Raw genomic sequence first — 140,838 nt, 5'->3', positions numbered from 1 at the left:
TCTGCTACTACCAGCTAGAGAAAGTCATCCCCTGAGCCAGGCAGAGAAGAAGCTTTAATTAAGGTCACATCCCAGCACAGAACCCCGCTGGGGGAGCAGCAGCTGCTAAGCCTCCCAGATCACAATGGAAGATGCAGCATCTGACCCAGGAAGCTGAACCCCAATGTCCTCAGCTGAGAGGGACAGAGCATTTGAGCAGCTTCCCTCCTTTAGCTCTCTGGGGAGAGCAGCTAATCAGAGCCCCTCCTCACAGGGAAAATCTCATTTGCCCCACTGTCCATCTGGAGTCACTCCTTGTCTTTCCATACAGTGACTCCAGATTAACAATGTTCTCAATTAATCCAGATTTCAGAAAGAAGGAGTCCAGAACGCTGTGGAAGCTAGTGCCATAGTGTGGCAGCGCTAAACCCCTTCCCCGCTCCCTCACCCCCCAGATCTAGGGCAAGGAATTGGGGCAGGAATTTTCCCAGTGGAACCGGAAGTTCCTGGAGTTTTCAAGAGGGGAGAAAAGCAAAATCTGTCACTTCACCTCACAGTGTTTGATAAGTGGCTAGAAAGTTATCATGGTGACTGGGCCTGGCTGGGGAATGCCGGGAAGTGCTTGGAGCCAGGATTCTGGCACAAGCTGATCAGAGAGAAGGAGCATGGTTAGTAGCAGCCCCCAGAGCCCACAGCCAGGGGCCCCCAAACACCCCCAGTACCCAGAGTCCAGACCCCCCAGCCAGGGTCCCACCAGATATTCCCTGGGGCCCAGCAACCAGAATCCCTGGCCAGAGACCCCAGATACCCCTCAGAGCTCCACCAGCCAGAGAACCCCCGCCCCCCCCAGATCTTCACTGCCAGGCTAGGAATCCCAAAGGGTTCCCCCCACCAAGAGCCCCCACCAGCCAGGGACCCCAACTGGGAACTCACTGCCTGCCTAGGACCCCCGCCTGCCCTTCAGCAGAAAGGTAAGACATGTCCATGCCCTGTCACTAGCAAATAATGGTCACCATGGAGCCACCCCAAGGTGGTTACAGCTTAGCACTGCGGGAAGCAGCCCCTCACAGAGACCATTTGTCATGGGGTTTGGGATACTGCTGGACCCAGGCTGCACTCAGAGTGACCTCCTCATCCCGTGCCAGCTGGAGAAAAGAAAAGGGTCCAGCCAACTCTCCCGTTACCAGCTGGGAACCACTGATCCCCCAAACAGGGGGAGGCCTCTGGCTTTGATGGGTATTAAACGTGTGGCTGGTCTCTTTCATTGGTAAACATTTTAACAGAAGTAAAGGAGGAACAAATGGTTCTCAAAGGAGAGGGGACAGATGATCACTGGGCAATTTAACCCCCTGCGACCTCCAGGATGGAGAACGACTCAGGGCAACAGGTTCCCTCCAAGGAAGGAGAAGTTGCTGGGATTTAGAGACATGGGGAACAGCCCCGAACCCAACAGGATTTGTAATGGATATTTGATAATGACGTAGAAAGAGGGAAATCCTGAGCTTTGAGATCAATGTTCAGAAATGAAAGCGAAAGGGTGAAAATCTGAGCGATTTTGGATCCATTTTTGCCAATTATAGAGAGGAAAGTGGAAAATCGGAGGGATTTTATATCAGTTGTTGGGATGAGGTAAAATCTGAGTGTATTTCACATCAGTATCTGATAAATGAATAGAGCGGAAATGGGCACCATTTGCAAACATGTTATATCCATGAATCTGAGGAAAGCTATAAATCTCCTATTTTCTTTGTATTTTATCATTAGAGAGACAAGGAAAAAAATCTCAGGGCATAGTCACTTAGAATTAGACAACTAAAGAGAAGTGGGGCAAACGTTTAGGGTATTTTATATCAGTCTTTGAGATTTGCAGAGAAAACGAGTCACAAGCTAAGCAATTGATAACGAGAGCAAAATACCAAGATCTGAGGGGGATTTTATGTTGCTATTAAACAACTAAAAGGGAAAGGGGGATTGTTTGACTGGATTTTATAAGACTATCCAATACATAAACACAAAGTGATGGTTCCCCCACTGCCACCATTCACATGGGCAGCAGGGAGCCCTTTGAGGAGCTGATTTAAGAGGGGGTGGGGGGAGCTGGAAGGCTCCCTGGACAAAGGAAGGGGGCAGCAGTGGGGGACAAGCAGGTGACCGGCAACTGAGGGCTGGGGGACACGGTGTTGGTAGTTTGGGGCCAGGAAGTGGGATTGAGAAACCGGGGTCTGGGCAGTCTCCATGGGGGACACGTGCCCCTCCCATCCCCACCCTGGCAGAGAACGGGCATCTCACCCCCCCCCCCCGCCAGGGGCAGCCACGTGCTGGGGACTGACCCAGGGCAACAATTTCCCACCTAAATGAGGACAAATCGCTGCAGGTAAAATGGGTGGGAAAAACTGCCCCATCGGAGAGATTTTAAATGGACACTTGAGAAGTGTGGGGAGACCAGGGCAATATGGGGGGAGATCAGAGAGCTGATCATCGGGGGGGAATCTCCCTGGATTTTATAGCCCCGTGTGATAACGAGAGAAAAGGGGAAAAACTTGACAGACTTTGTATGGGGGAGGAAGTGGCACAAACAGGGAAGGATTCAGTGAATTTACCTCCCCGGGGAATTTCCTGACTGCACAAAACAGTTCAAATTACCCGCCCCACAGCTCAACTCCCCCTCCCCTCCCCCAGCCCGGATTGTGCCCGTTACCCCCGCCACCATCACTTCCCTGCTCAGCCCCCGCCCCCGCAACCAGCGCCCAGCGGAAAGTTCCGGCTGATACGGGCGGGGGGAAGGGCAGCGGCTTCAGCAGCTGTTACTGAGCATGCGCAGTGCCCGGGAGTAGCACAGCGCTACGGGAAGCGATTTAATGCCGCCCCCCCCCGGCTGGGGCTGGGGCGAGCAGAGGGTTAATGCCGGGGCCCCTGCACAGACCCGGAAGCAGCAGCGGCTCAACCCCGGGTCTCTCACTCACCGGCTCACACAGAAGCGGCAGCAGCAGCTTTGTTCTCCCGCCCCCAGCGGGGCTCGCACGGAGCATGCGCAGTTCCAGCTGCTGACCCCTCCCTCACCCGGGCTGGAGAGGGCGGACGCGCCCCCGGGGCAGGCTGGGAGATGTAGTTCCGGACTCTCCCTGGAGCGGAAGTGACGTCGGCGAGGGAGGTGGAGCCGGAGCGCGAATCGCGCGGGGCGCTGCGGTTCTGCCTGGCTCGTGCGGGGCCGTTGGAGCCTCTCCCGGCCGGAGAAGGTTTGTGCCGCTGGGGCTCTGGGCATGCGCAGATCGCGGCGGGAGAGACCTTCATTAACCCCCCCGTGCCCGGCCCGGCCCCTGCCCCCGCTGCGGCGCTGCAGCCTCCAGGTACCGGAGCGAGCCCGGGGGCGGGGGGGGGGTTCCGGGGGGGCTGGGAAAGGGGCGGGGCGGGGGGAAGTGTCGGTGCAGCCCGGACATGGCGGGGGGAGCCGGTGACCCCGGGGAGCGGGAGAGAAAGGGGGCTGAGACCCCCTCGGATTTACCGCTGCCCCCCCCGTGGGGACCCCCCGCCCCCTTTCTCCCTAGAGAGCCGCGAGCAGCCCCCAGGGTGACCCCCCTCCCCCAACCCCTGAGAAGTTCCCTGCCCCCCCCCCGATTGTGCCCCATTTTCTCTCCCCTTCGCCAGTGGCCAGTTCAGAGCTCGGGTTTGGGGGTTTCCCCCATTTCCCCTGCAGGGATTTGTCCTTGTGCGGGTGGGAAATGGTTCCCCCGAGTGATTCCTGAGCTGGGCAGAGGCTGGGGGGGCCTGAGACAGGGACACCTCTGGGCTGGGGGGGGCGGGGGGGCCTCTCTCTGCTGGCAACGGGGCCTGGGAAGGGCCGGGAAGGGGGGGGGAGGAACAAGCGTCCCCCATGGAGACGGCCCAGCCCCAGGTTTCCCAGTCCAGCTACTGCCCCTCCCCCACCCTGCCCAACCCAGCAGCCCCGTGCCTCCTCCATCACCTGCTAGTCACATTCCCAGATCCCATTGCCAGCCCCTCCCCACAGCCAGTGACCTGGCTCCAGCCCCCTCCTTTCCCCTGTGAAAGCCACATCACCCAGGGCTCCCTGCCGGCCATGGGAATGTGAGGCAAGAAGAATCCATCCCATTCTGTTGTTGATTCAATATCACTGTATAATCGCCCCAAATTTCCCCTCTTTTCCCTTAAATGGTTGAATCTCCCCACCTGTTGATGCTTGTCCCTTATATTGGCAAATATTTAGTTTGTGCCCCATTTTCTCCTCCGTTCTGAAATACTGATATTGAATTCTCGAAAATCTTCCTGCTTTTCTCTCCAGGTGTGTGACTGAGATCAGGGCTCTTATCGTACTGAGCATAGCCTTGTTCTGCCAGGTGCTGCAGAGACCCTAACTGAGATCTGGGCCCTGTTCTGCCAGGTGCTGCAGAGACCCTAACTGAGATCTGGGCCCTGTTCTGCCAGGTGCTGCAGAGACCCCAGCTGAGATCTGGGCCTTGTTCTGCCAGGTGCTGCAGAGACCCTAACTGAGATCTGGGCCCTGTTCTGCCAGGTGCTGCAGAGACCCTAACTGAGATCTGGGCCCTGTTCTGCCAGGTGCTGCAGAGACCCCAGCTGAGATCTGGGTCTTGTTCTGCCAGGCGCTGCAGAGACCCCAGGTGAGATCAGACCCCACTGTTGTGCCAGGTAAAACTGAGACCTGGACCAAGATCATGGCCCCCCTTGTGCCGGGCAGCACACGACTGCAACCCAAACTGCTGCCTCCATTGTGCTGGGCACTTCAGAGACCTCGACTGAGATTTATGTTCCCGTTGGGTCTGGCCCTGCACTGACCCCGACCCAGATCACGCCCCACCACTGTAGAGGGCACTGCACTGACCCTGACAGAGCTCCTGGCCCCACATTTTGCCAGGCGCTGCAGGGGCTCTAAACAAAATCTGGGATCCTGTAATGCCGGGAGTTGCAGAGCCCCCGACTGAGATCAGGCCCCCTGTTGTGCAGGACTCTGCGCAGACACTGACCAAGATCAGGGTCCCCATTGTGACAGGTGCTGAACAGACACTCAGGGTATCTCTACCCTGCCATTAAAACCATGGGCGGCAGGTTTGTAGAAATTTTGGTGGTGCCCAGAACCCACCCCGGCCCAAACTCTGTCCGTCCCCCTCCCCCAAAACTCTGCCCCCCTCCCACCCAAGGCTCTGGGAGGGATTTTGAGTGGGGGAGGAGGTCTGGGGTGCAGGAGGGGTGCAGGGTGCAGGCGCTGGGAGGGAGTTTGGGGATGGGAGGGGGTGTGGAGGAAAGGGGTGCAGGCTCTTGGAGGGAGTTTGGAGAAGGGAGGGGATGCAGGGGTGGGGCTGGGTTTGGGATGTGGGAGGGGGCTCAGGACTATGGCAGAGAGGAGGGGTCTAGGGTGAGGGCTGTGGGGTGGGGCTGGGGATGGGTTCATGATGCAGGAGGGGGCTCAGGGCTGGGGCAGAAGGTTCGGGTGTGGGGGGATGAGGGGTTTGGGGTGCTGGAGAGGCTCAGGGCTAAGGTAGAGGGTTGGGGTGTGGGGGGATGAGGGCTCTGGCTGGGGATGAGGGGTTTGGGGTGCTGGAGGGGCTCAGGGCTAGGGTTGAGGATGTGGTGGGGGGATGAAAGCTCTGGCTGGGGGTGTGGGCTCTGGGGTGGGGCAGGGCTGGGGATGAGTTTGGGGTGCAGGCAGGCTGCTCCAGGACAGGGGCCAGAGAGGAGGACTCCCCCCAGCCCTTTCCCTGCCGGCAGCAGCGAGCTCAGGGGAAGGAGCCCCCCTTTCCCACCCCCCCAGAGTACACTCACCCCCAGCACTGTCACTGCAAGTGCTCCTAGAGCCCCTCTCAGGTCCAGGAATCTCCCTCGCCTCCCCCATGGTGGGTGCCAGGGGGTGCTCTGTGCTCCCCCTCCCCTGCTGTTTTCCCTGACTGTAGCCTCACTGGCGGTGGGGGATGGGGCTGCCTCCTTGCCCAGCATGGGGCAGGAGTGGTGACTGTGGGCAGAGGGAGCCTGTGCTGATAGAGGTCCCACCGGAAAAGGGAAGGATCTGAGGTAGAAGGGCAGGCTCAGAGTGTGCCCTGGCAGTCGATTTGGAGGGCACTAGGACCCTGCAGCAGGGCAGCATGGAGCTGCACAGAAGAAGCAGGGACGCCCTGCTCCTGGGTCAGCAAGGGGGTTGAGGGGGCGGAAGACACTCAGGAAGTGCGGGGGGGGCAGTAGGTGGGGCTGGGCGGGAGACCTGGTCCCAAACATTGGTAGAGCTGGGCCCCTGGGCTCTGAATATTGCTGGTGCCTGGGCACAATGTGGGTATATAACTTGCCGCCTATGATTAAAACCCCCCAGCTGGCCCATGGCAGCTGCCTCAGGCTCACAGGGCTCAGGCGAAGGGGCTGGTTAATTGCAGTGTAGATGTCTGGGCTCGGGCTGGAGCCAGGCTGTAGGACCCTGCGAGGTGGGAGGGTGCCACCTCCCACCAGAGCCTTGGTCAGGGCTCTGCACAGACACTGACCAAGGTCAGGGTCCCCATTGTGACAGGTTCTGAACAGACACCAAGGGTATCTCTTCCCAGCCGGAACATGGACACCACAGTTAAACAGCCCCGTGGCCCGAGCCGTGTGAGCCCAAGTCAGCGGGCACGGGCCAGCCGCCGGTGTCTGACTGCAGCGTAGACATGCCCACAGGGACAGAGAGGCCTTGCCACAAAAAGCTCAGAGGCTAAATAGGCCAATGGTGGGAGGTGACTCTCCATTTTACAGATGGGGAAACTGAAGCTCTGAGAGCTGAAGTAATTTGCTCAAGTTTGCAGGGAGAATTTGGGGCAAAACTGGGAACTGAACCCAGATTGTTTAAATTCTTGCCTCTCCCCTTAACCCCAAGCCCCAGCATGTGTGTGTACAGCTTGTTTTGGGCTGTGTCTGCCTTGCATTGGCTTCCAAGGGAGGCTGTGGCATTTCCTTCACTGGAGGTTTCTAAGGGCTTGGCTACACTTGCAAGTTGCAGCGCTGGTAGAGGCTTTCCAGCGCTGCAATTACACCCCGTCCACACCTGCAGGGCACAACCAGCGCTGCAACTCCCTGGCTGCAGCGCTGGCTGTACACCTGGCCAGGTTGGGGTGTAGCGATTGCAGCGCTGGTGATCCAGCGCTGCTCATCAAGTGTGGACACACACCAGCGCTTTTATTGGCCTCCGGGGAATAAGGAGATATCCCAGAATGCTTTTAACTAAAATTACTCCCTTTGTTTTGTTATGCAGCCTGTCTTTGTTTTGTTGTGAACCTCCGGAGCTCCGTTTGGAGCTCCGTTTCTACCGGAGCTGCTAATCAGCTCCTGTTTGCTGTGATCAATCTGTGAACAATCAAATGAGATCCTCCTCCCTGTTGTGAACAGCTCTGTGGAGCTCCTCCGTTGCCGCTGCTGCTATCTAAAAAACAAACATAGCTCCTGTTTGCTGTGATCATCTGTACCTGGCTGTAAACAATCAAATGAGAGGCAGGCAGGGAAACAGCGGGGAGTCGTGCAGGCTGTTTGCAATTAAGAGTTAAGACTAAGGGGTCAGAAAAATGTTCTGATTTTTCAAGTCAGGAAGCTAAACACACAGTGTTGGCTCCAAAAATCCCCTCTCTCTTTCCCCCCGCTCCCTGTCACACTAGACCCCACTCCACCCCCCTCTTTTGAAAAGCACATTGTGGCCACTTGAATGCTGGGATAGCTGCCCATAATGCATCACTCCCAACAGCGCTGGAAATGCTGTAAATGTGGCCACACACCAGCGCTGGTAGCTGTGAGTGTGGCCACACACCAGCGCTGCTCCTACACAGCTGGATGACCAGCGCTGCAAACTACCAGCGCTGCAAACCGTAAGTGTAGCCAAGCCCTAAGACCAGGTTAGAGATACACCAGTCTGGGAATGTCTAGGGATACTTGGTTCTGCCTCAGCACAGGGGCTGGAGTAGACGCCCTCTCAAGATCCCTTCCAGGCCTACACTGAAATCATTCTCTTTCCTGCTGTTGTGTTCTACGCTGAGCTGTTTTGCATGGTGCCGTTTGGAACTGGAATCGCCCTGTGCTGTGCTGCAGAGTTTTATGGTGCATTGTTTTGCCTCAGCTTGTTTGGTGTCTGTGTTGGTTTGAGTTGAGCTCTTTCGCACTGTGTACTTTTGTCCTAGGGTGTGTTAGTTTGCATTGTGTTGCTTTCTTCTCCTTTGTATTGTGTCATTTTAGGCTGTGGAGTGTCGTTTTTTGTTGTTGTTTTTCTGAATTGCCTGACACTATGTTGTGGTGGGGTTTACTCTGTACGTTGTGTTTTATACGTATCTATTTCATAGCATCAGAGACATGTAGAGCTGGGCAGGAGCTCAAGATGTCATCAAGTCCAGCTCTCTCTGCCGAGGCAGGACCAAGTCTGTGTAGATTATCTCTGCCAGAGGTTTGTCCTACCTGTTCGTAAAAACTTCCAGGGACAGAGACTCCCCAGCCCCCCTTGTAAGTCCCTTCCAGAGGGAGGGGGAATGAGCGGGGGTTTGAGAGGCACTGGCTGGGGGAGGGGCGCTGGCTGGGGGGTCTCGGGAGAGGGGATGAGCGGTGGGGGTCTGAGAGGTGGTGGCTGGGGACGGGGCTGGCTGGGGGGTCTCTGCGGGAGGAGGGGATGAGCGGGGTCTGAGAGGCGGTGGCTGGGGAGGGGTTGGCTGAGGGGCTCTGTGGGGCTGGGCGGGGCTGCTGGTGGGGAGACGGGCTGGGGCGGTCCCGGGGAGACCTGGGAAAGGGGTGGATGGAAAGTGTCAGTGCAGCCCGGACATGGCTGGGGGAGGAGAAGAGCTGGTGACCCCCGAGGAACAGGGAGAGAATCGGGGGGGGGCAGAGATCCCCTTGGATTTACCGCTGCCCCCCCGTGGCGACCCCCCCTCCTCTCCCGTCCTGCCCCCTTTCTCCCTAGAGAGCAACGAGCAACACCCAGGGTGACCCCCCCTCCCCCAAACCCCTGAGAAGTTCCCTGTTCCCCTCCCCCGATTGTGCCCCATTTTCTCTCCCCTTCGCCAGTGTCCAGTTCTCACTGTGGCTGGTGGGGGCTCTGGGGGTGTCTGGGGCCCCTGGCCAGGGGCTCTGGGGACTGGGGGCCAGGGAAGATCTGGCAGGACCCTGACTGGGGCTGTGGGGGTGTCTGGGGACCCGGTTGTGGGGTCTGGGCTCTGGGTACTGGGGGGTGTCTGGGGGCTGCTACTAACCCTGATCCTGCTCCCAGATCAGTTTGTGCCACTATCCTGGCTCCAAGCGCGGCCAGGCAGCCCCAGCCAGGCCCAGTCACCCTGATAACTTTCTATCCACTTACCAAACACTGTCAGGTGAAAACACAGATTTTGTTTTTTTCTGCTCTTGAAAACGGCAAGAACTTCCAATCCCGTAGGAATTGTCCTAGATCTGGGGGGTGAGGCAGGTGGGAAGGGGGCTAGAAATGCCACACAATGGTCTCTTCCACAGTATTCTGGACTCCTTCTTTCTGAAATCTGGTTTCATTGAGACCATTGTTAATCCAGAGTCACTGCATGGAAAGACAAGGAGTGACTCCAGATGGACAGTGGGGCAAATGAGATCAGCAGTTCTCCCTGTGAGGAGGGGCTCTCATTAGCTGCTCTCCCCAGAGAGCTAAAGGACGGAAGCTGCTCAAACGCTCTGTCCCTCCCTGCTCAGGACATTGGGGTTCAGCTTCCTGGGTCAGACGCTGCAGCCTCCATTGTGATCTGGGAGGCTTAGCAGCAGCTGCTCCCCCAGCAGGGTTCTGTGCTGGGAAGTGACCTTAATTAAAACTTCTTCTCTGCCTCGTCCAGGTGATGACTTTCTCCAGCTGGTACTAGCCCCTTGGGGCAGCCCTGGGCCCTGTTAATACAAATTCTACCACAGACTCCAGGTAACTGAAAGACCTCTCGGAAAGTGCTGGGGACTGGCAAGAAAGTGACTCTGCACAAACAGCCTCTCCTCCCATTAGCAATTGCCAGGAGCAAATCCAGCCATGGGAGAGCAAAGCCCCCAGGAATGGGACTGTCCCAGCCAGAGGGGCAGGGAGAGAGGACAGGGGAAGGAGAGACTGAAAGGGGCAGTGGGAGAAATGAGTGGGGGGGAGAGATTTCCAGCTCTCTAGTCCACCCAGACACATGTATTGCAGCATCCCTGGGCAGAACCACTTTCCAGTGATCAAGAAAAGGATCAGACAGAGGAAAAGCCAGTTTCTGACTCCATATTCCCCCTGCTGGGGTGTGACTGCCCTGGGGTCAGTGTCTGAGGGAATCCCCCACAGTGACTCCTTGGGTTCTGCTCTTTTCTAGCCTTGTGTTCAGAGACTTTGTTATGGGGTGAGGGGAGGCAGAAGGGAGGTTAAAAATGTCTCTCTGGGCTTAGCCTGGCAGGAAGGGCCAGGTCTACACTGTAATAAAGAGATCAAGCATGTTCCCAGCATGGCAGAGTCTAGGATGCCTGTCTGGAGGGAAAGGGCCTGGGGGAATCGTGATGTGAAATTAACTAAAGCCTGTTCTGAAACCTCCACAACTGCCCTTCTCGTCCTGCCAGGCTGCAGAATGACGTCCATGTTTCGCTCCATCTCATCTCATCCTCCCATGGGACAGGGAAGAGAAATGGCTGCAGTGGAGCCAGCTCAGGTAGGGATTATTTTTTTGAGGGGGGGTTGGTGGGTTCCTATAGGAGGGAGATGGACAGCAAATACAGCGGAGATGGGAAGGTTTGCACAGTCTGGTTTGGAGCGGGGCAGGAAATGCACAGGGTGGAGAAAGGGAGGAGGGCAGGGTATGACAAACCTGCTGGGAGTTGTTTAATAAGTGGCCTAGATTCTAGGAACAGACCCATGAGGTTCAGAGGTGTAAATGCTCTAGTCTGTGGAGCAGAAAATAACCCACGTGAATGGGGCTGGGAAAACTGACCAGACTCATAGTGCTGGAGCCTGACCCGACTAACCAGTGGCTGCTGTGAGATATGAAGGGGGCACCCACCAGTGAGGGTTAGGGGAGATTCCCCTCCCTTCATATCCAGCTCCTCACAATGAGGAGGGTGTTGGGCTTCCTACCAGGGATCTCTCCCTGGTCCCTGCTAGGGGCTCCCTCTCCTCTATCAGTCTGTGGCTAGTAGGTGTGTGATGGATCTGCTGGGAGAGATAAGGGGCTCTCTTTGTCCCCTCACTCTGATGTTTCTGGGATGCTCTGAGCAGGGTGGGGGTGGGACTTTGTTGACTGCAATCCACCCAGGGCTTCCCTTTGATGGGCTCCTCTCCTCACAAATAGTGGGGCTGTGAATGGGGCAGCAGGTATTGAGTGTTGGACTCTTGCTCTTTCAGGGGCCGGTGACCTTCGAGGAGGTGGCTGTGTATTTCACCAGGGAAGAGTGGGCTCTGCTGGACCCCGCTCAGAGAGCCCTCTACTGGGATGTCATGCAGGAGAACTATGAGAATGTGACCTCACTGGGTAAGGGTTACTGTCCCCTCGGTTCTTGGAAGGGGAAATGGAGAGAGAGAAGGTTTACGCCAGCCCCACAATGCCACCTCTACTCTGCCCAGTTTCAGCATCGCCCCAATATGCCAGTGACACACACACTGCCAGAGACCCTCCCCTGCTGCAAAACACTTTGGGAACAGAGCACAGGAGCCGTATCGCACAGTGTCAGATATCTCCTGTTTGCTCAAGTAAAACTGAGGTTTAAGTGCAGCATAATCAACAGAAGCTTCCTAGGGGTCACCAGATGAAATTAATAGGCAGCAGGTTTAAAGAAAATAAGAGGAAGTTCTTCTTCACGCAGCGCACAGTCAACTTGTGGAACTCCTTACCTGAGGATGTTGTGAAGGCTAGGACTATAACAGCGTTTAAAAGAGAACTGGATAAATTCATGGTGGTTAAGTCCGTCAATGGCTATTAGCCAGGATGGGTAAGGAATGGGATCCCTAGCTTCTGTTTGTCAGAGGATGGAGATGGATGGCAGGAGAGAGATCACTTGATCATTGCCTGTTAGGTTCACTCCCTCTGAGGCATCTGGCATTGGCCACTGTCGGTAGACAGGATACTGGGCTAGATGGACCTTTGGATCTGACCCGGTACGGCCGTTCTTATGTTATGTATGTATGTGGGCATTTGGTGCAAGGCGCTCCTGGCCCTCAGAGACCGTGTGGAGGCTTTGGAGGCCAGGGTGTTGGAACTGGGAGGAGTTAAGGGAGACAGAGAAGTACGTTGATGAGGCTTTCCGGGACACTGTAGAATTGTCCCAACTCCGGTCAGACAGCCCCCGCACTGTTGAGGAGGATGGAAGGCCCAGGGAAGGAGAGCTGTCAACGGGAGCAGAGGGAAAGCTTCTCATAGTTGGGACCCTCCTTCCAGATAGTGTTGGGGTAACCTCTTGCACTGAGGTTACCTCACCGGGGGAGGGAACTCCACTCATTAAGAAAAGGCAGCTGTTAGTAATGGGAGATTCGATCATTAGAAACAAGGATATCTGGGTTTGTGATGACCGGGAGAACCGTATGGTGACTTGCCTGCCTGGTGCGTAAGTTGCGGATTTCTCAAGGCATCTAGATCGATTTATGTGTAGTGCTGGGGAGGAGCCAGTGGTCATGGTACATGTAGATACCAATGACATAGGGAAGGGTAGGTGAGACGTCCTGGAGGCCAAATTTAATCTGCTAGGAAAGAGACTGAAATCCAGGACCTCTACGGTGGCATTCTCAGAAATGCTCCCAGTTCCACGCGCAGGGCCAGGTAGGCAGGCAGAGCTTCGGAGTCTCAATGCGTGGATGAGATGATGGTGTAGAGAGATGGGGTTTAGATTTATTAGGAACTAGGGAAACTTTGGGGATGGGGGAGCCTATACAGGAAGGATGGGCTCCACCTAAACCAAAGTGGATCCAGACTGCTGGCACTTAACATTAAAAAGGTTGCAGAGCAGTTTTTAAACTAGGAGATGGGGGGAAAGCCAATGGCTGCAGAGGAGCACGTGGATCGGACAGAGACTTCTCTTAGAGGAGAGTGTAGTGATAGAGATTTTTCTAGTTTTAGTCAGGAAGAGAGGCTGGAAGAGGATAAAGTAGGGGCCAGATCAGACGAGAAGCATTCACGCACAAAAGAATCTAACACATCAGAAAAGGGCAGACAAATAAACAGTGACAAGCTTTTAAAGTGCGTGTACACAAATGATAGAAGTGTAAATAATAAGATGGGTGAATTAGAGTGCCTCGTGTTAAAAGAGGATATTGACATAATAGGCATCACAGAAACCTAGTGGAGTGAGGACAGTCAATGGGACATAATCATTCCAGGGTACAAAATATATCGGAAGGACAGAGCAGGTCATACTCGGGGGGTGGGGAGGGGAGTGGCACTGTATGTTAAAGAAAATGTAGACTCAAATGAAGTAAAAATCTTAAATGAAACTGCATGTTCCATAGAATCTCTCTGGATAGTAATTCCATGCTCTAATAAGAATATAACAATAAGGATCTATTATCGACCACCTGTCAAAGACAGTGATAGTGAGGATGAAATGCAAAGGGAGATTAGAGAGGCTATCAAAATAAAGAACTCCATAATAGTGGGAGATTTCAATTATCCCCATATTGACTGGGTACGTCACCTCAGGACAAAATGCAGAGACAAAATCGCTCGATACTTCAAATGACTGTTTCTTGGAGCAGCTGGTACAAGAACCCGCAAGGGGAGAAGCAACTCTCCATTTAGTCCTGAGTGGAGCGCAGGATCTTGTCCAAGAGGTAACTATAACAGGACCGCTTGGAAATAGTGATCATAATATAACAACATTTAACATTCCTCTGGTGGGAAGAACAGCTCAACACTGTGGCATTTAATTTCAGAAAGGAAAACTATACAAAAATGAGGGGGTTAGTTAAACAGAAATTAAAAGGTACAGTGACTAGAGTGAAATCCCTGCAAGCTGCATGGACGCTTTTCAAAGACACAATATTAGAGGCCCAACTTAAATGTATACCCCAAATTAAAAAAACACAGCAAAAGAACTAAAAAGAGACACTGTGGCTTGGCTTAACCATGTAAAAGAAGCAGTGAGAGATAAAAAGGCATCTTTTAAAAAGTGGAAGTCAAATTCTAGTGAGGTGTATATAGAAGGGAGCATAAGTACTGCCAAATTAAGTGTAAAAATGTAATAAGAAAAGCCAAAAAGGAGTTTGAGGAACAGCTAGCCAAAAACTCAGAAGGTAATAACAAAATGTTTTCTAAGTACATCAAAAGCAGGAAGCTGCTAAACAACCAGTGGGACCCCTGGACGATTGAGATACAAAAGGAGCCCTTAAAGACGATAAAGTCATTGCGGAGAAACTAAATGCATTCTTTGCTTCAGTCTTCGTGGCTGAGGATGTTAGGGAGATTCCCAAACCTTTTGTGGGTGACAAATCTGAGGAATTGCCACAGCTTGAAGTGTCATTAGAGGTTTTGGAACTAATTAATAAATTTAACTGTAACAAGTCACCGGAACCAGATGGTATTTACCCAAGAGTTCTGAAGGAACTCAAATGTGAAATTGGGGAACTATGAGCTATGGTTTGTAACCTGTCCTTTAAATCAGCTTCTGTACCCAATGACTGGAAGATTGCTAATGTAACACCAATATTTAAAAAGGGCTCTAGAGGCGATCCTGGCAAATACAGACCGGTAAGTCTAATGTCTGTGCCAGGCAAATTAGTTGAAACAATAGTAAAGAATAAAATTGTCAGGCACATAGAAGAACAAAAATTGTTGGGCAAAAGTCAACATAGTTTCTGTAAAGGGAAATCATGTCTTACTAGTCTGTTAGAATTCTTTGAAGGTGTCAACAAACGTGGACAAGGGGGATCCAGTGGACACAGTGTACTTAGATTTCCAGAAAGCCTTTGACGAGGTCTCTCACCAAAGGCTCTTACATAAATGAAGTTATCATGGGATAAGAGGGAAGATCTTTTCATGGGTTGAGAACTAGTTAAAAGACAGGGAACAAAGGGTAGGAATAAATGGTAAATTTTCAGAATGAAGAGGAGTAACTAGTGGTGTTCCCCAAGGGTCAGTCCTAGGACCAATCCTATTTAACTTATTCATAAATGATCTGGAGAAAGGGGTAAACAGTGAGGTGGCAAAGTTTGCAGATGTTACTAAACTGCTCAAGATAATTAAGACCAAAGCAGACTGTGAAGAACTTCAAAAAGATCTCACAAAACTAAGTGATTTGGCAACAAAATGGCAAATGAAATTTAACGTGGATAAATGTAAAGTAATGCACATTGGAAAAACGACCCCAACTATACATACAATATGATGGGGGCAAATTTAGCTACAGCTGATCAGGAAAAAGATCTTTTTGTCATTGTGGATAGTTCTCTGAAGACATCCAGCAGTGTGCAGCGGAAGTCAAAAAAGCAAACAGGATGTTAGAAATTATTTTAAAAGGGATAGACAATAATACAGAGAATATCTTATTGCCCTTATATAAATCAATGGAAATAACTAATTTAGACCCCATCATTTTATATGTATATTTGGGATTGTGTTTTCCAGTGGGCTGCACTGTGTGTTATCCTGACATTTAGTAGTGCTGAGATCCTGCATTCAGTAATATCCCTGCCCTTCCTCTCCCCTGTCTCCACTGAGCCCCACGCTTATGTTTCCAGCTTCCCCAGGACTCTCTCTCTTTGTCTCTGGACCTGTCTGTCAGCAAGAAGCAGAGCCAGGGAGACTTGCCCTCTCTCTGGAGACTTCGATTTCTGGGACATGGATTTACTTTCTCTGTGTTTTAGGAGACTTTGAAATTGAGTGTCTGTGACATTAAGCACAGTGCAATCTGGACTGTTGAACAGCTGTTCCCTCAGTTCCCCAGGCTGGGGTGCCTTTCACACTGCTCTACTGTGAGAGCAGCCACTCCTGGGCAGGTAACACACAGTCTCCAGCGTGTAACTCGCTCCCAGCTACACAGTTTTGAGTGCTGCTAGTCAGCAACTCCTGAATTACAGTACCCCACCGGAGAACCCCAGAAAATTCTCTGCTCCCAGACATCCCCCAGAAATGTGCATCTTGTCCTGTCCAGCACACTACTGAACAATGGGAGCTCATATGAAATCTGTTATTTCATCAATGGAAAATGACATGCACCAGCCTTGTTATTCCAAATGGAGTTTCCAACACACTTTAATCCAACCACACTGGTTAGAGAAAACAATAAACCAAGATTGTTAACTACTGAAAAAAAAAAAAGATTTCCAGTGGCTACAAGTAATGAGGCATAAAAGTCAGAATTGTTTACAAAAGAAATGCAAGATAAAACACAAACTAACATCTAAGTTAACCAGCTAAAACGGATTTAAAACAAATGTTTCTCTCACCATCTGCTGAGACAGGCTGGTTTTCCTTTCAGCCGGGAATCCCTCGAACCTGCCCCTGCTGCCCACATTCAGTTCTTCAGGAGTTGTCATGAGCAGAGGGAAGGGGAGGGGGAGAGAGAGAGTCTCATGCATTTTCCTCACATCTCTTTATAATTCAGTCCTTTGTACTAGAAACAAATCCAGTTCTCAGCTGAGTCATGGTGACAGGCTGTCGTAGATATGAGCTTCAAGTGGTCCCTGTGATGGAATGTAAATGTCTTCTTCACACCTTCCCTCTCCTGGAGAATGACTATTTGACCAGCTGTTTGCCTTGCTGTCTCTGAGGAACTTAGGGTTAGGGTTGCAACTTTTTCAGTAACATCATGCCGTAAAATCTCATAACTTTACATACAGTGTTGCTACACATTATAAGGAGGATTTTCAGTAGATTGTCTTTTCAAATGGTACCGAACAAGCCATACAGTGATAAATGAAGGGGGAGGGGAGGGATCTCCCTTTTATAAACACCCAGCCAGCCAGATTGCTGTAAAATCCTTGTTGGTGTGACTTCTCTGCTTGCTTTACCTGTAAAGGGTTAACAAGGCCATAGGTAAAAGAAAAGGAGTGGGCACCTGACCAAAAGAGCCAATGGAAAGGCTAGAACTTTTTAAAATGGGACAGTAACTTTCCCTTTGTCTGTTGTTCTCCGGAGAAGGCGACACGGAGTAGCCATGCTGTGTATGGCTTGAAGCAGGTTTGAAAATTCATCTTCCATCCCTAGAAGAAATGATTTGGACAGGGAATGTTTAGACAGACACAATCAGGTTTATATTTTTTATTTTGGCTTTTGGAGCTCCTCTGTGCTATCCCAGATGCTTTTGTTTGCTTCTAAGCTTTAAGCTGAACCCCCAGGAAAGCTATTTTGGGTGCTTACAACAATTGTTTCTTTTAAGATCTAGCAAAATCCTAAGTTCCAGATTTATTGTTTTTCTTTTCAATTTTAATAAAATTTCTCTCTCTCTTAAGAACAGGGTTAGATTTTTGGTGTCCTTTGTTTTCTTTCTCAGCTCTTTCCCGGAGGGGAGGTGAAAGGGCTTGAGGGTGCCCCACAGGGAAGAATTCTCAAATGCTCCTTCCTGGGTCCAAGGGTTTGGGGTTTTTTTTGCATTTGGGTGGTGGCAGCATTTACCAAGCCAAGGTCAGAGAAAAGCTGTAACTTTGGGGGTTTAATACAAGCCTAGAGTTGCACAAATTAATTTTTAGAATCCTGGCGGCCCCCCACTTTCTGCACTCGGAGTGACAGAGTGGAGATTCAGCCCTGACACATACTATGAACAAAATTGATCATAATTTTCTAGAAGAGTGAACATAGGGGCACAGACTTGCACAGTGTCTGTCTGTGTGTTCCCAAAATATATGTGGGTATTTCAGTCCCTCAAAAGCAAGGTGTTAGGCATCTTCAAACACCTGGGGAACCAGTCCTGGGAATTCACTGGTTTATTAAGTGACACTGTAGGGAATTGAGACACATTTTATATTATTATTATTATTATTTTATTATAAATACCAATATAATGAAATTGCAATGAATCGTGCTAGATATGCCATGTAAGGTGTCAATGAAAATGTTATGATTTTCCAAGTTTGATAATCTTGTTTCTTTGTATTGTGAGGTATAGATATGTAGGGTATATCTGTATTCCAGACTTGTGTAGTGTTTCTGAGTGACACCCCCAGACATAGTGTCATCAGCTCTGCCCAGCCTGTTTGATGGCCCATCCAGGGTCATCAGCTGTACAATGAACCCATTGAAAAGATCAAGGGGAGACACCTATTGAGTCAGCAAGACATGCAGGGGTATGCCTGTGTACTGAGACCTCCAAGGCTTTTCCATGCCATGTGCTGTGAAGCTTGTGTTTGGGACACAGGAAGTAGAAGCCACATGGGGAAAGGAATATAAAGGGCAGCTGCATCATCTCCATTTTGTCTTTAGTCCCTGTTCCTACCTCTGGAGCAACTTCTCTACAAACTGAACCCTGGAACAAAGGGCTGAATGATGTGGCTGTGTACCAGAGAGCCTCTCAAGCCAGCAACTCACCAATACTGCTAAGAACCGGATGTGTAGATTTCTGAATGTATCTGACTGTTTTCCCATTTTAACAACTTCCTTTTTCTTTCCTTCTTTTATAATAAACCTTTAGTTTAGATGCTTTCTTGCTTATAAACCTTTAGTTTAGATGCTAAGGACTGGCTGGCATCATAGTATTCTGGGTAAGATCCAGACCTATACAGACCTGGTAATGTGGCTGACTCTGGGGTCAGAAGAACACTTTGTTTATGTGAGCAGAGTTTTTAAATAACTTCTCACTGTGCCGGACCTAGGTGCTGATTGGGAGTCAGAGAACTGGAATGCAGTAAAGGGGGCCGTGTGATGTCTTTTTTTCAGTTTCTCGGTAACCAGTGTGGGGGATCAGAAGCACAGTTGGTGACTGATCAGTGAACTTAACTTCCGTGTTAACCACCAGTTTTGGGAGCATCTGCTCTCCCTTTTTCAGCCTGCCCTGATCTTGGTATTTTCAGTGTGGACTGCCCCAGGCACACTGGGTCACACTAAGCACTGAAGTTACATTAATAGTGTTTTTTATGACACAGTCATATGAAATCAACTGAACTCCTTTGTTTTCTTTCAACTGAGCAGGGTTTCCAGTTTCCAAACCTCATATAATCTCCCAGCTGGAACAAGGGGATGAGCCATGGGTCCCAGACCTCCAGGGTTCAGAGGAAAGAGAGATCCTGAGAGTTCCCTGCATAGGTGAGGAAAGATTAAACCAACTCGGAATCTGTAAGTGTCTGAAGGAAACATCTGGGATGCCCTACAAAGCCCTTGGAAGGTCTCTCAGTTCAATATTGTCCCTAACAGGGGTCGTATCCTTAGGGTAAATATAGCTCATGGCTTCCTGTAGACCCTAGCAGACACCAGGCAGTAGCTTCCTCCCTTCCCCCTGTGAATGTGGATGGGATGTGAAGGCTGAATGCCCCTCCTCTCTCCTGTTTGGGGCAAGAGTTTGGGGGAGTTCAGTTCTTGTTTTTATTTGACCTCTCTCCAGCACTTGTTTTAGTTTGGCCTTCCCCTTTCCATCCCTGTTTGAGGTTTCTGTCTCTATCACAGCAGGTGACGCAATGGTGTGTGAGAAAGAGGAGCAGAATTCTCAGCAGGGAAATGTTGAGCAAGTGGAAAAACACAGAGAATTATCGCAAAGGTCGAAAAGGAATGTGTCCAGGAGACATGAGCAGGGAAAATCCTGTCAGATTCAGCACAGACCAGAAAAAGAGCAGGGAAACCAGTCAGGGAAGAAAGTGGGTAAATTTATTTCCTGTCGGGGAACTCAGAAGAGCGTCAAGGAAACCACAACACAGCAGGAAGTCCTCATGGGAAAGAGGAAAAATACATGCACTGAGTGTGGAAAAACCTTCACTTGCAGCTCAGCCCTTTCTGCTCATCACAGAATCCACACAGGGGAGAGGCCCTATGAATGCTGTGAGTGTGGAAAAACCTTCACTTGCAGATCAGCCCTTTCTGTTCATCAGAGAATCCACACAGGGGAGAGGCCCTATGAATGCTGTGAGTGTGGAAAAAGCTTTATTACCAACTCAGACCTTTCTAAACATCAGATAATCCACACAGGGAAGAGGCCCTATGAATGCAGTGAGTGTGGAAAAAGCTTCTCTATCAGCTCAGCCCTTTCTGTACATCAGAGAATCCACACTGGGGAGAGGCCCTATGAATGCAGTGAGTGTGGGAAAACCTTCAATCACAGCTCAGCCCTTTCTCGACATCAGAGAATCCACACAGGGAAGAGGCCCTATGAATGCAGTGAGTGTGGGGAAAAATTCAGGCGCAGCTCAGGCCTTATTAGGCATTGGAGAATGCACACAGGGGAGAGGCCCTATGAATGCAGTGAGTGTGGAAAAAGCTTTATTACCAGCTCAGACCTTTCTCAACATCAGAGAATCCACACAGGGGAGAGGCCCTTTGAATGCAGTGAATGTGGGAAAACATTCACTTACAGATCAAATCTTTTTGTTCATAAGAGACTCCACACAGGGGAGAGACCCTATGAATGCTGTGAGTGTGGAAAAACCTTCACTTGCAGATCAGCCCTTTCTGTTCATCAGAGAATCCACACAGGGGAGAGGCCCTATGAATGCTGTGAGTGTGGAAAAAGCTTTATTACCAACTCAGACCTTTCTAAACATCAGATAATCCACACAGGGAAGAGGCCCTATGAATGCAGTGAGTGTGGAAAAAGCTTCTCTATCAGCTCAGCCCTTTCTGTACATCAGAGAATCCACACTGGGGAGAGGCCCTATGAATGCAGTGAGTGTGGGAAAACCTTCAATCACAGCTCAGCCCTTTCTCGACATCAGAGAATCCACACAGGGAAGAGGCCCTATGAATGCAGTGAGTGTGGGGAAAAATTCAGGCGCAGCTCAGGCCTTATTAGGCATTGGAGAATGCACACAGGGGAGAGGCCCTATGAATGCAGTGAGTGTGGAAAAAGCTTTATTACCAGCTCAGACCTTTCTCAACATCAGAGAATCCACACAGGGGAGAGGCCCTTTGAATGCAGTGAATGTGGGAAAACATTCACTTACAGATCAAATCTTTTTGTTCATAAGAGAATCCACACAGGAGAGAGGCCCTATGTATGCAGTGAGTGTGGGAAAACCTTCAATCACAGATCACACCTTCTTACCCATCTCAGAATCCATACAGGAGAGAGGCCTGCAGTGATTGTGGAAAAAACTTCATTCACCGCCAGCAGCTTATCAGCCATCAGAGAATCCACACAGGTATGCGACCCAATGGAAGCAGTGAGTGTGGGAAAACCTTGTCTTGCCACTGAGCCCATGTGAGCCATCAGAGAATCTGCAAGGGGGATCAACACCATAAAAACCTCTAGGGCTATCACTACTTTAATACTTTCCTGATTCCCACTTTTACAAGCTGTTTGAAGCACCGATATCCCTCAGCTTGTCCAGATGAGTGAGTGGCCCATTTTTGCATTTTGCAGTTTGACCTCTTTGAGGTGGGCTCATTTGTCCTTTCTATCAACTCCATTCTCCCATGAGTAATTCTAGTGTGCCCTTCCTCTCAGGAACCAGGGAGCGTCACATTTATACCATTCCTCCTATTGCAAAGTTATTGTTAGAGTCACCGGTGTTACAGATTGTATCATTGCCAGTTGTTCTCGTGTTGTGCTGAAGAGCAGTTATCATGGGAACTTTTCATATTACATTTAAATGAAGAGGAGCAGGGGCAGGAAAAAAGTGTCATTTCAGCCTCTGTGACACTGGAAGGAGATGTAAAAAGCGACAGAGAGCCCTGTGGTACCTTATAGACTAAAATACGTATTGGAGCATAAGCAATATACAAAAACCTGTAGAACACTTCAACCTCCCTGGACACACAATAGCAGACTTAAAAGTGCCATCCTACAGCAAAAATACTTCAGGGCCAGACTTCAAAGAGAAACTGCTGAGCTTCAGTTCATCTGCAAATTTGACACCATCAGCTCAGGACTAAACAAAGACTGTGCCTGGCTTGCCAACTACAAAAGCAGTTTCTCCTCCCTTTGTGTTCACACCTCAGCTGCTAGAAGAGGGGCCCATCCTCCCTGATTTAACTAACCTTGTTATCTCTAGCCTGATTGTTGCCTGCATATTTATACCTGCCCCTGGAAATTTCCACTACATGCATCTGACGAAGTGGGGATTCACCCACGAAAGCTTATGCACCCATATGTCTGTTAGTCTACAAGGTGCCACAGGACTCTTTGTCACCTTTTACAGATCCAGACTAACACGGCTACCCCTCTGATACTTGGAAGGAGATGGGGTGACTCAGAGATTCCCTCCTTCCCCATCATGGCAGAACTGTTACCTTTTGTCTGAACCAGGCAGAGTTTATCGTCATCACATTCTACCCCTCCACTTCTCAAAGTGTCATGTGATGAAGAGTTCTCAGTTGTCTGTGCTTGGAGATGATGCTTTGACTTATTTAATCCTATGCCAGAGTTGCTATGACTGGTGAGAAAAGTATCAAAGACCAGGAAGGGGAATTCAAATGGATCCTAATCGCAGTGTGATCATTTCGAGTTTAAATCCCAGGTTCCATCTATTGGTTAAGCCAATTCTGGCAAGGTGGCTGTTTTTTCCCCCATTATGGGAATGCTAGGATACTAAACATGTTGTAAATAACATAACTGACTATTGAGACAGTTACTCACTGAAATATGTTTGAATGGTTCAGAGGAGAATGTGATGGGAGAATCTCTTGTCCTGATTCTAAATAATTAGATGTAATCTGCTCTGGAATTTCAGTTTACACGTTCATTGTCATGTATTTTATCTCTCTGTGATCTGGGTTTCTATCTTTCTTGATGGCTGTGTGGTCACACAATTAGATATTAGTTCAGCTCAGATTTATTGGAGAATTTAAGACAAATGACCATTTGCTAAAGTCATCATTTCTCACTTCAGCTTTGCTTTTTCCCCATCCTTCCATGATGATATGGAGAAATTTCAAGTGCAGTTCTGTCAATAGGAGAGAACTCTCCAATTTACTGGCCATGCTAACAAAGACACCGCAGTGATTTAAAATCTCCACTTGGAAATGGTAAACAGCAGCAGACCCCCGACTAACTGAAGGAAGTGCATATGAGCACAGTGTAGTTCAATTGTTTAAATCAATATGGTCTCAGATGGCTATGTTGGCAGGCGAAGGCCTTCTGCTGATGTAGCGCTGTCTACGCAGGGGATTAGAGATGTGTAACTACGTTGCTCAGCTGTGTCTGTTTTTCGCACCCCTGAGCAATAATTATACCGATAAATGTCTTTAGTGTAGACCAGACAGTTTTCTCTTGTGTTTTCTGCATTTGTATCACTTCTCCCCTACTTCCTACTACTTTGAAAGATTTAAAGTGTGAAAAGAGAGGTATTTTTCCTCATGATGCTAACATTCCCACATAGGAGACCCCTTCCACCAACACGCCTGGCAGAGGAACCAGAGATATATGAACTCACAGAAGTGTTGGGACAAACTACAACTTGAGCCAAGGTTCAGTTGTTGGCAATGGGGATTAAAAGAAAACTAACATATGTGACCAGAATTTGTGATCTTTGAATATATTAGTGTTACTAGTGAAAATGAAATCATAGGTGATGTTATTGGTTAAAGAGTAAGAGACTAATTGTTTGATAATCTGAATAATTTTGGAAAACTGAAAATTGTCTTGTTTTTTTTTCTTTTTTTAGTTCAGGAAATGATGGTTAATCTTCAAAAGTTAATTTGATTTAATTTACCCCCTGTAGTGTAAGGAGTTCTGGTAGAAAACCTCACTCCAAAGGTTGGGATGGGAGAATAGGTGTTAGAAAGAGTGTATAAGAGAATATTGGGTCTGTATAGATTTTATTTTTTTGTATTTCAAATAGAACTTATTTTGCTTAGCTTCAAAGTCAATTTCTATTAAAAGGAAAACTACTCAAGGAGACAAGTTGTATAAGTTTTTACCCACTTACACTGTAAGCGTCACTGACTTCCCCACTTCTCTAATTTGCAAAGGAAAGGCCTGACATCTGTCATAGGATGTGTCCAGCAGGTAGGAAAGCTGCAGTTGTCAACCATCAATGCCAAGGAAAAGGCTGAAGTCCATTGCCTTTCATATCTAAAAGCCATCTAGAGGCTGGTCTACACTGAAAAGCTGTGTTGACATGGCCACATCTCTCAGGGGTGTGAAAGATCCACTCCACTGAGAGAAGTAGTTAATGTGACCTAAGCCCCAGTGTAGACAGTGTTATGTTGTCAGAAGAATATTTCCAGTGTTTGAAGGGTAGACATACCCTTAGACAGATTGATACCCTCTGGGAAGCGAGTCATGACATCAATTCCAATTTTGACCCATCTCTCTATGTGAGAAATCTGCTAGTATGGAGGGCTGAGCCAGCTGTGCGATCACCTGGTTCAATTGAGGGAAAAGTTCTTAGTACCCATCAGTCCAAAGACTGAGAGAAATGTTGAGTTCCAACCATTGTCATTTTAGTATTTGATTGTTCCTTTCTCTATTTTTTGTGTTGGCCTTTCTGTTCTATCAGAGTGTGACTGTATAGCTCAGTGCATGTGTGATAAATGCTCTTTGGTGCCAATTGGCAGAGAGGTCAAAGTAATTCACAAGAAACTCCTGCCTCAGACCTGACAAACTCATCACACCTAATGCACTGATTTTTATGATATTTATCCAGGAAGCATAGCAGTGAGATCTCTACTGAAAGCTTGTAAATTATTGTTACTCCTGATCACTGCAAGAGGTGTGTATGAGTCCTATTGAAGGAGTCATGTAAGTATATGGAAAATTATGCCCATATGGTATTGTCATGAAAGTGAGTCACCCCAATCAAAGGTCTTGTTGGGAATGGCCCATTCAAGTGGGAGGGAATTGTCACCCATCCCTTGCTAGCCAGTTATGTGATGTGTTGCTGCATTGTCAACCTTTGCACCAGCCCAGAAAAGCCAATGGAAAACTATCAAAGACAAATTATAGACATCGAAACCCTGTGGAAGTGTAAACGACAATATGACAATGAGGAAATGATCCTTTCTGTGAATATACACAAAAGACTGATTCATTTTATAACACGGTGGAGAGAAACACTCTGGTTCTATTCACCAAGGAGATCACTAATGACCAATGGTGCTTCAAGAAAGGCAGGGCCCTGGCTCCTAGGGACTAGCAGTCACTGCAATAGACTGTCACCTCACACTTCAATCTACTTAGGTAGGAAAGGTAACTATTAAATAGTGTAGGTTGCATTTTGTGATTTTGTTTTGTTGGTAAGAGTTGGTTTCCATCATTCACATTTGTTTGTTTAAATCTCTGTCCCTCGTTAAAGAAATTTCCCTCTGTTCAATAACTGTGCTCAAGTGCTATGTGTGATCCAGTAGCAGTGGGCTACAGTAAAACTGGTAACCTGGGATGTACCATTGCTTCAGGCAGAGAGGATCTGGGATTTTTCTGAGCCCTGGTCTACTCTAGGGGAGGGAATCAGTCTAAGTTACGCAACTTCAGCTACATGAATAACGTAGCTGAAGTTGATGTACTTAGATCGACTTACCATGGTGTCTTTGTCGCGGTGAGTCGACTGCTGCAGCTCCCCCGTAGACTCTTCCTGCACCTCTCACCGAGCTGGAGTACAGTGGTCGACAGAAGAGTACTCGAGGATCAATTTATTGCATCTACACTAGACGTGATAGATCGACACCCCCCCCCCTGCTGGATCGATCGCTGCCCGCCAATTCGGCAGATAGTATAGACATACCCCGAGTATCTGGTGATTGGAGCTGGACCCCAGAGGGGGACACATTGAAGGAACTGAGGGGTTAAGGTGTCTTTGTTGTCAACTGTCAAGGTTGCTGTAGCTCAGAGGAGGGTGCTTGACTGTCAGGCTGGTGAGTTTGGCACTGACATCCAGCTGCCAAATGCAAAAGTCCCTATTCTTTGTGGCAGGTGGCCACAAGGAGACTCACGGCCCTCAGCACCCTGAGAAGGGTCACAATGTGTGTCTATGTTGATCCACACAGGGAAAGCTCCCTATAGCATAAAACTCTGCCCTATGAAATCATGGAACATGTGCTCTTCGCTCTGTGAAAGCACATAAAGAATCCAAGCGCTGGAGGACAGGGTTTGGGTCCAGAGTGACCTAGACACATTGGAGAATTGGGCCAAAAGAAATCTGATGAGGTTCAACAAGGACAAGTGCAGATTCCTACTCTCTAGGATGGAAGAGTCCCATGCACCGCTTCAGGCTGGGGACAGACTGGCTAAGTGGCAGTTCTGCAGAAAAGGAGCTGGGGATTACAGTGGACAAGAAGCTGGATATGAGTCAATAATGTGCCCTTGTTGCCAGGAAGGTTAACAGCATATTGGGCAGCATTAGTAGGAATGTTGCCAGCAGATCAAAGGAAGTGATTATTCCCTTCTATTTGGCACTGATGTGGCCACACCTGGAGTACTGCATCCAGTTCCCCCCCCCCCCCGCTACAGAAAGGATGTGGACAAATTGGAGAGTGTTCAGCGGAAGACAACAAAAATTATTAGGAGACCTAGGCATATGATTTATGAAGAGAGGGTGAGGGAACTGGAGTTATTTAGTCTGCAGAAGAGAAGAGTGAGGTGGGGATTTGAGAGCAACCTTCAACTACCTGAAGCGGGGTCCAAAGAGGATGGAGCTCGGCTGTTCTCAGTGGTGGCAGATGACAGAACAAGGAGCAATGGTCTCAAGTTGTAGTGGGGGAGGTCTAGGTTGGATATTAGGAAAAACTTTTTCACTAGGAGGGTGGTGAAGTATTGGAATGGGTTCCCTAGGGAGGTGGTACAATCTCCATCCTTAGAGGTTTGTAAGGCCCGGCTTGACAGAGCCCTGACTGGGATGATTTAGTTGGGGATTGGTCCTGCTTTGAGTAGGGGGTTGGACTAGATACCTCCTGAGGTTTCTTTCAACCCTAATCTTCTCTGATTCTAAGTAGCTGCAAGTGTCTCTTTGTGTTCACATCTGTAAAGACGCCAGGAATGGGCAACGGGATGGATCACTTCATGATTACGTGTTCTGTTAATTCCCGCTAAAGCATCTGGCTTTGACCACTCTTGGGAGATAGGACACTTGGCAGGATGGACCATTGGTCTGACTCAGTATGGTTGTTCTTATGTTTTATGTACAGAAATGAGGCTCTTACAAAGCCGAAATGGGGGGAGGGGCTCTAAATTTATATCAGAGTTAGAGAGAAATATGTTCAAACACAGTGAGACTCGATGTACGAAAGAAATAACACGTGATCCCCATCTCCTTCCCCAAAGCCTTAGGTGGGGATTAGCTGCCAACTGCTGCGGCTGCTGCTCTGAGGGGAGCAGTATAAGTTGTCTGCCTGTGGGTGCGGCCCACCAGCTGGTTCTCCTGGGGCAGACGGTGAGTTGCTGGGCAGGAATGGTGCATCAGCTGGAGTATGAAATATGAACAGGGATCTAAAGACTCTACACTGGCCTCCAGTGGGGGTTGAGGATGCTGAGGCAGTGGAATTTCAGAGTCATCAAGATTCAAAGCTGCTTGGGGGTGGAGAGGAGGGGGATGACTCCACTGGATTTTTAGTGCATCCCCTTAACTACTCGCCCATGACAGCCTGGCTTTGTCATTGCTCTGTGGTTCTCCTGTTGCTCATTCCCAGCTTCTGGAAAGCAATGGCTGGGGACACCATCCCTGCCCATCCTGGCTGATAGCCATCGAGGAACCTATCCTCTGTGCACTTCTCTAGTTCTTTTTTGAACTCTGTTCTAGTCTTGGCTTTCACAACATCTTCTGCTAAAGAGTTCCACAGGTTAACTGTGCGTTGTGCGAAGAAATACTTCGTTTCAAACCTGTAGCCTATTCATTTCATTTGGTGACTCCTCCTAGCTCTTGTGTTATGAGAAGGAGTAAATAACACTCCCTTCCTTGGTCCTTTGAAAGATATGTGAGCCCCCACCTCCCTGCCCCACCTCTCATGTCCAGGGAACAACAGGGATATAACAACACGGCAAACAACAAGGTTCAAAGTCAATGCACCTGGGAGAAGTATCTGCTGTTTCATTCCTTACATTCCTGTCCCACTGCATGGCCATTTCCTTTCCCTCCTTTCTGTTAAAAGCTTTTGTGTTTTGCACAGAAACATTATTTCCACAGGAGACACCCAGGAGTGGGGGCTGCATTCCTGTGCCAAACAGTCACTAGAAGGAGGCAGACAAAGGCCTTTAAGATGAGGTGTCCATCACTGTCAAAATATCATCTCCCTCCTTCAGCTCACTGGCAGCCTGAATTTCTTCCTTATCCTACCAGAGTCTTGTCTGGACTCGGCACTATCCAGCCCCTCTGTATGTAGTGGGCAAAACCCACAAACCTTGTCTTTAAAACAAGCCGTCCCCTTCCTTCTTAGGGAAGAGTTTTCTATGATTGAAGTTGAGCTTCAGTTCCCCTCTCCTAGAGGCAGGTTGGGTGTGGGGCCAGCTCCCAATGAGATCTGTTTTCATCTTTGCCCCCTAACTCTGCTCCCAGCTGTCAGGAGGCTTCCAGCCCATCCACCCTGCTTACTAGCTCCATAGTCACGTGTAACCCCCTTTGCCAGCACACGTAGCCTGCAGGAAAGCTGCTCCTGCCAGCTGTGTTGGTGGTATAGTGGGGAGCATAGCTGCCTTCCAAACAGTTGGCCTGGCTTCAATTCCCAGCCAATGCAATAATGGCTTTTCTCTTTTGTTGGTTCCTTGTCTGGAAGTGGTTTAATTTCAGTCACATTGTGTTACAATCACATCAATAGAATGAGACAATAAATGTGTCAAAGCCCAGCACGTCACACAGGAGGGAGGACTACAAGGGGCTGGAATGTGTCATCTGAGAAGACAGAACACTTGGAAACCTGCATCTCCCATCCCCTGGCTTCCATGTTATGATTCCAGCTGTGTGCGATGTTTGTACCATGTTCCTGCATGATGGGGAAATAAAGTTTTGAGTCAGTTTTTGCTCCTACAGATTCCTTTGCTGTTACAATTATATTGATATGAACAAAAGGGAAGCAAAAAAACAACAAAAAAACCCACCCAACTTGCAATACAGTTAGGGAAAGAGAAGATCGGGGTAAGCCAAACATTTCAAAATAAAAATTAATACTAAAATGGGAGGTGGGGGAGAGAGATCAGGTATGTGGAGATCCCTTTGATATTTGAAACCTACATCTACCCAGCTTTCTGAACACCTGTGAGGAGCAAGATGGAGTTGGGGCATCTTCAATCATTGATTGTCTCTCTGTGTTCTCTGTCTCTTTCTTCTCCCCCCATTATTCTTCTCCAGTGTCTCTGCCTTTCTCCTCTTGCTCCCTCTCCCCCTGCCCTTTCCCAGGAACTTACAGTCTACAGCATTCAGGAAAAGCCAGAGTTTCATAGATTCATAGACTCTAGGACGGGAAGGGACCTCAAGAGGTCATCGAGTCCAGTCCCCTGCCCTCATGGCAGGACCAAATACTGTCTAGACCATCCCTGATAGATATTTAAATATTTTACTGGCTGCTGCCACAAAGCAAGAAAAATTACACTTCTGGTTCAGAGGCAGTGCACACACATAAGAATCAATGGGCTTTTAATTCCTTAGGTTCTGCCACCATATGCTGCTTCCATTTCATTTCAGTCTTTTCCCAAGATTTCTCATTGTGCACAGCAGCATTACACCCTTGGGAGAGAGTGGTCCAGAGGCTGCATTAATTTAACCTACAAAAACCAAACAAATAGAAATGTAGATCAGAAATGTACTCTCTAGGTTCCTCCAGCCCAGGGGTTGGCAACCTTTCAGAAGCAGTGTGCCAAGTCTTCATTTATTCACTCTAATTTAAGGTTTTGCGTGCCGCTAATGCATTTTAATGTTTTTTAGAAGGTCTCTCTCTACAAGTCTATATATTATATAACTAAACTAGTGTATTGTAAAATAAACAAGGTTTTCAAAATGTTTAAGAAGCTTCATTTAAAATGAAATTAAAATGTTGATCTTATGCCGCTGGCCTGCTCAGCCTGCTGCTGGTCTGGGGTTCTGTTCACCTAGGCCGGCAGTGGGCTGAGTGGGGCCTGCGGCCAGGACCCCAGCTGGGAAGGGTCTGGCAGCCAGAACCCCAGACTGGCAGCGGCTCAGCCCACTGCCGCTCAGGGGTTCCATCCGCCAGCTCCTGCCAGCTGGGATCCCGGCTGCCGGACCCGCTCAGCCCGCTGCCGGTGTGGGGTCCCGTCCCTGCCCACATACAGTGGGTACCTACCTTCTCCCTGGTTCTGGCCCATTCTCTTCCTCTCTCTGCACTGAGCTGCGGGCTGTGGGTGAAGGGTCTGGCCAGGAGCTAGAATGAGGGAGGGGGCTCAGGGTTGGGGCAGGAGGTTTGGGTCTGGGGGCACTGACCTGGGGAGTTCCCATTTGGCATGAGGGGTGCAGGTGGGAATGTGTGCAGAGGGGTGCAGGAGCTCCTGTTTGGTGTTCAGGGTGGGGGTGGGGATGTGCGGGGTGCATGGGATGTGGGGAGGCTGGGGATGTGGGAGGTGCCAGAGTCAGGGCTGGGGGCATGTGAGGGGGTGCAGGTGTCAGTAGGAGGGCTGGGTATGTGTGGGGGTGCCAGAGTCAGGGCTGGGGTCATGGGGGGGTGAAGGAGTCAACAGGGGGCTGGGTGGTACAGGGCTCAGGGCAGGGGCCTGGGCGGGGTGTGGGGGGGTCAGGGCTCCAGGCAGAAGGCTGGGTGACTGCCCCCCCCCAGAACCCCATCCTCCCTGCTCCTTGTCCCGTCGCCCCCCGCCTGGGACCCCACTCCCTATCTACGCCTCTCTGCCCCATGTCCCCTCACTGCCCCCCTAGGACCCTACCCCCTACCTGTCCCCTGACTGCCCCAACCCTTATCCACACCCCCGCACCCAGACAGAACCCCCCAGACTCCCATGCCTATCTAACCGCTCCCCACCCCCTGACAGGACCCCCAGAACTCTGGACCCATCCAACCCCCCCAGCTCCTTGTTCTCTGACCCCAGAAACCCCCACCCTAACTGTGCCCCAGGAGCCTCCTTGATCCCTGTTCCCTGACTGCCCTGTCTCCTATCCATCCCCACCCCTAACAGACGCCGGGACTCCCATGCCCCATCCACACACCCCCAGTCCCTGACAGCCCCTCCAGAGACCCCGCCCCAACCACCCCCGGGATCCCACCCCACAACCAACTCACCCTGCTCCCTGTCCCTGATTGCCCCCCGCTTACCCCAACCCCCAGCCCCGGACACCTTACCATGAGGCTTCCCGCTCATTCGGAGCCCTGCCCATGCATGCGCGCAGCCCCACCCCGCCCTGCCCGTCAAAGTGCTGCACGCAAGGCAGCAGGGCGCCGGATGAGCGGGAAGCGTCTTTCACTCCCCGCAAAGCCAAACGCTGCCCCGTGGGAGTGCAGAGCCCCAGCCCCCAGAGTGCTGCATGCGCGTGGCAGGGGTCCGGGGGAAGGGCCAGCGGGTTGCCATGCCGACAGGATTTTTAATGTCACACTGGAGTTCCGGCAGGTCCCAGCGTGCCATTAAAAGTTGGCTCGCGTGCCATCTTTGGCACGCGTGCCATAGGTTGCTGACCCCTGCTACAGCCCAACCTGCTGATGCACCTCAACACATGGCTATAAAGGGTTTGAAGCTTTCATTGCTTAAGTTTCAGGACCCTGAGGGATTTCAGCTCCCCTTTGTCCAGAGGAAACCTTCACCCCACTCCCAGCCAGGTTCTTGTCCATGGGATCACTGTAGGGGGCTGGGTCCCTGTTTGTCTAGTCTCTCTATCTAGGACAAGCCAGGGCGCCTCTACAGGAATCCATGGCACACCCACATCTTGAACACTGCCTGCAGATGTGGTCACCCCACCTGATAAAAGATATATTGTAATTGGAAAAGGTTCAGAAAAGGGCAACAAAAATGATTAGGGGTATGGAGCAGCTTTCATATGACGAGTGATTAATAAGACTGAGACTTTTCAGCTTGGAAAAGAGATGATAGAGGTCTATAAAGCAATGACTGGGTTGGAGAAAGTAAACAAGGAAGTGTTATTTACTCCTCTAGACACGAGAACTAGGGGTCACCAAACGAAATGAAGAGGCAGCAGGTTTAAACCAAACAAAAGGAAATATTTCTTCACATAACACACAGTCAACCTGTGGAACCCTGGGGCACCTAGGATCGGCCACTGTAAGAAGACAGGATACTAGGCTAGATGGACCGTTGATCTGACCCAGTGTGGCCATTCTTATGTTGGGTACTTGTGAACTGGGGTGTATGAGCACCCAGGGCCCTCTGTGGAGCTGCCCTTCTCCTTCTATCGCTCATGTTTCATTGACTCCAGCCTTTTTTTCTATTCAGCATCAGCATCATTGTAAACAAGCTGCCCTCACCTCCTGTCCCCTCCAAGGACCAGTGTCCCGTGTAAATCACTGACCTCTCTCAGCACTGACTGCTCCTCCATGTCCTGTGTTCCTCCCTCTGTGCTGATGGGACCCTTCTCTCCAGTCCTTCCTCCTCAAGCAGCTCAGTGGATGGGAATCTTAGAGTCACCATGGGGCTTTAGGAGCAGAAACCCCACCAGAGCTTCCATGCAATTGGCACTTTGCCATCACTGCTCAGGACTGTAACTTGTGCAGGGAGACTGGCTGGGCCACATGCCAGCTGGGCATGAGCAAAGCAACAGGGGTGAAAGGCAAATGTGGGGAGTGAACCCAGGGCCTTATACATGCGAAGCAGGCACTGTACCACTGAGCCACATCCCCAAACAGGCCTTCTTTGCTGACTGTTACGCTCAGAGCCTGCCTCTTTCCAACGCATCCAGTGGCTTATAAGCTTCATGGGAAACCCTTTCTCCCCAGTCATGCTCTCGTGCAGGTTGCTGGTTCTTAGGGGTCACTTTGCAGCAGGGCCAGATTTGATGTGTGGGGCGGAGAGAGTGGGTGCGCCCTGGACTCAAGGTTAGCTCAAAAAAAAAAAAAAAAGGGCAAGGGAAAAACTGCTGGCTGGGAGCTAAATATGCAGGACAAAGGGTTGGGATTCTTCTCCGCTCAGATTTGTTATGTAGCTGGCAGTCTCCCAAATGATGGTCTGTTCCTTCCCTCAAAATGCCGGCTAACCCTCTCCTTTTCAATTTAAAGCTCCATAAAAGGAAAAAAATAATGAGGAAGAAAGCATAGAAGCTATGGATGTAGTTAAGAAAGGCCTTGGAGTGATAAAAGACCAAAGGAAGGAAAGTATCAATGTTTCTGCCTGGTTTTAAACCAGGGATCTTTTGCAAGTTAGGCAAATGTGATAACCACTACACTACAGAAACCAGCTGCTGTCAATTTTGGGGCCCTTTTCTAAGGCTTTCTCAGTAGCTGCTACACCAGTTGATTTGCCTTTGAAGAACAGGGAAACAAAGGGCACCAAGAACTTATGTTTTTTGGATGAGCCAAGAAAAAGGAGCAGCATTGTCCCCTCGGGTAGCCCCTGTTCAATTCCAGGTCAGAAAGCAAAACTCTTCTGCAAGAATATCCAAAAAATATTGTGTTTCACTTCACTTCATAAGTACAGTTGTGTGGCAATTAAATGATGACTCTAAAGTTTCATAAAAGCAAAGAACATTAAACAAAATAGTGTGGGAAATACGGATGTATCTGAGGAAAGGGCTTGGAATGAAGGAAGACAAAAATTGATGGGTCGAGAGAACGGGCCCTGTTTCCCCCTGGTTTGGAGCTTCTCTCACAACTACTGGAATAGCAAAGCTAAGCAAATGGGGTTCTATTGTTGCACAGGAGATTGAAGTGAGGCTATTTTCTCCAGATAGAATTAAATGGTCATGTCAGGAGTGGGATTTGAAGCCACATCTCTATGCAGAGACCAGAACACCCAAGAGATAGGGAAAAAAGAGTCTTAAAACTGGCACTTTAGACCAGCCCATCATCCTCCTGCTACAAAAAACAAGACTTATCAACCCTAGTTTTCATTAATAGTTGATGAACTCTTTAGGGAGGTCGAGATGGCACATCTCTTTTAACTCCTAGAGACCTTCTACAGCACAGCTGAATTTTAGACACACTCACCCGGACCTAAAGTTACACGTTTCCTGGAGCTCCATGAGTTCTGTGGTGTTGTAATCTCCCTGCTCGCATTTTAAGTGACCAAAAGATGGGTGCTGGCATTCTGAGACAGTAATGGTGAACCTCAAAATCCTGCCCTGGGGGCCAGACAGTTAAGCAACCAGCACCCACAACCTCTACCATGATAGCATCCTGTCTAGGAACAACTCACTGATCAATAGCTGGGGTGTGAAATCCTCATTTCTGTGTTGTTCTATCACTGTAGTCCCCATTTTCCTATTGCTTGTCTGTATAATCTCTGTCTGGTGCTGTGATTCTTTCTGTCTGCTGTATAATTAAATTGTTGGGTGTAAACCAATTAAGGTGGTGGGGTATAATTGGTTAGATAATCATGTTACACTATGTTAGGATTGGTTAGTTACATTTCAGTAAAATGAGTGGTTAGGGTATAGCTAAGCAGAACTCAAGTTTTACTATATAGTCTGCAGTCAGTCAGGAAGTAAGGGGGGAATGGGGATGGTGGTAGGGGAACTGGAATTATGTTTTCTAAGGGGGGGAATAGAAACAGGGAATGGGAACAGGGACACAGGCAAGCCTCTGTGGTGTCAGAGCTGGGAAGGGGGACACTGAGGAAGGAAATTGGAATCATTGCTTGCTGGAAGTTTTCCCCAATAAACAATGAATTGTTTGCACCTTTGAACTTTGTGTATTGCTACTCTCTGGTCATGCGAGAAGGACCAGGGAATGGGAGGGTGATAGGATATACCCTCTAACAAGCAGGGCCGCCCAGAGAATTCCGGGGGCCCGGGGTCTTCGGCGGCGGGGGGCCCCCACTCAGGGGCAGCTCTAGACCCGAGCACGCCGAAGACCTGGGGGGCGGCATTTGGCTCCGGTTGAGCTCCCGCAGGCATGCCTGCGGCAGGTCGACCGGAGCCCGGGACGAGTGACTGCGGCGGGTGCCGTGGTCCCGCGGCTCCGCTTGACCTGCCGCAGTCATGCCTGCGGGAGGTCCAGCCGAGCCGCGGGACGAGCGCCCCCTCCGCAGTCATGCCTGCGGCAGGTCCACTCGTCCCGGGCTCCGGTGGACCTGCCGCAGGCATGCCTGCGGGAGCTCAACCGGAACCGCAGGGGCCCCAGAAAACACTCGTGGGGGCCCCTGCGGGACGCGGGGCCTGGGGCAAATTGCCCCTCTTGCCCCCCCCTCTGGGCGGCCCTGCTAACAAGTATGTCTTTCAGGGTGTGAAAAACCCCAGAACCCCATGGTTAGATAGTGCTAAATGAAAGGAAAGATTGTTCTGTGAATGTAGCTATTACAGGGATGGAAAACCCCTCCAGTCACTGTAGCAACGGTCTTCTCCAAAGTGCTATAGCAGGATTTTAAGTGTAGCCAGCCTCAGAGCAAGACCAGATCTGGCTCCAGTTTGGCTCTGTGGATGCTCAGACACTAAGACAACAGTAATGACAATATACTAATGCAGCTGTAGCTGGCCGGATTTGAACCTGCGTGGAGAGACCCCAGTCAATTTCTAGTCCATTGCATTAGCCAGGGGTAGTTGATTATTTTATCAAGAGCCAAATTTCTTGGTCAAGGTCTAGTCAATGTCTAGACACCAGAGAAAATAATAATAAGTATATAGAAAGATTTTGCAGTCACTATGGGCATAACTATGACAATTGTTTCGTGTTTCACTCTATATATTTGGCACCACTGCCTTTCCCTTTAGTCTTGTAGTTTACCAAGGGTAAAACTAAATATCTCTTCAGATACCAGGGAGTGTTTATGTTCATTCCTGCTAGCTACACAGGGGGTTGATGTAGCTGCTTTCAATCCTCCAGCTCCGCCGGGATAAGTAGCATTTCAGGCTGTCACTGAACTGAAGAGGGGAGATCATTTTTTGACAGGTTACGCCTCCTCTTAAAAGTTTTTGTCTGTCTGGCAGCCCTGGTTCCCAAGTCTCTCCTGAGGGAAGAAAGTTTCTGTGCAAAATACTAAAACTTTTAACAGAAAGGAGGGAAAGGCCATGGCCACATGATGGGGCCAGTATGTACCACAACATGGTTCTTTTATGTGGGATGGCTCTGAACACTGACTGATCTCCACTCCCTTGGATTTGAAAAGATGTTTAGTATTGCACTTGGGAACCTGAAAGGCTGAAGCAATTTTATGGATGGTGACACTATGATTGAAGGGTTATTTAATGTTGTAAAAATTGTTAAAAACACTTAGCTTCAACTAGAACTGCCTGTTATTAAAGGCTGGTTTCCTCACATCAGTTCCATAAGCTCTGCTAGAAACACCCTGGGATCTTTCCTGCCTCGGTGGGAACTGGAGGGAATCGTCCCCTGCTGCCCTTGGCGCCAGGCTGGTTTTTCTGGGGAGGGGACGTGGAATTGATTTGTTTGCTGTTGAGAAGGGAGCCAGGCCAGTTCTCAGGGAACGAGAACTCCCAGCATCTTCCCAGCCCAGCCCAGGCTGCTGCCCTGTCCCAGCCTCTGTTCCCCTGGGGCCCTGCGTGTTTGACTCTAGAGCAGGCCGGGAGCAGCAGCTGAGGCAGAGGACAGCCTGGGCCGGGCAGATGCTAGGAGCAGAGCACCAGAGGCCTCTACTGGCTCCGTCCTCAGCAGCAAACAATCAGTCCCCACCCGCACCCCAGGACAGCAGCCTGGAGCCAAGGGCAGTGCCCAGTGTGGGTTTCTCTTTTTCCAATTCCTGGGGTGAGCAGGGACCTGGGGGTGTTTCTAGCAGGGCAGTTGGAACTGAATTGGGGAACCAGCTTTTAATAACAGGCAGCTCAAGTTCAGACTAATTTTGTTACAATTTTCTTTATAATGTAAAATAATTCAAAAGGAAACGGGCAGGAATGATTGGAACTCTTTTCTCCCGGGCATAGAAAGAAACGGCTTTTTGGCTTTTCATGATACAGGAGTCAGGTTCATTCACTGTTCGGAAGCAACGTGCTCAGAAGCCTGTTGTGTTTCATTTCTCAGGTTCTGCTCCCATCGTTTGGCCATTTGCTTCCCCTCCTTTCTGTCCAAAGCGCAGAGCCCAGTTCCTCCAGGGAGAGAAGGACGTCTTTCTTCTTTCCTTCCTCAACAGCCCCCTTCCCTGGGGAGCCCTTTGCTGGGTTCTGGGTGGGGAACAGCCATTTCTGAGGATTAATTTCACACCATATTTGGTGTTGATATATAGATTTTACAGCCAGACTAGATCACTAGGTACCTCTGCTCTGACCTGAGTCATAACAGAGTCCAGAGAATTTTACCCAGTGACTCCTACACCCACCCCAAGATCTTCTGGCTGAACGAGGAGGGTTCATTCAGAAAGTCATTGTGTTTGGATGTAAAGGTGGGAAATGATGGGGAAATTGGCCCCTCTTTCAAGTTTAAATGTTGTAACTTCTACATCTAGACCAGGGTGGCCAACCTGAGCCTGAGAAGGAGCCAGAATTTCCCAATGTAACTGCCAAACGTGCACCTTTGTTTGCAACTGCTGAGTCAGTTGTGACCCTTCCCATCATTATCATTATCCCTTCGAAATGATGATGGTGATGGACACTTGGCTCGATATCCCAGTGTGCCCTGGACGTCTACAGGCTGCATTAGCCAATCCAACCATTCGGCACTTGCAGATGGGCACCTCTGTATTGTGCCTGAGTCTTGTACAGCTGTGAAAGGCTGGTAGATGCCGATATTTTCCCATCTTTTTAGCCAGCACTAATACCAGGCCAGGCCAGTGCTGGGAAGAGAGAGAGAGCAGCAGGTTTCCCCAATTGTTTCCTGCTTGCTTTTTCTTGACTAGCTTCACCTCTGCACCAACTGGCACTTTTCCTATGTGAGCCTGGCTAGCTCAGTTGGTAGAGCATCAGACTTTTAATCTGAGGGTCCAGGGTTCAAGTCCCTGGTCAGGTGATAAACTTCTCACTATGAGTGTAAAAATCTGACTTTCTGGAGTCTTGTTTGGTGTTACTCTTTCTCTTCAGGATTTTCCTTTTCTAAGAAGGGCCTTTGTGTGGGGGGGATTGAAGGAACAACTCCTTGACATCCCCTCTGTCCTTGTAGGCTGGAGGAATAAAGGCCTCTGGGCATAAAGCATGTTCCTCCCCTGCACACACACACACACAGACAAACACAGAATATCCCTAAGGAATTAGAATCACCTGCTGCCTTCCCCTGTCCTGCTGGATCCCCAAATGAAGATGCTCTTCAGCCCAAACCCATGTCCCCTCTTTTCCCAGTGCCCCTCAGACCCAGCCCTCAGTCCCTCCTATGCTCACTGCTCCTCACTCCCAACCAGAGCCTGCTCCTCTTCACCCTTCTCCTCTGTCCCAACCCACAGCCCCCTCCTATTCCCAGTGCCCCTCAATCCCAACCCACAGCCCCCTCCTATTCCCAGTGCCCCTCAATCCCTACCCACAGCCCCCTCCTATTCCCGGTGCCCCTCAATCCCAACCCACAGCCCCCTCCTATTCCCAGTGCCCCTCAATCCCTACCCACAGCCCCCTCCTATTCCCAGTGCCCCTCAATCCCAACCCACAGCCCCCTCCTATTCCCAGTGCCCCTCAATCCCTACCCACAGCCCCCTCCTATTCCCAGTGCCCCTCAATCCCAATCCACAGGCCCCTTCTCCTCACGCTGCTCCTCAATCCCAACCCACAGCTGCCTCCTTCCTCCAGCAGCAGGTGCTTCAGACCCCCTCAGGACGATTTTCTTGAAAGGTTTCATGTATGAGTCTGCATGTGGATTTTACAGTATGTTGGAAATAGGTTGGGTTGTTTGCCGAAATGATCACTTGTGGCTGGTGTTGGATTCCCAGTCTCCATGTTATTGGGGCAGGAGAAACAAAGGGTCGTTATCCTTGATGTGTGAATCAAGGACTCAACCCTGGGTGTAAACTAAATGAGCTGCCCACAGATTCTGGAAGCCACAATGAGCATTTGGTGCGAGAGCTCAGACCTGCCCCTGTCCCAGAGGGAGGGGGGTCACCTGCAAGGGGCTTGGACCACTGACCTATCAGCTCTTAGCTCCCAAACTTTCAGTAACTCTATTATCAGTGCCTGTGAGTGTAATTTAAACCATAAGAAAAACCACACTGGGCTAGACCAAAGGTCCATCTAGCTCTGTATTTTTATCTTCTGACAGTAGCTAATACCAGGTGCTCTAAAAGCATCTCAACAAGGCACCACTGGGAGTTGAACCCAGCATCTCCTGTTTACAAAACAGGTACTTTAACCAGCTAAACCAGGGTGCCTGCCTGTGGCTAAAGTACAGTGTCTGCTCACACCTGACTCCCTGCATCCACACCTGGGCCCCACAAAGCAGAGCAGCAGGTGAGGTTTTTCTTGCAAGCTGCGTGTGTGTGTGTGTGTGTGTGAATCTTTGGCCAGGTCTGCACTACAAAGTTATTTCAACAGAATTATATTGCTCAGGTGTGTGAAAAACACACAACGCTCCCTCGGTCGGCAATGCCACATCTGGTGACAAAACTGCCCTATTTTGGTTACCAAATAAAACCACTTTGATGAGCTTTTTGCAGCAAACTTAAAGTGACAGAGTGTCAGTGTAGACGCTGCTGTTCATTATATCACCATAACTGGCCTCCTCCAGTATCCCACTACGCCCTCTGTGAACTCGCCTGCCCTGCATTCCTGCTACAGAGCCATGGGCCCCTCCCCTTTCATCGCTCCGGGAAGTTCTGACAGCTGAGCCTGCTGCTCTGCTCCGGCAGCCAGGAGCAAATCACTGCCGTGGATGCTGCTCTCTCCCGCCCTGCGAACACAGAGCAGGGTGGCGGGACCTTCCTTACATGGGGGGGCACCGGCATCCAAACTATGACACCCCCATGACACCCCTTCCCTCGAGGAGGCTCTTACCTTCTAAACAGGGACGTCTGTTTTCTAGTAAAATCACTAAAAGGGAAGAAGAAAACTCGAAAGAGGTTCCTCCTGGCGCTCACGTCCGTGAACCCGAATACTCTCTCAGTCCTCAAAGAGAGACCTGGAGAAGGAGACTTGCTGAAGCAAAGCCACAGGGGTCTCTGAGGTTTCCCTGGCCCCTCGCCCCTCTCCTGCCTGGCTGATGTCAGCATCTCTCTGTGAGGTCACCACCTCCCCACCACCTTTGACCAATAGTCTGAGGTCCTGCAAAAGGCCTTTGTGATGTCACTGCCTGTCACGGACTCACAGATCGTGCCCACTCTTGGCCCCGTGCGGTCCATGGGGGGTGCCCCTTTCAGTGCGACAGCCCTTCTCGGGGGTCCACTCTCTCTCGGGGTCAGGCCCCTCCACCTCCTAGAGCCGCACCTCTCTGAGCCTTAGCAAGTCTGTCTCTCGCTGTGGGCCCCCTCAGGGAGTCCACGCGCTCTGGACCCCCTGGGCCTCCTCACCCCCGAAGGGGTTGATGCTCCCTGTTCTCTAGACCGGAGTGACTCTCAGCCAGCATAAAACAGGAGGGTTTATTGAGAGTTGAACACAGCACAGGAAACTCTCAGGGCCTCAGGCCTGGCCTCCCTCAGCACAGCACATCCCAGTCCCCCTGCAGCCAGGTGGGCTCTGCCGGCTTCCCCTCGCCAGCCCAGAGCCCCCCTGCCCCCAGCTGGGCCTCCGATATCCCCGGCCCCAGGCCCCACCTCTGTCCATTGTCTTTTCTCCAGGTAAACTGGGTTGCCTGGGCCTCCTCCCCTCTCTGCCCCCCTCTGGCTGGAACAGGTTGGTCACGGGGGTCCTCTCCCCGCAGCCCATTGTCCTCTCACTGGCCAGAACCGCCTGTGACTCCTGAGCTGGGTGTCCGGGTCACCAGGTCACCAGTCACTGGGGTCTCCATCCTCCAGGCCATCAGCCAGGGTCCCAAGTCCCTCTCCGGTCCTCTGTAAGAACAAACTCCCTCTCCCCTCACCTTGTTAAACCAGTAACACCCGGGGACACTGAGTCCCGCTCCCTGTGCATGCAAACCACTGGAAAACACAGAAAACCCTAAGAAAATCCCCCACTTCATCACAGAGCCCAGCACCTCTCCTCCTCTGGGCACCTAGAGCAGAGGCGGCTGGTGCTGATGGCTCCAAGGGAAGGCTTAAAAGCCACAGAGCAACTGAGGTCAGGGCCAGTGGAGGGCAGGCCTATGCCTATGTGTGGCCTTCAGACAGGCACAAAAACACCCAGCCAGGCTGCTCCCTGCCATGCCAAACACTCGCTGAAGGCCACCCACAGAGGAGCATGCGGGGTGGCTGCTGATGCTCTGTGGCCATTATCAAAGATGGTAGGAAAGCAGGGCCAGTCCCCCTGGTGAGGCCTCTTACTGTTCCCACTCTCTGTGCTCACTTTGGCAGTGGGGCAGGAGATTTTACCCCAAGAGGCTTTTCCCCAGCTGGCGAGAAGCAGAGAAACACCCAGGCTCCCAAGGTGCTATGTAGCAAGTACCCTCCAGCACAGAGACAGGCGCACACTTGGAAGAGGGAAACTGCTCCACACACTAGCCCGGGCAGCCGCCCATTTTCTTTGGCAAGTCAGGAAGGGCAAAGGCGAGACTGGAAGCACCTGGGGCTCATGCCCCAGCCTTTGTGACGCCTCCCCCCCCCAACTCCTTCCCGGGGCTCTAGCTGAAGCCGGAGCATTGGCCTGAGCGGCCAAGAAGAGGTTCAGGCCCTGAAGGGAGCAGGACTTTCAGCCCAAAGGTAAAACTGCACAAGCACAACCACGAAGGGACTCGAACCCTCGATCACCTGATCCGAAGTCAGACGCCTTATCCATTAGGCCACGTGGTCACATGAGAAAAGGCCCTCCAGGCACTTCTTTGGAAAAGGCAGACACTGACGCATCCGACGAAGTGGGGATTCACCCACAAAAGCTCATGCTCCAATACGTCTGTTAGTCTGTGAGGTGCCACACGACTCTTTGCTGCTTTTGCAGACATTGTGTTTCTCAGGTCAGCTACTGAGGGGGGCCGAGACTCTCTGGGCACAAGAAGTCGAGTTCCCAGCGACACGTGAGACTTAATCGTCTGGAGCCAGGTGCAGGACTTTGGCAGGGAGGCTCAGGCATGGGGGGTTGTGGTGCAGCGGACGGACCGGCTGTCTAGGTGCGGAGATTTAGTCTCCCTGAGGAGGAGGAGGGGGAATCCTGCTGACAGGCAGTGGCCAGGGCCGGTGCAACCACTAGGCGAACTAGTCGGCCGCCCAGGGTGCCAAGTGGTTGGGGGCACCAAAAAGCGCACTCAGGGGAGGCGGGGGAGTGGAGGTGAGCTGGGGCAGGGGGCTGGGAGGTGCGGGGGGAGGGCTGCCTGCAGCAAGCAATGGGGGGGCTGCAGGGGAACCGCTCCCTGTCCCAGGTCACCTCTGCTCCGTCTTCTCCCCCAAGCACGCCGCCCCCGCTCTAATTCTCCTCCCCTCCCAGGCTTACTGCACTAAACAGCTGATTGGCACCGCAAGCCTGGGAGGCGGGAGAAGTGGAGCGACGCCGGTGTGCTCAGGGGAGAAGGCAGAGCGGAGGTGAGCTGGGGTGGGGAGCTGCTGCAGGGGGGCTGCCCGGCTCTTCCCCATGGCCCCCGCCCCTGCACTCACTGCATGGTAAGTGGAGTGACCCAGCCCCAGCCTGGTCCACTCCCCTGGCTCCCAGGCTTGTGTTGGTGTTGGCTGGATTTGTGCGGGTGTTTGTGTATATTAGCAATTGTGTGTGTGTGGCTGGATTCATGCATGTGTTCGTGTATGTTTGCAATTGTGTGCATGTGCATGCTCTGCTGCCTTCTGCCGGCACGACAACCGTTCCTCCATATGTCACAGCCCCCATACCGTCGACCCCGGTGGTGATTTCCCCATCTTACAAGGGCTGGCTGTCCTGACTCTTCTCCCGTCTGCGGAGTGTGGCGGGGGCTGCAGCTCACCCCCTGTGGGGCAGGAGGGCCCAGGTGCGGGGTGCTGGGCTCCAGTGCACCTGGAGAGCAGCTCAGGTGAGGTGGGCAGGGCGTGTGGTGTCCGTTCTGCGTTGCCTGGTGCTGGGCCACTGCACAGTCCCCAGCCACAGCGCGCCCCGAGAGGGAGTGGGGGGCCAAGCAGATGATCCAGCAGGAGGGGATCATTCTCATTGGTAACTGTCCAGCGGCAGTGAGTTCCACAGGCCTCGGCACATGCTGTGTGGGGCAGGAGGTCCTTTTATTTGGAGCAGTGGGAGTGAACTATCTGCATTTGTATCGCTGAGCACGATTGTGAATATTGTGGTGTGTGGGGGGGTGATTGTGAGTGCAGCTGGGGGGTGATTGTTTCTCTCTTTGGGGTTGGGCTAGCATGCCCCTCTGGGTGTGTTGTGTGTGAGTGTTCTTGGGATTGTGTGAGTCCCTGTGTGTGTGTGTGTGAGAGAGAGAGAGAGAGAGAGAGAGAGAGAGAGACTGAGACTGAGACTGAGACTGAGACTTGCTGCAGGATACAAAATCCTGCAAAGCCATTTCCTACTGGTTATCCCAGCAACACACTGACACAAACAGTGTCACACACGCACACACACACAGAGTAGTGCTCAGCCCCGCCAGCAGGGGGCAGCAGGGACACACACGTCTCTCCTGGGCCAGCTTGGACAATTTCCCAGGGCCACCCAGAGGGGGGGGGCAAGAGGGGCAATTTGCCCCAGGCCCCGAGCCCCACGGGGCCCCCACCAGAGTTTTTCGGGGCCCCTGGAGCGGGGTCCCTCACTCGCTCCGGGGTGCCCGGCAAACTCTTGCGGGCCGGGCGCAGGAGCTTCTGCTGCTCCCGGTCTTCGCCGGCGGGGGGTCCTTCCGCTCCGGGGTGGAAGGACCCCCCCGCTGGCAAATTACCGCCGAAGACGGAGCGGGACCCGCCGTCGAAGTTTAGCTCGGTCTTCGGCGGTAGTTCGGCGGCGGGGGGCCCTTCCGTTCCGGGACACGCCGCCGAAGTGCCCCGAAGACCCGCGGCGGGGGCCCCTCTCCGCCGAATTACCGCCAAAGACCGGGCTGCGCTTCGGCGGCGGGTCCCGCTTCGGCGGTAATTCGGCGGCGGGGCCCCGCCGCGGTCTTCGGGCACTTCGGCGGCGGGTCCCGGAACGGAAGGGCCCCCCGCCGCCGAAGACCCCGGGCCCCCGGAATCCTCTGGGCAGCCCTGCAATTTCCCATCAAGACCTGGCACAGTGCTGGTGCCCCCACACGGGGGTGAGCAATGACTGGGCAGGGGGCACGGGGGCAGGGCTTTGGGTGTATGGGGGGGCAGGGGTAAGGCTTTGGGGGAAGGGGCGGAGCAAGGCTTTAGGGGCATGGGGGGCGTAGGCAGGGCGTTGGGGGCGGGCACAGCGGGGCAGGGCTTTGGGGGAGGCGGGAAGGGGCAGGGCTTTGCGGGCGGGCACAGCGGGGCAGGGCTTTGGGGAATGAGGGGTGGGGCAGGGCTTTGGGGCGGGCACAGCGGGGGCAGGGCTTTGGGGAGGGGCGGGGCGGGGCGGGAGCAGGGCTTTGGGGCGGGCACAGCGAGGGGATCGGGGCTTTGGGGAAGGGGCGGGCACAGCGAGGGGCAGGGCTTTGGGGAAGGGGCAGGGCAGGGCTTTGGGGCGGGCACAGCGCGGGCGGGGCTTTGGGGAAGGGGCGGGGCGGGAGCAGGGTTTTGGGGGCGGGCACAGCGAGGGGCAGGGCTTTGGGGGGGCACAGCGGGGCGGGGCTGGGGGAAGGAGCAGGACTCATTCCGGCCGGGGGCTACATATGCGAGTTGCACTTTAATGATACAGAGATTGCACTGCAGCACTTTATATTTCACAGTGTAAATATTTGTAATAAAACTATATATAGTGAGCACTGTACACTTCGGATTCTGTGTTGTAATTGAAATCAATATATTTGAAAATGTAGAAAAACAAAATATAATACCGTAATTTTAAATTAGTATTCTATTTTTTAATGGTGTGATTAAAACAGATTAATCATGATTTTTTTAAAGCTAATTGCGTAAGTTAACTGCGATTAATTGACAGCCCTAGATTTGAATTTTTCTGTCCCATGCAAGACAAGCTAGAATATCTGTGTGCAGGGAAAGAGCCTGAGGGGAATTGTGCTGGGAAATTATTTCCTGTTCTGACATGTCCCCAGTTGCCCTTTTTGCCCTAACAGGCTGCAGCGCAACATCCATGTTTTGCTCCAGCTCATTCCGTCCTCCCAGGGGCCGGGGAAGGGAAATGGCTGCAGTGGAGCCAGTTGAGGGAGGGATGATCAGGGAGTTGCTGGCGGGTTCCCTTGGCGGGGAGAAAGGGCAGTAAATACATAGGGGGTGGGAACTTCCAGGAAGGTTGGTCTGGGTGGGAGAGGGCAGGAAATCCCCAGGGTGGGGGACAGGGTGTGACAAACCTGCTGGGATTTGTTTACTGTGAGGCTCCAGCATTTCTCAAATGTGGCCACCAGGGGCTTTTATTGTGGCCACAGCCTCCTGGGTTGTAATTGAGGGAGTGCGATGGGGCTCAGGCTTCTGCTCTGGGATGGTGGGCGACAGGCTCAGTCAAGATATATGGAACGTAGGCTGGGTGGGGATAAGTCTGTGTAACTCATCCAGTTATTGATATACATGTGACTCAAATATTACCAATCTGTGTTCCCCCCACACACAAAACCCCCCAACCAACCATCTCCCAAACAGACCCTCAGTCTGGAAAGCATTTGTCTCTCATGTTGTTGAAAAGACTCAAAGCAAACAGAAGAATCTCAGCTTTTAAAACAATCCTCTAGCAAGACAAAGAAACTTACATCTGTAGACTCAGAAAGCACTCCCAAGATATTTTAACAATATGTTGTCATGAAGAAACCAAAGTGCTAAAGAGGCCTGATTTTTTCAACTATTTTAAAAAAATCTTCTCAAATCAGCATCTTTAGAGTGAAACTTTTTCTGCTTTTCTAACCAGACAGTTTTCCCCAGAAGGAGAGGCACTGGTCCTGGAGACACTGCAATACCAGGTCAATGCATAGGGTGGACAGAGCAAGCTCCTATTCCATCCCCTTGTTTCAAAAATCAATTTAACATACAGTCCTCAAATAAAGGACCGATCAGATATTAAACTGATAAGAACTGACACTACGCTTGATCTTAGCTCCAAGGAGCCGAGAAGCGATGCTGAGAGTCTCGGATGCTAGGCAGCCGCTCTTCCCCCACTGCTTTCTACTTCAGCACGAGGAGCTCCCAGACACGCACCAAACACCATTCCCGACACTTTGATAACTAGGTAACTCGAAGCATAGGCGGCAGGTTTGTATAATTTTTGGTGGGGCCCAAAATGGTGGTGCCCCCCTGCTCCCACCCTGTAAGCTGATATAAAATGAAGCTACAACGCGTCAGTGCCACAAGATTACAAGGGTCAATTAAAAGTGGAAAGTCAGAAGCAGCACTTGCCTACTTCAATATACAGTATTATATTTTGTTGCACCTGTTGTGATGAAGTGGGAATGTTCTTAATATTTTCTCTGAATACTGTGTGGGTGCCTCAGTTTCCCCTGCAAGATGCCAACTGAAGGTGTTGGGGACAAAGAGATCAGGTGGCCTCCCTGTCCGGAAGAGACACAGAGGCCAGAGGAGGGAGTGTCAGTTTGGAGCTGGCTGGGGAAATGGAGAGAGACCCAGAACTTGGGTCTGGGCTCCCCACCCCCCAAGATGGACCTGACAGAGGGGTTCTGTTTTCTGTACCAACAAGCTCTGTTTAAACTGAGGGGTTGACAGTGCAGGAGGGTGCTCAGGGTTGGGGTGCTGGGGGTGCAGGCTCTGGGGTGGGGCAGGGCTGGAGATAAGGAACTTGGGGTGCAGACAGGCTACCCCAGGGCTAGGGCCAGAGAGGACCCCCCCGAGGCAGCACACTCACTCTGATCCATGGTCACTGCACATGCTCCTAGGGCCTCTCTCAGGTCCAGAAAGCCCACTCGCCTCCCCTGTGGTGGGTACCGGGCGGGGGGTTGCCATCAAGTGTGGCCTCCCCTGTTGCTGACCCTCACCATAGCCTCACTGGGGATGGGGGATGGGGCTGCCCCTTGCCCAGCGTGGGGCAGGAGTGGGGACTGCAGGGTGGTGGCTGTGGGGGGGAACAGGGTGTCACAAAATTCACCCAAGCCCCAGCTGCTCAAGTCTAGGGAGCCCCCCTCCCCCATCTCCCCTGTGGTGGGTGGGTGGGTGCTGGGGGGCAGGGGGAACTGCCAGCACATGTGGCTTCCTTCCTCCCCTGCTGCAGCCTGCTGCCCCTCACCCTTGTCTCACTGGGGATGGGGCTGCCCCTTGCCCAGCACTGGGCAGGAGTGGGGCTGTGGGGGGAGAGGGCGGATCACAGGGTCAAACCTCACAGAAGCCCCAGCAGCTGCTCAGGTGAGTGAGGTCCACTCCAGATGTCCATCTCCTGGCCAGAGTCCCCCTTGGCGTCTCTTCCAGGTGGGTGCTGGGGGCGGGCGGGAGAGAGGGCTCCCAAGCACGTGTGTGCCTCCTCCCCCCTCCTCTCTCCCCCTCCCCCTCCCTTGGTGCTCCAACAGGCTGCCGGCCACTGATCTCTATAGCCTTAGGCTAGGGGTTGGCAACCGGTGGCTCGCGGCTCGCCAGGGTAAGCACCCTGGCAGGCCGGCCCGGTTTGTTTATCTGCCACGTCGGCGAGTTCGGCCGATCGCGGCTCCCACTGGCCGCGGTTCGCGGTCCCAGGCCAATGCGGGAGGCAGGAAGCGGTGCGAGCCGAGGGATGTTCTGGCCGCGGCTTCCTGCCTCCCGCATTGGCCTGGGACCGCGAACCGCGGCCAGTGGGAGCCGCGATCGGCTGAACTTGCTGACGCGGCAGATAAACAAACCGGGCCGGCCCGCCAGGGTGCTTACGCTGGCGAGCCGCGAGCCACCGGTTGCCAACCCATGCCTTAGGCAGAAGCAGCTGCAGGCAGCCTGCAGCACAAGCAAGGGAGAGAGGCACTGGCTGGTTTTTTTTTTTCAGGCAGAGAAGCTCCAAGGTGGGGCGGGGGCAGGGGACGCTCCAGGCAGGGCCAGGGGAGAAACCCAGCTCCAAATATTGGTGGAGCACAGCCCCCAGTCTTGAATATTCCTGGTGCTCGAGCACCTCGAGCCCATATAACCTGCTGCCCCTGGGTGGGGGCTTGGACCCAGGATGGACCGGCAGCCCCCTATCAGCTCCCCACTCCCCTAAGTTCCCTGTGCAGCAGCTGCCTACAGTTCAGCTGTGTCCCTCCCCCCACTGCCATGTGCTGCTCCTGCCCTCTGCCTTGGAGCTGCTCCCCGAGACTCCTGCTTGCTGTGCTGGGGGGAGGGAAGGAAGAGGGGGGGCTAATGTCAGGGTGCCCCCTACCTCCTGCTCCTGCACCCCACTTACCCCATCTTCCATAGAGCAGGACTCAGGAGGGAGAGAGCTTGCAGCAGCTGGGGTCTCAGCAAGCTGATCTAATTAACAAGGCAGTGTACTTAAGGGAAATGTGCATATCTCCCTCCATTCCCGCTGCCTTGCAGAGTGAGAGAGTTAACCCTTGAGGGCTCAGCTAATTGCTAGTTCATCATTTAGCAGCAAGGGAAATATCCCACCCTCTGACTCCTCTACCTCAACCAAGCTTCACAATCATCATCACTGTGTATCAGTATTAAATTGTTTGTTTAAAACTTATACTGTGTGTATATATATATACACACACACAGTCTTTTGTGTGGTGAAAAAAATTTCCCTGGAACCTAACCCCCTCATTTACATTAATTTTTATGGGGAAATTGGATTTGCTTAACATCGTTTGCTTAAAGTCGCATTTTTCAGGAACATAACTACAAGGTTAAGCGAGGAGTTACTGTATAGACTGCTAGTTGGAAAAGCGAGAGGGGAGAGCACAGACTGAGTGGTTAGGCTTTGTATACTGAATAAAAGAAGGAGTTTTTTTAATGTACCAGAAATCTAGTTATGAGGAAGGTTAGATCTAATAGCTTTATTTAGAAACTTGTCTAATGCTTAGGTGCAGATAGTCTGGTTTTCTTTTTGCTGGGGTGGGTTTTGAGTAAATCATTAGTCTGCTTGGTTTCTTTCATAATCTGAAGTGGATTGAGCATCTAAATCCTTCTACTCCTCTCCTCTCCCCCTCAAATGTGAAGGGGAACAGCCTCAACCTTTTGTCTTATTCTGCTTTGTAGGAGAAAGATGCTCTATGTAAATAGTCATGATCCATGTAGGTTAATTCTTATGCTGAATGGCGGGTAGGAGAGGGTATAAATCATTGGAGACTCTTGCCCCACTCCCTGTGTGGCCTGTATTTTTCTTTGTTTTAAAATGAGACTGTCTAGTTTTTATGTAAATATATTTGGGGGGTTTCACTCATATTTATATTGCTATGAATTTCATGTGCTCTTGTCTCACAGCAGACATGGGGGGAAAGCCTGTGGCAATGGACTTTGCAAAATTATAGACTAGTGATTCTCAACCTGTGACCCAATCAGCAGCTGCGGCTGATGTGGCATCCTCAGGGCCATACAGGTAGTATATAGTGTGTGGATTCTGCTCACATAACACAGAGAAAGTTGCCTGTGCAGCTCACAATAGTAAATAGGGTCAGATCAGAAGATATCTTCTTTCCAAGTGGGAATTGTGTAGGGAGGAACAACAGACCTAGTGCAGCTGTGTTGCTACTGTCTGCTAGCCCTGAAATGGTTCCGAATGCCTTGGTTCAAGTGGCACCAGTTCTAAAAGTAAGGGTGATTTAGTGCTGTGGTTCTCAAACAGGGGTATCCAATGGTCTTCCAGGGGGTACATCAACTCATCTAGATATTTGCCTAGTTTTACAACAGTCTACATAGAAAGCACTAGCAAATTCGTAACAAATTAAAATTCATACATTGATTTGTTTATACTGTTCTCTATACTATACACTGAAATGTAAGTACAATACTTATATTCAAGGGATTTATTTTTATAAATATTGCATCTGATTTTGTAAGCAAGTAGTTTTTAAGTGAGGTAAAACTTGGGGGTATGCAAGAGAAATCAGACTCCTGAAAGGGGTACAGGTGTCTCTAAAGGTTGAGACCCACTGATTTAGTGCAGGTACCACCAGTAACATAGAACCCTGCAAAAACTTCTAGTGCAGATGAATTTGAGAGAAAGCCGGAGAGAAACAGCTGCGGAGCATGCTAGAAAGGGCTGACCTGTCCGCATTGTCTGTGCCTGACTGGCTGTCATGTGGCACAGAGGAGCCTGTGAGAGGTATGGCAAAGCAAGAGGGTTTGATTAGTTGCTAGGAGCTCCACATGCTAATCAGGAGGTGTGTTTCTGTAAATAGCGACATAAACATCTTCTAATGGCCAGTGTTCTAAAGCTGTCTCAATTGTGCTTTAATGAAATGGGAACCTGGTTTTAGATTTTTGTTCTTTAATTCGCTGGGGGTGAAACCCCTTGTATGAAAACATTCACCATGGGAATAAAGCTTGCGCACATTAGCCTGGGTGTGTAGCTGAGCACAGCTTTATTAAGACTATACTTTCAGGGATCATTTCTGTAGTTTGTAACTAGAGAATTGTGGTTGAAAGTGTCTGACCTTGCTAACCACGATGAGGAGTTAAAGTGTTCTTTTCTGAGCATGAAGTGAGTGGACAGTGTTGCTTTAATGCACCTGCTGTCTGCTATTGATGACTGTTCTTGCTTTCCTTTTAGGAAGTTGAGAAGAAGAGAACACAGACTGAGTGGTTAGTCCTTATAAAACAAATTTAAAAATAAATGTTTTGGTTTTCTTTTCTGTTATCTGAGCTTGTTTAAAGCTGTTGTTTAGTGGCAAGTCTTAATTTCTTTTAGTAGAATTTGGAAGAAAAGTAAAGGTAGTGTGAAAACTGGTGTTTTAAAGGTTTCTAATTCAGTTCTTACTGAAAGTTTTTAAAATTTTCTTTATGCTGCTCTCTCTCTCTTTTTTTCTTGTAATCTATTTCAGAATTTAGGTAGGGTTCTGTGTCTGGAAGTTCTCTTCCTTTTGCACTTGCTTCTCTCTTCTTCCCTTCCCTTTTTTTGGGAAGCCCCTATTTTTACTTCTTCTGCTCTGGCAGGGGGTACACAGTTTGCTCTTGGCCCCAAGCCCATCAGACAATCCACACAGGATCTGAGAGTTGCTGTCTCTTGGCTGTATAGTGGGTAGAGGGTTCTAAAGCTGTGTCAGGGTATGTCTACACTATGGGATTATTCCGATTTTACAGAAACCGGTTTTTGGAAACAGTCAAGTGAACGCGGCCACACTAAGCACATTAATTTGGCGGTGTGCGCCCATGTACTGAGGCTAGTATCAATTTCCAGAGTGTTGCACTGTGGGTAGCTATCCCATAGCTATCCCATAGTTCCCGCAGTCTCCCCCACCCATTGGAATTCTGGGTTGAGATACCAGTGCATGATGGGGCAAAAACAGTGTCGTGGGTGATTCTGAGTAAATGTCGTCAGTCAATCCTCCCTCCATGAAATCAACGGCAGATAATCATTTCGCGCCCTTTTCCCTGGATTACCCGGGCAGACGCCATAGCATGGCAACCATGGAGCCCGTTCAGCCTTTTTTTCACCGTCACTGTATGCCTACTGGATGGTGCTGACAGACGCGGTACTGCAATGCTACACAGCAGCATCCCCTTGCCTTTTGCAAGTTAGCAAAGATGGTTATTAGCTATACTGTACTGTCTGCTGCTTTGCTAATTGACAATGATAGTTGCAAGTTATACTGTACCGTTTGCTGCTGTCATGCGTGCTCTCGGCTAGCTTCAGTGAGGTTGACTGGGGGTGTATGGACAAAAATAGGAATGCCTTCCTAGATCATTCTCTTCTTTAAGTTTTGTTCTAATGGAAAGGCAGTCCTGGCTAAACTATCAGGCAAGCCTACTAAAGAACTAGAGAAGCAAATGGCTGCTCCAGGTCAGAGCCCCAGACATCGGGCAGAAATGATGAGCTGCATGTCATTCTAGGGGGTGCCCCTGCAACAACCCCACCCATTGCTTCCCTCCTCCCCCACCCCTCCTGGGCTACCGTGGCAGTTATCCCCCCATTTGTGTGATGAAGTAATAAAGAATGCAGGAATTTGAAACAACACTGACTTTATTGCCTCTGCAAGTAGAATTCAAAGGCAGGAAGGGGAGGGCAGCCTCCAGCTGCTATGATATTCCAGGCAGGACTGAATCTCCATTAGACAAAGCTTAAAGAAGAGAATGACCTGGGAGTCATTCCCATTTTTGCCCAAGCACCCCTGGCCGACCTCACTAAGGCCAACCAGGAGCACTCACGGGATGACAATGACAGATATCAGTCCTCCCATACCATCTGCCCTCAGGAAGGGAAAGAAAGGGGATGCTGCTGTGTAGCGCTGCTGCACCGTGTCTGCCAGCAGCATCCAGTAGACATACGGTGACATTGAAGAAAGGCGAGAAACAATTTTTTTCCGTTTGCTTTTGGGGGGGGGAACATATACCCTGAACCACCCGTGACAATATTTTTGACCCTTCAGGCTTTGGGAACTCACCCAAGAATTTTCTTGACTAGCTTCACCTCTGCACCAACTTGCACTTTTCCTATGTGAGCCTGGCTAGCTCAGTTGGTAGAAGCAGCAAAGAGTCTTGTGGCACCTTATAGACTAACAGACGTTTTGATATAAACTCGTAGTGTTGACTGGGCCAGAGAGCAGCAGGTTTCCCATATTGTTTCTTGCTCTTGTTTTCTTGACTAGTTTCTCCTCTGCACCAACTTGCTCCTGTGCTTCATGAGCCTGACTAGCTTAGTTGGTAAAGTATCAGACTTTTAATCTGAGGATCCACAGTTCAAATCCATGGTCAGGTGATAAACTACTCATGAAGATCTTAAACTGTCTTTCTCATGTCCTCTTTGATGTTACTTTTTCTCTGCAGGATTTTCCCTTTCCTCAGAAGGGCCTTTCTCTGTGTGGGTTTGAAGGGGCAACTTCCTGACAGCCCCTCTGTCCTTGCAGCCTGGAGGAATAAAGGCCTCTGGGCATAGAGCATGTTCCTCCCCTGCACACACACACACACACACACACACACAGAATATCCCTAAGGAGTTAGAATCACCTGCTGCCTTCCCCTTTCCTGCTGGATCCGGAAATGAAGATGCTCTTCAGCCTAAACCCATGTCCCCTCTTTTCCCAGTGCCCCTCAGACCCAACCCTCAGTCCCTCCTATGCTCACTGCTCCTCACTCCCAACCAGAGCCTGCTCCTCTTCACCCCTCTCCTCTGTCCCAACCCACAGCCCCCTCCTATTCCCAGTGCCCCTCAATCCCAACCCACAGCCCCCTTCTCCTCACGCTGCTCCTCAATCCCAACCCACAGCTCCCTCCTTCCCTCCAGCAGCAGGTGCTTCAGACCCCCTCAGGAAGATTTTCTTGCAAGGTTTCGTGTATGAGTCTGCATGTGGATTTTACAGTATGTTGGAAGTAGGTTGGGTTGCTTGCTGAAATGATCACTTGTGGCTGGTGTTGGATTCCCAGTCTCCATGTTATAGGGGCAGGAGAAATAAAGGGTTGTTATCCTTGTTGTGTGAATCGAGGGCAGCACTACTGTGCTTGGCAGACCCCGACTGAAGGACTCACCCTCAATTCAATAGCACTTGCTAGGCAGGGGACACCGGTTCCAAAGCCAAGTGGGCCAGGGTCTGGCTGTCAATGCTAAAATTTAGGTGTCAGACCAATGTTAGGACAGGGTGGCTGTGGGGGGATGTGAATCCCTAAACAGCATAGTGAGTATGGTGCCTTCTTATTTCTCCCCTTTTCCACCCAGGGTAGCAGGTGAACTGGACAGAGGCACCTCTGGGCTTGCACTGACTAAGAACAACAGCTGTGAGTGGGGTGCAGAGAGGGGATGGCTCATGTTAAAGGACTTTTCGTTGCCGGACTTACGAGCTGTAGGGAGAAGGACACTGCCCAGCTTATTTGGGGGTGGGACTTTCCCTCGTGGTTTATGTTTATGTGTTGGGTCTGCTGACATAACTTCTGCTAACCCTGGGCTTACATTGCAGTGTAGACATACCCTGAGAGGGCATCTATACTGTGACAAAATCCCACTGGCCCGGCTGGCCTGGATGATCTGAATTGGGCTCCTGGGGCTCAGACTGGAGCCCAGGCTCGGAGACCCTCACCCCTCGTGGGGTCTCGGAGGCTGGGCTGAAGCCCAAGTGTCTACACTGTAATTTTATAACCCTGCAGCACAAGCCCCACAAGCCTGAATCAACTAAACCAGGGTTTGAGAATAGTGACGTGGGTGTGTTAATGGCAGTGTAGACATAAAGCTAGGCTATGTCCACACTGCAATGAAACACCCATGGCTGTCCCGTGCCAGTGCAGGCTCCTAGGCTAGGGCCGTGGGGTGGTAAATTTGCACCGTAGACATCTCAGCTCAAGCTCAATATCGGGCTCTGGGAGCCCTCAAGGTTGGGAGGGAGTTTAGCAAGCAAACAAGGTAAAATGGCAGTGGACTATTACCCTGGACTCAATGGCATTTCTCCATTGGTCTGTCTGCTTTGGGGCAGGGACAATAACACATCCTGCTGCATTCGTTATTTCAAAGGGAGGTTTAGGATTTTCATTCTCACACATGGTGCACAAAGCAGGACTCAACCCTCGGTGCAAACTAAATGAGCTGCCCACAGGTTCTGGCAGCCACAATGAGCCCTTTGGTGTGAGCCCAGACCTGCCCCTGTCCCAGAGGGAGGAGGTCATCTGTGTGGGGACTGGACCACTGACCTATCAGCTCTTAACTCCCAAACTTTCAGTAACTCTATTATCAGTGCCGGTGAGTGTAATTTAAACCCTAAGAAAAGCCACACTGGGCTAGACCACAGGTCTACCTAGCTCTGTGTTTTGTCCTCTGACAGTAGCCAATACCAGGTGCCCTAAGAGTTACTTAACAAGGCACCACTGGGAGTTGAACCCAGGATCTCCTGTTTACAAGACAGGTGCTTTAGCCAGCTAAGCCATGGTGCCTGCCTGTGGCTAAAATACAGTCTCTGCCCACACCTGATTCCCTGCCATCCCCAGTGAGGCCTGAAAAGCTTTGCAATCCAAAGCAGAGGAGCAGGTGAGGTTTTCCTTGCAAGGTGTGTGTGTGTGTGTGTGTGTGTGTGTGTGTGTGTGTGTGTGTGTGTGTGTGTGTGTGTGTGTGTGTGTGTGTGTGTGTGTGTGTGTGTGAATCTTTGGCCAGGTCTGCACTACAAAGTTATTTCAGCATCATTGTATTGCTCAGGTGTGTGAAAAACACACAACGCTCCCTCGGTCAGCAGTTTTTGGCTGGTGCACACACTGCAATACCACGTCTGGCGACAAAATTGCCCTGTTTTGGTGACAAAATAAAACCACCTTGATGAGAGGCCTAGAGCTTTGTGCAGCAAACTTAAAGTGACAAATTTTCAGTGTAAATGCTGCTGGTCATTATATCACCATAACTGGCCTCCACCAGTATCCCATAATGCCCTCTGTGAACTCGCCTGTCCTACGTTCCTGCTGCAGAGGCTGGGCCCCTCCCCTTTCATAGCTCCAGAAAGTTCTGACAGCTGAGCCACTATCTACACCGGGATTAGGTTTATAGAACTGCATTGCCAGCCTAAGGGCTGGTCTACACTAAGGGGAAAAATCGATATAAGATACGCAACTTCAGCTACGTGAATAACGTAGCTGAAGTCGAAGTATCTTATATCAATAACTTACCCATCCTCACGGCGCGGGATCGATGTCCGGGGCTCTCCATATCGACGCCGCCACCTCTCCACGGCACAATTGGTTAGCACACAGTACTTATAGGGCAGTGCTGAGAGGAACTATACTGAGATTGTGAGTTCAAGCCTCACCTAAAGCACTGGTTTTCATTAGCCAAATGGCATCACCCCCTTGTTTGGCCCTGTGGAATGTAGAATTCCAGCCCTGAGGAGGGGAGGAGTTAAAAATGCCCCTTCACTTATTACCTCCTCTCCAGAGCACAGGTGAGAATCTACAATCCTTTCTCCCCCACCAGCCCCTGTGCCAGGATCCCTCAAGCAGAGCCTGGAGTCCTGCCCATGGCGTCTGTACTATTGACAAACACTAAGTGACAGGGACAAAACACTCAAATCCCACCTGGTGCGGGGAGACAGGTTTGCTCTTCAAATTCTGTCCTTGGTACATTTCCAGGCCTGGGAATGTCCCACAACAGCATTGAATGGGAAGCTGCCTGCAGAACAGTGACACTGCACAGAGCTCCTGTGGAGGAGGGGTGGGAATTAGTAACATTTTGAGGATCATTTGGGAAATGAGCCTTTGCTGACAAGGTTTGTCTCTGTTCATATTTCACCTTCAGGTGTTATGTTGAGGGATCTTTAGTGTATTTTTGTGAGGTTAATAACTATCTCCTCAACTTTATTTACTCAACTTGAAAATTGGTGTCACTTGATTTTTGCATCTCCCTGTGAAACTACAACTGACACATGCGGCTTTCTACAGGGGGTCATGATGTTAAAGTTGGGGAATTCAGTCTCTGTACTTCTGGGTGGGGGGGGTGCTTTTTTACAGCTGCCTCACGGCCAGGCACACCGGGCTGTTAGCTGCACCCACTGTCCTTGCCAGGGGCCCCTGCTGACCCCTGGGCGGCTGCACTGCAGGGCTGGGGTGACTCTGCAGGGGGAGAAGCTGCTATGGAGCAATGTAGAGCAGGTGCAGGAAGGAGACGAGGTCACTATTCACATTCTGACCTGCACAATTTTCCAAATTTGGGAAAAGATTCATAGATTCATAGACTTAAGGTCAGAAGGGACCATTATGATCATCTAGTCTGACCTCCTGCACAATGCAGGCCACAGAATCTCACCCACCCACTCCTGTAACAAACCCCTGCCCTATGTCTGAGTTACTGAAGTCCTCAAATCGTGGCTTAAAGACCTCAAGGTGCAGGGAATCCTCCGTGCTGCAGAGGAAGGCAAATGTCCGAGAACAGGTCTAAGGGGAAGGTGAATGCAGAGCAATGACACTGGAGGTGCCCAGACCTCCAATGGGGGCAGCGTGGAAATTAATAATGGGAAGATCATTTGCGAAATTAGTCGTCACTGACAAGCTTTGTCTCTGTTCCTATTTCACACTGTGGTGTTAGTTAGAGGAATCAGTACAGATTTTTACTATATTGATTAAACACTTAATTTTATTTAACCAAGCCAAAAACTTAATGTCACTTGTTTTTTCTCTGTCCTAGCAAGAATGAATTGAATTTTGTGACTTTCTGGAAAGTGCAGCGAGATTAAATGTGGGGAATTCAGTCTCTGTGTTTGCGAGCTGATGTTTTCCTCTCACAGGTCAGTGCCTGCTTTGAAATACCAAGAGGGATCTAAGGGCTGGTGTACGCTGGGCACTGAACTGGCAAAGCGACGTCTCCCAGGGTGTGACCCCCCCACAAACCCATAGAGTTAAGGTGACCTAAGCCCGGGTTAGATAGTGCTAAAGAAAAGGAAGAATTGTTCTGTCCATGCAGCTGTTACAGGGATGGGAAAATTCCTCCAGTCACTGTCTACTCCAAAGTGCTATAGCAGCACCACAGCAGCATTTTAAGCGTAGACAGAGTGAAACTAGATTTATCTCCAGTTCGCACTATGGATGCTCAGGCACTAAGACTACAATAATAACACCAACAGCGCTATGAGTTGGCAGGATTCGAACCTGCGCAGGGAGACCCCAATGGATTTCTAGTCCATCGCCTTAACCACTCAGCCACAACTACTTGACATGCAGCTATTTCACTGCATGATGATTTTGTTCTCACTGAATTGTCACTTCAAATTGTTTGCTCAGACCAGCTTCCCCAGCACACTCACGGCTGCGCATCACTGTAAGTGCGTCCTGGGCTGAACAGCGAGAATTCCTGCCCATTTCCCTTCTGGCTGGAGCAGCATGAGAGTGTGTTTGTGTGAACGACATTGCTGTAGATTGTTGTTCATTCCCGTCTCTGACAATTCAGACAGTCCCTTTCCTAGTCAAATCTCCAGCACATCGTTCCAATAGCAGGGGGCAGGATTTCTCTGGGGCACTGAAATTTTTCAGAGGGCTGGTGCGTGAACTCAGCCTTGCATTCCACCCTTGATGTTTGATGGACTAACAACAGCAGCAGAAAGAAAGAGCGGAGCCAATATCTCCCTAGCAGGGATGCAGGTGCCATGACCCCTCTGTCTGACCGTCGTCATTGCAGGAGAAAAAGGTTCACTGGCATCGAATGCCCTGGCTCAGACCAGAGACACAGGGAGGTTTTGCTGTTTATGGATCTGTGCAAAGGAAATTTTGTCTCTGTGTGAAACTGAGGTCAGAAATGAAACGTCCACACGGTGGCCCAATGCTCTATGGAATGTGGGTGAAGGACTCGGGCTGAGAAATGATTTAACAGGGGTTTGTATCAATTTATTGCCCTGATTAAAATCTATGGCTAAAAGGCAGCCACTGTTGTTAGTACTTGTACCTGTGTAGGGACACCTCAGTGGGTGTCAAGTCCATTGCCTTCACCGGGGCAGTCGATTATTTTATCAAGGTATAAATTTCTTGGCGAAGGCCTAGACTCCAGAGAAAACAATACACTGCTGATAAGAAGAAGTACATCAAAAGGTTTTGCAGCCGCCATGGGCATAACTATGATGTGTCGTGTTTCACTCTTTATACCTGGCACCACCTCCTTTCCCTTTAGCCTTGTAGTTGACCAAGGGCAAAGCTGAACATCTCCTCAGATACCAGGGAGTGTTTATGTCCATTCCTGCGAGCTACACAGGGGTTTGATGTTGCTGCTTTCAGTCCTCTGGCTCTGCCGGGATAAGGAACAATTCAGGCTGTCACTGAACTGAAGGAGGAAGATCAGTTTTTGACAGGCAGAGGGACGCCTCCTCTTAAAGGGGTTTGTCTGGCTGGCAGGCTTGGTTCCCAGGTCTCGCCCGTGGGGCTCCAGCAGTTTTGGGACCAGGTCACTCCCTTGGCCACACTGGCTGCCCCCAGGCGCCGCCCACCCCCCAGGGGCCCCGGCAGTGCAGCGGAGCTGAGCAGCATCTGTCTGCTCGCTCCAGTGGCTGCCGGCCCCTCCCCATGGCAGGGCAGGGTGGGTCTGTGCCTCCACGTGCTGCCCCCGCCCCGAGCCCCTGCAGCCAATGAGATGATGCAGGGGCAGTGTCTGGGGGCAGCAGCACACGGAGGCCCCCAGCCCACCCCGCCTTGGAGCCCCAGGTAAGCGCCGCACCCCTGACTCCCTCCCAGAGCCTGCACCCCCACCCCCTCCTCACATACCCCTTCCCACTCCCAAACTCCTTTCCAGAGCCTGATCCCCCCTACACACACCCCTGCCCCCAACTCTCTCCCACAGCCTGCACCCCTCCCCCTTCCCACATGCCCCGTCCTGCCTGCCCCCAGTCTCCCACCCAGAGCCTGCACCCCCACCCCTCCTCCTGTTCCCGCTACCCCCTGCCCCAGCCCAGAGCCTGCACCCAGCACCCAAACTCCATCCCAGAGCCTGCACCCCAGAACCCCTCCCCCACTGAAACTCCCTCCCAGAGCCCAACCTCTCACCCCTTCTGCACCCAAACTCCCCCCAGAGCCTGCACCCCAATCCCCAGCCCAGGGCCTGCACCCTAGACCTCCTCCCCCCACCCAAACTCCCTCCCAGAGCCTTAGGCAGGTGGAGGGTGGAGTTTTGGGGGGCGGGTTCTGGGCGGTATGAGTGACATTATTGGCCCACTGGGAGGACTGGAGGTCTGGCACTGGCCCTAAGGTAAATTGAGGTTGAGACTCTGCTTTAAGGGATTGGAGCAATGCTGGAGAGACTGACGGGCAGGGAGCTGGGGAGCTGTGTGTGCTCCAAGGAGAGTTGTTGTTGTGCTCTGGTGACACAGAGTGGGGGTGGGGAGTTTCTAAGCTGTGGTGTTTGTACAGAGATAAAGTTTACTAACCCCCAGATTAAAAACTGTTCCTGCTCTGGGCTATACATGACACTCTCTGTTGAGAGTATAGATCAGCAGTTGAATGTTTCCCTGCAGGGTAATGGGTTCCAAATGCCCTCCCTGGTCAGAGCTCCAGCACCTTCTGTACTCGCACCATGAATGTGAAGAACAAGACTCCAACCCCATCATTCTTCCCTGGCCCGGAGGACCAGAGAGATGGGCCCATCCACCAATCACCCTCTGCCCATCGTCCTATCCCAGTTCTGACCTCCAGACTCACAGCTCTGCTGGTGCCCCTCACTCCCGACCCGCAGCCCCCTGGGTTCCCCCCAGCTCTAGCGGTGCCCCTCACTACCAACCCGCAGCCCCTGCTATCCCAGTCCTGACCTCCAGACTCACAGCTCTGCTGGTGCCCCTCACTCCCGACCCGCAGCCCTGCTATCCCAGTCCTGACCTCCAGACTCACAGCTCTGCTGGTGCCCCTCACTCCCGACCCGCAGCCCCTGCTATCCCAGTCCTGACCTCCAGACTCGCAGCTTTGCTGGTGCCCCTCACTCCTGACCCGCAGCCCCTGGGCCTCGCTGAGCTTCCCAGTCACTGCGCTGGTGGTGACCCTCACTCCCGACCCGCAGCCCCTGCTATCCCAGTCCTGACCTCCAGATTGAGAGCTCTACTGATGACCCTCACTCCTGACCTGCAACCCCTGTAAAACTGATGAATGAAATTGTTTTTAATTGTTCACTTTATCAATGTAACTTCTGTTCACCATTCACTACACTTGTCTATATTGTAACTTCTGTTCACTGTTTGCCATATTGTAATTCAAACCCCGTTTTAAAATGCTCACTCCATTTTGTAATAGCTTCCTCCAACCTTCATTTTTGCAAACCCTGCTGTAATCTTATTAGTTTAGTTTAGATGTGTGACTGAGGTATGTATGGATGATGGAATCAACCTCCAGCCCCAGCCTGTCCTGATGAAATAAAGTTCAAACCCCACCGGCTGAAGATGCAGACAGGAGCCCTAACAAAGTAAGCAGAGGCCACCCTAAAAAGAAAAGGTGCAATAGAAGGAAGATCAAAGCCAGGTCCCGGGCTGAAAGTCACGCCTGCAATTGACGGGTGATCAATCACCAAACCCAGAGGCAGTGACACAGCAAGACCTACAGACTCTGGATTCAAACAAAAAGGACAGGTGAGATGGGAGACTTTGGAGGGTAACATTCTGCTGCCAACATGGAAGGGCATCGGTGCAGGCCCAACAGAGACCCAGCTCGTCCTTGTGCCTCGCTTTCCTGGCCAGTTACTGCCACAAGCTACGAACCCAAGCTGCAAACTCAAGTCACAAACTCAAGCTATCTTCAGGACTGGTAACTATGCAGCAGCTGCAGAACATCTGATGGGTGTTTGTGTGTGTATGTATAGGTATTAGGTATAATGTGTGTGTGTAAGGATTAAAATATTAGTTATTGGTCATAAATCAAATTGTTCTCATAATAAATGTGGCGTCTTTGTCTTGCCCCTGAAAAGCTCCTGTGTAGCTTTGTCTGTCCAACACTTGTGGCTTGTCCGGGCAGGCTCCAAGCAGGGGACACCAGGTGCTGCAGGGCGGCTGCCCCCCAACACCACAGCAGGGCGGCCAAAAGCAGCAGCAGCAACGGGGTCATAGGGGGCGGGGTGCTGCCATGCGGGGCCCGTGTCCCACTCTCTGGGGCTGTGCTCCCTCTGGAGCTACCCTGCCCCGGCTCCTCAGCCTCCTGCCGGGACAGTCCCCCGGCTCTGCCCTCCCAGGTCCCAGCTGGTCCTGGAGGCGGGAGCCCTGGCTGGAGGAACTGTGGGCTGAGGCCCGGCCCAGGAGCCCCACTGCTTACCCCGACCCTGCCAGCGCCCACCCAGCTGGCGGTGAGGGGAGCGGCATTCAGCACTGGTGGGGTGCCCAGGGCCGGGGCAGTAGGGGGTGGGGTGGGGGGGAGAGCCCAGCACTGGGGCAGCCGAGGGTGTGGGAGGGCCCAGGTGGGAGGGGGGTGAGAGCCCAGGGCTGGGGTGGGGGGCAGCCAAAAATTTTTTTTGCTTGGGGCGGCAGAAAGCCTGAAGCCAGCCCTGCAGGTGGGCCAGAAGCCCCCACGCTGTTGTCCTGCTGGGGAGCTCAAAGCCAGGTACTTGCCTCAGGTAAAGGTGCTTCCAGAGGACAAGCTGCCCCTGCACGAAGAGGGATAAAAGTACCTGTCAAAGCCTGGGATTGAACCAGGGACCTTTAGATTGTCATGCAACTGAACATGATTTCTGTGTATGAGGCTTCTCTGTCCAGGAGGTTTTTGCAGCAGTTGCACACAAAAAGGACGTCATTGGGAGGTGCCCATGAAGACAAGACTCACTTTTGCCTGCCTTGCTCAGCTTGACTTGCTGCCTCACCCCGTTCCTGCCCTAGTGCCCGGGTTGACCTGGTGGTGGAAGGGGACTGGGGGCCAGTGGCGCGGGGAGGAAGTTGAGCTGGACCCTGAGCTAGACTAGACCCTGGCGGTGAGAGTCTGGCCACCACTTGCCCCCCCCCGGCCCTGTTGTCCTGGCTTCCCCCACTGGGCGTCATTTCGGGAGGGAAGTGGGGCTTCTGCCTCCCCTCCCTGATTTTCACACCCCAGAGGAGTGTGAACAGGAAAACAAACGGCTGCTCCACTCCCCCACCGGAGGAAGCTCCCCCCAGCTGTGCTACTGAGTGGAAGCGTCCTGTGCCCAGCACACAGAGGTCGATTAATCAAAACCCTCTTCTGCCAGCACCAGGCCTCCTGCTTCTTACACTGGGCCTGCAAGCGAGGGGGCGGCTGGCACAGCGCCAAGAGTCTAACCTGTGAGACAGGAGGCGGCTGACGCCCGCAGCCTGCTGGGGAGCTCCCAGAAGTTATTAAGGGACAGAGACTCCTCAATGCCCTTAGTGACAAGGGTTTGAGGGTCACCGAGGCCAGTAAGGGGGTCACTATGTCGGCCTTATAACCCTGGGTGTCAGGTCACTGTGCAGCTTTGATCTAGAGCTCGGATCCCAACAACCGACCAGCAGCCCACAGCCTCCCCCTGGGTCTGCCCCACCTGGTTCCTCCTTACAGGCCGACCTCACCCCCCTTCCAGCCCCGGATTCGCCCCCTAATCATCCTACTGCCACTCAGAGCCACAGCCGTGGAGGTGCTGAAGGAGGGAGGGGTGACTCTAGGGTGGGGTTCTTCTCTAACGATGGCTGGCAGAAAGGTGGTGCTCAGCTCTGTCAGCCACCTGCCCAGTTGCCTCACTGCCAGGGGATGCAGACGTTTCTGTAAGGCCATTAAATGGGTATTTGGCTTCTGAATGAATGTGAGGAATGTGCAATCCTGAGAGGGAATTTCCACCCTTCTTTTTGCTGCTCTTCAGGGCCCCAGTGGCCTAATGGATAAGGCATTGGCTTCCTAAGCCAGAGATTGTGGGTTCAAGTCCCATCTGGGGTGAAAAACTCCTTTCTTCCATATTGCAAAGAAGCCTTGGTGTTATTTTCACCAAGGAAGCTGGGAGATATTTGAACCCAAAGTACTGGATCTTGGGAGCAATCCCCCAGAAATGGCATCTTCCACTTAACAAATGCTTTCTAGACCCATCAGTAGCAAACACTTAATACTAGTGTTTGTCTGAGAATAGAGGCAAGGGCAGTGTTTACTCCAAAACATCCATGAGTGACACAGACAGAAAGAGCAAGGCCGTCCTGAAAGAGACTGGATCTGTCTGGAGACAAAGCAGAACCTGAGAATGAGCAACAGTGTGAAAAGAAGAACTTCAAATGTGTGTTAGGTGTTAGTTAGGTTGGTCTGACAAATTTCAAGAAAATACCAATGCTCGTAGACTGATGTGGACACTGGCTGCTTCTGATCTTTTACTGAGAGTTCATTGAGAAATATTTTCTTTAACTAGGTTATGGAATATTGGGTGGGCTATGAAGGCACCATTCCTCCTGCTTTCGTCCTTCGAGACAACACGGCTACATGGCATGCGGCCAATGCTCACCTTCCAGTCAACTGCTAGAGAAGACAACACAGACAGGGATGGCAGCAGGGCAGACTGGAGCTCCGCGGAGATGGTGAGCCAGCAAGTGCGGTGTGTGCTTCACTGTGCCCCTACTCACTGCACATGGTGGGGGGGGGCAGTTACTGAGTTCGGTTGGTCTGGCAAATTTAGGGCTTGGCTACACTTGCAGATGTAGAGCGCTGGGAGTTAAACCACAGCAAGGAAACCGCTGCCGTGTGTTCACACTGACAGCTGCAAGCGCACTGGAGTGGCCACATTAGCAGCTCTGGCAATGCCACAGAGAGCAGTGCAGTGTGGTAACTATCCCAGTGTGCAAGTGGCTGCAACGTGCTTTTCAAATGGGGGACGGGGGAGGAGTGTGACAGGGAGTGTGTTGTGTGTACGTGGGGGGGAGTGACAGTGTGTTTGGGGGGCTGAGAGTGTGTCAGCATGCTGTCTTGTGTGTTCAGACAGCAGCAACCCCCCCCCCCACCATACACACTCACAGCAGCAGCATTCCACACTAATGGTTGCTTTGTCCCGGAGCAGATAAGCTGCCAGCTGTCAGAAACGGAGCTTTGAAAGGGGATATCCGCATGCCTGCAGCCGATTTCAAAACAGTGACCAGAGTGGGCACTTGACTTCATGGGATTATGGGATGTTTCCTGAAGGCAATCACAGTGCAGTAATGCAACACGTCATCCACCCTGACATCCGGGCATTTCAGCAGGGCTCAGCGAGCTTTATGCTTCTCATGGAGGTGGATTACCAGGAGCGCTCCACCTGCAGAGCCCAGGTGCTCCATGCGCCTTGCCAGTGTGGACACCTCAGGAGTTAGGGCACCCGGGGCGGCTTTAATGAGCTCTAACTTGCAAGTGTAGCCAAGCCCCTAGACCAGGGGTAGACAATCTATGGCACGTGTGCCGAAGGTGGCACATGAGCTGATTTTCAGTGGCACTCACACTGCCCAGGTCCTGGCCACCAGTCTGGGGGACTCTGCATTTTACTTTAATTTTAAATGAAGCTTCTTAAACATTTTAAAAACCTTATTTACTTTACATACAACAATAGTTTAGTTATATATTAGAGACTTATAGAAAGAGACCTTCTAAAATGTTAAAAATGTATGACTGGCACGTGAAACCTTAAATTAGAGTGAATAAATGAAGACTCGCCACACCACTTCTGAAAGGTTGCCGACTCCTGCCCTAGACTATGTCACTCGTGCTATTGTAATAAATACAATAGACGTGCAATGGTCAGAAATCGCACCAGCATAGAAATATATTGAAGGGAAACCCTAAGGAAATTAAGAGTTTAAGTTAGCCTTCACACGTTCCGCGTCCCACAAGTTTGGCACTTGCCTCTGTGCTTTTCCTCTTGCCCACCTGGCACTTGAAGGAAGGAGGGCCAGGGCCAGGCTTCATAGTCAGGGCTAGGCAGGAGGGGAGAAGAGAGCGGGAGCAGCTGCAGAGAAGCTGTGAGTGCAGAGTGCAAACCTGCCAGCTGAGAGTCACAGGTGTCTAGAGACTGTGACACCATCTGGTCCCATGGCGTAAAGTTCAGCTGTCAGAACACTGACTAGTGCGAGCTGAGCTCAGATCTCAGGGGGACTCTGGGACCTGTTGCTTCAAAGTTGGAGTTTTAAGGCTTTGTCTTGCTCTTTCAAATGACGCGGGAGCCGGTCTTTTGCCTGCTGGCTGTTGTGACTTGCGCACCAGAGGGGATGCTGGATCCAGCAGGCTGGCCTTGCCTGAAGTCCTACAGGGAGGGATAGGAGGTGGGTTTACTCGGAGTCTTGCAGCTGAGCTGCAGCCAGGCCTAGGAGACAGCCCTCTTGGTTGACCTACTGGCCCAAAGTCATGTTGGCCACGTTGGTCTTTCCCCAGGAATGCCGAAGGGCGGGCCTGGGGCGGGGGTGCAACGTCACACCCTCCTCCTGAATTTACTGCCAGAGGCTTGGACACTGTCCATGGTGGAGGTGGGATGCCTAAAATCCCTACTTGTCTCTGGTCACACCCCCTTTCAGTACCTTTAAACTGTATGATGTCCTACATGGGTGGTCTAGCAAGGTATGGGGTTCCTGGTCCCCGGCTGCCTGAAAACAGGTCAGGGTGTAGCATTGCTAACAAAGTGCAGACAGCAATATCTGTTAACGTGTAGGTGTCTTGGCATTTAGCCACCAATGTGCCTCGGTTTCCCCTCCCACACAGCAGCGTAGGCCTGTTATGCTTTTGCTGCTGTGCCAAGCTTCCAGCCTGTTTACAGGTATGAGATGAAAAGAAACAATGATTGTGGGACTGTCTTGTCACCATCACTAGCATGTAGAAAAGTTGTTTTTTCCCCCCACAAATCAGGTATGTCCCACACCTTTAAAGGTTTGCCACTAGTATTAACTCCTTGGGCTTGATGACGTAGCAAAAGACCCCCAGATTAACAGCAAATCTACGGCAGACAGGTTTTGTTCACACAATTTAACTTGTTTAGTGTCTATTACATTTCCGAATTCCTTTGTGTACCCTCGTAAGTGCTCTGATGCAGATTGTTCTGCCTCTTTGGAGAAGGTTTTAAATTCAGGCATGTGTTTGAGGTGTTGGCAAGGAAGGGTGCACTGCAACCATGCCTGCCCTTGGCCCAAATCACACATTCCTTCAAAGCTTGTAATGTCTTTTCCCCTCACCCACGTATCTAACAAATCTCTCATTTCATTTACATAAGCCACATTACTGAATCCAGATCCCCTCTTAAGACTCCTGAATTTAACCCTGTAGGTTTCAGGTGTAATCTGAAACTGTTTTAAAACTAGTTCCTTACATTTACCATAGTTTGTAGCATCATCAATAGGCATCTCATTCAATATGTCCATAGCTCTTCCAGCCAATTTGGCTACCAATGTGACCATTTTTTTGATTACTAGGGATTTCACAGAGGTGCAGAGTCTCTAAAAGGTGCTGAAATATTCAGCAATATCACTGGATTCATCATACTGTGGACACAGTCACTACCGTTTGTGGATTTTTGGGGAAGTGGAGCCAGCTGCTGGAGGGTTTTGTCTCTTCCCCTCCATAACAGCCAGTCCATGCTTCTGGGCCTCAATTTGGGCCTCTATTTCTCTGTCTCTTAACTCCAGGGCTCTTGTGTGAGCAGCTCCCTCCCTGACTGCCTCTGCTTCCATAGCCCTTCTGTTCACAGGTGCCTCTGCGTCTTTGAGCTTCAATTGAAACTCCCCGTCCTTTGCTTTCTCTTCTGCTTCCAGTCTGGCCAGCTCTAGTTAAGTAGCTGCCTCACTGGTAGTCATTTTCCTCCTTTCTTATGCTGAGACACCCCCCTCTGCAGTTCACTGAAACTGGGATGCACTCAGCTCAGGGGGCTTCTTAGTTAACAGAGACTTTCCCAGCGCCCAGTGTTCAGGCTTTCTGGGCAGCAACTTGCAACCTGTGCAGTTCCAGCTTCTTCTGCTCTTCACTCTTCATTATTTTGCTTATTTTTCTTTCCCTATTTCCCTTACCCGAAAGAAGCAAACAGAAAATCATAAACCAGTAACCACTTTGTCTGTTCTCTAGCCACCACACCCAACTCACTACCAATCTCAAAGCAATCAGCTATGAGACTGGAGGTCAGGACTGGGATAGCAAGGGCTGCGGGTCAGGAGTGAGGGGCACCATCAGAGCTGGAGGGAGCCCAGGGGGCTGCGGGTCGGTAGTGAGGGGCACCAGCAGAGCTGTGAGTCTGGAGGGCAGGACTGGGATAGCAGGGGCTGCGGGTCAGGAGTGAGGGGCACCAGCAGAGCTGTGAGTCTGGAGTTCAGGGCTGGGGTAGCAGGGGCTGCGGGTCGGGAGTGAGGGGCACCAGAAGAGCTGTGAGTCTGGAGTTCAGGGCTGGGGTAGCAGGGGCTGCAGGTCGGGAGTGAGGGGCACCGGCAGCGCAGTGACTGGGGAGCTCAGCGGGGATCCCAGGGGGCTGCGGGTCGGGAGTGAGGGGCACCGGTAGAGCTGGGGAGAAACCAGGGGGCTGCGGGTCGAGAGTGAGGGGCACCGGTAGAGCTGGGGAGAAACCAGGGGGCTGCGGGTCGGGAGTGAGGGGCACCAGCAGCGCAGTGACTGGGGAGCCCAGGGGGCTGCGGGTCGGGAGTGAGGGGCACCAGCAGCGCAGTGACTGGGGAGCCCAGGGGGCTGCGGGTCGGGAGTGAGGGGCACCGGTAGAGCTGGGGAGAAACCAGGGGGCTGCGGGTCGGGAGTGAGGGGCACCGGCAGCGCAGTGACTGGGGAGCTCAGCGGGGATCCCAGGGGGCTGCGGGTCGGGAGTGAGGGGCACCGGTAGAGCTGGGGAGAAACCAGGGGGCTGCGGGTCGAGAGTGAGGGGCACCGGTAGAGCTGGGGAGAAACCAGGGGGCTGCGGGTCGGGAGTGAGGGGCACCAGCAGCGCAGTGACTGGGGAGCCCAGGGGGCTGCGGGTCGGGAGTGAGGGGCACCGGTAGAGCTGGGGAGAAACCAGGGGGCTGCGGGTCGGGAGCGAGGGGCACCGGCAGCGCAGTGACTGGGGAGCTCAGCGGGATCCCAGGGGGCTGCGGGTCGGGACTGAGGGGCACCGGTAGGGCTGGGGGGAACCCAGGGGGCTGCGGGTCGAGAGTGAGGGGCACCAGCAGAGGTGTGAGTCTGCAGGTCAGGACTGGGATAGCAGGGGCTGCAGGTCGGGAGTGAGGGGCACCAGCAGAGCTGTGAGTCTGGAGGTCAGGGCTGGGATAGCAGGGGCTGCGGGTCAGGAGTGAGGGGCACCAGCAGAGCTGTGAGTCTGGAGTTCAGGGCTGGGGTAGCAGGGGCTGCAGGTCGGGAGTGAGGAGCACTAGCCGCACAGTGACGGGGGAGCTCAGCGGGGAGCCCAGGGGGCTGCGGGTCGGGAGTGAGGTAGAGCTGGGGGGGAAACAAGGGGGCTGCAGCTCGGGACTGAGGGGCTCTGGTAGGGCTGGGAGTGAAAACTGTGCAGTTCAGAATGTGAATAGTGACCCCGTCTCCTTCCTGCACCTGCTCTACATTGCTCCACAGCAGCTTCTCCACCTGCAGAGTCACCCCAGCACTGCAGTGCAGCCCCAGGGTTCAGCAGGGGCCCTGGCAAGGACAGTGGGTGCAGCTAACAGCCCGGTGTGCCTGGCCATGAGGCAGCTGTAAAAAAGCAACCCCCCCCGCAGAAGTACAGACACTGAATTCCCCAACTTTAACATCATGACCCCCCTGTAGAAAGCCACACGTGTCAGTTGTATTTTCACAGGAAGATGCAAAAATCAAGTGACATCAATTTTTAAGTTGAGTAAATAAAGTTGAGGAGATAGTTATTAACCTCCTAAAAATATACTAAAGATCCCTCAACATAAGGTGAAGGTGAAATATGAACAGAGACAAACCTTGTCAGCAAAGGCTCATTTCCCAAACCATCCTCAAAATGTTACTAATTCCCACCCCTCCTCCACAGGAGCTCTGTGCAGTGTAACTGTTCTGCAGGCAGCTTCCCATTAAATGCTGTTGGGGGACATTCCCAGGCCTGGAAATGTACCAACGACAGAATTTGAAGAGCAAACCTGGCTCCCCGCACCAGGCGGGATTTGAGTGTTTTGTCCGTGTCACTTAGGCCTGGTCTACACTAGGAGGTTATGTCGAATTTAGCAGCGTTAAATCAAATTAACCCTGCACCCGTCCACACAACGAAGCTATTTAGTTCGACATACAGGTCTCTTTAGTTCAATTTCTGTACTCCTCCCCGACGAGGGGAGTAGCGCTAAATTCGACATGGCTATTTCGAATTAGGTAGGTGTGGATGGAATTCAACGCTAATAGTGCCGAGCTATCCCACAGTGCACCACTCTGTTGACACTCTGGACAGCAGTCCGAGCTCGGATGCTCTGACCAGCCACACAGGAAAAGCCCCGGGAAAATTTGAATTCCTTTTCCTGTCTGGCCAGTTTGAATCTCATTTCCTGTTTGGACATCGTGGCGAGCTCAGCAGCACTGGCAGCGATGCAGAGCTCTCCAGCAGAGGAGTCCATGCAATCTCAGAATAGAAAGAGGGCCCCAGCATGGACTGATTGGGAAGTCTTGGATCTGATTGCTGTGTGGGGCGATGAGTTCAGGCTTTCGGAGCTGTGCCCCAAAAAACGGAATGCACAGATCTACGAGAAGATCTCCAAAGCCATGACAGACAGAGGATACAGCCGGGATGCAACGCAGTGCCACGTGAAAATCAAGGACCTGAGACAAGGCTACCAGAAGACCAAAGCGGCAAACGGACACCCGGATCCCAGCCCCAGACATGCCGCTTCTACGAGGCACTGCATGCCATTCTAGGTGCGGCCGCCACCACTACCCCACCACTGACCGTGGACTCTGAGGATGGGATAGTGTCGACGGACGGTTCCTCGGAGATGTTCGCGGACAGGGAAGATGAAGAAGGAGATGAGGAGGACGAGGCAGTCGACAGCGCTTACAACGCTGATTTCCCCGACAGCCAGGATCTCTTCATCACCCTCATGGAGATCCCCTAACAACCCTCCCCAGCTGTTACCCCGGACCCTGAATCAGGGGAAGGATCAGTCGGTAAGTGCTTTAAACATGAAAACATTTATTTTTAACAGAACAGGAATATTAACAATGGAAAAGAAGGTCAATATGAACGGGGATAGAACAGTAATCCTCTTGGGAGATCTCCACGAAGCTCTCCTGGAGGTAATCGAAAATCCTCCGCAGGAGGTTTCTGGGGAGAGCGGCCTTATTGCATCCTCCGTGGTAGCACACTTTTCCGTGCCAGGCTATCCTCAGGTACTCGGGTATCATTGCCTCGCAGAGCATGGCGGCATAGGGCCCTGGTTTTTGCTGGCTTTCACGCAGCATGCAGGCTTTATCAGTGGCAGTGATCCTCCTCAGGGTGATGTCGCTCATGGTGACCTGCTTTGAATTAGGGGAATGTTAGTATTGGGACTGCTTGCCTGTTCCTTTACATAACTGTAACCGGCGGTTTAGAGCCATGCGGTGGAGGTGGGACAGGGGCAGAGTTCATGCTTTCCGGATTGCCGGCAGCAGGAACTGGCCAACAGTAGGAGCATCGCTTTGACTGTGAAAGGAGGGCACTGCTATAAATTAAGTTTTAAGCAGCCAAAAGTCTACGGCTTACCATGCCTGGCTGCTACACAAATTCTGCTGTCCTGCCCCGCTTGTCTGATCTCCACTGCAAGACCCCAGGCACTGAATGCAAAGGCCGAAAATTCGAACTTGTCCTGAGTGCGCATGAGATAGGTGCTGTGCATGGTCTTGTTCACAGAGACAGACTAGACTATGTTCATTGTTCGCAAAAATGTATCTTTGTAAGGAATTCACTCCCTTTTTCCCATCACACAGCTGCGACTGTCTCCCGATCTACCCCAGCATCCCCCTCACAGAGGCTGGCACAGATTAGGCGGCGAAAGAAAAGGACACGAGACGAGATGTTCTCAGAACTTATGGGCTGCTCCCGAGCCGAGGCGGCCCAGCAGATCCAGTGGAGGGAGAACATGTCGCAGTACCAGCACTCACACAGCGAACGGGAGGACAGGTGGCGGCAGGAAGACCAGCAGGCGACTCAAATGCTGCTTGGACTAATGAGGGAGCAAACGGACACGCTCCAGCGCCTTGTGGATGTTCTGCAGGACAGGAGGCAGGAGGACAGAGCCCCACTGCAGTCTATCTCTAACCGCCCTCCCCTGCCACAAAGTCCCATACCCCCCTCACCCAAAGTACCAAGAAGGAGGGGCGGCAGGGGCCGTGAATACTGTCACTCCACCCCTGCAGAGTGCTCAATTACAAGAAGGCTCTCATTCCCAAAATTTTGATAAGTCCTTTCCTTCCCGCCTCACCCAAGCCCCCGTCCCAGTTTCATCCCCTAACTGTCTAGTTGATAATAAAAAATACTTTTCTGTTAATTACTGTTTCCGTCATGTTCTTTTAGAGGAGACTGTGTTTGAATGGGGGGAAGGGGGTTGGTAATTGGACAGGACAGTCACCTTTACCAGGGTACAGACACGGGGGCAGGTTCAGCAGCAGGTCACACACACAGTGCAGTCACTAGGCACCCTGGTCAGTCTGGGAGGTGGTTTTCATGTTCTGGGGGGGGCTATGTGACTTTGTGGCGAGGGAGGGCGGTTAGAGATCTTATGCAGCGGTCCTTATCCTGGATCACAGAGCCATGCAGCAGGGGATCTGTAACCGTCCTCCCCCACCACAAAGTCACATAGCCCCCACACACAGAGTCCCGAAAAGGAGGGGTGGCAGGCTCCATTGAAACAACCAGTCCGCCACTGCGGACCGCTCTAGGAGCAGGAGCCTGTCATTCCTCGAGTTTAGAAGCGGTCTTTACATCACTACACACCCTACCCACCACAGTCTGCGTCCCAGTTTCAACCCTTTACCGCGAAATCAGTAATAAAGAAAACGGTGCTAATTAACAAAGTTCCATGTATTTTATTTTTAAACGTGTATTGGAAGGAGGGGGGAACGGGGGGAACGGGGTATGTAACTGCAGAGGATAGTCAACATTAACTGGGTAAAGAAACGGGGGCAGGTTCAGCTTCTCTGTAAACAAACTTAATAATCATAGGTTACCCTGCTCACTGAGGAACCTAGCTTTCAAAGCCTCCCGTATGCACAGCGCTTCCCGCTGGGCTCTTCTAATCGCACGGCTGTCTGGCTGGGCGTAATCAGCAGCCAGGCTATGTGCCTCAACCTCCCATCCCGCCATAAAGGTCTCCCCCTTGCTCTCACAGAGATTGTGGAGCACACAGCAAGCTGCAATAACAATGGGGATATTGGTTTCGCTGAGATCCGAGCGAGTCAGTAAGCTCCTCCATCTCCCCTTGAGACGTCCGAAAGCACACTCCACCACCATTCTGCACTTGCTCAGCCGGTAGTTGAAGAGTTCTTTGTCACTGTCCATGGCGCCTGTATAGGGCTTCATAAGCCAGGGCATTAGCGGGTAGGCTGGGTCCCCGAGGATCACTATAGGCATCTGCACATCCCCAACAGTTATTTTGTGGTCCGGGAAGAAACTACCTTCCTGCAGGTGTCTAAACAGACCAGAGTTCCTGAACACACGCACGTCATGAACCTTGCCCGGCCATCCGACGTTGATGTTGGTAAAACGTCCCCTATGGTCCACCAGTGCTTGCAGCACCATTGAAAAGTAGCCCTTTCGGTTAATATACTGGCTGGCCTGGTGGGCCGGTCCCAGGATAGGGATGTGAGTTCCATCTATAGCCCCACCGCAGTTTGGGAATCCCATCGCGGCGAAGCCATCTATGATGACCCGAAAGTTTACCAGGGTCACTACCTTTGAGAGCAGTAGCTCAACGATTGCGTTGGCTACTTGCATCACAGCAACCCCCATGGTAGATTTGCCCACGCCAAAGTGGTTCGCTACTGACCGGTAGCTGTCTGGCGTTGCAAATTTCCAGAGGGCTATGGCCACTCGCTTCTGCACAGTCAGGGCTGCTCGCATCCGGGTGTCCTTGCGCTTCAGGGCAGGGGACAGCAACTCACACAGTTCAAGGAAAGTGCCCTTACGCATCCTAAAGTTTCGCAGCCACTGTGATTCATCCCAGACCTGCAGCACTATGCAGTCCCACCAGTCTGTGCTTGTTTCGGGCCCAGAATCGCCGTTCCACAGCATGAACATGACCCATTGCCACCATGATGTCCACAGCGCGGGGTCCCGTGCTTTGTGAGAGGTCTGTGCCACTCTCAGACTTCATGTCCTCACCGCGCTGCCATAGCCTCCTCGCCCGATTTCTCAGCATCTGACTGTGAAAAAGGTGGACGATAAGGTGTGAGGAGTTGACAATGGCCATAACTGCCCCGATGATCGCAGCGGGCTCCATGCTCACAGTGCTGTGGCGTCCGCGCTGTCACTCACCAGAAAAGTGCACGAACTGATTGCCCGCCGGCGCTTTCAGGGAGGGAGGGCGGGAGTGACGGTTGAATGAGGACAGTTACCCAAAACCACCCTTGACACATTTTTTCCCCCAGCAGGCATTGGGGGCTTGACCCAGAATTCCAATAGGCAGTGGGGACTGCGGGAACTGTGGGATAGCTGCCCACAGTGCACCGCTTCCAATCTCGACGCTTGCCCCGTTAGTGTGGACTCACAAAGTCGAATTACTGTCCTTAGTGTGGATACACACGTTCGACTTTGTAATATTGGTTCCACAAATTCGATTTAAGTAGAATCGAACTACTCTGGTAGTGTAGACATATCCTTAATAGCAAAACTAAGAGACCAAACCACGGAGTCAGGACTCAGCATTCATGTATCCTGCGGTCTGAACTTGGAATCTGATACATTCCCTCATTGGCTGCCATCATTTGCCCAGCATGGAACTGCTTCTTGTCCAACAAGTCAGCCAGATTGAGACGCATAGGCATGGAATGGCTCTGAAGGAATCAGCTGTTTCTCTCTGTGCTCCATGAAACTTTGGATCCAAATGGTAAAAGACAGTTGTTCCTAATTTAATCATGGCATCTTTTAGGAGGGACCAATGCCACTTAACTAGGGAGCAGCATTCTAAAAATAGTTTACCTGGGCCACAGGTCACCATAGCTTCCATCTCTAGGGTGAAAATCAAAATCTGGAGTTTCTCCCTGAGTTCTTGTCGAATCTTTGACCTTTCTTGGAGTAATTTAACACGTCTCTGGTGTAGAATTCTTCACCAACCACACAACGTATCAATAGTGATAGTGAGGTACAACTCCCCCAACTATGCCCTTTCATTTCTTTAATTTGGTGGCACAGATTTAAATTAGGGACTAAATTCAGGTGTGGCTTAGAATCCTTGTAAAACACCAAATGTCAGGTCTCTATGGAAAATAGGTCTCTTTCTGCAGCTATGTCACATTCAACAGGGATTTCATTTTCTACATATTTGCAGCATCTCCCAGGGGTGAGCTGAACAGAAACATCATTTCCATTTTCCCCCTTCCCTACCTAGACAGGAATTGCATTTCCCAAATAATAGGCAACACGCACCTGATTAGGAAGGAGATCCCTTCAGGAGTCACCTCCTGCAGGGCCTGGGCCACAACGGCTTTGGGGGCCAAATGCAGGGGTATCTTGCTTAGTTCCAAGCCATTTACGAGGGAATCCTCTTCCCAGCCCTTTAGAAAAAATACTGACCTAACGAACTGAACAACAGGGGGATTGGGATGCTGATGGGGAATAAGGGAATCCCTCTGACTTACCCTATCTTCTTTTTCTGTTCTTATAGCCGATGAAATGACATTTTCCCCTATCCCTGCCCTGTTCCTGCTCTTCGTTATAGTTCAATATATTTTAAGTGAGAAAAATGGTAGCAAAAGTATCTGCTCTCCAGCAAAACCTGAAGCAACATCAGAGCAACTGGGAATTAAACAATTTGTTCCCAAAGGGGGAACTTGATGACTAACAATTGCTGCGAAATGGGGGAACAGTATAACCGTGATGCTCAGGGTTTGTTTAGACTAGGAAAAGTGATGGAGTTTAGGTCAGGTCCAGGGGAAAGCTAATGCCAACCACTGCCCCTGGGCTGCATCTGCTCTACAACTATAATTGTCTTTTTACACCAAGATCACTAACTTGAGCAGCCAACGCCATGTGCAGCCCTAGTGGATGGAAGGCCCAGGTAGCTTTTGCCTCAGTTTTGCTTGTTGGGATCAAACCTCTCTCCCCCACCTGGAGCTGATGAACATTCCTGGCTGGAGGGACACACGCTCCTGCAAGTCAAAAGGAAAGGAGTTGATAGAAAAGATCACAGGACTGACCCCAAAGAAGGGTGAGCTGCAAAAGGCAGAAGCAAGTAACTCACCTGGGGGAGCTGAGTGACCATGGTGAAGATGGTGCAAAGATCACTCTGTAGGAATTAGCAAATGTGATTTTTTTTTTTTAAAGAAAAATCTTTGGCCAGCCCTAATAAAGGCATTTATTACAGTTCTCTTGTGTGGATTTTCTGATGTCTAGTAAGGATTGAGCTCTGATTGAAACTTTTCCCGCACTCAGTGCATGTGTAGGGTTTCTCTCTGTGTGGATTCTACGATGTTTGATCAGGTCAGAGCTCTGATAGAAGCTGTTCCCACACTCAGAGCATATGTAAGGTCTCGCTCCTGTGTGGATTCCCCTATGTCTGATAAGATTTGAGCTCTGATTGAAGCTTTTCCCACACTCAGAGCATGTGTAGGGTCTCTCTCCTCTGTGGATTATTTGATGTGTGAAAAGGTCTGAGCTCCCAGTGAAGGTTTTCCCACACTCATGGCATGTGTAGCGTGTCTCTTCCAAGTTGATTCTCTCACTTGTAATAAGGTCTAAGTGGCTCCTCAAGTTTTCCTCTGGCCTCTGCTGAGTCTCACAGGCTTTTGCTTTTTCTGGGAGTGCACAACTCCTGGAAATATTCCCTTTGGATCTTCCTGATAACGTCCCATGTGGTTCTACTTGCTCAGCATCTTCCTGCTGGGGTGTCTCCTCATTCTCACTCGCCATCCCAACACCTGATGGGAGACAGAGAGAATCCAGATATAGGTCACTCCCTGTGCCGGAGAGAAAGGAAATCTCAGAGACAGGAATCAAAAAAGAGATGAACAAACCAAGATATGTGCAGGAGACATCAAACCTATGAGGAAATGATTTTCCCCAAACCCTTCCCCAGAGGACAGAGGAAAGGATCAGTTTTGGTCTGCATCTCACGAGAACACTCAGGGGAAAGTGAGATCGGGGAGCGACTGCTGCCAGTTGTCAGTCAGAATAGGTGGGAAGCCATGAGTGACATCAGCCTAATGATTCCACATCTGCAGGGAACAATCCTGAACTTAGAGTGCTCACAGGGTCTTTGTAGGGCATCCCAAATGTTTCCTATGTTCACAGAGAGTTTCTGAGTTGGTTTAACCAATTCCCTACCTGTGCAGGCAGCTCTCAGGAGCACTTCTTTCTCAGAGCCCTGGCGGTCTGGGACCCACGGCTCTTTCCCTCATTCCCGCTGTTGTACTTAAAGTACTGCACAGGATCTTTTCAGGGGGGACAAGGCAAAGTGCCACATTTCTTGGTAATACATGTATCAATCAACACTGTATCACATGCATGTGATTTATATTAAACTCATGCGCTCCCACACATCCACAAGCACAATCCATCTTGTTGTTGTTACCAACTAGTTGCTCTCCTTAACTTCACTGTCCAGGTGAGTTAGATGGGGGAGGGGGTGGAGCCAGGCTTCTGTTGATCCGGATCGATGCTTCTACGTGGGGGAAGGCTAGCTCCGTGGTTTGAGCACTGGCCTACTAAATGCAGGGTTGTGATTTCAATGCTTGAGTGGGCCATATAGGGATCTGGGGCAAAAATTTCTCTGGGCATTGGTCCTGCTTTGAGCAGGGGGTTGGACTAGATGCTCTCTTGAGGTCCCTTCCAACCCTGATAATCTATGATTCTGTGTTGACAAGATGAGACCTGGGGTCCTCTACAAGACACTTCACATTTATCACAGCTTCCTTCTTGTGCAAATCTGGTACAGATTTAAAGTCTGTGGCACCTGGTCATGTGTGGCACCTCCTTCTGGGGGTTATCTTAATGCTGCCACATTTATTTTCAAAGAGGGTGTTTTCAAAAGAAGGTGCTTGCTTCTAACTTCCAAGGCCATCACTATGTCTGATGTTCTTTAATGAGCCCACTTGACAAGTTTTATTGCTCTTGAGTCTGGCTTCCATCCCTCTCCAACTGTTGCAGCTGTCTGGAGGTGCTGCCTCCCACGCCTTGCTCATTCACACCTCATTCATTCAACGGGGCACTTGATTAAAGGGGAGGGGGAGATCTTATTCTACTCCTAGCAAAAAAGATATTTTTCTTCTACCTTAACTATCCTTATGAGCTATAACATTATACCAAGGCTCAATACAAAAGTTTCTATATAAGGATTTGATACAAAGTTCCCATATCAAAGGACTTGACATAAAGTTGCATGTCACACATGGGTAGCCCCAATACAAGGTTATATGAAGAGGCATAATACAAAGTCATATGAAAGTTATGCAAAGATGCTTAATGCAGAGATTTATCTACACAGCTGGACGATCACATCAGGTTTGGAAACTGGAAACCTTACTCCAGGCAAAGAAAACAAGGGAAGTCAGTGGAATTTGTGGGATACTTGTCACAAAGAACATTCCATGATTTTAACCCGAGATCATTTTTAAGCAGTAACATCCCAAGATCAGCTTCCTTGGATTAAAGTGGCAGGAGACTTATTATTATAAATCAGATTCATTACCTTAGTGCCTAAGGACTAACAGTGGGTCCCCATTGTGCTAGGCAAAGTACAAATGAGAACAGTAGATGGCCCATGCCCTGAAAAATTTACAATCTAAATAGACAAGACAGACACAGAATGGGGGAAGGGGTAGAACCCACTGTTAGAATATATCAGAGGGGTAGCCGTGTTAGTCTGGATTTGTAAAAGCAGCAAAGAGTCCTGTGGCACCTTATAGACTTTGGCTATGGCTACACTTGCACTTCAAAGCGCTGCCGCGGCAGCGCTTTGAAGCGCTAAGTGTAGTCAAAGCGCCAGCGCTGGGAGAGAGCTCTCCCAGTGCTGTCCGTACTCCACCTCCCTGTGGGGAATAACGTACAGCGCTGGGAGCCGCGCTCCCAGCGCTGGGGCTTTGACCACACTGGCGCTTTGCAGTGCCGCAATTTGCAGCGCTGGAGAGGGTGTGTTTTCACACCCTGCTGCAGCGCTGCAAATTTGCAAGTGTAGCCATGCCCTAACAGACGTATTGGAGCATGAGCTTTCGTGGGTGAATACCCACTTGGTCAGACGCATGTGGCAGAAATTTGCAGGGGCAGGTATAAATATGCAGGCAAGAAGCAGGCTAGAGATAATGAGGCTAGTTCAGTCAGGGAGGATGAGGCCCTCTTCTAGCAGGTGAGGTGTGAATACCAAGGGAGGAGAAACTGCTTTTGTAGTTGGCTAGCCATTCACAGTATTTGTTTAATCCTGAGCTGATGGTGTCAAATTTGCAGATGAACTGAAGCTCAGCAGTTTCTCTTGGAGTCTGGTCCTGAAGTTTTTTGCTGCAGGATGCCTACTTTTAAATCTGCTATTGTGTGTCCAGGGAGGTTGAAGTGTTCTCCTATAGGTTTTTGTATATTGCCGTTCCTAATATCTGACTTGTGTCCATTTATCCTTTTATGTAGGGATGGTCCAGTTTGGCAGATGTACATAGCAGAGGGGCATTGCTGGCATATGATGGCGTATATTACATTGGTGGACATGCAGGTGAATGAACTGGTGATGGTGTGGCTGCTCTGGTTAGGTCTTGTGATGGTGTTGCTGGTGTAGATATGTGGGCAGAGTTGGCATCAAGGTTTGTTGCATGGATTGTTTCCTGAGTTAGAGTTACTATGGTGTGGTGTGTGGTTGCTGGTGACAATATGCTTAAGGTTGGTGGGTTGTCTATGGGTGAGGACTGGCCTGCCTCCCAAGGCCTGTGAAAGCGAGGGATCATTGTCCAGGATGGGTTGTAGATCACTGATGATGCGTTGGAGAGGTTTGAGCTGGGGACTGTATGTGATGGCCAGTGGCGTTCTCTTGGTTTCTTTCTTGGGCTTCTTTTGCAGTAGGAGGCTTCTGGGTACACGTCTGGCCCTGTTGATCTGTTTCCTTATTGCCGCTTCTTAGCGCTAATCCTGCACGCACCCTCCCCATGTCCTGGCACCCCAGAATTATTTACTCCCCCCCTTCTCCTCCTCTCACATGGCTCTGTTCTCCCTTCACCCGTGGGCTCCTGAATGGCAATATTATACACTCTCCTATTAAAAGAGGAGCTCCTATGACTGTCACACAAGCCATGCATGAGTCATACACCTATTTACTCAATTTAGAATTCTACAGGAGGCATATTTTCCTCCTAAAATGAGGAAACGGCATGAAAGCTACAGTTATTAATGTAGTTATTAAGGTATCCTATAAGGATACATTAAATGCAACTTTAAAATGACTGACAGCACCAAAAAGGCACATGTCCAAAAATTATTCTAGTGGGTGGGAGATAAGGCAAAAATATGGGGGCAAGGAAACTTGTCAACACTTGTATGACAAATAAAGTTATTACTACTCAGGTTCTTCAGAGACCCCCACAGCTTCTAATAACCCAGGAGACAGGACTCCTTAACCAGCGAGGTCACCGTCTCATAGTTCTCCTGCATGACATCCCTGCAGAGGGCTCTCTGAGCGGGGTCCAGCAGAGCCCCCTCTTCCCTGGTGAAATACACAGCCACCTCCTCGAAGGTCACCGGCCCCTGAAAGAGCAAAAGTCCAACACCTGCTGCCCCACTATTCATGGAGGAAAGGAACCAATCAAATGGAAGCTCTGAGACAGAGACAGTCAGCACAGTCCTATCCCCACACTGCTGAGAGCAGCCAGGGGGCATCACGGTAAAAGAACAAAGAGAGACCCCTTGTCTCTGCCAGCAGATCCATCACATGGCTACGAGCCAGAGGCTGATACAACCCCATGTAGGGAACCTAACACCCTCTCCACTGCCAGCAGCTGGATATGAGGGGCTGAGACATCTTCCCTACACCTTCCTACCTTTCCATGTCACACTAGCCTCTGGCTAGCAGGTTGAGGGTTCAGCACCAGAAGTCTGGTCAGTTTTCCCCGCCCTGCCCAGGGGGTTTGTGTCTCTATTTCCTGTTTTAAAATTAGGGAATTTTCTCCCCCAACATCCAAGCCTTTGTTCTGAGGATCAGGGCCAACGTTAAACAAGTCCCAGCAGGTTTGTCACACTCTGTCCTCTCCTTTCGTCCCCCAGGGTATGCCCTGCCCCCTCCAGACGTAAGTCTCCTGAAGTTGCCACCTCTTCAGTATTTACAGCCCCTCTCCCTCCAGTAGGAACCCACCAGCAGCCCCCCAACAACCCCTACCTGGGCTGGCTCCACTGCAGCCATTTCTCTCCCCTGTCCCACGGGAGGATGGGATGAACCGGAGCAAGACGTGGGCGTCATTCAGCAGCCTGGCAGGGCGAGAAGGGCAGCTGTGGGGGTTTCAGAACAGGCTTTAGTTCATTTCACATCACAATTCCCCCAGGCCCTTTCCCTGCAGACAGACATCCGAGACTCTGCCATGCTGGGAAATGCTTGATCTCTTTATTACAGTGTAGACCTGACCCTCCTGCCAGGGGTAAATCCACAGACGTTTTTCAGCCTCTGCAGTAATAAAGTCTCTGAACAAAATGCTAGAAAGGAGCAGAACCAAAGGGGCTGGGCAGGCTCCATAGGGGACACTGGTTCCTCCTTCCCCACCGGTGCCCCAGCCATGCCCTGTGGCTGGCAGAGAACGGCCACCCCATCTCCACCCCAGAGGGAGCTGTGTCTCAGGGCTCCCCCAAACAGCACCCAGGAACCCCATCCCTTGGGGAATGACTCAGGGCAACAATTTCCCACCCAAACAAGGACGAATTGCTGCAGATGAAATGGGGGGTGGGGGGAAGCCCCCCCCAAATATGAGGAGAATTTAAATTGACATTTGAGAATTATGGAGAAAATTGGGGAAAAGAAGAGACTAGAGAGTCAATAATTTTAGGAAAAACGAGGGAATCTCCTTGGGTTTGACAGTCCTGTGTGGTGAGTGGAGAGAAAAGGGGGAGAACCAGAGAGACTTGTTACCAGTACTGGGGAGGGAAGTGGCACAAACAGGAGAAGGATGCAGGTATCTCCACCCCCCCACCCCCCCGACTCACACACACTCTCCCCCTGGACTTTCCCGGCTGCACAGAGACCGTTCAACCCCACACCTGCCCCACTGCCCTTCCCCCGCCTGCAGCTCCGGCTTCTCCCTCCGCCCCCGCCAGCCACACAACGGGGAACCCCCGGGCCCCAGGCTCTGTCCCCACCTGGATCCCCGCGGGGCCGGGGGCAGATCCCGGCTGCAGCTGAGAACAGCGGCTCCGGCCCGGGCGGCTCCAGCGCTGCCGGCAGCACGTGGCCACCAGAGACCAGCTGCTGAGCCCGGGTTCCTGCATCACAATGTGCCAGAGCCCCGCCCCCAGGAGGTGCCCCGCCCCAGGCTGTGCCAGAGCCCTGCCCCAGGAGCTGCCCCGCCCCCGGGCTGTGCCAGAGCCCCGCCCCCAGGAGCTGCCCCATGTCCCATCTCTGGGCTTTGTTCTCCTGCCTCCTTCTTCCCAGCACCCACCGCTCCCAGCTGCTCCCTTCCTGTGTCTGCAAACACCCCGCACCTGGGGCGGCTGCAGCGCCGCTGGGGTTGTCTCCAGTGGCGGCAGTTGCCTCCATCTCTGCTTCACCTGGGGGGGGGAGAGACAAAGAGAGGAGATGGTCCCAGGGTGTGAAAGCAGAATTAGGGGGCTGGGAAAGGACTGTTTGGAAAGGTGGGTTTTTTGCGAGGGCAGGGGAGGTCAGTCTTGTATTGGACCAACTGCCGGTGGGGGGAGAGAGCGAGAGAGAAGCGACACGCAAGCTGCGCTCTTTCCCCAGCAGCAGGTGGGCCACGCCGTCTCTCTGCTGGCCTGGCTTCCCGGGACGGGACCCGGCTACCACTACAGGGCAGGCAAGAGCGGCGGCCCGGGCGGGCAGGGGGAGGGGCCCGAGCGGAGGGGCGGAGCCGCGTGAGCGGGTATGCAGATCTGTGTGCGAGCAGAGCATCGTGGGAGCGGACGCAGGCTGCCAGGCAGGGCCCGACTTTGGCACCGGGAGCTCGGCGTGGAGAAGGGAGGGGCTCCGGGGGATGCGTCGGGGCAGCTGTCGGCAGTGGGGGCCGGTGTAGGCGAGGCCGGCGGTCGGTCCGCCCCGTGTGTTATAAGTGCGGGGCGAGCGAGGGCGGGCGGCGGCCGGGCAGCAGGAACTCTTACTTACCTGGCAGGGGAGATACCATGATCACGAAGGTGGTTTTCCCAGAATGAGGCTCATCCATTGCACTGTGGGTGTGCTGACCCCTGTGATTTCCCCAAAAGGAGGAAACTCGACTGCATAATTTGTGATAGTGGGGGGCTGCATTTGCACTCTCCCCTGGTGATTGGTTGGGACAACAGAAAACCAAAAGTGGGTTCTTAGGCTTAGTACACTGTAAAGCAGACTCTAAGGGCTTGTCTACACTTACAAATTTGCAAAGCACCACTGTGGTCAAAGCACCAGCGCTGGGAACGGCTCCTGGTGCTGTACGTTATTCCCCACAGGGAGGTGGAGTACGGACAGTGCTGGGAGAGCTTTCCCCCAGCGCTGCTGCTTTGACTACACTTAGTGCTTTGAAGTGCTAAGTGTAGCCACAGCCTAAAGAAAGCAGGGTTTTTTTTCTGTACCTTTGGGAGTGCTCTCTTTCCACAGACCCTGTACTTTTGGGCACCTTTGTCATTCCTCCTCGTAAGCAAAGCTCAGCTCTGAAACATTACTCGGGCCTTATAAGGCTCTCTGTGTTCTTGGCTTTCCCTGGTCTTTTGCAGCTGATCTGCTCTCTAGTCTGCTTTTGGGGGGCTTGGACCGGTGCCTTCCTTGGCTCTAAGGGGAGCTGCCTGCCTGCCTGCTCTGCTTCTTTCCCTGCTTGTAGCTTCTTGCCCGGCCCTTCTTCTCGGGCTCTTCCTCTTTTGACGGGAGGACGGCCTGTCCAAAACGCCTGTCCCACCCGGTCTCCTCATCCAACAGGCAGCCTCGCCCCCTGCCCTGGGGCCGATTTGGCTTTCGCTGTCTGTTCCTGTCTCTTGGTGGCCCCCCTGTCTGTGCTACGGAGACTAGGCTGTCACAACCCCATGCTGGAGGAGGGCTTTCCGTCGCTTGAGGCCCACCCACCGCCTCCCCGAATGCCCTTTAGCTACGCTGCGGGTTAGGGCGGCGTGGCCGTGTCGCCCAGCAGCGGGTTTTCCCTTTTGCACACCTCTGACGGACGGAGCTGTTTTGACTTAACTGTTCAGCACGCACCGACCCTCGGGCCTGGGCTGCACGGGGAACGTAAATCGGCGCGGCTACATCAGTCCGCGCCTTGGTCGCAAGAATTCTTCCGTCGACCTAGCTCCCGCCTTTCGGGGAGGTGGATGGCCGGCACCAACGAGGAAAACCCTCTCCAGGACCCTTCTCCGGGAACAGTGCCCTTCCGTTTGGGGAGATTATGCTGCTTTAAAGAAGAGAAATTGTTTAACTGCCTTTCTCTGAGGCAAGGTTGACTTTGTATTGCTTCCCTCGTGGCTCCTTATAGCAGTTGTGTTCTGAAATCTTTAGGGTTTGACTTCATTTATGATGAAATCTTGCTGTAACTTTATTCTAATTTTCAATGAGTAACTAGACCTGAGCTGTTTGGCGTGTTAGTGGAGGATTGTTTAAAAACCTGGGATTCCACTTTCGGCTGCCTTTCCATTACATTTCCTCTGAAAGCCCACCGAAAGCCTCCACTTCCCACATAACTCTCTCAAACCTGCAGTCATCAGGCATACAGAAGATGCTTACAGTTTCACTCCATACGAGTCCAGTTCCTTGCTGTTTCCTGTCTAACCACTGCACACATATGGTATCCCCGCCCTACCCGGAGCTGCTTCCTGGCTTTTCCGCTCAGGACAGGAAAACGAGAATGGAGAGGTAAGCTGTGCAGGGAACTCTTCCTCAGCTCGCACTCCACCCCCAAGGGCCTTTCGAGGTCTTCTATGGACTTCAGGTTTCATTTGATTTCCAAGGTTTATGGGCTCATTAATTAGCCATCTCTCCTAATGCAGGGATCCTACGGGTCAGACCAAAGATGGATGGCCCAAAAGAGCTAAGAAACAGAAATAAAGGTGAGAGCTAGGCATTACATTCAGATGAGCATCCAGAATCTGACTGTGCCCTGGCATGTTCAACGCTGCCGAAAAGAAGGAGCTCGTCAGGTCCCTCTGCTAGCACCCAAATCTGGTGGCTAGTCGGTCTGCTGGGAAATAAGGAAAAGGAAAAGAATTAAAGCAGTCAGGCAATAACAAGGAAATGAAAAGGTTTGTTGAACGGGTTCTGTCTGATTGACTGTCTTCCCAGCTACCCGTCCAAGTTAAAGACCTAGCCCAGTATCCTGTCTGCTAACAGCAGCCAATGCCAGGTGCCCCCTACTATACTTTTTTCATACTATAGAAAAGCTTCAGCCAGTGACACCAGCTCAGGGAGCACTCTTCTGTTTTTCTCACAGCAGCCAACAGCCTTGCCAAAGCAAAGCCTTAAAAAATTGGCTACAAACTCATCAACATTCCTCTCCACGGAAATCTTTAGTAAAAGGCGAAAGATTTATACGAACTGAAGAGAAAGCAGAGTACGTAGAACTCGTGGCAGAGGCGCTGCCGGGGCAACCGCCTACGCTCCCAAAAGTCAGGGTGACTACTTCCCAGCCCGCTACACCGCTAGCTTTCAGAGGAAATGGAATTGAACCGATTGGCAGCCCGAGTTGGATCATCGAAACCGGGACACAGGGAGCAAAACCAGCCCTCGACCAGGACTCGCTTCGCTGCACGCAATGCACTGTGGCTATGCAAATAAGATGCTCCGCCGTCTCCGGCGCTCAAAGGAGTCTTTCCTCCGGGCTGCCTCTGCTCCTTTCCCGGCTGGGCGGAGATTGGGATGGGGCAGCTGCTCTCCTGAGACAGTCCCGCTGATGCCCAGGCGCATGGAGGACGAAGCCCGGACGAGAAGCCAGAGGGCAGTGGGCCCACAGCTAAAACCCGGAGCAAACGCACACACTTTGCAAAGTAACAGGAGCCGGGATCTCGCAGATGAGATTCTATCTGCCAGCCGGGGTGCGACCCCGCGTTGTACCTGCCGCTGGTCTGCCTCTGCTGCAAAGTAGCTCGCCTCGCTCAGATCCTTGGGGTTCGCTGAGCTGCAGCTCACCTTGATACAGGGGAACAGCTTCAAATCATGGAATATCAGGGTTGGAAGGGACCTCAGGAGGTCATCTAGTCCAACCCAATCCCCAACTAAATCATCCCAGCCAGGGCTTTGTCAAGGCTGACCTTAAAAACCTCTCAGGAAGGAGATTCCACCACCTCCCTAGGGAACCCATTCCAGTGCTTCACCACCCTCCTAGTGAAAAAGGGTTTTCCTAAGATCCAACCTAAACCTTCCCCACCGCAACTTGGGACCATTGCTCCTCGTTCTGTCATCTGGTGCCAGTGAGAACAGTCTAGATCCATCCTCTTTGGAACCCCTTTCAGGTAGTTGAAAGCAGCGATCAACTCCCCCCTCGTTCTTCTCTTCTGCAGACTAAACAATCCCAGTTCCCTCAGCCTCTCCTCATAAATCATGTCTTCCAGCCCCCTAATCACTTTTGTTGCCCTATGCTGGACTCTTTTCAGTTTTTCCACATCCTTCTTGCAGTGTGGGGCCCAAAACTGGACACGGTACTCCAGATGAGGCCTCACCAACGTCGAAGAGAAGGGAACGACCACATCCCTCGATCTGCTGGCAATGCCCCTATGTATACAGTCCAAAATGCCGTTAGCCTTCTTGGCAACAAGGGCACGCTGTCGACTCATATCCAGCTTCTCTTCCACTGTAACCTCTAGGTCCTTTTCTGCAGAACTGCTGCCTAGCCATTCGGTCCCTAGTCTGGAGCAGTGCACGGGATTCTTCCGTCCTAAGTGCAGGACTGGGCACTTGTCCTTGTTGAACCTCATCAGGTTTCTTTCAGCCCAATCCTCCAATTTGTCTAGGTCCCTCTGTAGCCTATCCGTACCCTCCAGCGTATCAACCGCTCCTCCCAGTTTAGCGTCATCTGCAAACTTGCTGAGAGTGCAGTCCACGCCATCCTCCAGATCCTTAACGAAGATATTGTACACAACCGCCCCAGGACCGAGCCTTGGGGCACGCCGCTTGAGACCGGCTGCCAATTAGACGTGGAGCCATTGATCACTACCCGTTGAGCCCGAGGACCTAGCCAGCTTATAGTCCACCTTATAGTCCATTCATCCAGCCCAAACTTCTTGAACTTGCCGACAAGAATACTGTGGGAGACCGTATCAAAAACTTTGCTAAAGTCAAGGAAGAACACATCCATTGCTTTTCCCTCATCCACAGACCCAGTTCTCTCCTCACAGAAGGCAATTAGGTTAGTCAGGCGTAACTTGCCCTTGCTGAATCCATGCTGACCGCTCCTGATCACTTGCCTCTCCTCTAAGTGCTTCAGAATTGATTCCTTGAGGACCTGCTCCATGATTTTTCCAGGGACTGAGGTGAGGCTGACTGGCCTGTAGTTCCCCGGATCCTCCTTCTTTCTTCCCTCTTTTAAAGATGGGCACTACATTAGCCTTTTCCCAGTCATTTGGGACCTCCCCCAATGGCCATGAATTTTCAAAGATAATGACCAGTGGCTCTGCAATCACACCCGTCAACTCCTTTAGCACCCTCGGATGCAGCGCATCCGGCCCCATGGATTTGTGCTCATCCAGCTTTTCTAAATAGTCCCGAAGCACTTCTTTCTCCACAGAGGGCTGGTCACCTCCTCTCCATGCTGTGCTGCCCAGAGCAGCAGTCTGGGAGCTGATTTTGTTCGTGAAGATAAAATCACGAAGGGGGAGGGTGGGGAAGCATTGAGTACATTAGCTTTTTGCACATCCTCTGTCACAAGGTCGCCTCCCTCATTCTGTAAGGGGCCCACACTTTCCTTGACTTTCTTCTTGTTGCTAACCTCCCTGAAGAAACCCTTCTTGTTGTTACTCTTAACATCTCTTGCTAGCTGCAACTCCAAGCGTGAGTTGCCCTTCCTGATTTCACTCCTGCGTGCCTGAGCAATATTTTTATACTCCTCCCTGGTCATTTGTCCAATCTTCCACTTCTTCAAACGGCGCTGCCTGCCAGTGCACTCAGCCTCACTTGGCAGGTAACAAAAGGGATCGAGTGGCCGTCCAGTTTCTGGAGAGTGGCTGACAACACCCGACCTTCTGCCCTGAGGAGAAACTGACGTGAGACAAGGCAGGGGAGGTCATTCTTGTATTGGACCAACTTCCGGTGGGGAGAGAGCGAGAGAGAAGCGAAATGCAAGCTGCACTCTTTCCCCAGCAGCAGGTGGGCCACGTCGTCTCTCTGATGGCCTGGCTTCCCGGGACGGGACCCGCTACAACTTAGATAATTTTTTACCTCAAGGTTCCCAAGACACAGACAAGGTTTTCATCTCGAGGCCAAAAGGCCAAAAACATCAAGACACTTGATCACGGCCAAGCACTTGGATAGGCCAAGATTTAAAAGTTTATTAGAAAATATTTGAAAATGAACGATACAGAGAGTTGAAATGTCAGATATTGGTCATCGGGGGTGACATACAGAGTATAGGGCAATTTTAGTTTTAAATGTTTATTAGAAAATGTTTAAGAATAGATAATACAGAGAGTTTGTAACATCAGTTACTGGTCATCAGGGGTGACATACAGAGTATAGGGGGATGCTAGTACTTTGGTATTGGACAGCACATAACTTATACAGTGTGCAATGTCCCCAATGTGGGGTATACTGTGGGTGAGTTCAAGATACAGTCAGCAAGCAGTGAGGGTACATCACGCATACAACAGTTAAAGACAGTCGTAGGTATAAATAAGCAAGCCAGGTAATGGGGCTAGAATGACCTCACATGGCAAAGTTAAGGTCTGTCGCACTCGATCTGAGCACTACACCCCATCTGAGCTCAAAGAGCTGAGCACGCAAGAGCGGCGGCCCGGGCGGGCAGGGGAGGCCCGAGCGGAGGGGCGGAGCCGCGTGAGCAGGTATGCAGATCTGTGTGCGAGCAGAGAATCGTGGGAGCGGACGCAGGCTGCCAGGCAGGGCCCGACTTTGGCACCGGGAGCTCGGCGTGGGGAAGGGACGGTCTCCAGGGGCCACGCGGGGCAGCTGTCGGCAGTGGGGCCGGTGTGGGTGAGGCGGTGGGGCGCGCGGTCCGCCCCGGGTGTTATAAGTGCGGGGCGAGCGAGGGCGGGCGGCGGCCGGGCAGCAGGAACTCATACTTACCTGGCAGGGGCGATACCATGATCACGAAGGTGGTTTTCCCAGGGTGAGGTTCATCCATTGCACTGCGGGTGTGTTGACCCCGCGATTTCCCAAATGCGGGAAACTCGACTGCATAATTTGTGGTAGTGGGGGACTGCGTTCGTGCTCTCCCCTGGTGATTGGTTTGAACAACAGACAACTGACAGTGGGCTGTTTAGGCTTAGTGCACTGCAAAGTAGATTCTCAGGAAAACAGCTGTTATTCTGGGTCTTTGGGAGTGCTCTTTTCTACAGGCCTTGTACTTCTAGGTATCTTTGTCACACGTTCCTCCTTGTAAGCAAAGCTCAGCTCTGAAACTTTACTTGGGTCTCTCTGTGTTCTTGGCTTTCCCTAGTCTTTTGCAGCTGATCTGCTCTCTAGTCTGCTTTTGGGGGGCTTGGACCGGTGCCTTCCTTGGCTCTAAGGGGAGCTGCCTGCCTGCCTCCTCTGCTTCTTTCCCTGCTTGTAGCTTCTTGCCTGGCCCTTCTTCTCGGGCTCTTCCTCTTTGACGGGAGGACGGCCTGTCCAAAACGCCTGTCCCACCCGGTCTCCTCATCCAACAGGCAGCCTCGACCCTGCCCTGGGGCCGATTTGGCTTTCGCTGTCTGTTCCTGTCTCTGGTGGCCCCTGTCTGTGCTACGGAGACTAGGCTGTCACAACCCCATGCTGGAGGAGGGCTTTCCGTCGCTTGAGGCCCACCCACCGCCTCCCCGAATGCCCTTTAGCTACGCTGCGGGTTAGGGCGGCGTGGCCGTGTCGCCCAGCAGCGGGTTTTCCTTTGCACACCTCTGACGGACGGAGCTGTTTTGACTTAACTGTTCAGCACGCACCGACCCGGGCCTGGGCTGCACGGGAACGTAAATCGGCGCGCTACATCAGTCCGCGCTTGGTCGGAAGAATTCTTCCGTCGACCTAGCTCCCGCCTTTCGGGGAGGTGGATGGCCGACACCAACGAGGAAAACCCTCTCCAGGACCCTTCTCCGGGAACAGTGCCCTTCCGTTTGGGGAGATTATGCTGCTTTAAAGAAGAGAAATTGTTTAACTGCCTTTCTCTGAGGCAAGGTTGACTTTGTATTGCTTCCCTCGTGGCTCCTTATAGCAGTTGTGTTCTGAAATCTTTAGGGTTTGACTTCATTTATGATGAAATCTTGCTGTAACTTTATTCTAATTTTCAATGAGTAACTAGACCTGAGCTGTTTGGCGTGTTAGTGGAGGATTGTTTAAAAACCTGGGATTCCACTTTCGGCTGCCTTTCCATTACATTTCCTCTGAAAGCCCACCTAAAGCCTCCACTTCCCACATAACTCTCTCAAACCTGCAGTCATCAGGCATACAGAAGATGCTTACAGTTTCACTCCATACGAGTCCAGTTCCTTGCTGTTTCCTGTCTAACCACTGCACACATATGGTATCCCCTCCCTACCCGGAGCTGCTTCCTGGCTTTTGCGCTCAGGACAGGAAAACGAGAATGGAGAGGTAAGCTGTGCAGGGAACTCTTCCTCAGCTCGCACTCCACCCCCCAAGGGCCTTTCGAGGTCTTCTACGGACTTCAGGTTTCATTTGATTTCCAAGGTTTATGGGCTCATTAATTAGCCATCTCTCCTAATGCAGGGATCCTACGGGTCAGACCAAAGATGGATGGCCCAAAAGAGCTAAGAAACAGAAATAAAGGTGAGAGCTAGGCATTACATTCAGATGAGCATCCAGAAGCTGACTGTGCCCTGGCATGTTCAACGCTGCCCAAAAGAAGGAGCTCGTCAGGTCCCTCTGCTAGCACCCAAATCTGGTGGCTAGTCAGTCTGCTGGGAAATAAGGAAAAGGAAAAGAATTAAAGGAGTCAGGCAATAACAAGGAAATGAAAAGGTTTGTCGAACGGGTTCTGTCTGATTGACCGTCTTCCCAGCTACCCGTCCAAGTTAAAGACCTAGCCCAGTATCCTGTCTGCCGACAGCGGCCAATGCCAGGTGCCCCAGAGGGAATGAACAGAACAGGGAATCATCAAGTGCTCCATCCCCTGTCGCCCATGCCCAGCTTCTGGCAAACAGGGATACCTAGCTAGGGACACCGCTGGCGAAGCGCCATAGATGGACCTATCCTCCATGAATTTATCTAGTGCTTTTTTGAACCCTGTTATAGTCTTGGCCTTCACGACATCCTCTGGCAAAGAGTTCCACAGGTTGACTGTGTGGGGCGTGAAGACAGACTTCCTTTTGTTTGTTTTAAAGCTGCTGCCTATTAATTTCATTTGGTGACCCCCTAGTTCGTGTGTTATGAGAAGGAGTAAATAACTCTTCCTTATTTACTTTCTCCATGCCAGTCATGGTTTTATAGACCTCCCTCGTATCCCCCTTTAGTCATCTCTTTTCCAAGATGAAAAGTCCCAATCTTATGAATCTCTTCTTAGACGGAAGCTGGTCCATATCCCCTCATCATCTTTGTTGTCCGTTTCTGAATCTTTCCCATTCCCATATATCTTTTTTGAGATTGGGACGACCGCATCAGCAGGCAGTATTCAAGATGTGGGCGTACCATGGATTGCTATTGAGGCGATATGATAGTTTCTGTCTTATTAGCTGTTCCTTTCTTAATGATTCCCAACACTCCGCTGCACATTGAGTGGATGTTTTCAGGGAACCATCCACAACGACTCCCAGATCTCTTTCTCGAGTGGTAACAGCTAATTTAGACACCATCGTTTTATAGGGATAGTTGGGATTATGTTTGCCAATGTGCATTACTTTGCACTTATGAGCAACGACGTTCATCTGCCATTCAGTTGTCCCGTCACCCAGTTTTGTGAGATCTCTTTGTGGCTCTTGGCAGTCTGCCTGGGACTTAACTATCTTGAGCAATTTTGTATCATCTGCAAATTTTGCCACCTCACTGTTTAGCCCTTTCCCCAGATCATTTATGACTAAGTTGAACAGTACTGCTCCCAGTACAGACACCCGGGGATAAGAGAGGGCAGATCCTCTTCTGACACTGGCAGACCAGGTGCCAGCTCATGCCAAGGCCCCTAGGCCTTACTGAAAAGTGACAAACGCATGGCTGGAAACTAGTCTTGCTCACCTGTTTGTTAGTGTTGTTAAAACAGGCATTAACTTTATAAAAAACGTGTTTAGAGTTTATGACAAGCTCGTGAGTTGCTGCATGCATTATTCTCACCTATAATAGCCGTAGCCCATGTTGTAAGGTGATATATAAGCGTTGGCACTAAAGCTGTAAACCCCCTTGCCGCCGCCACGCCACCAGTCAGGAGAGAAGTATTACCAAGTGTGAAATGGTAGTTTATCAGAAGAGGCGTCATCTCCTTTCCAACAAGAGAAGGCCCTGACTGAGACATCAGGCAAGCCACTGTGGATCATCCGTGGACAAAAGACTTGGCTGATTGCTCCTCCTCACACACCTACAAGGAGGCAGAGCCCTGCACAAACACTTGCCCCCATCAGCTTGAGCTCTGGGGGAATGGAATAAAAATCCCTGTCAGGAAGAAACTGTTGTTCCCCCCTCCCCATGATGCTGCTTGGACTTCAGGGAGACGGCACACCTTCTAAGCAGCAGCAAGGGATCCTGGCTGTTTGGCTAGGGTTAGCCCTAAAGGACATACAGAGCTTGCGTGTTACAGCAGCTTCTACTACCCCTGGGTAGCAAGATAGAGTCAGGGTGCCCAAGGGGTCTGTCTGTGACTCCATGTTAAGGCTGTTCTAGTGCCTGAGGAGTTCACACTTGATACTTGGTGGGTGAAATTAAAGTGAGGAGCCCCGCTGCCTGCCAGCCCCAGGCGCCGGGGGCTGCTGCTCTCTGGGGCTCTGGCCACACTAGAAAGGTAAGTTTCTAGCTTGCCTGGTTCAGAAAACCAGAAGGGAAAGAAAGAGAACCCACATTACATTTTTTTAAAAAAGAATCCTCCTGATTTGTAAGCCACTGTCATGATTTGGGGGATTTTCCAATAGCGAGGATGGCAACAATGAGAAGCTAAGGGTTATTATGTAGCATTTAGATTACAGTAGGCTTGGGGGGGGGGAAATCAGGATTGGGGCCCCTGTGTGCTGGGTGCAGCACGACACCTAGTGCCTTGTCTTGATCTTACGAACCAAGATACATAGAACGTAGGCCGGGTGGGGAGAAGTCTGTGTAACTCATGCAGTTGTGGATATACACGTGACCTCAAATATTACCAACCGCCCCACCCCACCCCCGAAAAATACAAAAAAAAACAAACAAAAAAATCCCATCTCCCCAACAGACCCAGAAACTGGAAAACATTTGTCCTCATACTGTTGAAAAGACTCACAGCAGAAAGAAGGAGTCCAGCTTCTTAAATAACTCTCTAGCAAGAAAAAGAAGAACCTCTCACATCTATAGACTCACAAAACACTTCCAAGAAACTGTAAAGAAAGAAAAACACCCAGATTTTTCTGCTACTTCAAAAAACATTTGCTTTAAAGAAAGTATCACAGTTCAACTCTTTTCTGCTTTTCTAACCAGAAGGTTCTCCTCTAAAGGAGATACACCGATCCTGGAAGCACTGCAATACCAGATCAATGCATAGGGCAGACAAAGCAAGCTTCTGTTCTAAACCCCCTGCTTCAAAAATCAAGTTAATATACAGTCCTCACATCAAGGATGTATCAGAGATTAAACTGATAAGAACAGACACAACACTTTGATCTGAGCTCCAAGGAGCCCAAAACAATACTCACATTCTGCTATGCACGCACACCCCTGCGCCCACCCATTTCGACCTCACCAGGACGAGCTCCCAGAACCGCAACAACCACCACAACTCGGGAACTCTACCTGAGAATCACTTCCCCAAAATGCCTCCAGTGGAAGACTTCAAGCAAGAACCCTTAACACACAATTCTGTTCAAAGACAGACAAGTCTTGCAGATGCCTTCCTCTCCCTGGTTTCCCCTCTATACTCCTAATTTCCATAAAGCCACCCACTGACCTGGACTACCAATCTCTCACTGTTAACTCTTACAGCAAAACAGGGTAAAGAAAGCCTATGCAGGCGCTATTCCACAGCCCGGAGGCTCTTTTCTGCTCCTTCCCACAGAACTAGCTCAAACAGACAGTCAATTGCATCAAAGCAATTCCTTGCCATTTGGGGCATTGGTGCCCCTTAGTCCCTCTGAGGTGATCGGCTGGTTCCTTCTGGCCTGAAACGCTAGGAATCTGACTCAAAGGGCCACAGCCTTCCTCTTCTTCTGCGCCTATGAACTAGCACTCATCTGGGCAAAACGTTGACCGTTTCCTAAGTTAAAACACTGGTGTTTTCCCCACAGGAAAGGGATGGACAATTTCTCTTCTGTGGGAAGACGAGGGAAACCATGCAATCACCTTCTGGAAGGTATATTAAGGAGGGCGGCGGAAGAGCCCTCACGGACTAGACTAAGAAAGCAGCTCTTGAACTGACCTTCCAACAATGACAAACTAAAATCTGCAAGAGCAGCTTTTCAACTCAGGGGCCCAATAAGAAGCCGTTACCAATAACTAACCGAAGAGTTACAAATGACTCCAAACCATACACTTTTAGGAAAAACCAAACGTTAACACAAACAACAATACATTTCTTTGCTGCTCTTCAACCGTGATACTCTCCTCCACCGTTCCTCCCAAAAACATACAAAACCAAAGAGCCAGTAGAATGCACATCACAAAACAGTCCCCTGCTAGCTAGGAAACAATCTCACTAACATGAGAATCTTAAAGTAAATAAACCATTTTCAGAGCTCTGAGCTTTTTTCATATACTATAGATAAGCTTCAGCCAGTGACACCAGTTCAGGTAGCCCCCTTCTGTTTTTCTCACAGCAGGCAACAGCCTTGCCAAAGCAAAGCCTTAAAAAATTGGGTACAAACTCATAAACATTCCTCTCCACGGAAAAATGCAAAGGGAAATAGGCTGGCCAGGGGCATGAGGACAATGGCCCAGACAAACGGGGAGGGACTTGGTCCAGGGGTGGAGGAAGACAGAAAAAGGGACAGGCATGGGATTGGCTTCCTGTTTTTTTTCCTTTGCTCAGCATTTTACCTGTGACTGTAATGGGGAGACTTGAGAAATACCTGTGATGCTGGCGAGGTAGGTGGCTGCCCCGAGAGCACAGAGCTGAGCATTTTCTACTGGGTTGCTGCCTACGCCCCCAGCGCCTGGCCATGATCGTATAGTGGTTAGTACTCTGCGCTCTGGCCGCAGCAGCCTCGGTTCGAATCTGGGTCACGACATTGCTTTTTGGTGGGGAGGGGCTATCCTGCAGCACGCCTCGTGGCTCAGTCTGATGGCGTCCGTTTGCAAAGAGAGCCATCAGCCGGTCCTTAGTTTCTGCTTGGTAAAGGCAAGTCAGTGGGGTCCATCGGTCAGAAAAAGAGTCCCAGGACTTCTTGCTGGGCGCCAGGGTCCAAAAGCAGCGCATTCCCTCCTGGAAAGGGCTGTGTTTCGAATGTCCATCCAGTGCGCGTTGAAGGGAAGGATCTGAGTGCCTGGGAAGCTGCGTCCCTCCAGAGGCGCTTGAGAAGCCAAAGGGGCCGTGGGTGAGTTTGTGATGAGGTGAGTGTGAAGTGTGGAAGGGGGAGGGTGGCAAGAGGAGGTTTTGAGAGGAAAAAAGGTGCTGCTGAGCTGGTAGGGGAGGGCAAGGTCCCAGGCGGGTCTTGTGTGAGGAGCTGTGTAGGCCCGGAAAGGCGTCATGCTGGGCATGGGCAGGTGAGGAGGGCCAGGGCTTTTCCCAGGGCTGTTGCTGTGGCCAAAGCCTTTCGGAAGCAGAAGAGGGCCATCTCGCTTTCAACACCTACATCACATCTGGTTTTTAGACACCATCACCCTCATCTAAAGTTTCAGGTTTCCTACAACCCTGTGCCTTCTGAGGTGTTCTAATCTCCCCCCTCACTTATTAGATGGACACTAGGACAGAGGCAGAATAGAGACACTTAGCTTAATGAGAACCTCAAACTCCCGCACGGTGGGCCACAGAGTCAAGCAGCCAGCACTCACAATCGGTACCAGCCTTGTTTGGGTTTTTTTTCCCAAACTAGCTCAGCACTCAGGGTGTTGAGCCCTTGTGGAAATCTTGCAAAAGAGTTTGGAGCCTGAATGGGTGTTGAGTTCTTAAGAAAACCTTGTTTTTGTTTTGTTTCCCCAAGAAAATTGGGGACAAAAGATTAATCTAGGGTGAACCTGGATGTTTACTGCTGTTTTCGTTCAGCTCCACTAGGCTCTTTCGAAAGCTGGTCCGTTCCCCATTACAGAGGGTCCAAGCAGAGAGAGTGAAGGAACCCCTGTGCTCAGCATCACAACCTGAGCCCGAGGAAAAGCACTGAAACACGCTCAAATGACGCTTTAGGTTCATCCATCAGAATCACAAGAGCAAGGCAAAGACATCTCAAGAGGAAGAGTCCTCAGCTTTCATTTACCCCATCGCAACCCTCTTCACTTCTTCTTCTGCCTACCTAGAGGCTCGTCCAGGAAAATCACTCAACTGATTATAATTTGGGCAGAGAAACCCAGGCAGGGCTTGTGCTCCCCCTCCATGTGAGCGGATAGCACTCTGACTTCGTCTACGGGGTCTCTCAGCTTTGGCTTCCCCAGTTTGTCAACTCGGTGCAGGCAGGAAGCAGGCTCTCCTCGGCTTTGGCAAGCCACTTTCTGTCCAAATTGGGAAACCGGTCCAGTCTCCATTCCCCTGTGAGAACAAAAGCAGAGAGTTCACCAGCTGAACCCAATCCGAGGCATTGAAAAAAATGGAATTATGCTTCCCGTTCCTCCGTCAGGATCACCAGGGAAACACACCAAAATCCCAAGAGGAACAACTCGTCTCTGTTTTATTTACCCCCAACGCAATCCTCTCCGCTTCTTCTGCCTCCCTCGAGGCTCTTCCAGGGACAAAACTCATTGAGCTGATAGGATTTGGGGGATGGAAACGGAGAGAGGGGGTTTGACACCTCCTGAGAGGATGTGGACGCGATAGAACAGCTCTCTCGGTTTTAGAAGCCTCCTAGCCTGGCTCTTTTGTTGTCAATTCTGTGCCATCAGGAAGCAGCGAAAGCAGGGTAGGTAGGGCACCCGGTGACGTTGCACTCCATACGTTTTATGAAAAGATGCTTATAAGTGTGAGTATGATGTAAGTGGAATATGCTTGATGCAAAAGGTCTCTTGTAAGGTATCATAACAAAGGTTCTAACCTACTGAATATATGCCTCCTATTTGTATGCATGTCTCATTCTTGTCTCTGAAGCTGGAAATATGAAGTCTAACTCTGAGGTCCTATTGTAATTGTGCAAAGCGTGGGCCACTAATGGCGGTTTAAAACCTTGACGGCTCCCATTGACAATTGGTTGTAAATGGTTTATTGACCTGCAAACCTTCCTGTGTACGTGTGGGCCAACCCAGGAAGAATGGAAACTAGGGGGTCTTACAGAGACCACGATAGTGGAATCCATCTTAAATCTGGTATTTTTCCGTTTAGAAGGAAGGGTGAGGACCCAGAGAGACAAAAGATTCCCGCCTTATGCCAAAGCTATAAAAGGGGGTGAAGCAGGACAAAGGAGCTGCCAGTCATGAGAAAACCCCTGCCAGTCATGAGAAAACCTAAGATGTCTGCTGGAAGTAACAAAGACCGAAGCAGGGGAAAGGATTGGGCCCAGACTAGGCAGGAGTCTAGTCTGTGAAAGAAGCTGATTGGAACACCTCTGAGGGTGAGCTATTCCCTGGAATCAGTTTCTTAATGTATTAGGCTTAGGCTTGCATGTTTTGTTTTAGTTTGCTTGGTGACTTCCTTTGTTCTGTCTGTTATTACTTGAAATCACTTCACTCCTACTTTTTAACCTTAATAAAAATGACTTTTGTTTATTAATAAACCCAGAGGAAGTGATTAATCCCTGGGGGAGCAAACAGCTGTGCATCTCTCTCTATCAGTGATCTAGAGGGTGAAGAATTTAGGAATTTACCCTGTATAAGCTTTATAGAGAGTACAAGGGATTTATTTGGGGTTTTGGATCCCACTGGGAGCTGGGTGCTGGAGACAGGTGCTGAGCTGTTTTGAGTTAAAGTCTGCAGCTTTGGGGGTGTGGCCCAGAGCCTGGGTCTGTGTTGCAGCAGGCTAGGTGTCTGGCTCAACAAGGCAGGGTTCTGGAGTCCCAAGCTGGCAGGGAAAACGGGCTCGGAAGTAATTTCAGTCCCAAGGGGATCTCTGTGACCGAACCCATCACAGTGGCGTAGTCGAGCAGGATATGTGCACAGCTGATTGCTTTGAGACACTGGTAGTGATTTTTAAGCGTGTTGCCCGGAGGACAGACAAAGTGCTTATTCGGGAAAGGGAAGATGACAACTTTGGTTGCCAAATTGGCTGGGAAAGCTCTGGATATATTCAGTAAGATGCCTATTGCTGATGCTTCAAACTATGGTCTATTTAAGGAATTGGTTTTGAAACAGTTTCAGATTAGGCCCGAAACCTAGAGGGTTAAATTCACAACTCTTTCAACTCCCAGAGCCCTTCTACAGCACAGATGATTTGTATACACCTTCACCGTGAGCCAAATCGGCAGGTTTCCGGGAGCCCTGTGAGTCCGATGTTGTTTTAGTCTCCCTGCTAATTTATTAGGAGAATAAAGGATGGACACCAGAACTGAGGCAGACTACGGACACCGCATTCTGAGAAAACAATGGTGAACCTCCAACTCCAGCAGTGTGGGCCACATAGACAAGTAACCAGCACCCACAATCTTTACAAGCTTTTTTCCAAAATAACTCATCTTTTGGAAAAATAGGTTGAGCCTTTTTGACAATCTGGCTAAAGATTTTAGTGCCTAACTGGGAGCCTAGTTCTTCTGCAAATCTGGCCCTAGCGGTGGGTGTGAGACCTTCTGAAAATTCTGGCCAATGTGTCTGGAAGCTCCAAGAAGCATCGCAACTTTGAGCATTTACTAGAACAGGATGAACAAAACCTTCCTTCCTTGACCTACAATCACCTTGATTCCAGGTTGAGGTTTCAAGAGAATTGATTTGATTCTTAGATGCAATGCGAAACAAACACCCTCCTGTAGACATTGGAAGGGGGAGGCTGAAATGGATCTGCCACTAAACCACGTTGCCTTTCATCAGTAGTCACCTGAGCAAGAGGGTAACCACTGGCCTAGAGGTGAAAGGCCCATAGCCCATGCTCAGAAGCCTTCAGCGGCTAGATCTTAGGAATGGAAAAGCTTAATGATCTTTCTCCGGGGTGTTACTTCCAAAGACTTGTATATAGCGCTGGGTGAAAGGTTTTTGGATGAATATTATATTTAGTGAAATATTTTGGTGGACCTAAAATGATTGTTTGGTTTGGTTTGGTTTCACCAAGAAAAGTGAAAAGAAAAGAAAAAGATCTTGGGTCAAAGTGCAATGTTGTTCTAATTTAGGTTAGGCTCGGTAAGAAGGAAAAACTAAATTGTTTGCACAAGTAAGTGTATTTGTGTAAAAGGGTGCAGAGGCTGGGCTTTAAGGGGCAGATAGCCATATTGGAGTAGGTGGAAGCTTTGCTTTCCCCATGGCCTCTAAAGAGTTTCCGAGCATTCTGAAGGAGGCCAGGAAGTTGCATTCTTCTGGTTGAACTCCAAGCGAGGAAGGCAAGGTAGACTTTTGTTGAAGAGGATAACTCCCTGACCGGGAATCGAACCCGGCCGTGGCAGTGAAAGCGCCAAATCCTAACCACTAGACCACCAGGGAGATGACAGTTGGGGGGGTTGGGCATAACTTTCTAGGCCTACTTTCTGTCCAACTGAGGCCATTCGTTCGTCTTCAAAGGAGGTTAACACAAGCTCTGAGCTCTTCGTTTCCTTACGGTTCCCTTCCTATTTTTAGCACTGATATGAAAAAGAAACAGAAAACATATTAAGACAATTTCCAGTATTGTTATACATTGAGGCCATGTCTTTTTTTAAAAAAAAACAGTTTTGTTGCTATCTTGTTTTACTCTCCATGGGCTTACAGAAATGTATGAGGGATGAATAAGATGTGGTGGAATCGTCAGCCTTAAGCAATCTCCATCCCAATGAAGAGGGCTGGTGGAGGATTTGAGAAAGAAGCAGTTATCTCAACTACTGAGCGCTGGCGAAGATATAGAAATAAGTAGAGAAGCTCTAGATGGCTGCTCAGGGGGAGGGGGGCAATCAGCTTCTGAAAGGTTATTTTTTCCCTCTCTTGCCTGGGCTAGAAGAGACTCAACTCTCTTAGGACCATGGAATTGTCAATGTGTCTTGTCTTCATGATGTACTAAAGGTCCGAGACCGCCTCAGCTGGTTGAGAGGACAAAGAGTGGATTCCGTTATGCTCTGAGACTCTAAGGGAGAGAGTGATGTCGAAGAGTGCAAGAAGAAACGCCCAACGTGGGGCTTGAACCCATGACCCTGAGATTAAGAGTCTCATGCTCTACCGACTGAGCTAGTCAGGCTAGGCCTCAAGGGCTAGCAAAGGCACAGACAGTGCAAAAGAAGAGCGAAGGAGGTTTCTTTGCGTGCTGAGATTCGTTTCCTGACATTTGCCTTCTTTCCTGGTTCCTTCGCTCTCCAGCTAGCAAACAGGGCCCGTTCCAAGGGCTAGTTAGATGCTGGTGTCTAGACCAGAGAAGTGGGAAAATCATCTAGCAGCTGCTCAGAGAAACCTGGGTGGGAGGGTGGAATTTAGGATTCTCCCACCAGGAGGAGGTGCTGTTTCTCAGAAAAAGCTTCTCAGCGCCCAAAGAGGGGGCAGAGAAGACAGTTCCCCGCCGGCCGCCAGACACATCTTTTCGCAGGGAATCAGAACCCCCTGGGGTAAAACTCTTCCAAGGATGTGCGGCTCCAGGAATGTCAGAGAAGGGAAGGACTGTTTGCTTTAGGAGGTGGGTGCAGGAACCTGCAGGTCCTTAGGTCCCTCCAGCGTCCGATGAAAGCATTTGGGGGGAAGGGGCCGGGATAGACAAAGACAGGAAAGACGGGCTTGCGGCTCCTGTGCAACCACCATGTGGCCAGCGGTCCAAGAGAAGCGGGTGGGGTTCGAGCATTTTGGCTGCTTCCTGAGGGCACGGAACTCACAACCTGGCAATGCTCAGAGCCCTGTTCCTCGGGAGTTTTCTTTGTGTTGGTCTTGTGATGCTGAGGAGGAAGCTGAAGCATCATTTGAGTTTGTTTCAGTGCCTTCGGTTGGGCTAAGGTTGTGACCCTGAGCACAGGGTTCCAGCTCTTAACCCTGAGGGGAATGGACAATGGACCAACTTAATCTGTTGGACAGAAAGTAGCCAGAAAAAATCTAATGATGCTTCCGGTTCCTCCGTCAGGATCACAAGAGAAACACAAAAATCCCAAGAGGAACAATTCTTCTCTGCTTTTGTTACCTCCATCGCAACCCTCTCCACCTCTTCTTCTGCCTACCTAGCGGCTCTTTGATGGAGAAAGATCCTGGAGCGGATAGAATTTCTGAGATACAAACTGAGAGAGAGGCTTTGAGACCTCCTGATAGGATGTTGACACAATCTAACAGGGCTCTTGGTTGTAGCTGCCTCCTGTCTCTGCTCCCTATGTTGTCAATTCTGTGCCCTCATGAAGCAGCCAAACCAGAGTACGTAGAGCACCCAGTTTAGGGCTCAAGCCCAAACCCTGAGACTAAGAGTCTTACCTTCCCTTTATCAGTGTCTACTGTACTGCTCCCTTCTTCCTCCACCTGTATATGTTTGACATCCATACCTGCCCAAGATCAAGCAATGCCAACTTTCTGGTGGGGAATAAACTGGAATTTACCCAACTAGGTGCTTTGAGCGCATGGATTCCGAAGGTATTTACGATTCCCTCTAACTTCTCTTGCCGCTACTCTAAGAAAGCTCCTAAACAAGGGCTCTTCCAATATGTTACAAGGGCAATTGAAACCAGGTCACCTCTTGAGGTGGAATCAAGAGGTTGTGTCAGGAGTGGGATTTGAACCCACGCCTCCTGCAGGAGACCAGAAGCCCCAGTTGTGGGAAAGACAGAGCCTTGAGTCTGGCGCCTTAGACCACTCGGCCATCCTGACGCTGGGACAAAAGCAGCTCTCTCAACCCTCCTTTTCTTCAATATTGTATGAGCCGCTCAAGGAGGCCAAGACAGCATCTCTCGTTCAACACCTACATCACATCTGGTTTTTAGACACCATCACCCTCATCTAAAGTTTCAGGTTTCCTACAACCCTGTGCCTTCTGAGGTGTTCTAATCTCCCCCCTCACTTATTAGATGGACACTAGGACAGAGGCAGAATAGAGACACTTAGCTTAATGAGAACCTCAAACTCCCGCACGGTGGGCCACAGAGTCAAGCAGCCAGCCCTCACAACCGGTACCGGCCTTGTTTGGGTTTTTTTCCCAAACTAGCTCAGCACTCAGGGTGTTGAGCCCTTGTGGAAATCTTGCAAAAGAGTTTGGAGCCTGAATGGGTGTTGAGTTCTTAAGAAAACCTTGTTTTTGTTTTGTTTCCCCAAGAAAATTGGGGACAAAAGATTAATCTAGGGTGAACCTGGATGTTTACTGCTGTTTTCGTTCAGCTCCACTAGGCTCTTTCGAAAGCTGGTCCGTTCCCCATTACAGAGGGTCCAAGCAGAGAGAGTGAAGGAACCCCTGTGCTCAGCATCACAACCTGAGCCCGAGGAAAAGCACTGAAACACGCTCAAATGACGCTTTAGGTTCATCCATCAGAATCACAAGAGCAAGACAAAGACATCTCAAGAGGAAGAGTCCTCGGTTTTCATTTACCCCATCGCAACCCTCTTCACTTCTTCTTCTGCCTACCTAGAGGCTCGTCCAGGAAAATCACTCAACTGATTATAATTTGGGCAGAGAAACCCAGGCAGGGCTTGTGCTCCCCCTCCATGTGAGCGGATAGCACTCTGACTTCGTCACGGGTCTCTCAGCTTTGGCTTCCCAGTTTGTCAACTCGGTGCAGGCAGGAAGCAGGCTCTCCTCGGCTTTGGCAAGCCACTTTCTGTCCAAATTGGGAAACCGGTCCAGTCTCCATTCCCCTGTGAGAACAAAAGCAGAGAGTTCACCAGCTGAACCCAATCCGAGGCATTGAAAAAAATGGAATTATGCTTCCTGTTCCTCCGTCAGGATCACCAGGAAACACACCAAAATCCCAAGAGGAACAACTCGTCTCTGTTTTATTTACCCCCAACGCAATCCTCTCCGCTTCTTCTGCCTCCCTCGAGGCTCTTCCAGGGACAAAACTCATTGAGCTGATAGGATTTGGGGGATGGAAACGGAGAGAGGGGGTTTGACACCTCCTGAGAGGATGTGGACGCGATAGAACAGCTCTCTCGGTTTTAGAAGCCTCCCAGCCTGGCTCTTTGTTGTCAATTCTGTGCCATCAGGAAGCAGCGAAAGCAGGGTAGGTAGGGCACCCGGTGACGTTGCACTCCATACGTTTTATGAAAAGATGCTTATAAGTGTGAGTATGATGTAAGTGGAATATGCTTGATGCAAAAGGTCTCTTGTAAGGTATCATAACAAAGGTTCTAACCTACTGAATATATGCCTCCTATTTGTATGCATGTCTCATTCTTGTCTCTGAAGCTGGAAATATGAAGTCTAACTCTGAGGTCCTATTGTAATTGTGCAAAGCGTGGGCCACTAATGGCGGTTTAAAACCTTGACGGCTCCCATTGACAATTGGTTGTAAATGGTTTATTGACCTGCAAACCTTCCTGTGTACGTGTGGGCCAACCCAGGAAGAATGGAAACTAGGGGGTCTTACAGAGACCACGATAGTGGAATCCATCTTAAATCTGGTATTTTTCCGTTTAGAAGGAAGGGTGAGGACCCAGAGAGACAAAAGATTCCCGCCTTATGCCAAAGCTATAAAAGGGGGTGAAGCAGGACAAAGGAGCTGCCAGTCATGAGAAAACCCTGCCAGTCATGAGAAAACCTAAGATGTCTGCTGGAAGTAACAAAGACCGAAGCAGGGGAAAGGATTGGGCCCAGACTAGGCAGGAGTCTAGTCTGTGAAAGAAGCTGATTGGAACACCTCTGAGGGTGAGCTATTCCTGGAATCAGTTTCTTAATGTATTAGGCTTAGGCTTGCGTGTTTTGTTTTAGTTTGCTTGGTGACTTCCTTTGTTCTGTCTGTTATTACTTGAAATCACTTCACTCCTACTTTTTAACCTTAATAAAAATGACTTTTGTTTATTAATAAACCCAGAGGAAGTGATTAATCCCTGGGGGAGCAAACAGCTGTGCATCTCTCTCTATCAGTGATCTAGAGGGTGAAGAATTTAGGAATTTACCCTGTATAAGCTTTATAGAGAGTACAAGGGATTTATTTGGGGTTTTGGATCCCACTGGGAGCTGGGTGCTGGAGACAGGTGCTGAGCTGTTTTGAGTTAAAGTCTGCAGCTTTGGGGGTGTGGCCCAGAGCCTGGGTCTGTGTTGCAGCAGGCTAGGTGTCTGGCTCAACAAGGCAGGGTTCTGGAGTCCCAAGCTGGCAGGGAAAACGGGCTCGGAAGTAATTTCAGTCCCAAGGGGATCTCTGTGACCGAACCCATCACAGTGGCGTAGTCGAGCAGGATATGTGCACAGCTGATTGCTTTGAGACACTGGTAGTGATTTTTAAGCGTGTTGCCCGGAGGACAGACAAAGTGCTTATTCGGGAAAGGGAAGATGACAACTTTGGTTGCCAAATTGGCTGGGAAAGCTCTGGATATATTCAGTAAGATGCCTATTGCTGATGCTTCAAACTATGGTCTATTTAAGGAATTGGTTTTGAAACAGTTTCAGATTAGGCCCGAAACCTAGAGGGTTAAATTCACAACTCTTTCAACTCCCAGAGCCCTTCTACAGCACAGATGATTTGTATACACCTTCACCGTGAGCCAAATCGGCAGGTTTCCGGGAGCCCTGTGAGTCCGATGTTGTTTTAGTCTCCCTGCTAATTTATTAGGAGAATAAAGGATGGACACTAGAACTGAGGCAGACTACGGACACCGCATTCTGAGAAAACAATGGTGAACCTCCAACTCCAGCAGTGTGGGCCACATAGACAAGTAACCAGCACCCACAATCTTTACAAGCTTTTTCCAAAATAACTCATCTTTTGGAAAATAGGTTGAGCCTTTTTGACAATCTCTAAAGATTTTAGTGCCTAACTGGGAGCCTAGTTCTTCTGCAAATCTGGCCCTAGCGGTGGGTGTGAGACCTTCTGAAAATTCTGGCCAATGTGTCTGGAAGCTCCAAGAAGCATCGCAACTTTGAGCATTTACTAGAACAGGATGAACAAAACCTTCCTTCCTTGACCTACAATCACCTTGATTCCAGGTTGAGGTTTCAAGAGAATTGATTTGATTCTTAGATGCAATGCGAAACAAACACCCTCCTGTAGACATTGGAAGGGGGAGGCTGAAATGGATCTGCCACTAAACCACGTTGCCTTTCATCAGTAGTCACCTGAGCAAGAGGGTAACCACTGGCCTAGAGGTGAAAGGCCCATAGCCCATGCTCAGAAGCCTTCAGCGGCTAGATCTTAGGAATGGAAAAGCTTAATGATCTTTCTCCGGGGTGTTACTTCCAAAGACTTGTATATAGCGCTGGGTGAAAGGTTTTTGGATGAATATTATATTTAGTGAAATATTTTGGTGGACCCAAAATGATTGTTTGGTTTGGTTTGGTTTCACCAAGAAAAGTGAAAAGAAAAGAAAAAGATCTTGGGTCAAAGTGCAATGTTGTTCTAATTTAGGTTAGGCTCGGTAAGAAGGAAAAACTAAATTGTTTGCACAAGTAAGTGTATTTGTGTAAAAGGGTGCAGAGGCTGGGCTTTAAGGGGCAGATAGCCATATTGGAGTAGTTGGAAGCTTTGCTTTCCCCATGGCCTCTAAAGAGTTTCCGAGCATTCTGAAGGAGGCCAGGAAGTTGCATTCTTCTGGTTGAACTCCAAGCGAGGAAGGCAAGGTAGACTTTTGTTGAAGAGGATAACTCCCTGACCGGGAATCGAACCCGGGCCGTGGCAGTGAAAGCGCCAAATCCTAACCACTAGACCACCAGGGAGATGACAGTTGGGGGGGTTGGGCATAACTTTCTAGGCCTACTTTCTGTCCAACTGAGGCCATTCGTTCGTCTTCAAAGGAGGTTAACACAAGCTCTGAGCTCTTCGTTTCCTTACGGTTCCTTCCTATTTTTAGCACTGATATGAAAAAGAAACAGAAAACATATTAAGACAATTTCCAGTATTGTTATACATTGAGGCCATGTCTTTTTTTTTAAAAAAAACAGTTTTGTTGCTATCTTGTTTTACTCTCCATGGGCTTACAGAAATGTATGAGGGATGAATAAGATGTGGTGGAATCGTCAGCCTTAAGCAATCTCCATCCCAATGAAGAGGGCTGGTGGAGGATTTGAGAAAGAAGCAGTTATCTCAACTACTGAGCGCTGGCGAAGATATAGAAATAAGTAGAGAAGCTCTAGATGGCTGCTCAGGGGGAGGGGGGCAATCAGCTTCTGAAAGGTTATTTTTTCCCTCTCTTGCCTGGGCTAGAAGAGACTCAACTCTCTTAGGACCATGGAATTGTCAATGTGTCTTGTCTTCATGATGTACTAAAGGTCCGAGACCGCCTCAGCTGGTTGAGAGGACAAAGAGTGGATTCCGTTATGCTCTGAGACTCTAAGGGAGAGAGTGATGTCGAAGAGTGCAAGATGAAAAGCCCAACGTGGGGCTTGAACCCACGACCCTGAGATTAAGAGTCTCATGCTCTACCGACTGAGCTAGTCAGGCTAGGCCTCAAGGGGTAGCAAAGGCACAGACGGTGCAAAAGAAGAGCGAAGGAAGTTTCTTTGCGTGCTGAGATTCGTTTCCTGACATTTGCCTTCTTTCCTGGTTCCTTCGCCTCCAGCTAGCAAACAGGGCCCGTTCCAAGGCTAGTTAGATGCTGGTGTCTAGACCAGAGAAGTGGGAAAATCATCTAGCAGCTGCTCAGAGAAACCTGGGTGGGAGGGTGGAATTTAGGATTCTCCCACCAGGAGGAGGTGCTGTTTCTCAGAAAAAGCTTCTCAGCGCCCAAAGAGGGGGCAGAGAAGACAGTTCCCCGCCGGCCGCCAGACACATCTTTTCGCAGGGAATCAGAACCCCCTGGGGTAAAACTCTTCCAAGGATGTGCGGCTCCAGGAATGTCAGAGAAGGGAAGGACTGTTTGCTTTAGGAGGTGGGTGCGGGAACCTGCAGGTCCTTAGGTCCCTCCAGCATCCGATGAAAGCATTTGGGGGCCGGGATAGACAAAGACAGGAAAGACGGGCTTGCGGCTCCTGTGCAAACACCATGTTGCCAGCGGTCCAAGAGAAGCGGGTGGGGGTTCGAGCATTTTGGCTGCTTCCTGAGGGCACGGAACTCACAACCTGGCAATGCTCAGAGCCCCGTTCCTCGGGAGTTTTCTTTGTGTTGGTCTTGTGATGCTGAGGGAGGAAGCTGAAGCATCATTTGAGTTTGTTTCAGTGCCTTCGGTTGGGCTAAGGTTGTGACCCATTCATATATATAGTATGAACTATATACACTAACTATACTACAAACGAATAAAGTTAACTACAACTATATAAATCTGAACTATATATACAAGAATTAACGAGAGAAACTACGAGTAGCTAGGGAAGTGGAGGTCAGCTAAGCCGCGCTCCACTGTTCCAACGACCGACACGGGCAGTAAGAAGGAACTGAGGAGCGGGTGGGTCAGCAGTGGTATATATCTGGCGCTATAGCGGCGCCACTCCAGGGGGCACCCATCCGACCCACCGAGTGTTGCTTGGGTAAAAATCTTCCGACGAACGTGCACACGTGGCGCACACCTAACTGGAATGCATATGAGCAATCACTCGAAGAAGAACTCCTTCTTTCTTGTATATTGCAAAGAAACCTGGTGTTATTTTTCACCAAGGAAGCTGGTAGATGTTTGAACACAAAGTATTGCAGCTTGGGAACAATCCCCCAGAAATGGCATCTTCCCCCCCTCCACCCCGGAGCTTCCCTGCCTGAACGTAAAGAGTGCGCAGCGCGCGTCTCTCTCCCTTGCTGCTGCTGCTGCCGCCGCCTAAGGGCTACAGCATAAGAGCAGTGCTAGCTGCTGTAGCACCTCAGGAGGGAGGGGACCCTGCCGTTTTTGGCAGCCCTCCTCTCCCGCTACCTGGAGGAGACACGAAGGGGACTTCCGGCCTGGAGACGGACATCACTCACCTTAGCAGCTGCTGGGGCTTCTGTGAGTGTTTGACCCTATGATTCCGCCCCCACCCCTGCCCCTGCCCCTGCCCCTGCCCCATGCTGGGGAAGGGGCAGCCCCATCCCCCATCCACAGTGAAGTTATGGTGAGGGGCAGCAACATGGAAGGCCACCTGTGATGGCAACCCCCCCCATCCAGTACCCATCATAGAGGAGGTGAGTGAGCTTTCTGGACCTGAGAGGGGCCCTACGAGCATGTGCAGTGACTGTGGGGCAGAGTGAGTGTGCTGTGGGGGCAGAGGGGCAGAGGAGGGGTCCCTCCCCTGGAGCTTGCTGCTGCCAGTGGTGGTGATGGGGAGTCCTCTCTGGCCCTAGCCCTGGGGCAGCCTGTCTGCACCCCAAGTTCCTCATCCTCAGCCCTGCCCCACCCCAAAGCCTGCACTCCCAGCACCGAGCACCCTCCTGCACTGTGAACCTCTCATCCCCAGCCCCACCCCAGAACCCTCACCTGAGGGGAAAAACATGCCACTTAAATTTGGTGGTCAGTTTGGAGTATCATTTTGTTTAGCACGATACTTGACTATTTTACACCCCTTCAAAGTATGTAACTGGTCGTATACAGGTGTTACGAAGTGGGAATGTGCTTAATGTTTTCTCTGAATACTGTCTGTGTGCCTCAGTTTCCCCAATGCATTTCTTAAGGCTCTAGATGGTGGGATAAGGGGGTGTGATTGTTGTAAAGCCCTAGAGGGCCAGTGTGATGGTGTCTGCACAGAGAATGGCCGAAACCCTGTCTCCAGGCAACTGATGGCCTGAGCCCCTCCCCTGCAAAGGTGCCAGCTGAAGGTGTTGGAGACAAAGAGATCAGGTGAGCAGAGAGGAGTGGGGGCTGGAGGGGGTTTGGGAGTCTGGAGCTGGCTGGGGACCAGGCGTGAAGTGCAGACAAGGGGGGTCTGGCTCACTGCCCCCAGAATGGACCCGGCCTAGGGGTCCGGTTCACTGTACCTACAAGCTCTGTTTTACACCCTGTTCCTGTCATCGAATAAATCTCTGTGTTACTGGCTGGCTGAGAGTCACGTCTGACTGCAAAGTGGGGGCAGGACCTCTGGCTTCCCAGGACCCCACCTGGGCGGGCTCACTGTGGGAAGCGCACAGAGGGGCAGAGGATGCTGAATGCTCCAAGGAGAGACCCAGGAAGGTGAAGCCGTGTGAGCTTCTTGCCCAGAAAAAGTCTGCTCCGAGGGAGAGGAGGCTCCCCAAAGTCCTGCCTGGCTTGGTGGGGAGCAGTTCCAGAGCATCGCCCAGGGACTCCGTGACACCCGGTACCCACCACAGGGAAGGCGAGTGGGCTTTCTGGACCTGAGAGAGTCCCTAGGAGCATGTGCAGTGACTGTGGCGCAGAGTGAGTGTGCTGGGAGGTGGGGATGATGGGTCCCTCCTCTGGAGCTTGCGGCTGCCGGTAACAGGGAGGGGGGTCCTCTCTGGCCCTAGCCCTGGGGCAGCCTGTCTGCATCCCAAGTTCCTTATCCCCAGCCCTGCCCCACCCCAGTCCCGGCACCCCCCGCCCAGAGCACCCACCAGCCCGGTGAACCCCCCAAACCCCCAGCCCACCCCAGAGGGGTAAAACAAGCAACTTAAATTTGGTGGTCAGTTTGGAGTATCATTTTGTTTAGCACAATACTTGACTATTTTACACCCCTTTAAAGTGTATAACTGGTTGTATACAGGTGTTACAAAGTGGGGCTGTTCTTAATGTTTTCTCTGAATACAGTGTGGGTGCCTCAGTTTCCCCTGTGCATTTCTCAAGGATCTAGATGGTGGGATAAGGGGGTGTGATTGTTGTAGAGCCCTAGAGTGCTAGTGTGATGCCGTCTGCACAGAGAATGGCTGAAACCCTGTCTCCTGGATACTGATGGCCTGGGCCGCTCTCCTGCAAGGTGCCAACTGAAGGTGTTGGAGAACAGAGAGATCGGGTGGCCTCCTAATGCCTGGAAAAGAGACAAAGGCCAGAGGAGGGAGTGTCAGTGCCTGTGCAGACTTCCGGGAAGCGCACGGTGTGGAAGGGGATGCTGGGATGCTTTGGAACAACTCCATACAAAGCCAGTCAGGACTCTGGGGAGCTTTCTATCGGAGCAGACTGTCTCCAGTGCAGGAAGCTTACACCTTCCTGGGTCTGACCTCGAAGCATTCAGCCCTTCCACACTGTGCGCCTTACGCAGCGAGTCTGCCCAGGCAGGTCCTGGGGCAACCAGAGGTCCCTGCACCCCCAACTCCACAGTCAGACGTGACTCTCAGCCAGACAGTAAAACAGAAGGTTTATTAGATGACAGGAACACAGTTTAAACAGAGCTTGTTGGTACAGAAAACAGGACCCTCAGTCAGGCCCATCTTGTGGTGGGGAGCCCAGAACCAAGTTCTGGGTCTCTCCCATTTCCCCAGCCAGCTCCAAACTGACACTCCCTCCTCTGGCCTCTGTGTCTCTTCCGGACAAGGAGGCCACCTGATCTCTTTGTCCCCAACACCTTCAGTTGGCATCTTGCAGGGGAAACTGAGGCACCCACACAGTATTCAGAGAAAACATTAAGAACATTCCCACTTTGTCACAACAGGTGCAACAAAATATAATACCGTATATTGAAGTAGGCAAGTGCCGCTTCTGACTTTCCACTTTTAATTGACCCTTGTAATCTTGTGGCACTGACGCGTTGTAGCTTCATTTTATATCAGCTTACAGGGCGGGAGCGGGGGGGCACCACCATTTTGGGCCCCACCAAAAATTATACAAACCTGTCACCTATGGGCGGGCATGGGGGTTTCTGGCAGGCGAGGGAGAAGGTGAAAGGAGGCGAGTGGTGGGTGGGGACTGACTAGGAGGGACGCAGCAAGCCAGCGGGGGGCTAGGGGGTGAAGAGGGGTGTGATGGTGGGGCCCAGCAGGGAGGGGGCAGGTCCTATTTTACTGCTGTGATCTGGTCACCCCATGTGCAGTTTCTTCCTGCCCGCACCGAACCTTGTTTCGATGGGGCGGAGCTGGAGAAGGAGGGTTTGTTTCCATGGGGCCAGCGGCGCTGGGGGAGAAGGGGGCAATTTTATATTAATAAGGAAATGTTTTATAAATTTTAATAAAATAAACATTAGTGAAGAAAATCAGTTGTACAACTATCAAAACAAATTATTTTCCTGATATGAAAGTGCAAATCAGCTAATTAATATATGATGCAATGTATGTAATAGATAATTTTGTTATTATTTATATAGTCACGGAAAGTAAATAATACATGGAAGAAATGAAAGGGTTTTTTTTTAAGTGTTTTTTTGTTTTAGTCATCCCTGCCGGGGCCCCATCGAAACTGTTCAAATTGGGCCCCGCACTTCCTGAAGCCGCCCTGGCAATGAGGCTAATCATCTAGTGGAACAAGCTCCGCAAGGGACGTGGTTAATCCCCATCACTGCTCTGTAAATGAAGACCGCAGCTCTTGCTGCAAGACACCTGGTGTGTGGGTGTCCCTGTTCCCCTTCAGAACCTCTGGTACATGGTGCTTCCTCCTCCCAGTTCAAGATCCCCATCATGTGGGTGCTCCCATCCAGGAGCTCTGGTGGGTGTCTCTGTCCCCACCCCATGAACTAGCTCCCGTGTGTGGTTTCCTGCCTGCCCCCATCCGGGATCTGTGGGTGTCTCTGTTCCCTTTTCAAGATCTGTGTTGCTTGGGTGTGTCCTCCCCATGTCAGAATCCCCATCCTGTGGGTGCTCCCATCCCCCCTCCAGGCTCTGCGGGGGGTGTCTGTATAAAAAGAGACCGTGTCTCACTGTCTTGCCCAGGCTACACTGCAGGGGCTATTCACAGGTGTGATCCCACTACTGATCAGCATGGGAGTTTTGACCTGCTCCATTTCTGACCTGGGCCAGTTCACCCTCCTTAGGCAACCTGGGGACCCTAAGCTTCCCTGGGATCACCATGTTGATGCTGAGCTTAGTGTGGACACCCGATCGGCACAGCCCGCTGCAGCCCAGAACTTCTGAGCTCAAGCGATTCGCCAGCCTCAGCCTCCCAGGCACTGGGAATCACAGGCACCAGCCACAGAGCCCAGCTTGTTTCACAACCTGGCAGCTGGAGCTTTAAACTCTGCTTGTGAGCTCTGTGCCTTGGCCAGATGGGGACAGCCTGGAACTGGGAAATGCTCCTGCTTCCCCCGCCCCCATCTCATCTCGAGCTGCAGGCGCCGCTGTCCTCCCAGGTAAGATCCTGGATGTTTCGTGCCCCCATCCCCCAGCCCAGGTGTCCGGGTACCTCTGCCCCCCATACAGAATCCTGGGTGTGGGGGTGTCTGTCCCTCTGCAGAGGATCCCGGAGTGTGGATGCCCTTGTCCCCCCCTACAAGATCCTGGGTGTGTGGGTGCCACTCTCCCCCCAGTAGATCTCTGGTGGGTGGGTCCCCAGAGTGTGAGTGCTCCCATCCCCGATACAGGCTGGGGGTATAACTGGCTCTCCTGTCCTGCCCAGGCGGTGCTACAGCAGCTGTTCACAGGGGCAGCAACCCCACTGTCACCCTGCAGCTTTAACATGCTCCAGGGGTGACCTGCTTCACCCTCCTGTGGGAGCCCAGGGACCCCGAACTGCCCAGAATCACCTGATTGATGCCGAGCTTAGCACAGACACCGGCTCAGCCTGGCAGGGAGCTGCCCTGAGCCCTGACAATCAGCTTCCCTCCGCCTCCTGCTGCACAGCGAGGATCCCACGCGAGAGGCTTCGTGCCCAGTTTGTTCAGGAGTGTCCCAGGCTCCAGCTGTAAACTCTGCTGGTCAGTTCTAGTCTTTGGCCACACGGGGGCGGCACTACCGGTCCCATCTAAACGCTGTTTGTGTTCGACCCTTCGGATCGCAGATTGTAACCCACGGGCAGATCTCTGAGTGCAGCCAGATCCCTCCCCAAACTGAACATTGAAGCAGCAGCTCCCATTGGAAAGATCAGGATTTTTGCCTTTAAAAACAAGGGAAATGTCTCCAGCGAGAGACTGAAGAAGCTCAATTGATTTCATTGACTCCATGAATGTTCCTCTGTGTCCCCCTAAGAGTCATGCCCCACATTTTGGGGACCACTGAACCCTACTCGCTAAGCAGGGGCTAGTGATGCCAAAGCCCAGGGAAAGGGAGAACAAGTGCGGGGCCCCCAGCACTGGAGCCATGTGAAGGGGCTGCAGGAGAGGAGCAATGGGTGGTGGCCCAGGGAATTAAGGGTAAAGGGGGCACAGGAGGGGGCAGGAGTTAGGGGTGAAGGAGGTGCAAGGGTTGGGAGTGCAGGAGCTAGCAGTAAAGGGGGAGTGGGGATCGTCCAGGGGCAATGGGGAAGTGCCAAAGTACAAGCTTTGCCCAGGGCACCATTTTCCCTAATGCTGGTCTGAGCAAACAATTGGAAATGACCTTTCAGTGAGACCAGAACCATAGTGTAGAAAAGCCCCTTTGTTAAGTGGTTGTGGCTGAGGGCTTAGGGAGATGGGTTAGAAAACAACAGCCACTTGTCTGTGGAGGTTTGATTCTTGCCTGCTAGGCCAGGCTGGGGTGTGGTGTCTCCATAGCTGTACTTTCAGTGTCTGATCTGCCACAGGGAGCCAAGTCTAGACATATTCAGAGGCTCTATGCCAGGGTTCCTCAAACTTCCTTTCACTACAACCCCTTTTTGCCAAAAAAAACCCAAAAAACTTACTACATGACCCTAGAAAGGCGCACCAAGCCCCTCTACACTGAGCACAGGCAGAGGAGACAAAGCCTGAGCCCTGCCCCAGTTGGGGGAGGGCAAAACCAGAGCTGGAGGGATTCAGCCCTGGGTGGTGGGGCTCAGACTTTTGGTTTCAGCCCCAGGCACCAACAAGTCTAATGGCAGCCCTGGTGACCCCATTAAAACAGGGTTATGACCCACTTTGGGGTCCTGACACAGTTTGAGAACCACTGCTCTATGCTGAGGGGAGAGAGTTTTCCTGTGGGTGCAGTTAATCCACTTCCCAAGAGGTGGCAGCTATGTCAGTGGGAGAAGCTATATCGGTGGGTGCGCAAGCTGTGGTGTTTACCACATTTAAGAAGTTTAATCAAACCCCATTTTGAAAACCACCTGTGGTCTGGGAATGGCAAAGGAGCTCGATGAATCAGGGTTTGTCCTTCAAAGTCCTGGACATCACGATTCCATACTCCTGTTGTCATTGGGGATATTGCTCAGTGTTAGAGTGCTTAACTGCAGTTTTCACGTAGTCCTCAGTTCAAACCCCTGTGTTCTCTTATAACCTTCTTTCTTTTTTTTTTAAAAGTTAAACATTTTCATTTCCATTCTCCATTATGTTCAGGGGCTCCTCTATACAGGAGTGCTTGATATTAATGTAAACACTCAACATTTTGCTGTCCAAATGCATAAAAACCTAGCAAAGCTGTCCATCACAAAGGCCTTTTGCAGGACCTCAGACTATTGGTCAAAGGTGGCGGGGAGGTGGTGACCTCACAGAGAGATGCTGACATCAGCCAGGCAGGACAGGGGAGAGGGGCAGGGAAACCTCAGAGACCCCTGTGGCTTTGCTTCAGCAAGTCTCCTTCTCCAGGTCTCTCTTTGAGGACTGACAGAGTATTCGGGTTCACGGACGTGAGTGCCAGGAGGAACCTCTTTCGAGTTTTCTCCTTCCCTTTTCTTGATTTTACTAGAAAACAGCCGTCCCTGTTTAGAAGGTAAGAGCCTCCTCGAGGGAAGGGGTGTCCTGGGGGGTGTCACAGTTTGGATGCCGGTGCCCCCCCATGTAAGGAAGTTCCCGCCACCCTGCTCTGTGTTCGCAGTGCGGGAGAGAGCAGCATCCACGGCAGTGATTTGCTCCTGGCTGCTGGAGCAGAGCAGCAGGCTCAGCTGTGAGAACTTCCCGGAGCAATGAAAGGGGAGGACCCCATGGCTCTGTAGCAGGAATGCAGGGCAAGCAAGTTCACAGAGGGCATTGTGGGATACTGGAAGAGGCCAGTTATGGTGATATAATGAACAGCAGCATCTACACTGACACTCTCACTTTAAGTTTGCTGCAAAAAGCTCTAGACCGCTCATCGAAGTGGTTTTATTTTGTCAGCAAAACAGGGCAGTTTTCTCGCCAGACGTGGCATTGCAGTGTGTGCACCAGCCACAAGCTGCCGACCGAGGGAGCATAGTGTGTTTTTCACACACCTGAGCAATATAATTCTGCTGAAATAACTTTGTAGTGCAGACCTGGCCAAAGATTCACTCACACACAGCTTGCAAGGAAAATGTCACCTGCTCCTCTGCTTTGTAGAATCCAAACACAAGCAAAGCTTGTCAGGCTCAGGTGGGGATGCAGAGAGGCAGGTGTGAGCAGACACTGTACCTTAATCACAAGCAGGCCCCATGGTTTAGCTGGTTAAAGTACCTGTTTTGTAAACAGGAGATCCTGGGTTCAACTCCCAGTGGTGCCTTGTTGAGATCCTTTTAGAGCACCTGGTGTTGGCTACTGTCAGAAGACAAGATTCAGAGCTAGATGGACCTTTGGTCCAGCCCAGTGTGGTTTTTCTTATGGTTTAAATTACACTCACAGGCACTGATAATAGAGTTACTGATTGTTTGGGAGTTAAGAGCTGATAGGTCAGTGGTCCAAGCCCCTTGCAGGTGGTCCCTTTCCTGTGGGACAGGGTAGGTCTGGGCTCTCGCACCAAATGCTCATTGTGGCTGCCAGAATCTGTGGGCAGCTCATTTAGTTTACATCCAGGGTTGAGTCCTTGATTCACACATCAAGGATAACAACCCTTTGTTTCTCCTGCCCCAATAATAAGGAGACTGGGAATCCAACACCAGCCAAAAGTGATCATTTCGGCAAGCAACCCAACCTATTTCCAAAATACCGTAAAATCCGCATGCAGACTCCTACACGAAACCTTGCAAGAAAATCTTCCTGAGGGGGTCTGAAGCACCTGCTGCTGGAGGGAAGGTGGGAGCTGTGGGTTGGGATTGAGGGGCAGCATGAGGAGAAGGGGCCTGTGGGTTGGGATTGAGGGGCACTGGGAATAGGAGGGGGCTGTGGGTTGGGATTGAGGGGCACTGGGAATAGGAGGGGGCTGTGGGTTGGGACAGAGGAGAAGGGTGAAGAGGAGCAGGCTCTGGTTGGGAGTGAGGAGCAGTGAGCATAGGAGGGACTGAGGGTTGGGTCTGAGGGGCACTGGGAAAAGAGGGGACATGGGTTTAGGCTGAAGAGCATCTTCATTTGGGGATCCAGCAGGACAGGGGAAGGCAGCAGGTGATTCTAATTCCTTAGGGATATTCTGTGTGTGTGTGTGTGCAGGGGAGGAACATGCTCTTTGCCCAGAGGCCTTTATTCCTCCAGCCTGTGAGGATAAAGGGGATGTCAAGAAGTTGCCCCTTCAATCCTCCCCACACAAAGACCCTTCTTAAGAAAGGCAAAATCCTGAAGAGAAAGAGTAACACCAAATAAGACTCCCAAAAGTCAGATTTTTACAATTATAGTAAGAAGTTTATCACCTGACCAGGGACTTGAACCCTGGACCCTCAGATTAAAAGTCTGATGCGCTGCCAACTGAGCTAGCCAGGCTCACCCAGAAAAAGTGCAAGTTGATGCAGAGGTGAAGCTAGTCAAGAAAAAGCAAGATGGACACAATAGGGGAAACCTGCTGCTCGCTCTCTCTTCCCAGCCCTGGCCTGGCCTGGTATTAGTGCTGGTTAAAAAGAGGGGAAAATATCGGCATCTACCAGCCTTTCATAGCTGTACAAGACTCAGGCACAATACAGAAGTGCCCATCTGCAAGTGCCGAATGGTTGGATTGGCTAACGCAGCCTGTAGACGTCCAGGGCACACTGGGATATAGAGCCAAGTGTCCATCACCATCATCATTTCACAGGGATAATGATAATGATGGGAAGGTTCACAATTGACTCAGTAGTTGCATACAAAGGTGCACGTTTGGCAGATACATTGGGAAATTCTGGCTCCTTCTCAGTCTCAGGTTGGCCACCCTGGTCTAGATGTAGAAGTTACAATATTTAAACTTGAAAGAGGGGCCAATTTCCCCATCATTTCCCACCTTTACATCCAAACACGATGACTTTCTGAATGAACCCTCCTCGTTCAGCCAGAAGATCTTGGGGTGGATGTAGGTGTCACTGGATAAAATTCTCTGGACTCTGTTCTGAATCAGGTCAGAGCAGAAGTACGTAGTGATCTAGTCTGGCTGTAAAATCTATATATCAACACCAAATATGGTGTGAAATTAATCCTCAGAAACGGCTGTTCCCCACCCAGATCCCAGCAAAGGGCTCCCCAAGGAAGGGGGCTGTTGAGGAAGGAAAGAAGAAAGATGTCCTTCTCTCCCTGGAGGAACTGGGCTCTGCGCTTTGGACAGAAAGGAGGGGAAGGAAATGGCCACACGATGACAGCGGAGCCTAAGAAATGAAACACAACAGGCTTCTGGGCACATTGATTCTGCACAGTGAATGAACCTGACTCCTGTATCATGAAAAGCCAAAAAGCCGTTTCTTTCTATGCCCGAGAGAAAAGAGTTACAAACAGGGCCGGCTCCAGACCCCAGCTGCCCCTGGGCTCCCCTTTGCCAGCTGCCTGCCATCTCCCCGCTGCCTGTTTACTTTTGAATTATTTTACCTTGTAAAGGAAATTGTAACAAAATTAGTCTGAACTTGAGCTGCCTGTTATTAAAAGCTGGTTCCCCAATTCAGTTCCAACTGCCCTGCTAGAAACACCCCCAGGTCCCTGCTCACCCCAGGAAGAGAAAAAAGAGAAACCCCCACTGGGCACTGCCCTTGGCGCCAGGCTGCTGTCCCGGGGTGCGGGTGGGGACTGATTGTTTGCTGCTGAGGAGGGAGCCAGTAGAGGCCTCTGGTGCTCTGCTCCTAGCACCTGCCCGGCCCAGGCTGTCCTCTGCCTCAGCTGCTGCTCCCGGCCTGCTCTAGAGTCAAACACGCAGGGCCCCCAGGGGAACAGAGGCTGGGACAGGGCAGCAGCCTGGGCTGGGCTGGGAAGATGCTGGGAGTTCATGTTCCCTGAGAACTGGCCCGGCTCCCATCTCAACAGCAAACAAATCAATTCCACGTCCCCTCCCCAGAAAAACCAGCCTGGAGCCAAGCGCAGCAGGGGATGATTCCCTCCAGTTCCCACCGAGGCAGGAGAGAACCCAGGGTGTTTCTAGTAGAGCTTATGGAACTGACGTGGGGAAACCAGCCTTTAATAACAGGCAGTTCCAGTTTAAGCTCAGTGTTTTTAACAATTTCTACAACATTAAATAACCCTTCAGTCCTAGTGTCACCATCCATAAAATTGCTTCAGCCTTATAGGTTCCCAAGTGCACAACTAAACATCTCTTCAAACACAAGGGAGTGGAGATCAGTCAGTGTTCAGAGTCATCCCACATAAAAGAACCATGTTGTGGTACATACTGGCCCCATCATGTGGCCATCGCCTTTCCCTCCTCTCTGTTAAAAGTTTTAGTATTTTGCACAGAAACTTTCTTCCCTTAGGAGACACCTGGGAACCAGGGCTGCCAGCCACACAAACACCTTTCGGAGGAGTCATAACCTGTCAAAAAATGATCTCCTTTCTTCAGTCCAGTGACAGCCTGAAATGCTACTTATCCTAGCAGAGCTGGACGATTGAAAGCAGCTATGTCAAACCCCTGTGTAGCTAGCAGGAATGAACACAAACACTCCCTCGTATCTGAAGTGATGTGTAGTTTTACCCTTGGTGAACTACAAGACTAAAGGGAAAGGCAGTGGTGGTGTCAGATGTAAAGCGTGAAACATAAAACAATCATCATAGTTATACCTATAGTGACTGCAAAAATCTTTCTATATTCTTCTTAATAACATCAGTGTATTATTTTCTCTGGTATCTAGACATTGACTAGACCTTGACCAAGAAATTTGGATCTTGATAAAATAATCAACTACCCCTTGTTAAAGTAATGGACATGACACCCACTCGGGTGTCTCCATGCAGGTTCAAGTACTAACAACAGGAAAATACACTGGATTACTCCTGCCCCAATAACAAAGAGACTGGGAATCCCACAGCAGCTGAAATCACTGTTTGGACAAGCACTCCCATCATGCAATCCGGGGTGGGTGTAACCATGCCAAATGATATCAGCCCCAAAAGGCCTTGACAACAGATCACCAACAGATGGCAGGGTAGAGTTCATACTGACCCTGCTTCAAGTAGATTGTGGCAAAGATTAAAATACACTGGACGTCAAAACTCACCTAACGCTGGTCAATCCATGCTCATCGTCAGAACCGCTCGTTATACTCCACTCCTGAACGTAGCCCTCACATGGACAACATACCTCCTAACTCAGTGTCTGTACGTTAACCTTTTACCCCCAGTTGGGGCTATTGCAGATTATGTATTCCTTACGCCACCCGATCTAAAACCGAACTTCGCACCCCTTGGGTAAGCTGTACGTTGTTCCCTGAGCACCAGAAACTTCTACGCCTAAACTCTGTACTGTACACTTTCTTTTTCTTGGAACGTCATCTTGATAAAATGTTGACATTGGTTCGAGATCCCGGCTCCTGTTCCTTTGCAAGGCGTGTGCGTTTGCTCTGGGTTTTAGTCTGCTAATACAGCGGGGGGATTGAGCCAGACGCGCTTGCCTGCTGCAGACACGGATCCAAGGCTGAACCTCGTCCCCCACAAGCTGAAGGCTTAACTGAAAAGTTTAAGAAGTGCTCCCGTCTCTGGCACTCAGCTACCCAGCTCCCAATGGGGTCCAAACCCCAAACAGATCCCTTTTACCCTGTAGAAGCTGTAAAATCCTGTGACCAGGGCAGCTGCCTAGCAGCCTGTGCATCTGCCTGCCAGTGCGAGAGCGCGTAAGGCACTAATCCGGATAGCGGCAGCTGGGTGGCAGGGGGAGGGCTTAAGGAACCAGCAGAGTGGCGCAGCGGGAGCGTGCTGGGCCCATAACCCAGCGGTCAATGGGTCAAAACCATCCTCTGCTACGCGTGCACTTGTTTCTTTTCCCTCTGGGCCTTCAAGCGAGCCGGTGACCAGCAGAGCACCAAGAGCCTAGGCCATGAGGCAAGAGGTGGCTGAGGCGAAGCGGCCTGCCAGGGAGCTCCCTGGCACCTCTGGCTGCCTGGGCTGAAGGCAAGAGGCAGGCCTGGGCGTGGCGAGGGCCCCCTGTCCCAGAATGAGGCTGCAGTGCTTCCTGGTCCCCTTTTCCCACCCACACTGGCAGGCGGCTGCTGCGGGAGAACACGAGGGAGGCTCTGGGGGCGCTAGGCAGCGCTGTGTGTGTGGCTGTCAGGGGAAAGAGCCGAGGCTCCCGACTCGACCTGCCATTGACTCGCGTGGCTCTGCGCGCCGTCAGCCGGGGCGGGGCGGGCCAGGCCGCGGACGTGACTCAGGCTTGGGCCGCATGGCCGTGCTTTCCTGACGAGGCATGAGGCAGGCCAAGAGCTTTGCACAGCGTACAGGGAAGTGGGAGGGAGGCGTCTTTGAGCCGGTGTGACTCGTCCATTTCTCTCTCACCCTGCAGGGCTTCCTGCCAGTGCCAGAGCTCACCAGGCACTAGCCTGGAGCCAGGGCCGCTAGGCGCTGCTGAAGAAAAGCCAGCAGAGGGACACAGTGGAAGCGTCCTGTGCCCATAACACAGAGGTCGATTAATCAAAACCCTCTTCTGCCAGCACCAGGCCTTCTGCTTCCTTCACTGGGCCTGCAAGCGAGGGGGTGGCTGGCATAGCACCAAGAGTCTGACCTGTGTGGCAGGAGGTGGCTGATGCCCGCAGCCTGCTGGGGAGCTCCCAGAAGTTATTAATGGACAGAGACTCCTCAATGCCCTTAGTAACAAGGGTTTGGGGGTCACCGAGGCCAGTAAGGGGGTCCCTATGTCGGCCTTATAACCCTGGGTGTCAGGTCACTGTGCAGCTTTGATCTAGAGCTCGGATCCCAACAACCAACCAGCAGCCCACAGCCTCCCCCTGGGTCTGCCCCACCTGGTTACTCCTTACAGGCCGACCTTACCCCCCTTCCAGCCCCGGATTTGCCCCCTAATCATCCTACTGCCACTCAGAGCCACAGCCGTGGAGGTGCTGAAGGAGGGAGGGGTGACTCTAGGGTGGGGTTCTTCTCTAACGATGGCTGGCAGAAAGGTGGTGCTCAGCTCTGTCAGCGACCTGCCCAGTTGCCTTGCTGACAGGGGATGCAAACGTTTCTGTAAGGCGATTAAATAGGGTATTTGGCTTCTGAGTGAATGTGAGGAGAATGTACAGTCCTAAGAGGGAATTTCCATCTCTCTTTCCAGGGCCCCAGTGGCCTAATGGATAAGGCATTGGCTTCTTAAGTCAGGGATTGTGGGTTCAAGTCTCATCTGGGGTGAAAAGTTCCTTTCTTCTTGTATATTGCAAAGAAACCTTGGTCTTATTTTCACCAAGGAAGCTGGGAGATGTTTCAACACAAAGTACTGCAGCTTGGGAACAATCCCCCAGAAATGGCATCTTCCACTCCACAAATGCTTTCTAAACCCATCAGCAGCAAACACAACAAAGAATCCTGTGGCACCTTATAGACTAACAGACGTTTTGCAGCATGAGCTGTGGGTGAATACCCACTTCTTCGGATGCAAGTGGTGGAAATTTCCAGGGGCAGGTTTATATATGCAAGCAAGAAGCAAGCTAGAGATAACGAGGTTAGTTCAATCAGGGAGGATGAGGCCCTGTTCTAGCAGTTGAGGTGTGAAAACCAAGGGAGGAGAAACTGGTTCTGTAATTGGCAAGCCATTCACAGTCTTTGTTTAATCCTGAGCTGATGGTGTCAAATTTGCAGATGAACTGGAGCTCAGCAGTTTCTCTTTGAAGTCTGGTCCTGAAGTTTTTTTGCTGCAGGATGGCCACCTTAAGATCTGCTACTGTGTGGCCAGGGAGGTTGAAGTGTTCTCCTACAGGTTTTTGTATATTGCCATTCCTAATATCTGATTTGTGTCCATTTATCCTTTTCCTTAGAGACTGTCCAGTTTGGCCGATGTACATAGCAGAGGGGCATTGCTGGCATATGATGGCATATATTACATTGGTGGACGTGCAGGTGAATGAACCGGTGATGTTGTGGCTGATCTGGTTAGGTCCTCTGATGGTGTTGCTGGTGTAGATATGTGGGCAGAGTTGGCATCGAGGTTTGTTGCATGGGTTGGTTCCTGAGCTAGAGTTACTATGGTGCGGTGTGCAGTTACTGGTGAGAATATGCTTCAGGTTGGCAGGTTGTCTGTGGGCGAGGACTGGCCTGCCACCCAAGGCCTGTGAAAGTGTGGGATCATTCTCCAGGATGGGTTGTAGATCCCTGATGATGCGCTGGAGGGGTTTTAGCTGGGGACTGTATGTGATGGCCAGTGGAGTCCTGTCTGTTTCTTTCTTGGGTTTGTCTTGCAGTAGGAGGCTTCTGGGTACACGTCTGGCTCTGTTGATCTGTCTCCTTATTTCCTCGTGCGGGTACTGTAGTTTTGAGAATGCTTGGTGGAGATTTTGTAGGTGTTGGTCTCTGTCTGTGGAGTTAGAGCAGATGCGGTTGTACCTCAGTGCTTGGCTGTAGACAATGGATCTTGTGGTGTGCCTGGGATGGAAGCTGGAGGCATGAAGGTAGGCATAGCGGTCGGTAGGTTTTCGGTATAGGGTGGTGTTAATGTGTCCATCAATTATTTGCACCGTAGTGTCTAGGAAGTGGACCTCCCGTGTAGATTGGTCCAGGCTGAGGTTGATGGTGGGGTGGAAGCTGTTGAAATCATGGTGGAATTTTTCCAGAGTCTCTTTCCCATGGGTCCAGATGATGAAGATGTCATCAATGTAGCGTAGGTAGAGAAGGGGCGTGAGTGGACGGGAGCTGAGGAAGCGTTGTTCCAGGTCAGCCATAAAAATATTGGCATATTGTGGGGCCATGCGGGTGCCCATAGCGGTGCCACTGATCTGGAGATATATATTGTCATCAAATTTGAAATAGTTGTGTCTGAGGATAAATAGCAGCAAACAGTTCATACTAGGTTTGTCTGAGAATAGAGGGAAGGGGAGTGTTTACTCCAAAACATCCATGAGTGAAACAGACAGAAAGAGCAAGGCCGTCCTGGAAGAGAATGGATCTGTCTGGAGACGAAGAAGAACCTGAGAATGAGCAACGGTGTGAAAAGAAGAGGTTCAAATGTTAGATGTTAGCTAGTGTTAGGGGGCTTATCCCTTCACCCTCCCATTCCCTGGTCCTTCTCGTGTAAACAGAGAGCAGCAATACCCAAAGTCCAAAGGTGCAAACAATTAGATGTTTATTGGGTTGAACTTCCAGCAAGCAACGATTCCAGTTTCCTTCCTCAGTGTCCCAGTCCCAGCTCTGACACCACAGAGCCTTGCCTGTGTCCCTGTTCCCATTCCCCTCCTTAGCAAAACATGATGCCAATTCCCCCCCCCCCTTACATCCTGACTGACTGCAGACTATATAGCAAAACTGGCGTTCTGCTTAGCTAGACCTAACCACTCATTTTACTGAAATGTAACTAACCAACCCTAACACCATTATCTAACCAGTTATGTCCCACCACCTTAATTGGGTTACACCCAACAAAATTAATTCTACAGCTGACAGAAACAATCACAGACCCAGACAGCGATTATACAGACAAACAATAGGGAAGTGGGGACTACAGTGATAGAACAACACAGAAATGAGGGTGTCACACCCTTGCTATTGATAGGTGAGTTCTTGCCAGACAGGACGTTACCAAACTCAGTTTTCTTTAACCATCTTTACCTGGTGGTGCTGGGCATTGTCAGGACAGGACTGTATTCCCAACAGCCCAGTAGCACCTTATTTCAGTGTGACTGGTGAGGATGTGACCGTTCGCTTCCCAGCCTATGGCTGCCCCTGCGGCGTAGCCAAAGAGCAGGGCCTCAGACTGTCCCAGTGAGAGAAGCCCTGACACCGGCAAACAGTGATTGTGATTCTGTTTTCCCTACCTCTGTGACTAGCTACATGAGAATCATCTACCTGCATTGTTAATGTCTAGGCCTTTCCAGACAGGCGTGAAAATCCACATCCTGAGCGCTGCCCCTGGGCTCCCCTTTGCCAGCTCCCTGCCATCTCCCCGCTGTTCACGCTGGCAAAGCCCCGAGCCAGCCCTGTGTGCCCTGCCTTCCCCTGCCACCGCTCACCCTCCGCGCCATGGGGAGCTGGGGCCATTGCGGGGTTTGCTGCTTTGTGCTCATGGAAGGAGCCTGTCACATCCCTGGACATGGATCCGTTTGGTGTCCCATCGGCTCATCTTCCCACGGGGCGCCCTGGGTGCAAGGACTGTGGGCAGCACGAGGCTTCTTCTGTATATCTCTGGAGTAGCCCCTAGTCACCCTCCCCGCTGCCTGCACACAGCCCCTAGGTACTCCCTGCCTGCTCCCTGACCTACAATCCTGCCTGCAAACAGCCCCTAGCGACCCTCCTCCCGGCACCCTGAGCTCCCCCCTGCCTGCACACAGCCCCTAGGTACTCCCTGCCTGCTCCCTGACCTACAATCCTGCCTGCACACAGCCCCTAGCTACCCTCCTCCTGGCACCCTGAGCTCCATCCTGCCTGCACACAGCCCCCAGGTACTCCCTGCCTGCGCCCTGACCTACAATCCTGCCTGCAAACAGCCCCTAGCTACCCTCCTCCCAGCACCCTGAGCTCCATCCTGCCTGCAAACAGCCCCTAGCTACCCCCTGCCTGCACCCTGACCTACCCCTGCTTGCACACAGCCCCTAGCTCTTGCCTGTATCAACCTAGGGGTCTCGGAGAAGCATAATTGACAGGTGCTCCAGTGGCACAATTGGTTAGCACACGGTACTTATAGGGTAGTGCTGAGAGGAGCTATGCTGAGGTTGTGAGTTCAAGCCTCACCTGGATCACTGGTTTTCATTAGCCAAGTGGGGTCACCCCCTCATTTGGCCCTGTGGAATGTAGTATTCCAGCCCAGGGGACACTGAGGATGAGTCAAAAATGCCCCCTGCACTTATTACCTCCTCTCCTGAGTGCAGGTCAGAATCTACCATCCTTTCTCCCTGCCAGCCCCTGTGCCAGGATCCCTCAAGCAGAGCCTGGAGTCCTGTCCATCCTTGACCCCTGAGCCTGGGGAGGGAGAGGAGCAAGGAGCCATTGTTACAGGGCTTTCCCTTCCCCTGCCCACTTCCCTGGCTCTTGTCACACAATCAATAAGCAGCAAAAGACCAGAAGTCGGAAGCGCAGACAAAGGGATGTTTACTGGGGTTAGTTTCCAAGCAAGCAGATTCTGAAGCCCTTCACACCAGTCGGGCTTATCTCTATACACCGACAGAGTCTGCTCCCCAGTGTCCCCCTTCCCAGCTCTGACACCGCAGAGCCTTGCCTGTGTCCCTGTTCCCTATTCCCATCCCCCCTCCATTAGCATGATTCCAATTTCTCCTTCCACTTCCTGTTTGACCCGTTTATATAGTAATATTTTCAGCTAGACCTTAACCAATCATTTTACTGAAATGTGACTAACCAATCGTAACAGAATTCTCTAACCAATTATATCCCACTCCCCTAATTAACTTACACCCAGCAAAATTAATTCAGCAGCCCTGACTGATGCCCACTGGAGATAGGTCTTTGGTCCAGCTTGTTCAGTGGACTGGCCACTATAGGTTGGGGTCCCAGAACTTAACAGTCTGGCTAGAGATTCCTGTGGGTTGACCGGATGGTTGTTTCTCGCTGCTTCACCTGATGTCCACAACTTTGGTCCCTGCAGCTGCCACACTCTTCCTCTTGCCCACCTGGCACTTGAAGGAAGGAGTGTCAGGGCCAGGCTTCATAGTCAGGGCTAGGCAGGAGGGAGGCAGAGTCCCAGGTTGGAGCCCAGCCCCTCTCCTCCTCTGGGCACCTGGAGCAGAGGCGGCTGGTGCTGACAGTGCCAAGGGAAGGTTTAAAAGCCACAGAGCAACCGAGGGCAGGGCAAGAGGAGGGGAGAACCATGCCTACGTGTGGCCAGCAGACAGCCACAGAGACACCCAGCCAGCCTGCTCCCTGTCATGCCAAACACCCACTGAAAGCCACCCACAGGCCAGCTGCTGATGCTCTGTGGCCAACATCAGAAGATGGTAGGAAAGCAGGGCCAACCCCCCCGGTGGGGCCTCTTACTGTTCGTACTCAAGGTGCTCACTTTGGCAGTGGGGAAGGAGATTTTTCCCCAAGAGGCTTTTCCCCAGCTGGCGAGAAGCAGAGAAACACCCAGGCTCCCAAGGCGCTATTTAGCAAACCCCCTCAAGCACAGGGACAGGCGCACATTTGGAAGAGGGAAACTGCTCCACACGCTAGCCTGGGCAGCCGCCCATTTTCTTTGGCAAGTCAGGAAGGCGAGACTGGAAGTCCCTGGGGCTCACGCCCCAGCCTTTGTGACGCCCATCCCCCAACTCCTTCCCGGGGCTCTAGCTGAAGCCAGAACATTGGCCTGAGCGGCCAAGAAGTTACAGCCCTGAAGGGAGCAGGACTTTCAGCACAAAGTTAAAACTGCACAAACACAACTGCCTGATCCGAGGTCAGACGCCTTATCTGTTAGGCCACACAGTTATAATGGAAAAGTCTCTCCAAGCCATTCTGTGTTTCTTGGGTCATCTACTGAGGGGGGCTAAGACTCTCTGGGCACAAGAAGTCGAGTTCCCAGTGAGATGTGAGACTTAATTCTATGGAGCCAGGTGCAGGGCTTTGGCAGGGAGGCTCAGGCATGGGGGACTGGGGTGCAGCAGACAGGCCGGCTGTCTAGGTGGGGAGATTTAGTCTCACTGAGGAGGAGGAGGAATCCTGCCGATAGGGAGTGGCTGTGGAGAAAAGGGCTGTCCAGGCTCCTCAGGTCTTCTTCTTCCAGCTCCTTATCTGGCTGGGCTGCTCCACCGGCCTGGACAAGTCCTCTGCATGCACAGCAAATAGCCCAAGAGCCATTGCTGCCCAAATCTGTGCTGGGGGGTGAGCGTCTGTCTTCCCTGTCCCATCTGTGCTAGAGCAGACCACTAGATTGAGAGAGACAGTCAACAACGATTAAGGCTAAGATTATATAAAGGGGGTCACAGAATCACAGAATTCGTGACTGTCAGAGATCCACAGCTATCAGCCACCAGTGGCGGAAGGGGCTCCCACAGGCCCATGCCACCACAGATGGACCCCACAGCTCCCAGCTACTGAGAGCAGCGGGAGGCCCCCAGAGCTCCCAGCTGTTGTGGGTGGATTCCAGAGCTCCCAGGTACCACATGTGACAGGGGGACCCTGGAGCTCCCAGTGGGGTGACTGGGTTATACAGTACGGTCAGCGGTGCTTCGGGGCTCAGGCAGGCTGGTCCCTACGTGTCCTAGGGCACCGCACTGCGCCCTGGAAGTGGCCAGTAGGTCCCCCCTGCTGCGCCGCTGACCAGGAGCCGCCCGAGGTAACAATGCACCCCAACCCCCAGCCCCAGTCCTGAACCTCCAACCCAGAGCCCCCTCTTGCACCCCAGAGCCCTCACCCCTCTGCACTTCAACCTCCTGCCCCAGCCCAGAGCTTCCTCCCACCCCGTGCACCCCTCATCCCTGCCCCCACCCCAGAGCCAGCACCCAGTCCTGGACCCCGACCCCCTGCCTCAACCCACAGCCCCCTCCTGCACTCTGAATCCCTCGGCCCCATCCTGCAGGCTGGAGCCCCCTCCTCCACCCCAAACCCCTCACCTCCCCACAGCTCCCACAGGCAGACCCTGGAGCTCCCAGCAGCCATGGGTGGCCGGGGAGCTCCCACAGCCCCACCCCACTGCGTATGGACCCTGCAGCTCCTACGAGTGGACCCCAGAGCTCCCAGCTGCTGCGGATGGACCCAGGATTTCCCAATAGGCATTGATGGCGTGAGGACCCTGCAGCCCCATGTCATTGCTAATAGACCCTGCAGCTCCGAAGACCCTGGAGCTCCCAGCCGCCCCAGGCAGTCCTCAGCTGCCCGAGGCAAGAGAGGGAGCCCCCAGCGCTCAGACACTGCAGGCAGAGCCTGGCGTTCCCAGTCACCGGGGGGGTGAGGAGAAGCCGCAGCCCCCGGCCATTGCAGCCCCGTAGCTCCCAGCCGCCGCAGGTGGATGCCAGAGCCCCCAGCTGCCATCGGGACCCCCCGGCCCCCACGGGCAGGAACCGTCACCCCGCGACCGGCAGAAAACAGCCGCACGCGGAAGCCCCTCGCGCCCTGTGACCCCCCCGGTGCTGCGCCTTCTCGCCAGGCAGGAGGCGGCGCCCAGTAGTTTCCCCAGGAATTGAAATTATGGGGGGTGTTTGAATTTACAGGGGGGGGGGGGTGTCAGGGCCAATGAGATATATAAAAGAGATGTGAATAAAGTAAATGTTTTGTTAGGATAATGCAAATTTAACTTAAGGATAATGCAAGTTACACATAACAGGTCTAAATTTCTAAAAATATATATAATTTAAAAAAAAATGTATTTAATTTAAATTGACTTTTGAAAAGTAAGCCATCATGGGATAAGAGGGAAGTCCGCTCATGGATCAGTAACTGGTTAAAATCTTGGAAACAAAGGGTAGGAATAAATTATCAGTTTTCAGAATGGAGAGAGATAAATAGTGGTATCCCAGAGGGGTCAGTACTGGGACCATTACTGTTCAACATACTCATAAATGATCTGGAAAAATGCGTAAAAATTGAGGTGACAAAATTTGCAGATGATACAAAACTGTTCAAGATAGTTAAGTCCCAGGCAGACTGCGAAGAGTTACAAAGGGATCTCACAAAACTGGGTGATTGGGCAACAAAATGGCAGATGAAATTCAATGTTGATAAATGGCTTCATCGGATGCATAGAATGGAACATATAGTTAGGATATATGTATAAGCACACACACATACACACAGAGCACATGAAAAGGTGGGAGTTGCCCAACCAACTCTAAGAGGCTAATTAATTAAGATGAGCTATTCTCAGCAGGAGAAAAAAAACTTTTGTAGTGATAATCAAGATGACCCATTTAAGATAGTTTGACAAGAAGGTGTGAGGATACTTAACATGGGGAAATGGATTCAATGTGTGTAATGGCTCAGCCATTTCCAGTCTCTATTTAAGCCTAAATTGATTGTATCTAGTTTGCATATTAATTCAAGTTCAGCAGTTTCTCGTTGGCGTCTGTTTTTGAAGCTTTCTGTTGCAAAATTGCCATCTTTAAATCTGTTACTGAACGGCCAGAGGTTGAAGTGTTCTCCTATTGGTGTTTGAATCTTATAATTCTTGACATCTGCTTTACATCCCATTTATTTTTTTGCACAGAGACTGTCTGGTTTGGCCAATGTACATGGCAGAGGGGCATTGCTGGCACATAATGACATATATCACATTGGTAAATGTGGAGGTGAACGAGCCCCTGATGGCATGGCTGATGTGATTAGGTCGTATTATGGTGTCACTTGAATAGATAAGTGGACAGAGTTGGCATCGGGCTTTGTTGCAAGGATAGATTCCTGGGTTAGTGTTGTTGTTCTGTGGTTGCTGGTGAGGATTTGCTTCAGGTTTGGGGATTGTCTGTAAGCAAGGACTGGCCTGTCTCCCAAGATCTGGGAGCGTGAGGGATCATCTTTCAGGATAGGTTGTAGATCTTTGATGATTCGCTAGAGAGGTTTTAATTGGGGGGATGAACGTAAAGGCCAGTGGTGTTCTGTTATTTTCTATGTTGGGCCTGTCTTGTAGTAGGTGACTTCTGGGTACTCTTCTGTCTCGGTCAACCTGTTTTTTCACTTCAGCAGGTGGGTAATGTAGTTTTAAGAATGCTTGATAGAGATCTTGTAGGTGTTTATCTCTGTCTGAGGGATTGGAGCAAATATGGTTGTATCTTAGAGCTTGGCTATAGACAATGGATCATGTGGCGTGTCCTGGATGGAAGCTGGAGGCATATAGGTAAGTATAGCGGTCAGTGGGTTTCCGGTAAAGGGTTGTGTTTATGTGACCATCTCTTATCAGCACAGTACTGTCAAGGAACTGAACCTCTTGAGTGAATTGATCTAGGCCGAGGTAGATGGAGGGATGGAAATTGTTAAAATTATGGTGGAATTCCTCAAGGGCTTCTTTTCCATGAGTCCTGATGATGAAGATGTCTTCAGTGTAGCGCAAGTACAGTAGGGGCATTAGGAGACGAGAGCTAAGGAAGCGTTATTTTAAGTCAGCCATAAAAATGTTGGCATACTGTGGGGCCATTTGGGTACCCATAGCAGTGCCGCTGACTTGAAGATATATATTGTCCTCAAATGTGAAATAGTTGTGGGTGAGGACAAAGTCGCGAAGTTCAGCAACCAGGTTTGGCATGTAACTAGTTCACAAAACTGCAGGGGGGTGTTGGGAAATCAGTGCTCATGCCCCTGGCCAGCCTATTTCCCTTCGCCGCTCTGAAACGTGCCCCCACGTGCAGGCCCCGAAGCTGGGCCCGGGGGCGGAAGGCCAGGGAGAGGCTTTGGCTAGGGCCAGCGTGTCCTTGCGAGGTAATTGTCTCTCTGGAGGTGAAAGTCATCAGTTCGGGGTGCGAAGGGAAGTGGCCATTGAAGGAGAACGCAAGGCATGGGGTGGGCAGGCCAGGGATTTCTTTGTTCCCCCCTTCAAAAGGGGTCACCCTCCCCGTCAGGGAATCAAACCCCGGTCTCCCGCGTAACAGGCGGGGATACTCACCACTATACTAACAAGGAAAGGGGCACGGGAAGGGGCCCCAGCTCCCACAGACCAGCTATGGTCAGCGTACACCTACACCGTCGCATGGGCCCCAGCAGGCAACAGCACCCCTGGCCCTCTTCTGCTTCCCAAAGGCCTTGGCCGCAGCAACAGCCCTGGGAAAAGCCCTGGCCCTCCTCACCTGCCCTTGCCCAGCACGACGCCTTTTCGGGCCTACACAGCTCCTCACACAACACCCGCCTGGGACCTTGCCCTCACCTACCAGCTCAGCAGCACCTTGTTTCCTCTCAAAACCTCCTCTTGACACCCTTCCCCTTCCACACTTCACACTCACCTCATCACAAACTTACCCACGGCCCCTTTGGCTTCTCAAGCGCCTCTGGAGGGACGCAGCTTCCCAGGCACGCAGATCCTTCCCTTCAACGCGCACTGGACGGACATTCGAAACACAGCCCTTTTCAGGAGGGAATGCGCCACTTTTGGACCCTGGCGCCCAGCAAGAAGTCCTGGGACTCTTTTTCTGACGGATGGACCCCACTAACTTGCCTTTACCAAGCAGAAACTAAGGACCGGCTGATGGCTCTCTCGCCGGCGCCGCTGCTGCAGTCTCTGTTCCTCCGCCAGGCAGCGGGACCCAGCCCCGCGCGGCCTCACGCCGCTTCTCGTGGGCGGGCACTGAGCTCTGAGCGCACAAGGCCCTGGCGGCTCCGCCCCGCATCGCTGTCAGACAACGTCACCAATGGGAGCTGAGCCTGTCAGAAACGTCAATTGGGGAGGGCCCAATGGGAGACCAGGTTTCAGAGACCCGCCCTGCCTGAAGGCCAATGGGAGTTCAGCTGTCAGAAAACACTAGACAGGCCAGCACCAGCCAACCAGGAACTGCCCCTCTTCTCAAGCACACAGACAGCACCCCCCCATCCTACCCCACCCAGCAGCAGCCCGCCCCAGATGGCTCAGGTCAGGCCCCCCAGCAACCCGCAAAACACAAGTCTCAAATCCCTTTGTCCCCCCACTGCTGTTCTCCATTTACACAATGAGAACTCCATCCAGACACCAAAAATGGGGGAATCCTTTACTGCTTTCCACAGCCAATCTTACCCCCAACCCAGCCCCTTCCCCATATCTGGCAACACGCTCCCAGCTCAGGGTGACCACACACCCGTCGGGGCAGGCTCTGCTCAGCCCGGCTCCCCACAGCCTGCACTAAACATGTGGGGCCCAACCCCAAAACTTACTCATATTTTACCCCAATGGCCCCAAACTGCTGCTTTTAATATATGCAAATAAGGTGCTGCCACACTCAGGCCACGCCCCAGCTCTCCAGTGGAGCCACCCGGCAGAGAACAAGGTGATATTTAAATTAGCCAGGACGTCGCTCAGTCATTGCCCTCTGCTCCCAGCAGGTGGCGCCGGAGAGCTCCGAGCTCGCTCACTTCCCTTTCTCACGTCGGCTTCAGCCCCCGGGTTACAAACGCACCAACCGGGAGCAGGAGTGCGGGGCTGCTCCAGGGTGACCAGATGTCCCGTTTTTAAAGGTTTGGCTGGACTTTTTCTTATATAGGAGCCTATTACCCCCCACGCCCTGTCCCATTTTCCAGTTTCTTTAAGGTCACCCTATGGGGCAGCTCTGCGGGGACGGACTTGCACACTTGGGATGTTAGTGCAAAAAACTCCTCCTGGGCTGAGTAAAGGGCAGAGACCTGCCCTTAGCCTGCCCTGAGTGGGGGTCACCCAAACCGACCCTCACTCGCCAGCAGGTGTCACCTTTCAGCCTGGGGAAAAGGCAACAGGCCCCACTCCCCAGCTCTGCGTGGGCGGAGAGCCAATGAGAACTTCTATTAAAAGAGAAAGAGAATCAAGCCTGAGTTTGGGAAAACCCCACAACCACATTCAAATCTACGCTCATCAGCAACCCCCCACCCCAGAGTACGCTGGGCAGTGCTGTGCCTCAGTTTCTCACCTTGCGGTGTGACAGTCCAATCCAATGTTCCTTTAAGAGACCCCTCCGCTCTCCTTCCCCCAACCCCCACTCCTCTTGGGCAGCAAAGCCCCAGGGGTGGGGGAGGGAGGGGAAGGCATCAAAAGACACCTCAGCTTCTGCTTCCGACACTCCCTCAACTGGCTCTCGGTTTGCCCTGTTCACTCTGCGTCGCTGCCACTCCACGGCATTGTCCTTCACCCTGCTGCTGAGAGCTCCTGTGTCGCCACTTCCCCTGCTGCCACCTGCCTGTCTCCTGCAGCCTCTGCGCGGCCACCTAGTGGGGGAACCTCACTACAAGTGCAGCCTGGGCAGCCTCTGTCATTGCAACACCATGGGCAGGGTGAGAACCGCCAGCTGGGGGAGACTAACGCCCTGCTCCGCCCCTTCCACCTGAGGCCCCGCCCCTTCTGCAAACACCCCTGTGCCCAGCGTACACCAGCCCTTAGATCCCTCTTGGTATTTCAATGCAGGCACTGACCTGTGAGAGGAAAACATCAGCTCACAAACACAGGGACTGAATTCCCCACATTTAATCTCGCTGCACTTTCCAGAAAGTCACAAAATTCATTTAGTTCTTGCTAGGACAGAGAAAAAAATAAGTGACACTAAGTTTTTGGCTTAGTTAAATAAAATTAAGTATTTAATTAACATAGTAATAATATGTCCTGATTCCGCTAAATAACACCATAACATGAAATAAGAAGAGACAAATCTTGTCAGTGACGACTAATTTCACAAATGATCTTCCCATTATTAATTTCCACACCACCCCTGTTGGAGGTCTGGGCACCTCCAGTGTCACTGCTCTGCATTCACCTTACCCTAGAATTGTTCTCGGACATTCCCAAATATGGAAAATTGTGCAGTTCACAATGTGAACAGTGACCCCGGCTCCTTCCTGCACCTGCTCTACATTGCTCCACAGCAGCTTCTCCCCCTGCAGAGTCACCCCAGCACTGCAGTGCAGCCGCCCAGGGCTTTGCAAAAATTAATAATACAGAGTTTGGAGGAAAGTAAACATTTGTGAGTTGTGGAAATAGCAAAAGGCAACAGTTGTGGTGTTACAAGAAGGCAGTTTTTGGTTTAATAATAAAACCCAGTTATATAAATGTAACTGTATGTGCAGCTCTGTGCACTCACGTTGCATGGAAGCTTAGTAATTAAATTATACAAGAGGGTCAGGTAAAGTTTTGTCCTGAGAAGCCTTCACAGCCATTCTGAGGGGAAATGGGCCCTTTGTCCACAGAAATGGTCTATAGGGGACGGCTGCAGGCAGCAGGCGGAGAGATAATCTCATCAAAATGATTTGACTCCTGGGTAATGTTAGCAAAATCACTAAAGGAATGTCCGGGGTTTCTATTGGCACTTAACGTGCCTGCCCCTGGCTGTCTCTGGTTGTACAAGATGGACGTGTAATCGGGGTACAGTTGTGTAAAAAAAAATTATTGCAGTGCAAGGGATGTTAGACAAAACAAAATGTTGTGTGTAATTGTGTCAGGTTTTAAAAACCTAAACTGAGACTTATGGTTTGTAACATAATGTTATGAAGGTTAAACTATGGAAGGAATGTGCATTTTCCCAGGACGTGTGCAGTGTATATTGGAGAAGGGGTAAAAGAAATGCAAACAAAACATGGTACTTAATTCAAACCCTATTAGGGCTCCAAAGGGAGCCACAATAGGCTGTGGTTTCTTTTTCAGATCTGTGTGTTTTGAAGCAGAAGATGGAAGTGGAAAGTAATCAGAACTCCGGTGGAAGTTGTTTGTGTCCCTTTTAAGACAGTCTCTGAGCTGCTGATGGCTTTGGATCCAAAAGCCAAGCCCGAAAGCCGGGGTGAATGCAAATGACCTAGCTGATGGGGGAAGGAGAGAACTGCCCATCAGTGGCAGCACAAAGGAGCTGCAAATAATAAATACATCTGGTCAGCAAACAAGCTACTGGAAGACTCAGATTGTGGCCCTCCAGGAAAGGGAGGTGAAAAAACAAGTCAAGCCTGAAAATAAGGGGGACAGGTTAACCCTAAGGAGTGTGTGTGTGTATATACAGTGCTAAAGCTAAATCTAAAGCTGTCTCTCAGCTATTACCTGCGGATAAACTTAAAGCTTGGTGCAGCAGAGAAACTATTGCAAACTGGGTCTGTTGTACAAGAGGGGAAACTGAGGCACACCACCTCATGAATTTCATAAAGGACCCGCGAGTGGGGTAATTCACTATCTGACTATAGAACAAAATAAGGACAGCCTGGAGGGAATTCTTCTGTTTTTCCTGCAATTAGGAAGGAAATTTGTAAAAGGAAGTGGTATTATTGTTATTAATCTGTCCCCACTGGGGGGTGTGTGTGGAAATTGTTTCTTTTGTTTTTCAGACACTCTACAAGGAAGCTGGTGCCAGCAAAAGACTAACCCAGAATACCATGAATCTCTGTTTTGTGTTGTTTGTCTGTGGTGTTTGTCTTGTTGTCAGCATTGTTGTGTTTCAATGAACAGAAAACCTCATGACGTGGGTGGGGGTGGCTTCAAAAGGCTGACCTGGGGGAAGATGTGTGTGGACATTCAAAATGCTCGACTAGGAGGCCAGCACCTGTGTAATAGCTACCGTGGTATCTGGAAGTGAATCGGCTGCTAAGGTGGGCCCCACAAGCCGTATGGGAATAATGAGAAGGGGATTTGCTCGCTGGGAATCAATGGGGGTGTGTGTAAAATGGTGTAAAGCCAGAGAAGATGTTTGAATGTGCCCCTCCCTGATGGCCATGGAGGAGCACACCCAATGGCCCGTGGCAAGGGGTGGACAATTGGGTGTACTGTGTATGAGGTGTTTTGCTGGAAATGTACATATTACTGGGGGCACAATTACACCAGCCCCTAACCAAATTCCACACTACACACTGCTCTCTGGGCTTTGGGGCACAGATAGATCTGTGAATCTTACTGCTGTGAATAATCAAACCAGCACATACAGCCTGATTCCACACCACGTGGTTAAGTTGGTTTGGACAATAACCCATTTCTCTGTGGACATTCAATGGACTTATGATATGGACAAAAGCACGAAAACCTGCAGCGGCAGCGTATTGCAACTGGGCACGTTAAGAGCTTGACCCCGTCGAAGGAGGAGAGGAGGTGTTTCGGTGGTGGCCAGGATGTTGGACCATGCGGCTAGTGCTCAGGTCTCTCGGTGTTGCTGTGGATTGTTACAGCGGCTGGTGTATTGCTAAGTATACTTGTGATACGTTGCCTATGGAAATAACCTAGAAGTAATGGAGTAAGCCCCTCCCCCCTGTACAAGACAACCTGGACCCAACCTTCCCAGGCCCACTATAGTGGGAAGTCTGGAACGCTAATTGGAACAGGTGTGGCCCACCTGTACAAGAGAAGGTGCAGGGCACTGCACTACGCACAGGACAGTGGGACAAATGGAATATCAGCACCTTCCACCTTGAGGCCTGGCCCGATCAGGAAATGTGTCACCATATGTCCTATGTCTTGCTAAGGGGGAGAATGGGAACAGGGACACAGGCAAGGCTCTGTGGCGTCAGGGCTGGGATGGGGACACTGAGGAAGGAAACTGGAATCATTGCTTGCTGGAAGTTCAATCCAATAAACATCTCATTGTTTGCACCTTGGGTATTGCTGCTCTGTGGGTACACAAGAAGGACCCAGTAATGGGAGGGTGAAGGGATAAACCCTCTAACACTAACTAACATCTAACAGCCATTTGAACCTCTTCTTCTCACACAGCTGCTTTGTCTCCAGACAGATCCCTTCTCTTTCAGAACAGCCTTTCTCTTTCCCTCTGTTTCACTCATTGAGGTGTGCGAGTAAACACTCCCCTTCTCTCTAGTCTCAGACAAACGCTAGTATTAACTGTTTGCTACTGATGGGTTTAGAAAGCATTTGTCAAGATGCCATTTCTGGGGGATTTTTCCCAAGATCCAGTATTTTGTGTTCAAACATCTCCCAAGCTTCCTTTCTGAAAATAAGGCTAAGGTTTCCTTGCAACATAGAGACAGTTTTCCACCCCAGATGGGACTCAAACCCGCAATCTCTGGCTTAGAAAGCCATTGCCTTGTCCATTAGGCCACTGGGGCCCTGATGAAAGAATGGAAATTTCATCTCCTAAATGCATATTTCTCATATTAACTTGGAAGCCAAATACCCTCTTTCTGCACCTTACAGAAATGTCTGCATCCCCTGGCAGCGAGGCTACTGGGCAGGTCACTTACAGAGCTGAGCACCACCTTTCTGCCAGCCATCTTTAGAGAAGAAGGGTCTTTCCCTTGACAGCCACACAGCGCTGCCTAGCATCCCGAGAGCCTCCCTCGTGTTCTCCCACAGCAGCCGCCTGCCGGTGTGGGTGGGAAAAGGGGACCAGGAAGCAGTGCGGCCTCATTACGGGACAAGAGGCCCTCACCATGCCCAGGCCTGCCTCTTGCCTTCAGCCCAGGCAGCCAGAGGTGCCAGGGAGCTCTCTGGCAGGCCTCCGCCTCAGCCAGGAAATAAGGAAAAGGCGATGAATGAAGAAGTCAGGAAATAACAAGGAAATGAAGAGGTTTGTCGAATGGGTTTCTGCCCAATTTACCATCTTCTCAGCTACCGCTCAAAGTTAAAGACCTAAAGTCGACCTATCGGCATAAGTACAGATGGTTAGGTGGGAATTAAAAGGAGCTGCTGTCACAAGTGTTAGGTGCCTGCAAGCAGCATGCAGACTGTTTAAAAACACTGCAATTAGAGGCTCAGATGAAACGTTTGCCCTAAATCAGAAGCGACAATAGGAGGACCAGCAGAACGCCACTCTAGGTAAACGGCCAAGTACTGGAGGCTGTTAGAGGCAAAAAGTCATTCCTCAAAATTTGGAAATCAGATCCTAGTGAGGATAATAGGAAGGTGCACAAACTCTGGCCTGTTAAGTGTCAAAGTGTAACAAGTCAGGCCAAGAAAGAATCTGAGAAGCAACGTGCTAAAGATACAAAAGCTAAGCATAAATCCGGTCAATGCGAGTCCTGGTCTGTCCCCGCAGAAAGGTGAACCCCCTCTGTGGCTGGAGTGAGCTCCTCTAAGCCGACCTCACTACAGACCTGCGCCAGGTAGTGCTCATTGTGAAAATGTTTCCTCTGACGGTTGGGGAAACAGGACCAGCGGTGCTCAGGCCGGCTGACACAATTAACCCCCCCCCCCCAACAACAAACATCATGCAGTCCAGAGGAAGGGAGCCTTTGATCTTCCCTCTCATGCCTTAACTGGGGACCATACACACTAATATAGCAGTAACCAGTGCCACAGAGCACAAAGCCCACCAGCAATGCCCTCCCTGGTCAGAGCTCCACCACCTTCTGTACTTGCACCATGAATGTGACTCCAGCCCCATCATTCTTCCCTGGCCAGGAGGCCCTTCCTCCAATCACCCTCTGCCTATTGAGCTACCCTAGAGTTATTAATGGGAATTTCCTGAACACCCACCATGGCTAAGTCCAGCTGCTCCAAGGCACTGAACATCAAGCGCCTCCTCCTGTGCCCCCAAATCCCTTCCACCTTCCACACAGCCACTTTTACAGATGCCCCTTCCCTGGTACTGCCCTTGATCAGCTGCGCAGAGGAGTTTTCATCCCCTATTCCTGCCTGTCACTGCCCAGCAGCCCTCTGGCACCATTCCTGAGGGTCACCCTGCATTGCTCTCTTCCTGCCATGTTGGGAAAGACAGCTCTCATCCTTAAAGGTCAGGTGGGCCAACTAGGGGCAGAAGCCCATTCTATGTTTTCCTACAGCAGAGCCCAAGATCAGAGACTCACCTTCAGGGCCACCCAGAGGGGAGGCAAGTGGGGCAATTTGCCTCAGGCCCTGCAGGGGCCCCGTGAGAATACAGTATTGCCACTTTTTTTTAATGGAAGGGGCCCCCAATATTGCTTTACCCCAGGGAAACCCTGCTCATCTTGGGTGCAGGCACCACTGGGCTTCTAGAAAACAAGCTGCCCCTGCACAAAGAAGATGAAAGCACCTGCCAAAGCCTGGGATTGAACCAGGGACCTTTAGATCTTCAGTCTAACGCTCTCCCAACTGAACTACTTTGGCAGCTGTAGGCCAGTATTTTGGCCTGTTGCTTCTCTGCCTGGGATGTTTTGGCAGCAGTTGCACACAAAAAGGACGTCATTGTGAGCAGCCCATGAAGACAAGACTCGCTTTTGCCTGCCTTGCTCAGCTTGACTTGCTGCCTCACCCTGTTCCTGCCCTAGTGCCCGGGTTGACCTGGTGGTGGAAGGGGACTGGGGGCCAGTGGTGCGGGGAGGAAGTTGAGCTGGACCCTGAGCTAGACTAGACCCTGGCGGTGAGAGTCTGGCCACCACTTGCCGCCCCACCCTGTTGTCCTGGCTTCCCCCACTGGGCGTCATTTCGGGAGGGAAGTGGGGCTTCTGCCTCCCCTCCCCAATTTTCACACCGCAGGGGAGTGCGAACAGGAAAACGAACGGCTGCTCCACACCCCCACCGGAGGAACCCGGCGCCCTTAGCTGCTCCCCCTGCTCCCCCCCAGCTGTGCTACTGAGTGGAAGCGTCCTGTGCCCATAACACAGAGGTTGATTAATCAAAACCCTCTTCTGCCAGCACCGGGCCTCCTGCTTCTTACACTGGGCCTGCAAGCGAGGGGGCGGCTGGCACAGTGCCAAGAGTCTAACCTGTGTGGCAGGAGGCGGCTGACGCCCGCAGCCTGCTGGGAGCTCCCAGAAGTTATTAAGGGACAGAGACTCCTCAGTGCCCTTAGTAACAAGGGTTTGGGGTCACCGAGGCCAGTAAGAGGGTCACTATGTCGGCCCTATAACCCTGGGTGTCAGGTCACTGTGCAGCTTTGAACCAGAGCTCGGATCCCAACAACCAACCAACAGCCCACAGCCTCCTTCCGGGTCTGCCCCACCTGGTCACTCCTTACAGGCCGACCTTACCCCCCTTCCAGCCCCGGATTCACCCCCTAATCATCCTACTGCCACTCAGAGCCACAGCCGTGGAGTTGCTGAAGGAGGGAGGGGTGACTCTAGGGTGGGGTTCTTCTCTAACGATGGCTGGCAGAAAGGTGGTGCTCAGCTCTGTCAGGGACCTGCCCAGCTGCCTCGCTGCCGGGGGATGCAGACGTTTCTGTAAGGCCATTAAATGGGTATTTGGCATCTGAAGGAATGTGCAATTAAGAGAGGGAATTTCCATCCTTCTTTCTACTGGTCTTCAGGGCCCCAGTGGCCTAATGGATAAGGCATTGGCTTCCTAAGTCAGAGATTGTAGGTTCAAGTCCCATCTGGGGTGAAAAATTCCTTTCTTCTTGTATATTGCAAAGAAATCTTGGTCTTATTTTCACCAAGGAAGCTGGGAGATGTTGGAACACAAAGTACTGCAGCTTGGGAACAAGCCCCCAGAAATGGCATCTTCCACTCCACAAATGCTTTCTAAACCCATCAGCAGCAAACAGTTAATACTAGTGTTTGGCTGAGAATAGAGGGAAGGGGAGTGTTTACTCCAAAACATCCATGAGCGAAACAGAAAGAAAGAGCAAGGCCGTTCTGAAAGAGACTGGATCTGTCTAGAGACAAAGCAGAACCTGAGAATGAGCAACAGTGTGAAAAGAGGTTCAAATGTATGTTAGGTGTTAGTTAGGTTGGTCTGACAAATTTCAAGAAAATACCAATGCTCGTAGACTGATGCGGACACTGGCTGTTTCTAATCTTTTACTGAGAGTTCATTGAGAAATATTTTCCTTAACTAGGTTATGGAATATTGGGTGGGCTATGAAGGCACCATTCTTCCTGCTTTCGCCCTTTGAGACAACACGGCTACATGGCATGCGGCCAGTGCTCACCTTCCAGTCAACTGCTAGAGAAGACAACACAGACAGGGATGGCAGCAGGGCAGACTGGAGCTCCGCGGAGATGGTGGGACCAGGTCTCATCAATGGGGAGGTGACAGCTGCAAGCGCACTGGAGTGGCCACATTAGCAGCTCTGGCAATGCCACAGAGAGCAGTGCAGTGTGTTAGCTATCCCAGTGTGCAAGTGGCTGCAACGTGCTTTTCAAATGGGGGACGGGGGTGGAATGTGACAGGGAGTGTGTTGTGTGTACGTGGGGGGAGTGACAGTGTGTTTGGGGGGCTGAGACTGGATAAGCAGCCGGGTG

General features: G+C 51.2%; 1 protein-coding gene and 17 non-coding genes across 18 annotated transcripts; 6 read left to right on the top strand and 12 right to left on the bottom strand.

The window, feature by feature from the left end:
- Nucleotides 1-11,311: 11,311 nt before the first annotated feature.
- On the top strand, nucleotides 11,312-21,260 carry LOC120375703 (zinc finger protein 345-like; the record flags this gene model as incomplete). Its single annotated transcript, XM_039496535.1, has 2 exons — nucleotides 11,312-11,416; nucleotides 19,730-21,260. Coding segments are annotated over 2 exons (1,602 nt in total), but the record flags the coding sequence as incomplete, so codon positions are not given.
- A 16,571-nt stretch (nucleotides 21,261-37,831) lies between these two features.
- TRNAK-UUU lies at nucleotides 37,832-37,904 on the top strand. The gene has a single exon. It is a non-coding gene; the product is annotated as a tRNA-Lys (tRNA).
- Nucleotides 37,905-41,678: 3,774 nt separating this feature from the next.
- On the bottom strand, nucleotides 41,679-41,751 carry TRNAR-UCG. Its single transcript has one exon. It is a non-coding gene; the product is annotated as a tRNA-Arg (tRNA).
- A 4,129-nt stretch (nucleotides 41,752-45,880) lies between these two features.
- LOC120376372 lies at nucleotides 45,881-46,073 on the bottom strand. Its single transcript, XR_005587256.1, has one exon. It is a non-coding gene; the product is annotated as a U2 spliceosomal RNA (small nuclear RNA).
- A 4,358-nt stretch (nucleotides 46,074-50,431) lies between these two features.
- LOC120376537 lies at nucleotides 50,432-50,648 on the top strand. Its single transcript, XR_005587395.1, has one exon. It is a non-coding gene; the product is annotated as a small nucleolar RNA U3 (small nucleolar RNA).
- Nucleotides 50,649-54,841: 4,193 nt separating this feature from the next.
- Nucleotides 54,842-54,915, bottom strand: TRNAT-UGU. Its single transcript has one exon. It is a non-coding gene; the product is annotated as a tRNA-Thr (tRNA).
- A 2,669-nt stretch (nucleotides 54,916-57,584) lies between these two features.
- Nucleotides 57,585-57,667, bottom strand: TRNAS-AGA. The gene has a single exon. It is a non-coding gene; the product is annotated as a tRNA-Ser (tRNA).
- Nucleotides 57,668-63,251: 5,584 nt separating this feature from the next.
- Nucleotides 63,252-63,324, top strand: TRNAR-CCU. Its single transcript has one exon. It is a non-coding gene; the product is annotated as a tRNA-Arg (tRNA).
- Nucleotides 63,325-82,764: 19,440 nt separating this feature from the next.
- Nucleotides 82,765-82,926, top strand: LOC120376277. Its single transcript, XR_005587177.1, has one exon. It is a non-coding gene; the product is annotated as a U1 spliceosomal RNA (small nuclear RNA).
- A 2,135-nt stretch (nucleotides 82,927-85,061) lies between these two features.
- LOC120375984 lies at nucleotides 85,062-85,177 on the bottom strand. Its single transcript, XR_005586911.1, has one exon. It is a non-coding gene; the product is annotated as a U5 spliceosomal RNA (small nuclear RNA).
- A 3,668-nt stretch (nucleotides 85,178-88,845) lies between these two features.
- On the top strand, nucleotides 88,846-89,007 carry LOC120376208. Its single transcript, XR_005587113.1, has one exon. It is a non-coding gene; the product is annotated as a U1 spliceosomal RNA (small nuclear RNA).
- Nucleotides 89,008-93,374: 4,367 nt separating this feature from the next.
- Nucleotides 93,375-93,568, bottom strand: LOC120376411. The gene has a single exon (XR_005587291.1). It is a non-coding gene; the product is annotated as a U2 spliceosomal RNA (small nuclear RNA).
- Nucleotides 93,569-99,501: 5,933 nt separating this feature from the next.
- Nucleotides 99,502-99,572, bottom strand: TRNAE-UUC. Its single transcript has one exon. It is a non-coding gene; the product is annotated as a tRNA-Glu (tRNA).
- A 651-nt stretch (nucleotides 99,573-100,223) lies between these two features.
- TRNAK-CUU lies at nucleotides 100,224-100,296 on the bottom strand. Its single transcript has one exon. It is a non-coding gene; the product is annotated as a tRNA-Lys (tRNA).
- Nucleotides 100,297-101,779: 1,483 nt separating this feature from the next.
- TRNAL-CAA lies at nucleotides 101,780-101,888 on the bottom strand. Its single transcript has 2 exons — nucleotides 101,851-101,888; nucleotides 101,780-101,825 (listed from the first exon to the last, which is right to left on the bottom strand). It is a non-coding gene; the product is annotated as a tRNA-Leu (tRNA).
- Nucleotides 101,889-105,807: 3,919 nt separating this feature from the next.
- On the bottom strand, nucleotides 105,808-105,879 carry TRNAE-UUC. The gene has a single exon. It is a non-coding gene; the product is annotated as a tRNA-Glu (tRNA).
- Nucleotides 105,880-106,530: 651 nt separating this feature from the next.
- TRNAK-CUU lies at nucleotides 106,531-106,603 on the bottom strand. Its single transcript has one exon. It is a non-coding gene; the product is annotated as a tRNA-Lys (tRNA).
- Nucleotides 106,604-138,687: 32,084 nt separating this feature from the next.
- Nucleotides 138,688-138,760, bottom strand: TRNAF-GAA. Its single transcript has one exon. It is a non-coding gene; the product is annotated as a tRNA-Phe (tRNA).
- Nucleotides 138,761-140,838: the final 2,078 nt, after the last annotated feature.

This window comes from Mauremys reevesii, linkage group 12 (assembly GCF_016161935.1).
Source record: "Mauremys reevesii isolate NIE-2019 linkage group 12, ASM1616193v1, whole genome shotgun sequence".
NCBI lineage: Eukaryota > Metazoa > Chordata > Testudines > Geoemydidae > Mauremys > Mauremys reevesii.
Note: the sequence above shows the minus strand (reverse complement) of the source record. Positions and strands in the feature narration are given on the sequence as shown.